The sequence below is a fragment of the Toxotes jaculatrix genome, chromosome 7 (genome assembly GCF_017976425.1).
Source record: "Toxotes jaculatrix isolate fToxJac2 chromosome 7, fToxJac2.pri, whole genome shotgun sequence".
Lineage (NCBI taxonomy): Eukaryota > Metazoa > Chordata > Actinopteri > Toxotidae > Toxotes > Toxotes jaculatrix.
This window is the reverse complement of record NC_054400.1, coordinates 22,222,442-22,359,689: the sequence shown is the minus strand read 5'-3', so window position 1 is coordinate 22,359,689 and position 137,248 is coordinate 22,222,442. Positions and strand designations below refer to the sequence as shown.

General features: G+C 40.3%; 2 protein-coding genes across 4 annotated transcripts in view; both read left to right on the top strand.

The window, feature by feature from the left end:
- Nucleotides 1–16,764: 16,764 nt before the first annotated feature.
- galnt9 (polypeptide N-acetylgalactosaminyltransferase 9) lies at nt 16,765–97,959 on the top strand. The gene is made up of 11 exons (XM_041042496.1): nt 16,765–17,005; nt 27,292–27,472; nt 38,968–39,134; nt 46,748–46,922; nt 57,902–58,099; nt 66,418–66,535; nt 85,127–85,312; nt 89,373–89,510; nt 91,048–91,143; nt 97,394–97,561; nt 97,813–97,959. The coding sequence occupies exons 1-11, from the start codon at nt 16,765–16,767 to the stop codon at nt 97,957–97,959; spliced, it is 1,815 nt and encodes a 604-aa protein (XP_040898430.1).
- Nucleotides 97,960–131,701: 33,742 nt separating this feature from the next.
- atad1a (ATPase family AAA domain containing 1a) overlaps nt 131,702–137,248 on the top strand; it is a 15,693-nt gene continuing 10,146 nt past the window's right edge. For all 3 annotated transcript variants that reach the window (XR_005894346.1, XR_005894345.1, XM_041043230.1), the window contains exons 1-9: nt 131,702–131,772; nt 132,425–132,625; nt 132,831–132,929; nt 133,064–133,184; nt 134,474–134,674; nt 135,671–135,777; nt 135,987–136,076; nt 136,504–136,554; nt 136,800–136,972. Coding sequence is in view for 1 of the 3 variants with exons in the window: in XM_041043230.1 (XP_040899164.1) it covers nt 132,452–132,625; nt 132,831–132,929; nt 133,064–133,184; nt 134,474–134,674; nt 135,671–135,777; nt 135,987–136,076; nt 136,504–136,554; nt 136,800–136,972 (1,016 nt within the window). In the remaining 2 variants the exon portion in view is untranslated. The remainder of the gene's footprint in view (nt 131,773–132,424; nt 132,626–132,830; nt 132,930–133,063; nt 133,185–134,473; nt 134,675–135,670; nt 135,778–135,986; nt 136,077–136,503; nt 136,555–136,799; nt 136,973–137,248) is intronic.

The following is a 137,248-nucleotide window of genomic DNA, read 5'->3' as shown; positions in this document are numbered from 1 at the left end:
TCACTTTTGATGCATGGTGGAAAACTCAGTCAGCAGTGCACAGTGTGGGTGCACAGGATTAGCAGAAAATACAATACCTATCAAAATTTTCCTGCGCCACAGAATTCTGACAATTTCCTTATAGGGAAGACAGTGCAGAGCAGATCTGCCACAAAAGCTTCTCCAAAAAAGAAACTGATGTCTTTGTGTGGGAGGTGCAGCATCACCCCAAGCAAATACAGTATACAGCACCTTAAATTAACTTGGGAGGATATAACACATTTGGTTACCTTTTTTTTTTTTTAAGGTTTGAGGAGATCCACCGTCCAATGAAAGAAATGGTTTAATGAAATTAGGAGATGAGCCAGCTGGCTGCGTACCACAGGCACAGTTTTGCTAGAACAACCCATCGTGCTTGATATTTTTAGACAATCCCTGTCAATTCACATACTCACATTTAGCTGTGTATAGTTAGCATGAAAAATGTAGTTGGCCTCAAATATTTTTTTTTCTGTTTATATGAAAGTCAAATTATTCATGCTGCATCTCTTAGCAGGGCCAAAAAATATGGAAGATTTTAAATGCCTAAATGAAAATAAATTAAAGATAACTACATGGCACATTGTTCTGTAAAACACATTTGACCTGGTCTGAGCAAGAAGTGGCAAAAGCACAAATCCTGGTGATTCTTGACAGTTTAAATTTGCACTACAGTATGATACTTAATTATCACTGACACACCTGTTACTGCAGTTTTTTTTCAGCCTCTTAGGTGCCATCATTTTGCATGTCTTTGTGGTCATTTTGTGTTGCCTTATTCTGGATTTGCATCATAATGATGCCTCTCCAGCTCCATCACTGCTTATCCATAATGTTCATTTTTCATTTGAGCAATCATTCTGAGAGTAGATCTAATTATTTTCAAATGGTGGTTATGTCCCTATGATACATGAAACTCTTATCCGGAGTGCTACGCAGCAAAAGTAATCAAGCTTTCATTCTAGGGAAACATTTTAAGGTAATCTAATTCAAACTAAACTATTCATGCTGAGATAAATGCTTCATTTGCTAAAAGGGAAAAAAAATCGCAGATTAAAGGCATTTCTTTTGTGTTTGAAAGCCTACATTATTTACCGCTGCTGCTTTTAAAGTATTCTGTTTGCTCACAGCGTAGCAGAAAACAATTACCCTTTAAACTTCCTGCACTCTTCCACAGAGAGGTAGCAGCACCTTTGCAGTGACCTGTCCGTCATGCTAGGAGGTCATTTGAGGTTTTCCACAGCTTTTCAGCAAGTGCATGATATAATAAAAACTGGAAATAGGCTGTATTTGCATAAAGTATAGGCCACACTGTCAGTGAATCCACTTGATGTCAGGTTTCAAGTATGCATCACAGTGATCCTTATTATGGAAGAGTAAGCTTATTACAAATGTGGTTTTGATGTTTTTGTGTCCTGTTCTGTACAGAGTGTTATCAACACACAGTGCAACAGCATTTAGAGGGTAACAACTGAAGGAAATTGCGTTAGTGGGAAGCTATAAATATCTTGTAACTATGCTGATAGCACTATATGATTGTAGCTGAATGATTTCCCAGAATATCCATAGCGAAATGATAACCTTATTTAATCTGGTTTGTTGAATCATTTATACTCACATTCTCTGTTAAAACCTGGTTCTGAAGGCTGTGAACCTAATGGAAAGAGCCAGGAGGGTTGGTGGTGTGAACCACACACAGGCAGGGATTTATTTATTTATTTTTTTTTTTTTGTGAAATGTTTGGTGAATAAAGCCAAAGTCTGACCTGATCCTCCCCCCAGGGGGCAGTTCGAACTTCAAAGGGAATAAATCAGGGACTCATTTATCTCTACTTCAATTAGGTCACTTAGTATGGATTTAAGTAAAAGATCAGTTAATGTGTTTTATTATGGTTTTAAATAACATTTGCAAACCAAATTTGGAGAAATTGTGGATTGAATTAAATAGAATTCAGGTCACTCCCTCCTGTGACCAACAAGCTGGTGCTCTCCTCCACATCAGCTCTTCTTCAGGAGGCTTGTGAAGACACAGCTCAGCATACTCTACCAATCAGTGTTGGCCAGCACTCTGTTCTTTGCATTCGAGTGCTGGGGTGGAAACATCAAGGGCAGCGATGCAGACAGGATTAGGAAACTGGTGAAAAAGACATGGCTCCGTCGGAGAGCTGAGCCAGGACACCCTCAAGGATGTAAACTGAACTGAACTCCATCCTGGACAACATAAGATTCACATTTGCACGCTAAGCACAGCTGTAAATCCACAGATTTGCTTTGTCAGTTTCAGCTTCAGTTGCAGCATGTGTCTTGCAGTATATGTCTATAAATTCATTTCTTTATTATTTTCTTTCTTCCACATTCCAACAACATACAGTTCTTGTTATATGAAGACACCATAACCTGGCTTTTTCAATTCATCTGTATGTTAGAAGCCGCTGTTTCCCATCTGTTAGATGAGACAAACCAAAACCCTCAGGTCTTGTCCCCTTATACCACTTCCCACCACCATGTACTTCATATGTGCTTGATGATTGTGGTATGTTGCAGCTTTGTGTTACTTGTAAGAGTTCCACTGGCATACCTTTTTCCACAAGCATATGATGATCCTTAATGACATACGCTGCCTCTGTGGTTTGCCTGGTGCACGGTACATCACTGCTGCTCTACTGTGGAGGATCACATTGTGCAGTGGACTGAGACATTTTTGAGGGAGCTATTGGATAAACAGTAGGATTTCCCCCTTAAGCTGGAGCAAGCCCACAGGTTCCTCCAGCACAGACCGGCTGATGAGAATGCTAACCCGAAGTCACTCGTGAGATTTGTCAACCACCACCATAAGCAACAGGTGCTGGCCAAAGCCTGGGGCATAACAGATCTGCAGCACGAGGAGAAAAGGATCTACGTGGATCGCAACCACACACCGGCTCAACAAAAGAATAGATATGTAGAGATACATGAACAATAGATATGTTCATGCTGAGATCAAGAAACAACTGAGGCAGAGGAATATCTGGTTCCAAATAACGTATCCAGCTCAACCGAAGGTCCATCTTCTGTCAAAACATACAACTCCATATGGGAAACAGCAGAGAGCTCACTGCCACTGGAAATTAAAACCTCCATCTCTGAAGTCAAAAGGCTGGATAAAGAACTAAATGGAGTAGGCTGGCAGATAGTCAGCACGAGCGGCCCCACGTAGAGGATGGATGGTGACTCGCAGTCTCATCCAAGATGTGAAGGCCCTACAGAAGGACACCATAGCTGTTGACTGAGAGGGGGTAAGTGAATCTGGCATGTGGCACCCCTAAATTATCTCCGGTGACTCCATCTGATTAGCTGTGGTCATTTAAGTTCATTTTTTTAAACAGAAATGTGTATTGTTGCCAACTCATACGTGGGATAAGAGTAGATCAAAAAATCTTGTGGAGGAACAAGGTTGAGGTGGAGCGCCCTTGAGGCTTTTCCTCAGAGCTCCACTTAACTGACTCTGTTGATGTCATTTCTCAGAAGCCTTGAGAATTGATACTGAAATATTCTTTGTTTATTGTTCCTTTGTCCATCACAGTTCTTTGTTAAAAGGGATAAATGGTCAAAGGATTCGGTTCGTGTGACTGAGAGTACAGGACTGAAAAGGGAAAAATGAAGAATATGCAAGGCAGAAAAATATTTCCTTTTGGCCTTGTCCACACTAATATGGACTTTGCAAAACAAACATTTTCCTCTGAGTTTTGTCCACACGCAAACAGCGTTTTGGGTCACTCAAAAAGATATTTTTTTCAAACGCCTTCAAGAGTGCAGATTTCTAAAAACTATAGTCCAGACAATCTGTCTGTACGTTTGGTTAGCGCAAACAATTAACAACAAGTTTACAACTTAACTTGGTATTGCTGCACGATTTCACAGCCACACATACTCTTAATCTGCTGCACCCACACTTCCATTATGGAATCTGAATTAAAGTACACTTAATAGCCCACAAATCAAAAAAACACTATAGGAGGAAATTCAGGCTTATTTGGAGTTAAATGATACGGTGGAGGTGGAGCTAGCAATGCTATGTGACACACTCAAGGAAGTCATGAGTAGGAATATTATCACATGTGCAGCTGTTAAAAAATGAAGACAGGAAAGATTAAATAATCTACAGTTTTAAAAAAAAGCAGGTACAAAGGGAGGATAAAGACACTTGAAACTTGTTTTTTTCCAATACAAATATCGTAAAGTTGGTGGCAAAGCATCTACATTATTGGTTAATAAGTTAAAAACTTAGAAAGAAAAAACAAGCAGACAGCGTTTTTCATGTAATAATAATGATAATTTAAAAAAAAACTGAGACGAAGGAGAATGAACCTAAACAGGAGAAGATTCAACAGTGTCTGGGGTCATTCTATCAAAAACTAAATTCTCAACTCATCAGTTAGACGGTGACTCACAGAAAGACACTTTTACACTCACTCCATCTACCAGCACTTACAGGAACCTGAAATAATATTCTCAGAGCTGAGGTGACACTTGGAAGAAATGAATGTGGCTATTAGAAGACTGAAGACAGGCAGATCCCCTGGTGTTCCTCCAAATGCAGCACTATTTTAGAAGACATGAATTTGGTGAACCGAACCTAAAGGATGGAATAATGAACATTTTTAGATCTGCCAATAACTGAATATAATTACTAAAATTATTTCCAGGATATATGACCACATTTTGAATAGAAAATCAGGGGAGGTGCTGTATATTACAGAGAAATGGGACATGGAAAGTATTAGGTTGCTTACAGGGGAGGAGTGGCATATGGTCTGCCAAATACAGTGGAAAACTACAAGTTCCGTTATTTGGAGGGATTTTTGTTGAAAGAGTTTGGTTTGATTCTTCATTATGCCTTAGCAGAAGTGATACAGAACTATTAATTCAGATTGTTGGAGGCAACGCCAAGCCAACACTATAACATATTTTTGGTCCTGACTGTTTCCTGGATGAATATCCATCAGTCTTTAAAAGAGATATTCAGAACCACTACCCCTTTTAGACTTGATGCTCTGTCCCTGTGCAATATCCCACAAGAGATAATCTTCAAGGATAGAGCCCTTATGACAGTTCTGCTGGCTGCATGTAAAAAAGCCATAACTCATAAGTGGCTGAAGCCCCAGGCTCCTTTGAGTGAGGACTGGATAGACACAGTTCATCAGATATATACAATGGAGAAACTGACATATTCCCTCACTGAGATAGATTTACCAATATATGGTCAAGCTGGACTGACTTTATCAGACCCCAAAGACAAGACTTTACGTGAGACACATGTTCATAACTTGAATATTACCTTTCCTCCCAGCTGTCCTGTTTTTATGTTTTTAATATGTTTTCTTGTGTTTGCTTTGATTATGTGATTCATTCCAAATTAATCATAAGAGGGAATAAAAGTATCTGTTGTGTTTTATTAACTTTTGGTTACATTGGCAGCCTTCCTCCAATGTCCCATGTCTACTGCCTAATAGATAGGGTGGGATACAAACCCACCCAGTGCTAAAGCCTTCAGATTAATTGAATTGGACTGATATTGTCCTTAATTTATCACACGTTGCTTCAATCTGCAGATTGAGCAGGACTCCACCAAGACCTGCACCATATGTTGACAGCTAAAAAGAATTTTAACCTGTCAGTACTAAGCTCCAAGCTCCAATTTTCTAATTATGATTGAGTGGAAATACACTCGACCACCAGGTTTTACCTTCACCTACATCCTTTGGGTGCCTGAAAACAGGACAACTGTTGCAAGTGGAGGTGAAGATGCAACAAAAACATTTACTCCAGGAGAATGCAGGGAATAATTACCTGTGTGTGGCTTGAAATGGTACAGCTAAGCAGCGCACAGATTAGAGTGCATACTCCAGTGGCCATTAATCAAGCACATTGGAATTAACTTTCAATTGACTTTCTTACCTTTCCGCATAAAATAGATGCCACTGCTGAAAAATGGAGTGAGCAAGCAATCTGTAGTTCAAACATGGTTTGTTACGCCAGCCGGAAAAAAAAAAGCAACAACAGAGGAGCTTCAATTTCCATTTGGGTTTCAAAGTAATAAGAGAGTATCTGAAGGCCCAGTAGTGCTTTCATTTCATGAGAATTCTCCATAACAATGGACGGCATATTAAATGATTCCATGCCCGAGAAGATAATTTGTGATTTTTGTATGTTCTGAAGATCCATTATCCTCCTTTATCTTTTCCTTTTATTTAAGCCTTCTTTTAATAACCCTTTTTTGGGTACCGTGTATTTAAAAAAAAAAAAAAAAGAAAAGAAAAAACCCTCCTCTTTTGTATTTGGTAGAACCAAGGAAGACTTTCCACTTAAAAATGCTTTAACAGACAATGACAATCATTTAAATGGGGCTCTCTGTGACTAAAGACAATTTTTATTTTAATCTTAATGTTCGTGTGATGATTCTGCTATTGATTCTGTCAGATTATTAAAACACCTGCAAATGTGGAACACTTTTGTTCCTGTTTTATTGCCCTCAGTGACCATTTTATCCTTATTGTTGTATACCCACGGAGGCTTTTAAAGCAATAGTTTGATGCTTCAGGAAATTAGCTGTTTTGCTTTGTTGATGAGTGTTAAATAACAAAATCATCTCTTACCTGTCCAGTAAATATATGACTACAACCAGCATCCGCTTATCTTAGCTTAGCTTAGCATAAAGATTGGAAACTGGCTCTGTCCAAAAGTAACAAATATGCGTACGAGCACCTTCCTGAAGGTGCCTTGTCTCTTCTGTTAGGTTGCGATGAAACTAGTGGAGACGCCTCTGCTTCTGGGCAAGAAATAGTCGAGCCCCAAAGCCCAGAAGCACTGTGTTTTTTGTCTTTCACTTCTGGTCACACTGTGGCCTGAAGTGAAATTTATCCCTGCATCTGCAGAATGTGTGGTTGTAGAGTCTTAGTGATGTAGGGACTACTGTCAGGGCTAGTTGGTGAACTACTATAGTGAGCTCACCCTTAATACAGTAGCCAACAAGGACACAGCTCTAGACTGTCACAATAGCATGTTGAGTTTCTTTCTAGTTTCTCTATACTGTGAAGAAATAAAAGCTGAAGAGATTTAATGAAGAAAGAAAAAGTTCAAGGCTTGCTAACTGTTATATGTTTGTATGTTTGTATCCTATGTACCAACTCCTGTTAAAATGACATTGTTTCTCTCAAACAATGTCTTTAAGTGTGATGCATATATGCAGATAATACATCGATAACAGGTGCACACTAAACCTTTCTGAAAGTATAACAATCTGACCTATGTACTTACAAAAATTACATCTAATATCCCAGAACCACTTTTGCACCTACCAGTATCCAATCCCTTAATGTCTTTGCAAATCACAAATAGAAGCACAACTAATCAGTAGATAAGACCCGGCTTTACTGGTTTTTGTTTGTGTTTACAATCTCTTATTTCTCTTTCTAGTATGCAACATGAACAACCTCTAATCTTCAATTATCCTGGCTGGATGATGTCTGCTTGATGGATTACCATCCTGCTCTACTGGCTCACTGGTTACCATCATGGATCACTATCTGGCTCTGTTCTCATTAGGGGTACTGTCATGGACCACTATCTTGTTATGCTGCAAAAACATCAATGACAAATCAAAGCCACCAACACGTAAAATGAGCTTTAGTGAGTGTTGTGATTCTACAGTATTGAGGTTGCTCATGGTGCAATACCAGTAAGACAAATGGAATTTGGATACACAGCTGCAGTGTCTGATAGTAAAGACAGCTTCAGCTGGTGGACTATAATTTCATCCTAACTCTCCCTCAAACATTACACTCTGACTGGCCTCTGGGAGGAGAGTTGTTTAAAAGACGCCCCTACACACACATTCAACCCCCCAACCCCTCTTTCTCTCTATCTTTTTCTCTCTTTCTGCCCTTTAATCAGCCATCAGGGAGTTGTGTGTGTCTGTGTGTGTATGTGTGTTGAGGGATTTTGAATGGAGGACAGTGCAAAGAGGAGCAATGACCTGTAGTCTTCTGCACCCACTTCGACCTCAGCCACTGCAGTCCCCTGTGGCTTGGCTTCCCCTCCTTCCACACACACCTCAGCCACCGCACAGCCTTACATTCATTCACCCCCCCCCCCCCCTTGCCTCCTCTCTACACCCACCCACATGCCCTCTTCACTGGCAGAGCCACATAATTATTTTCTCTGGGAGACATACTGCTTGCTTGCGCCTCTATCTTTAATTACAATCGAGCAAAAGGGGGTCTGAACAGGAGGGACCAGACGTGCTGCTTTGATGTTGTCTGCTGCTGGCCCTCCACTTTTCTCTTTCTTTTTTCTGGCAAATGGCAGAATGCTTACATGTCAACCCCAGTCTGACAAACGCGGCGTCACATTCTCTCTGGCAGTGATGGGATGTAAAGCATGGTATCTTTGTCCAAAAGCAGATTGGGAGAGCTTGGATCTGGGGCTGGTTTTCAGGCGGAAACGTTAGCTTAACAATGGCCAGCGTGTTGTTCTGCTCCGAAAGTAAATTCCAGTCTGGCCATCTGCGCGCTTTGATCCCCACTGCCAACGACGACTTTGTTCTTTTGGAGGAAACACTGGCAGCAGAGATTAGTGTGTGTGTGAGGGGAGTGTAGGCATCAGTGTTCTTGTACTGTAGGTTTTGAGGAGTCTCTTTACTTCATGCAGGCATACTGTTTGTACAAAGTTTCATTATGGTGAAATAACTGGTTTTTAAAAACTGATACAGACAGTATTTCAGATCAAAGCTAAAATGATATTTAGCATCTTTAAATCTGAGCACTTTCATGCAAAATACTCACAAATATTCAGCTTTTCCTTTGGAACATATTCTTGTTAGCATATGAAATGGCAATTAGACAACTGAAAAAAACTATCTGAAGACAGGGTGAGCTGACATACATATTCATTTCATGCACGCGTATATGCTCGAGTATTTACGCAGACATTGGTTTGTATGTACATGCATGTAGACTTGTTTGTGTTTGCGTGTTTGTGTTGACTGATTAGCGACTAAGGTCTGTGATTGCTGCTGTGAGTCTGTGATTAGAGCGTCGGCGTTGGAGATGTTGGCTGCTGGTTCTTTTTTGCCTCAAATAGACAAGAAACTGGACTAAATCAGCATCTCCGAGCCACCTCCTAGTGAGCAAGACAGGCCCTCATACCCTGAACTCATCCCATCAGACACTTTGTTGTGTAAATAAAACATCAAAATGAAAGCTGAAGCAGTGTTTGTTGTCAACTATAGCTATTATGTGAGTCATTTTGTGAAATGGGACTCTAATATCCTCCTGGTATCACTTCAAAACATATCAGACCATGCCACAGTTTGGAGAAACTGTGAAAATGACTCTTCACAGTATTATCTTTTAGGCTGATGCTGAACAAATGCCTCATTCTGTGGCATTAATTTTCATGCAGAGTAATGTGGTATGAACATTAATCTGTTATTGGACAAAAACAAGTGAAATGCTGGAGACAAGCAGTGCCAGGCTGTTTCCAACTTTCCAGTGTTTGTGCTAAGCTAAGCTAGCTGTGTCTAGCCATTAGCTTCATACTTAGTGAGTGGAAACATTTTTCTTTCCTTTTTCATTTTTTTGGGTATCTTGTGCATCAAAATAGTTATATTACTATATCATATACAGTATCTGGTATATTACTTCTGTCTTCATACCTTCTTTGTTCTTAGCAGAATTAGTTTCTTAGTAAGAAGCGATAATTTTAAATTGTATACAGGATTTTAAACGTCTCAAAATTCCAGGGAGATTGAGGTTTATTTTTGTCTCTGTAGCAGTAACTAAACCAGTTAAAGAACTGAGCAGAGGATTTGTTTGTAATTACAGCTGAATCTGGTTTAAAGGGTTTAGTGTTGACAGTATAGAAATCCTCACAAAAGTTCCATCAGTGCACTTTAATACATCAATTGAATTAACCAGCACACAGAGCTTCATGTGTTTGTGTACTGTGTGTGTGTGTGTGTGTGCCTCTGTCTGAGCTCAAATGTATGCTTTGGGCTGCATTTTTAATAACATTTCTGTATTCTTTTGTAAATCCATCAATAGCTGTTTTTCTCAGTATGAAATACCCTCATCCATTGTCTCACCCAGAAATTGAAAACATAAACTGGAGGAACGCTCACAAGCCACAGAATATCAATCAGTCTGCAAACAAGTTGGAGGTGTCAGCAGAGTAATGGCTTTTGTTTGAGAAAGAGTCCATAGCTGGTGCACACAGGGATTTAAAACAATAATCTTTCCGGCATAATGACTAGGTAATATGGATAGTCCATTTATCTTTGATTAGATTTTTTGATGCAGGGATTCATTCCCTCGGCTCCCTGTTTCATTATTCTTTCTAATTACCTGCACCGATTCGCCCATCAAGCATCGGTACACTGGCAAGATGTAATTGCTTCTGCCATAAATCAAGAAACATTTGGGGCGTCTGGAGAGTTCCTGCTCCATTAATACAAACACATTGAGAAGACAGGCGTATGTTTATATTGATAAATCCACTCATTCATTTTGACATTTTGATATTTGATGTGCTCAGTCTCCAGCTGAATGTTTCGGTAGTTCTTGCACAGATAATTCCTGTCACAGTTTTGTTTGACAACAATGTGTACAGAGGCGACATCCGCTGCTGCTTTTGTCTCATTAACAGGGTCAAGATTCGCCTTGTCCCCACTTGAGAAAAAAGCATTTTGTGTTTGTGATTGGGATGCCACTGAGTGATGCAATACGGGTACAGCCACAGTTGTCTGCCAAGGTCAAGGAGCACATTGAGTCTTAATGAGGCCCCAGCTCTGATAAACATTCAGCTGTTGCCTCATCTATGTTGTACAAAAACCCAAAAACATGTAAAAACTTGCCCGAAGCTGAACACAGCATATTCCAGTCTGCAGGGTTATTATTCTAATTTAGTTAAGGCATTAGGCAAATCAACAGCTCCTGCAGCAGCTCAGTGGGGATAAGTGGCTGGAGGTAGAATGTGAATGAGCTAAGTTAAGGCAGACAGAACTGGGGCTTAGCTGTTAGCCTCAGGGTCAAAGTGATAATGTATGAACTTAGCTCTGGCAGGCGTGCAGACAGCACTACATTAGTGACCAACGAGTGTCTTTGAGTGGGCGCTTTATTCTGAAAGCGACACAGCAAGTCTGTGTGTCAGTTAATCAGAGACAAACAAAATATTTACTCAGCTACATCAGTACAACTGTTCCTGGTGCATCAGATTTGCCTGCTGCCCCCCCTCCCTGTTTTCACAGTGGTCACAGTGACCTTGATGTAGCTTGTGGCAAATTAGATAGTTTGTGCTTATGCAAAAAGTTATGCATATTAAGCACAAGTGAATACAAATGGAGGACACCATTTTTTCCTCTTAGGAAAAAAAAAACAAGCTTTTGTATTTTTGATGAAAGTCGCAGTATCCAAAGGTTAGATGTGCTTCAATGATTTGGTTTTTAAATGACACATCTTTTAATTTGAGCTCATTGCTCACTAATTCTCTTAGTTTGGATTAAACTGAATACAAACTACTTAAGGAAAAAAAAACACAAGGTCTTCCTCTCATTAAATTCTATCAACACACCCAAGAGTGCATTTTGTATTCTATTAGAATGGCAAGGACAGAGAGTTGGCATGTGGCGTGTTGAAACCTGGGTGAAATGTTAAACAAACACGCTACTACCAAAGACAAAAAAGCTGACAGAAAGTTATTTTGATCTCTCACTCTGCTGTTAAATTTAGTCCTGCTGAGCGGCAGATGTGTGTGATCTGTTGACTTCTGGCTGTCCTTGCTTAATAGCATCTTGTCTGGACACATCCGCTCTGTCCGGTCATGTCGAAAGGCCAGTGAAGAGCAGCTTCAAATGACGAGAATACCCAGTGTACTAAAATCACCGGAGTGTAGCAAACTAAATGATGCCCAACAAAGCACTTACTACCTTGTGTTTTACAGTGGTTTCTATCCTCTTTGGAACCAAGACATCTCAAGGCTCTTACCTACCTGTATTTACTGCATGTTATCACTTTTTAAAGCTGCACTACTCATTATTTTTTATTGACACAACAGATCAAATGTGTATAACGTGAAAGGTGTTGCTCATAGTGATGAACGCCCAGAGAATTTTCATCTGATTGTGCAATTCCTTTCTTTCTGTTTGCTGTCCTTCGTGGCCCGCAATCTGATTCATAGATGTGTTAAGTAACTGTTTTCAGTCACCGAAAGCTCTGTTCAACAAACTGTGGGCTACAGATTTTTTTTTGTTGGACACTACAAGAAGAGGGAATGTTGAACCCATTTTGATATTCAGGTCTCCTGAAACATGACTCCAGATGAAATGTTGCTCCAGATCTGCTGGATGTGCAAACAAACAACTTTTTTGCTAAAATATTTATCAGCTTTAGAAAAAAATGTCATTTTCTCTTTGGTTTCTCTTATTTGGTTCAAGATCCTGAGACATGATGACAGAAAAAGACGACCCAACATTAAACTGCAACACACATTAGCTTTCTGGCTAATGTGTCTTTCTTGTGTGATAGCACAAAGCTATGGGAAAAGCTCACAGCTAATTTAATTTTGCAGGCAATATAGCAAATAAGCTAGTCAGATAGATCTTTCTTCACTACGTCTGCTAAGAGATTTGTCCTTAACTTGCAAGCCACAGTTTCCTGTGCAAGTTTGTGTGCTTTGTGCCTTGGGGGCTAAAGTAGAGTTTTGGATTTATTTTCAAAAGTCTTTCTTTCTTTTAATAAAAACAACTTCAATATTAATTGCTTTATTTTGTTGGGACTTTTATATGTTATTATAATGGAAAGAAATTACTTTAATGTGATCAGGTTAATTTTCATCACCACACTTATGTTTGTGATAAACACGTAGCAGATTGATTCATGCAGGCAGTGTACTCCACACTTTACAGGGTAATTACTGTGGAAGCTTCTACCTCATGTTTCCTGTGAATACAGATCTGATGAATACTAGATGCAAAGAGTTCTAACCAGCCTGCACCCTCCCACTGGATATGTTCAAGTGGCTTATGTAGAAACACTGAGTGGGTTGACTCAGGTGCAGCTGGCAGTGACCCAGGTTAATATGGTTAAAACACTCCAGTGCCAGTGTCTGCAGTCACAGAGGTGCACAGGGTGCTGAATGCAGAAAACAGCACAGGAGTCTTCAGAGAGTCTTACAGAGGAGTGCAGGGGGCAGTGATACTGTAGCTGCTGTATAAGCAGCTGTGCTGAGGCCTGCATGGTGGCTGAGGTGGCTGTAACAGTGATTTCCCCACAGTCTGTTTCTGCAGACCTTGAATCAAATCAGCACCTTTTGAAAATGGGACTCATGTGCAGCAGGAATCCTAATTAAAAACTGCATACAAAGCCAATTATTGGAAGTGTACTTGTCATACAGAGCTGAGGAACACAAGAGCTGCAGGGCTGGAGAGGAAGCACATGGGCTACCATCATTAAAACACAAAGAGGTGATGATAGGAAAAGCAGTATCATTATAACACAGGGAACAGTATGATCACTGTGAATGGTGCCGTGGAACTTCTTACACCCTTAAAGGGGCAATGAGTTGAATTCATACTCCAAACAAATAGTAGTACAGGCAGTGTAATTCCAGAAAGTTGGTTGGGGTCCACCTCTATCATAAGAAACAAGGAAATGGACTCTTTGGTCCTTCCTCTGTCCTCAAATTTCCCTGTGCCTTAGTCGGACTGGCTATCAGGCACACCAGGACAAATCCCTGTGGGCCGCCGCATCAGTGGGCTATTAAAAAATCCATAAAGTTTTTATGCCCCATCGGTCTCTTTACCAGCCCTTCCTGTATACCTGTCATTCAGAGTGTGCATGAGACCATACTGCATGCATGTTCTGGTACTGGACTCACTGGCAAATCACAACCAGGTTTCAACCCTCATGTTGAGCTAGCGTGAGCTAGCTTGAATAAATCTAACCTCAGCACAGGGCAGTTGTTGACATGTTACCAAACCTGTAAGGACTGGTGAATAATGCTTTCCACACAGGTTTACCTAGCAGTCTGATTTTGTAACTGGTAATTTGTTTTCTTTGGTTTTTGTTAGACTGACGACAACGATTTCACACCCAGTCTGCCCAGTCAGAGAGACAGGGAAGATGAAGTGGTGGCAGGAGTAGAGGACAAACCACAAGAGGTCAAGGAGGGCGAGGTTAGTACTGTGTACCTCACTATCACCTCAAGAGGTACAAATTGTAATCAAGAGGCAGGGCAGGATGGGGCTGCCTGGTTAGCATGCTAACTTTAGTAGATACCTGCGACATTATACATAGATATTTTTGACATAATGTCAAAGCTTATTTCTTAATATATTCTATTTTTGCTAATCTTAGTTCATTTTTGAACGTTTTAATCTAAAATACTTATTATATATATATTACTCCTTTATAAAACCATACTTAAACACGTTTTGGATTGGACTTTGTGGAATATATGGACCAATATATGGACTCAGTGCTCTTGTGCATGTCAAGTTTGTGTCTTGATAGAAATGATGAGGGCGTGCTCTTTGAGGAGCACGCTCAGCACCACTGTGCGCCACTCTTCTCCAACTCTGAAAGGGATCTCCGAGAGGATTAAAAATAAAAGCCCTTCAGTCTGCTCTCAGAAAACCAGAATTGTTTTCATCTTGAAGGGGTATACCATCAAGACATTTAAAGAGGTGTGAGAATACTTACAAGACCACGCTTTCATACCAGAGGCCCTCTGACAGGGAACTGTGCAGTCTGGCTTTTACAGTTACAGCTGCCATCTGATTATAGTGAAAAAAGCAAACAAACTGAAGAGTATAAATCTGAGATCCTCTGGTGGGTGTGAAGTGGGATCAAAGTGCTTTGGGCAGCCTGTGCCATGTCTGGGTTTGCTTAATCAAGTAAAAGTACACAGTGAGACTGAATCTCTTTGTACGTGATTTACTTGAGTCATAATTCACTCGGAATTGGAGATGAGGGGCAGGAGGGAGGTAATAGTATTTTGAGCTGTGAAGAGGAAGTGATTTGAATTGGCTGCTGATGGTTACAATCTTTACTGCAAGGCTGTGATCTATACTATCCATGTCCATAAAGATCTTTGTTTTTAGCTGTTGGGTTTCTGCATTGCACTTTACAGAGAGTAAACAGAGTCAGTCAACACAGTAGGCTGCAATGTGAGGTGGATGGGTTTTTTTTTTTAATCCTCTGTTCTGGAGGTGGTTGAAATAGAAATATAAATGAGTTCTACCTCTTTTCCCAGTGGGTTTGATTAAAAATGGCTTATTTATTCGGAGGAGGATATATTTGTTAGCTCTGATTTGATAGAGTTGAAACTCTGGCCAAGCATGTGATTCATGAAATGATGATTCTGCTCCTGAGGTTGACCATGCATGTATCCAGGGGCAGTTACATAACACACAAATTTAAAAAAAAAAATGTATAATGTCCATGCAACGTGGATATTAAGCTCTAAAGCTTTAAGTTCCCCTGGCAGTGGCATCAGAGGTGAGATGGAAACTGTTAACCTACGCCTTACGGATCAGATAACAAAAATCTGTTAACACGTCTTTGCACACATTTTCACAGTCCACTAACTGATACGGGGAGAAGGCTGCTCTGCCAAGTGGAAGTATTTGCTGCTTTCATAGTCGTGCTGTTTATTTTATCCTGCGAGCCCAATACAGCTCCTGAATATTCATGATTGTGCCTGTGAACGTCAGGACGCAGCGGCGGCTCTTCCTCCCTCCACAGAGAGCGGGGAGGCTGGGAGGAGAGACAGCATGCCAGAGCCCGGCTACATCTCTCCCACCGACACCGAGCATCGGCATCGTTTCGCAGCATCTGAGGGCAAATCTGCGCTCAACTCGTCCTGCTCCGCACCGCCGATAAGGGAAACAACGATGGACTGACTGAACACACACACACAGAGCGAGAGACGGAGGGAGAGAAAGAAAGAGAGAGAGAGAGAGAGAGAGAGAGAGAGAGAGAGAGAGAGAGAGAGAGAGAGAGAGAGAGAGAGAGAGAGAGAGAGAGAACGCCGCCTTGTTTTTGAAGCATGCACATATTTTCTGGACATAAGCTCCTCCGGTTCACATTCGCCGAGCGGGACGGATCGAGTGACCACAGCCGCCTTTGAGAAAAGAGATGCCACAGCAAAGCAGTGATAGCTGGAGGATGCTCGGATACGAGGTTTTATTGCAGCGTATCTCCCGTAAGATGGACGAGACATATTGGAGCTAAAGAACTGGCGACTTATCACGTTGCGGAGGAGAGATGTTTTGCAACTGCCGTGGGCTGTTCAGGAGGATGAATGCCCTCCGTGGCGTCATTTCTCGCCTGTAATATGTAGCTCAAAGGACAGCAGAGCGTGTGTGCAGCTGCATCAGCCCGTAAAAAAAATTTAAAAAGAGAAGAAAAAGGGAAAAAAAAGGCAGTGGTTCAAAGCTGGAGCCGAGCGCATTGGCCGCCTGCAACCTTTCCCACCTTGAACTTCCATGTGACGGATGAAATGCCCCGATACGGAGTGAGCGCAGCCTCCTGAGCTGTCCGTGGTGCTGAACGGATCCGGCAGCTCCTCGGGTCTTGACCCCCACCCTGAGCTGAAAATCAGTCTCCCCCCTCACCGCCATCCCTGCAATACACAGTAAGGTGACAAAGCAGGCCACCACACATGGACAGCTGCTGGGCTTGACTGAGTCAGCCAGACGATATTCTCTTTCATGGCTGTGGCACGCAAAATCAAAACTTTGCTGACCGTCAACATTCTGGTGTTTGTGGGGATTATCCTGTTCTCGGTGTACTGCAGGATCCAGGACCGATCCGAGGAGCTCATCCAGATAGGGCGTATATCTGACCAGAGGCTTCGAGCCAGGAATGGCAAAGTTTCCAACTTGGTGGACAGGCAGTCTATTCTCCAGAGGCTGGAGAGACTGGAGGATGTGGTCTACAATCAGTTAAACGGTAGGAAACGGCTCGATACTCTTTGTAATGTAAACACTGGAAAAATGTATGACTTGCTGGAAATGAAATCATCATCACCATAAAGCAAAAAAAAAACAAACAAAAAACAACAACAACAACAACAACAACAAAACCAAAAAACAAAACTGATAAAGCTTTATGAATTATTCCAAATGGTGCATAAGATTCACCCAGGTGTTTTTTTTTTTTTAGCCTCATTTATTGAAAAAAAAAAAAAACCCAGCTTGACTGTGTACATGAAGTGGTGTCAGATGTGTTGGTGAACGGTCTGCTGCCTCTAAACTACCAACCCTGCTTGTTAAGAGTCTAATGAAGCAGGGTGTTGTATTACAGTGCAATGCTTGCTGCATGTGCTTCTACCATTTGTGTTGATAGACTTTACTGGGCTGTTACTTTAACAGCCTATCAGACTGTGACACCTTTAACCCATAATTGACTCCTTGTAAACTTCACATAAACTTATGCTTTAAGTATTGATGTCTGATAGTTCTGCATAGAAACCCACTTAGACAAGGTCTGAGTCTCAGCAGCAGCAGCTCATCATTTCACCACTGGTGAAACATATCAGATTTAACAAGCTGTCTGAGTTTTGAAGGAGAGTCTAATGTAATGGCTCCATAAGGGAATGATAGACTTGTATTTCATCACGTGGTCATTAGTCTGTGGGGCAGAAATGCGGTCTCCTCAGCAGAGCAGCAATCTTTGAAATCAGGTTACATTCAGAATGACTCTGTCTTACTCATGGTCATATTCTCCTGTGGAAAGTCCACGCAGTCACCACTGCTGTTAAAGACACAGTCTGGTATTTATTTTTGCATTTATTCACACAGATGTTTGAAAACACTGAGCTGGATACACACACATGAAATATGAACTAACATAGTGTTTATGATTCACAGTCATGAAGATAAAGACATTATTTCCATCAGTGTAATAACTTCAGTGATGTAAATCCTCAGAATTCAGTTTAAAATCTCATCAAGCACCATGCTGCCATGACTATATATAGATTATATTCTCTCTTTATACATAAATATATACAATCATTATATTAGCGAGCAAAGTCAGTGAGGGGAGCAGCATACGAATCAGCAAATCCTCACATTTTTGAACCAGCAAATATTTTACATTTCTGTCTACTCATGTAGCTTTAAAGGTCCAGTACCAGTGTCTTTCTTGTAAATGACTCAAATCCTTAAAATTATATTTGAGTAATAATCAACGTGTGCAATATAAGATAGTAATCCATTGCTGACAGGAACGTTGGAGAGGTTCTCACTGACTCCTTCACAGGTCATTGTCATAATCATAGAAACATATTTCTTAAATTAGCTGTGTTTGTTTTTTGTTTTTTTTTCAGATTGCACAGAGTTCACAGGTTATTGAGGCTAAGTGGAATCACAAGTGCCATTTTCACATACTGTTATGACTACTTCGGTGACATGCTTCAAGGCAATGTCAGCTGTGCTGTAGGAGAACACCACAGAAATGCTTCACTACATCACAGCGCAAACAGATCCTAATGGAGTGATAATACCCGAACTCCTAACACTCGTCTACGAAAGCTGAAACATCTTGTTCTCAAGCCAAATACTGAGAAATCAGCATTGTTCTTCCATTATACATCACAGTGAAATGTTACTGCTTAGCAGAGTGTTGCTGATTGATTTCTAATCTATCAGTTAAGTCGCTTTCTATTTACTAGCTCACTGTTCTCTCCTGGGAAATTGTGACTTTATCATCTGTGTAAACTGCAGGCTGCTGTAGCTCAGGATGAAGGAGGGCTGTGAGGGATGGTGGGCTGTGCAGGTGGAGGTCATTTCTGCCTGTGTTGTTGTATTTTATGCAGGTCACCAGTAGATGTCACAGATATCTTAATACTCCTTTGGCTAGCTGCAGAAATCAGGGAATTTAAAAACACATAAAACAAAAATAGAAAATATATTTCACGGTTAAAGATACAGTATCTCCTTTTCAATTACTGTAATGTTGTCAGTCAGTAGTTTTAGGACGTTTCACAGGTTTATGGCCCCTAAACAGTGCGACTGTGGATTTTTTTCCCCCTGCATGATCTTGTTATTATTCCTGAGCTTCAGCAGCTATTTGAGGGTCACTCTGTCACTTTGAGTTATGCTTGGCATCTGGCATCCAGCCAGCGAGCATTGCATCTCAGAAAGTACAATACATCCTTTCAGTCTCTTAGCTTTATATAAAGACAATGAAACTGAGTCTGTCAACCCCATACGGTATTACTGCTATGGGACAGAAACACACTGTGTCTGTGAAAGTCTTGCAGGACTGAAAGAAGAAGAAATACTCATCTACTTACTGTTTATTTGAGAGATTGTACAATGAGGTTGTCCCAGATGAAAATGTGTATGAATTTTGTGTTTGTCTTATACGAGTTTTGATTGGATGGACGTTAAAACGTGAATTTGAAGAACAGTATTTCCTAAAGTGTAACATATTTGACGTTTTTCCCTGAGTATTGGCTGTAAGGCGTGTATGTCCTCTAAGACTAGGCATAGACAGTCCTAAAAGTCAGAGCCTACTGTGCCGGTTGTTGTTTGTTGGCGAACATCATATCAGCTTCATGAATTATTCTCAACACTGACTACTCTCTGCAGCGCCTTCGAGTCCAAGTAGCTTTGACGCAATTTGCAGGTCTTCCCCAATTGCAGAGAGTAACAGTCAGTTGAGGGCTGGAGAGAAGAACGACAAACTAAGTGCAAAGCTGACACAGTTTCTTGGCTTCCAGTTAACATATGGGCACAAGAGAATAGAAGCTCGCGAAGCTGTTATTATCACATATTATGATGAAGATGCTACAGTCGCTGTCAGGCTGTGACGGAGGCTTTGAATTTACGATTCACAAACATTAACTACAGGCACAAATCTCTTTCTGTGCAATTGAAGTTTGAGACATAAAAAGGAATCAGTTGCAGTTATGTAATTTTTCTTTGACAGAGGCAATGAGCACCCAGGAGTGCGCACAGGCTGGAAACGTTTGCTGGCTGTCACAATCCCTCCATGATTTGTCTTGAGCTCTTTAATGGCATACTTAATCATATCCTCATATCCCAGGTCACTGCCCCCTTTTCTAAATCGTGCACAGACCACAAATTGTATTCTATGGCCGCTGGGAATAACTATGGTGGGAGGAGGACTCGGTGCGCCAATAACTATTACCATGTCCGGCAGCGATATGCAGTAATTGCCCATTCCTTCGGTTGTTTATTGCCTACCAATGGCATGCCATGAGCTAAAGCAAGGTCCAATTAGATCTGAAGGACATAAACAAGTCGGAGAGTTCCACTTTTATGATCCTCTGATGGATGGTCACTGGACTCCCAACAAGAAAACAACATTCAGGCTTTATCAGCAGCCCATTCTGCGCAGAAATGAGCAACATGAGGGTTATCGGCGGCACTGCTGCATTGTGGGTGCCAGCGTCATTGGGTAATCAGATGGAGGGTTTTAATCTTGTTGACAAGCTTATGAAGCAGCGTTTTGACCTTAAGTACTGCATTAGAACTGGCAAATACCTCCTCGCCTGTACTTACCTGCTGAAGCCTTTTGAGTCTGACTGGCCTGAATGAACAGCATACACAAATAAGAACAGCTGCCATTATGTAGGAGGAGACAGAAATGCATATTTTTAACATCAGAGTTTGACTGATGAGGATTTTGTGGGTCAGTGCTGAGATGTTCATTTTGAACTACTGCTTCAAATATCCAACATAATGTACTGATATTCAATTAGTGCAGAGAAAACACGATTAAAGAGTTAATCCAATCTTTGGAAAAGCCTGACGCCCTCCGTTACCTTCGCTACGTCTTTCAGGCTTTCTCTTTATGCACAGTACAGTAGTAATAAGAGCAGATTTACCGTTGAAAGTCTTTATTGAAACAGTAGGTCCTTGATTTCAGACAGGTAGACAAGCACAGGGTTATTATTTCTGGCTGACAACCCTCAATTTTTCCAGCAGAAGTGACAACTGTCGCTAACAGATTTTTATCAGCAGAAATTCTCTGAAAATGAGCTTCTTAGAAAACAGATATTGCTTTTAGCGAGTGAATGTTCTACTATTCAATTCACCCACTCTGACCACTGCTGGATGTGTCATTGTTTGAGATCGGCTGTTGTCCCACAGCTCACGGTCACACCGAGGCTCTTGTCATCAGCCATGCCTGTCACTCCCGGCCTTCTCCCAGCGCGTAGGTGCTGATGGGATGGCAGCCTCTCAGGCCCAGCTGCAGCACCAGATATGCTTCTTATCTGTAATGCCCAATTATGGCAAAGAAACCAACGCTGTTTATATGCTAAGCCTGCTGGGGCAAGGACTTGATGAGGAATGAGAAATTCCACACTGACACACATACACACATACACTTGATGCTCTGACTGTATTAATGATACACATCAAGCCTATATGTTGTTGTGCGGTGTGTGAAATGGCGGCGGCTGCAGGGACACCACATCACAGCGTGGTGAAGCCTGATGAAATGAAATATATTCCAATAATGAGATGTAGATTGGGCTCTGGTCAACAAAACAGTTTCAGAAACAGATAAAAATCAATTCTGCTCAGCCTTTAGGAATGATGATAATGAATTCAGCGGCTCACCTGACAATCAGCAGTCAGCCACAGACAATAATGACAATTTCAGATGGAGCCAGCATTCCTCTTATTTACACTGCTGGCTGAGAGTCTCGCAGTGATTACATTGCCATCATTTAATGGTGACATCTGATGAAGGAGGGCAGAGACGCCGGTTTGTCGGGCTGGACAATTACTGATGTAAATGTATTTTCATTGTCTCTCTGCACTTTGATTGTTTAACCATATTGTTTTGAGAATTCTGACAAAACCAAACCAAAGTATTTTGAAATATTTACATCCAGTACTAAGGATGTAAACAGATACAAATGCTTTATACAAATCTGAATAGAGAAAGCACCCTGAACGGATGCAAATGACTTTTGAATTTGTGCAGTCAGATGTTTTTTTCATCTGTCACCAGACTGATAGAACTCAGCTAAGGAATCAAAAAAGTTCTTCTTCTAACTGGATCCTGCCACAGAGTCAGCAGATTCACATGTCTTTCATATGAAAAGTAATCCAGGTGGTTGTGTGAGCATCCATTGTTACAGTGCAAACAGGAAGTACTCACAGATAATGCTGCATACCTTCCAGTTGAGTTCTTACATGAGGAGTTTACAGCAGAAGACAACTGATAACGTGATAACGCAACATTAGTAATTACAAATATAACACGGAAGATTCTTTCTATTCACTGTCAACAATACAGGTCAAACACATGCTGGTGTGGTTTTGTGAGGCAGTCCAGTGAGGCAGTATTTAGTCAAACAGAATGGTTGAGTGTGTGTCACAAACAGGTAGAGGAAGTCGTACTGAGACTATTAACAGGATTTTTAATGGGTTCATTTTAATGTAGAGTCTTAAAAAAATGAATAAAACTTGATAACTGGTAAAAGATGAATGTGCTGCCTCTGCACTTTGTGCAATTTGTGCACATGATGCATCTGTATTTGGTGTTTTTGCATTGTCATCCAATCTCTTGTATGACTTAAATTTTTCAAAAAGACAACATTCCTTTGTTTAGAGATAATTTGCGGGTCTAGTGCTACCAATTTCCAAATCACAGTTGTTATCCTCCTGACATGCCTGCTGCTGTTATGAGTGGCAGAGCCAGAATTAATGCTGCTCTTCTCCCAGCTCTCAATATTTCATAGATTTGTTTGGCCTTTGAAGGCTTTAAACCTCTCTAGAACGAGTTATTTTCCTCTTCTTGAAGAGATCTCTGAATCCCCCGCCCTCCCCTCACCATCAATATTTAGAGCTCTGCTGCATCACTTTGGACACGCATAAATCCACTCTTGCTCTTTAATCATTCATTAGAAAAGGGGTCATCTTTGAATTTGAGACTCTATCCTTTAAAAGCCAAATCAGACACATTCTGTGGGTTGCTGTATTATTCAGAGCTGTTGTGGGTTTTAATGTGCCGTGTCAGAGGGATTTGGACGAATGTGAGGAACAAGCACAGAGACAGATGTATACTCGGACACAATGAGGCTTGAATTGGCACCTGACGTCGCAAAGATCCACATCCAGCTCAGGCTTTGGGTGGGAACGAAGACTGAGTGGAGGAAGCAGATGTTAGGCTATAATTGCTCTGTAAGTGAGATGGTGAAAGTGTTACAATGCTGCTTGGAGTGTGAACTCACATCGGGAATAGTAAATGGGAGAATACTTTACAGGAACCACATGGACATTTTTCAAAGTTGTGTGGACAAATACGAGAGATATGATATTTGCTTTAGTTTATAAGTCAGCATCTCGGTCACATCACTACAGTGAGCAGTGTGGGCATTTAGTCACTGTCATCTTTTTTTTTTTTTTTTTTTTTTTTGACCAGAACATAACAGCCCATTTGCTGGATGCTTTTATACAAAGTGACTCACTGGATCATGTGTACATACATTTTTAACTCATGCCGCCGACATAGGAAGACAGCTTTTTATCCTCGCAGTGTAAGTGCAGTACGCTACCCACAGATGTACACGGTCCAGTTCTCCCCTTCAAGAAATGTATTAAAAGCTTCTATTTTTTGTTTGTACACAGTCCATTTCATTTTTGGATTAAAAAAAACCCCCAAAACATTGCTGTGTAAAAAATGCATTTGCGTCTCGCTATTGATAAATGTATGCAATGTTAACATATTCAGTGTTTTTGTATGACTTTCTTCCAAACAAATTTCACAAGAAGTGAAGACGGAATGGAGAAAACATAAAAGATGAATCAGAGCCAGACAGAGCGATTTAACTACCACAAATTACCAACCAGACATTATCGATACAGGATTTTATCAGCAGCTACATAATGACAAAACTCAGCAAAGGATCTATAAGACTTTACAGTTAAAACCTGTACACAGCATCAGTTTGCTGCAGCAGTGTTTTAATGCGGGTTATACAAACTCATCATCATGACATTGCTTTTCTAGAATTGTTAAACTTGACAGACAGCAGTGAATGAGATTTTCAGGCCCTTATTCCGGGAGTATCCATGGCCGCTCATCCCATAATGGAATTTCCTTCAGCCGGACAGAGGAAGTAGAGGGCGGTGGGAAAGAAAAATAACACACTGACCAGAAAACAAAGCTGGCAGGCATTGTCCTGCTTCCAAGACTCACGCGGAGACAGAGAGGCCCTCCAGACTTGAGTCTCCGGCTCTGGAGGGTATCTGTGTTATTGTGTGACACGGGCCGCTATGCCAGATGGCTAGTCCATGACGTGAACCCCACCCATACTTGTCAAAATGCCACCACACTGTCTGGTGTGGGGCATGCTAAATCCCTCTTGCGGGAGAAGCCAGTTTGCAACCATTCAGCTCCAATTACAAATCTTCAGTAGCACCCAAGGATTTGAGGCCATCCAAATATGGTGATTATGCCGCAGCTCCTGGAGGGGTGAAGCTGAGAGCTGAGCTCTTCATTGGTATGCACTGTTTATTTACTGTCTGTGTGTCCATCTGTTGATATGGTGAACAGACGCAGCTCGATTTTTCTGTGGAGGCCACACTGGAAGCTTGGCTCGAATAACAATTATCTGACATTATACTGCAGTTTCATGGAAGTTTAAATAGTCAAATAATAGCAGAGGCTGGGAGAGACAGACAACATTAAAACTTAACATTTAGAGACTGGACAAAAGTTAGTGAGGCGGAGGTGGGAGGGTCTTTAATTTTTCTATGGCCCAGATTTAGTTTATTTATTCCTTTTATTTGCAAGATTTACTGCAAAAAAGACTCAGTTGTTTAAGAGTTATATCACATAATAAAATCAAAAACATGCTCTTTTGTTCCTTTTACCATCTACAACAGAAACAATGAGTGCATGTCTGTGTGTCAGAGCTTTGTTTTCTAGTTGATGTGGATCTTTATAATACTTTAAAATACAGTTTCATATAGAATATACTTGTAATATAATGCATTTTCAGCACAACCCTACCTGTTTTACTTATTGGGGAGGTGAAAATATTGCAGTGCTGACTGTGCTGCATTAGCAGCAGTTATAAACTAACTATTCATTCAGTTGCTTTTGGTCCAAAAATAAACTGAGCTTCTATGCTTGGTAAAGAAAACACCATTTATGTTTAGCATCATTTTGGAAATTGCTAATTCCACTCTTAATGTGTGACTTGGGCTATTTAAAAAAATTTTGTTCCATTAACACATAACTCTTGAAATCGAGGTTGATATAGGAATTTAGGGAGGATGGTGTTGAAGTTTTTTGCAAAGTCCCTTAGTCCCTTTTTATTTCAAGCATTTTCATTTTTTGACACTGAACCCCATTTTTCTCCTTCCCCATTTGAAAGTGTCGCTGTCACAGTATTAAACTGACTGTCTGTTAAATCACAATCGTGAGTCATTTTAATGGGAGCAGGGGGGTATTTTAAGTCCGACACATTAAATCCTGTGCTGAATTTAGTTATGTTAGAACAAAGAAGCCTAACATGAAGGGGCTGGCCAAGAACCAGCTCCCATTCACCACTAAGCACACAGATGGATTCTTTGTGGGATAAAACGACCTGCATGGTACAGGCACTGTTTGAATAACCTCTTCATGGTTGTGGTGGTGCTACACTCCGCTTCTATAATTAGACATACAGAGCCATTAGGGGCTCAGTGTAACATCTGGTGGCTCCTTGTTGGACTAAAGGTCTCTGTAAATATCAGTGAGTCTTAAACCAAATTAACTTAAAATACACAGCAGTGATGCTTTACAAGCATTGTTGTCAGAACTGGTTACGCTGAAATCACATTTCAAACCAAACAGATGTGTGTTTATCATTCTGTTTCTGGTCAGTGCAGTCAGTTCCAAATTTACCCTTATATGCATAAGTGGGTTAGAAAATAAAAACTTATTTTACTGTACTATTTACTGTATTATTACACCATCTTCTGATAGGAGGGTTGAAATATTCCCATGGAATGAATTTTTAGGGATCAGGTGTATACAGTCTTTACTATGGACCACATCTCAACTGGCCTGAGCATCATCACTTGACAGCACCATATGACAATATGTCAAGCCAAACACTGTGACTGTAAGAAAGCAGCAGGGTCAGGCAGTGTGCTTCACCCATCAAGATAACAACACTGGCAGCAGTCACTGTTCATGACAGCACCACACTTTTTAGGTGCCACTGTTGGCTGAAAACTGTATTTGAACATTAGTGTTTTGAACTGGTGATACAAAATACTATATAAAATATTACAGTAAAGCATGTAGAAAGCTCATGCTGCTAACAATAGTTTCAAAAACAGATATCGCAGGTGACAGAGACTGGGGAAAAAAGAGATGAAAAGAAACTTAAAACAATATAATATAAAGTACCTCACCTACTGTATATCCTGCACTATTACCCTACTTTACAGCTAGCTGCAATGAGCTAACATAATCTTAGACAGACTCTCATATTTGCAAGTTTGATCATTATAGTTTAACGCAGTTGAAACCTAGCAAGTGGATTTTTTTATATTCTGTTTATCCATCTGAAAAATGTGCTCATAATAAATCAAGTGGATTTTTTTATTGACGGTGAAGCACTCATCGTCTGAGTGTTACTCCCAACATACTGCCTAAAGTGATTACAGTCTCCCGTTTTCCACATTCATTTCTGATTTGATTGGATGACTTCCCAGGGTTATGCATTATTAAAATGACAATTCAATGCTCACCTTTGTCATCCTCATAGTGTAAACATCCCAAACAAAATGCAATCAAAAACCAGGTATAATCAGAATCATAATCCCTCTCACAGTGGACTTCAGAGAGCTTTTCTTTCAGCCCTGATTACCCACTGACTGTTTCCAGCCTGGTGTTCTGGATATGACTTACAGCTGCGCGCTATAAATTCACTCTGGTCTCTATTGTTGGCCCTTGCACCAGTGTGTCTCCCAGCTTCTGCTATGCTCTGCTTATCTGTGTGACGTCTGTGTCCATGTGGGTGCTTTGCAGCTTTTTCATTGACAGACAGTGTAATGATGCCCTATGGATGAGCCCCGTTGGGTCTCTGAGCTGCCATACACCAGTCTCCTCACACTGCTACAGAATGTCAATCAGCTGCTCCTCTGCATGACCCCTCCTCTCACCTGTCTCTGCCTGTTCTCTGTGTGAGCGTGTCTGCCTCTACACATCTCAATGATTGTCTTTCTGTTGTGTCATTCTCTTGGCAGGTTTGGCGAAGCCCATGGGGCTGGTGGAGGGACCCGGAGGCCTCGGGCAGGGGGGAGCTGCTGCCACTCTGGGTGAGGACAGTCGTGATGCCGAGGGGAAGTACGAGGAGTACGGCTACAACGCTCAGCTCAGTGACCGCATCTCCCTGGACAGGAGCATCCCCGACTACAGGCCTAAAAAGTATGTCCTCCTCCTCCTGCTATTTTCTGTCATGTACGTTCTGCTTCCAGCTCCAGCTCTACACCCCTTTTTTCCCCTGGCAGGTTTGTATAACGTTAGAGAGGCTTGTTTTGTGGAAGCTTTGCCAGTTTAATCCCTGCAGCAGTTGATGGGCTCTATTTTTGTGAAGGCACACAATGTACGGCAGGACATTTTGCCAGGAAACTGGCATTTTCATCATGTTTTTTTTCCCTCTTCTTCTTCTTCTTTGAGTTTTTGTTGGTATTTTGGTGAATCTAAACATTTTCTGTGCAAAAACTAGAAGCATGCTTGCAGTACAAGGAGTGTCAGAAACGATAAGATGTGCAGTTAAATTGTGGTGTTGAAGGATTGCTGGAACTTCTTGCACTTCTTGCAAGCTCAGATCAGGTCAAAAGCGCATGGCCCAGTCATGCTTTTGCTAAGCAGTGAAGTCTGCACAAATCACCAACCCTTCTTGGGTTTGATTCCCTTAAGAATAAATATTTATATGTTGTGATGCAAAAAGAATTGACAGTGTGCACTTAGTGAGACCTGTCCTACAGAGGTTGGAGACAGGTTGGTGGATGGATCTCTTTAGACCGATACAACATAGTAACCAAAGGTGCTTTCTACTTTAATTTTAGGGGCTGTATATTTTTCTAATGTCTTCATATTTCTTTCTTCTATTCATTGAAGGCAGTGCCTGTTGTAGGGAAGGTGATGGGACGTATGGAATCTCACATGGATCAAAACTTCCCTGACATTGATTTCCATACTGAACACGAAAATGCAAATGTCACCCTTGTAAATTTAATGGCTGCCAGCGGGGGACATTCCCGTACACCTGGTGCTTTATGACATTCATTTTGCACTGGCTGACCTCAGTTTCCCAGTGGCACATGGCACGTTATAAACTCACTCAAACCCCAAGTGACCTGAGTCAGAGAGCAGCACACTGCAGATACAAATACATTTATTTTGTGCTAAAAACACAATTTAAATAAGTACATTTCCATTTCATGTTTGGGATTCATTTTACAATGGTCAGCATACTGTTGCTAACATCAGCATTTTCACTGGAAATTGTTTGTGACCCCACTGGTGTTCAGCAGAGCAGCTTTTGTGCCCCAGCATTCCTGTGAAATGTGCACATGCAGTGTGTGAGATATGCAAAGTAGTCAACTTTCGCTCCACTTCTCAGATATTGCTACGTCTCCTCATTTTGGAGACCCTCAAGAGACCGCTGCAGTCTGCAGGCTGTGGGATACGTGACTGACCAGGATAGCTAGCTAGCACCACTGGTAGCAAGCTAATCTGCTAGTGTGTATGAAATGTTAGACGTTATAAACGGTACAGGTGATATATTTCAAGTACAATTTACTGTATTTGATGGTTGTTGTCTTTTTACTACTCTTGCTGATGGAAGAAGAATCTGAAGGAAAATTCTGTGACCGTTGTCGTAAAGTAACTAATGACAATTTTTCATGTGTATGCCTGTTCTCCAGTCACTCTGGACTGTGGGTAATAGGAAGTGTACAGTTTCTCTTTGAGTAGTCGTCTTTAACTGGCACCGAGCTTCACTGTGTCAGGGGTCACAGCAGACTGCTGAACCCGTTACTTTACAACTTACACTCAGACAAAGCTGTCCTCCGTAAATTAATTAATAAACATTATAACATTAATATAACAGTAATATAACATGACTATAACAGTGCTATATGTTCTATAAATAATAATGAAATAATTATTTTATACAATAATAAAACTTAAGCCTGCAAAAGTCCGAAATGAAACTGTGTTATTATTCTTACAGTAATATGTAACTTACCACAGTATAGCATACAGTTTAATAAGGAACTTAGTTTCAGTGATTAAAATAATGCGAAATGTAATGTTTATAATAACTAAGGCCTCTCATGTTATGAGATAGACTGGCTTGCTATAAGTCTATTTAGTTGATGAACTGATTACATTTTATTCACGGTGGAAAGCTGCTGCTTCATTAAAACCAAATAGAGGTGAATGAGGAAAGAAACATGGCAGGTTGATTGAGAAGCTTTACAGGATTTTTACCTTTGAGAGGGAGAGTTTTATTCATTTTTCAGGGACAGCTATGTGGCAAATTCCTTTTTCTCCACTGACAACTTAAAGGACAAGCTGAAGAGCCGCCGAGGCTACCAAAGAGTAGCATACTGAGTAGCATACTTTAGCTGTCTCCGTCTGTCACATGATTCTCACCTTGCAAGTTGTGATGGTCCCTCAAGAGTCTCCCTCTTCACAAACGTGTCTTTACTTCCTGCTTCATACTTTTCATCTTCTTCATCTGTCTCATCGCCTAACTCCACTTAATCCTTCCTCCTCTCTTCTGTCAACAGCCAAGAGAGGTTTCTGAGGGCTTTAGCTGGGATAACAATTTATTTCATCCAATCTGCTTTGTTCCGAGCCTTTTTTTTTTTTTTTGCGCCCTGAAATATTAGACAAGAGTGGAACAGGGAGGAGGTGGCTAACTGAAAGGGATTCTGCTAATTAATAAAGTCAGCTGAGAGTGCCTCTGGAATGGAAGGGTTTTAGGAAATTCCTTTTTTTAATTGACAGATTCAACAAAAAAGTGGAATTGAAGACAAAAGGGAAGTGTGTGTTGAGGCTGTCTCTGGTTTTAAATGGTGCTGACTATGTGTGTGTATGGATTTTGTGCAAGTGTCACAGAGTGTGACCAGATTGTGCTATATGCGTCTGTGTCTGGGCATTAATCTATCACATGTCAACTTCTGATAAACAGAATATTTTTTGTACCCATATAAACAGGCACATAGTCTCCAACTGCAAACAAAACATGTTGTGTCAGACAAGGTAAAGCTTGAATCCATGACAGATATCCAATAGGTACACCGTATGATAAAGACTCAGTACATTTGTTGTGAATCTCAGTGGTAATCAATACAATGCAAAGTGCAAACAGGGATTGCTTTCTTTCTTTTTACACCACTGAAGCATCATTTTTAAGAGCAGGAGAAACAGCAAAGCACGGCTCTTAACAAGTGAAAGAACTGAAGGAGAAAGAAAATGGATTTGTTTACAGCCAGCACAAAACTGTAACTGCCAGCATCGTGTGTGGCACGAGTCGGGACTTATACAGCTTACCTGTTTGGTTCGGTTTTCACAAACTCTGCTGTGTTTGGCTCGTGTGAAAGCTGTCAATCAGACTTTAGTGTTGACTAAACAGCTGGACCAAGTCCACCTGAAAAGGTGGGTCTGCTTCCAAGCAAACTCTGGTGTAGTACTTTTGTGGTGTGAGATCAAAACAAACCACACCTCAATTTTATCATAAAAGATTTGTGACTTTAACATAAATTCAAAAGCTTAATGTCTATTAAATCTGTGTGCTGGTCATCAATTGTCAAGGAAGGGATCACACATCTGTGCTAGCAATGTATATATATATTTATGAAAAAAAAAAGACTTGGTAACGAATGTGCAAGTCATTGTGCAGTGCAGGGATATTGTCATATTGATAAGAAAATGAAAGGGTGCAAAGAATAGTGATAGCTACTATCACCTCATTACAACACTTAGATAATAAGTAATGTAAGATAAGTGAATTATTTTTTGAGCTCTTGTTTTCAGCTCATCAGTCCATGTGACCCCTTTTTCCTTACAGACCTGTCCAAATTATACAGAATGAAATAAAATAACTACTAAAAAGAAAGAAATACATAACTAAGACAAATTTAATACAAAATAATTTTCACCGCCACCATGACTTTTATTGGCATATTTTGTGACAGAAATGTGTATGTGATAGCGTACGATTACCTTCTGCAGGCTATAATGATCTCTGGTTATTTATTTTTTCATTCTTCTGAAATACTTTTGTGAATGAAATTTGCTTACAAACTGAATGGAACAGACAGTCTTATATAACAATGTCAGGGGTGCTGATTGTCCATTCATTAGGGTGAAACAAGAAATTTAAAACAAGCTTGTCCAGTTAAGAGAGTTTGGTGAAAATGATTTGGAAACACATCTGAGAAAATTTTTTTTTTTAAAGAGGTTTAGTATACGAAAATGTTTTTGCACGAGGCTCAGTGTCTGCCTGCTGTAGTCAGCTGTAGTTCCCGGCCTCATGCAGCGTGAAAGATGGTTACATATTTCTGATTTATAATTCTGATTTATAATTCTGATTCTTTAATTATGTCCTGCGGATAAAAAGTGACTGCAGCACTGCCCAAGTGAGGTTAAATGCAGAAACCCAGCACCTCCTGTCCAATGGGCTTTTAATTGAACAGGAGTCATTGAGCAGAGAGGACTTTGATGACTACAGGGAAGCAGAGTCCATCGCCATGGCTGAGCGATCTGCACATTCTCAAGGTTCTTTCTTTTCAAACCTGCCTGTCTGTAGCCAAACCAATTCATAATAATTAAAGCCGCAATTGTCTCCCGCACAAAAATCTGTAATCCTCATTCACCGCCCGCTAGTCTGTGTCTCTCTCTTCTGTCCTTCACTTCTGCAAGTGACATTCTTAACTGAGATACCAGGGGACTTAAGTAGGCTCTACTTCATAGTGACTCTGAACCCCCCATCGCTGTTCGTGGGAGGCTTAGGCCCGATAACAGTTCATTGGGCTGTGGAGAGAAAAACAATGAAGGCAGACAAGCTGGTAAGATTACTGATGTCCACAAAACAAAAAAGATTTTACATGTAAGTCGTGTCACTCATAAATAGAAAAATCCAATTCGAGGTATCAAACCTGCTTCTCAGCCTCCAGTTGGCCTCCTGCAAGAGGATTCTTATTCAATTACTCCTAATCTCACCTCGATCTCTATTGTCACTCTGCAGAAGATTTGATTTATATTTTGTCAAAATAGTAGTTAAACCCAAAACTGTATTGAATGCTCTGCTTCCCTTAGGACCCTTCATCTTGTGTTTGTCTGCCTGTGGGAGGGTGATAACCAGAAAGGGAGGCAGAAGAAACAGGCTTACCTCATCTCCTAAGCGTCTGATACTGCAGAATGGGATCGTAAGGTCTCCGCGGTGCAGGAGCTCCTGCTGCAAATTGTTGCTCTTTCCAGTGCTAGAGTTTATCTCCTGGATGGGAGTGGGGGGGGGGTCGGAGAAATGACAAGGCAAACGATTATCTTTCTGAGAGGAGTGCTTGTGGATTGGAAAGTTGCTTTGGTGTTGCCTGCTCTGCGCGGGTTACAGGAGGTTAATGTGAAATTTCACAGCGAATAAGAGCAGCCAGCAGGGGGAAAAAAAAAAAAAAAGTCAGAGGGAGCGGCTGGAGCTGCAGACTGGTGGAGGAAGAGGAGGAGAAAGGGGGAGGTGCGGTAGAAATGCATCTTAATCTGGTGCTCTGTTTCTGTCAAAGCTTGTTCCGGGTCAAATTATGAGCACTGGCCAGTGAGCTCAGTCCCATTACGAACAGATGAGTCGATCGCTCATCCTGTTACGGTTTTACAAGGCTTCCCCGCTACTGCAGACAGGTACAAATTTAAGGTTGAGCGATGCCCTAAATTGGATCCAGTAACTAGGGCAATGGAACTACAATATCACTTTACGATCTGGACATTGAAATCCAGCCTCGCACCACATCTCAACTAGAAGAGACGAGGCTGCCTTGCCCCCTCTGACATTTTCGAGAGATTACTCCGGTAATGTTCATCAGACACAGCTTCTCCACAAGTCATATAAATGAACAAGAGTGAAATATACATTACTTTGTTTTGCACAGTGGCCATGTTGTGGCTGTGTCTCTGCAAAAGAGCGCAGTGGTGCAAAAAATCCCCCCTCAAACTCACTGCCAGATTTGTCATTGTATTTATAGGCCTGGCAAGGCTGATTGAGAGAGGCAATAGAGAAAGCTGTGAGAGGGAGAGCTGTGAGAGTTGCTGAGGGAGCGCATAAATGCACCAGGAAGGACTGAAATGATACAGAGGGGTTATCAATCAAAACACTTGTGCATTTACTCTTAAGAATAGAGTGCAAGAGCAGGGCTTAAAGTATAGATAGACGTACGCAGCGTGCTCCATCATAAACACTCACTGTGGTTTCATTTTCCTTTTGTTTCCTGTGCTGTCAAATGCATGTGGGCTGTGGTAATGGAAGTGATTGATAACAGTGCATGAAATTAAGCTTTCCCAGCCCAGAACAGTAAGAACTACCTACACGACCAGTGAGTCTAAAGGCTGCACAATGTCACTCCTATGCATGAATAGTTACCAGTGTATAGTTACAGTGCTATGTAAGAAATTACATAAATGAAATTTGTGTGAGTGCTCCTCAGTATGTACTGTATTATATTCCTACCACCTTAAAATCTATTGGTGTCATTTCTTGAGGCTGTGCATGTTGCTGTAGTGTCCAGTAAACAGAGGTTCAGTTAAAAACAAATTTATCTTGCTGATAGAATTAGAAAATTAAAAAAAACATCAGGTTTAATGCTTGGTACAATCACATTTTGTTTCTAACTATATAGACATCAAATACAGGCTTGTACTTTAGTTTATTTAGTCTCAAATCATCCGCAACTGGCTATGTAAGCTTAACATGTCAGGCTTCATCCACAGTCCTTGTATTTCTTTAAATTCTTCTCATCTTTACAGGACTAAAAAAAAAAAAATTGTATGAGATTGTAAACGTCTTTCTCAAACTAAACTAATAACAGTGGCGTGCAGTGACTTGTACAGATAGGCAAGAAGAAAATTGAATAAATTGTCTGTGAAAGCTTTCCTTGCAAAAGGAGTTATTAAAAGCTGCTCCACAATACACCGCAACTCCTTAGCAAGACACCTTACACCGATTTGAGGTAGTACATCAGTGTAATTTCCTCCTTTACTTGCTGCTGCTGCCTCTTAACACTTGGGAAGAACAGACTGTTAAAGTCATTTTCTAATGTGCAAGTACACTTTCCACATGCATCTGCACATGTGTATAATAATATGTGTTCTATCATAAGTCATCTCAGAACAGTGGAAGTTGAGTCAAGGGCAGCTTGACAAGCACGGTTGTCTGTAGCTAATTATAGCTAGTTACTCCTCAAAGATCCCAGGATGTTCCACAACCAAAAACCACTGCTCCCTCCTGCACAGCTACGTCTACGAAAATGACAGAAAAGATAGATGCTAGCTTCCACAACTACGTCAGCCACAAGAGGGCAGGAAATTACAAGATGAATGTAAACATTCGTAAACATCACGTCCACTCCTGTATCGTTCTAACTGCTTGCCTCGCTCGTCCTGATGGGTCTGCCACTGACTAATACGCTATTTGTCCAAAATCTGTCTTCCACCTGTGCATTTACTTTCCCAGTGAGAGCACACGCCCTCTTTGCTTTAAAAGGTCAGACATTTAACTGACAGCTTAACGTACAGTGCAGCAGGATACATTGGTCATGTATGTTTTAAAAGCAATCAGCTCAGATTGCAAGCGATTAATTTACAGTGGCAGTTGATGTGACAAATGAAAAAAATGTACGGCCGAGAGATGAAAGAAGAAATCGTAATTTTAGAAATCCCTTTTATTCACATTGTTTCTGTGATATGCAAAGCATTTATTATATATTTTATAAGTAAATAAGATGCCATCTGTTGTGTCATCCTACATAATTGCTTGTCCCTCTCTTGCCAATTCTCATTGTTGAAAGGTGAGAACCTGCTAACACATGCCCACCATGCACACACACACACACACACACACACACACACACACACACACACACACACACAGAGAGTCACAAACCAGTGACTGTGGAGTATGAGGAGTGTTCCAATGGGTGGAGAGAAGAGGATGTAACTTTAGCACCATGCTGGGATCCATCTGTTGTGTGGCCATCCCCCTGCAGCCTGACCCCATGGATGCTGCTGACTCAAGCTGATATCCCAGTTCACCGGGGTATCCGAGCACCGAGCACCAGTGGAGTTCAGATGGTTCACAGCAAGGGTGAAAGAGCAGCTAACGTGCTGTCTTTGAGCATGTACAAGGTGGCATTTCCTCATCAGAATTTTAACTTTGATACCAACACCACTAATTTTTATATCTGAAATTATGACTGTATAGTGATGAAGAAAAAAATCAGCATTATCGTAACCACTGTTACATTTATGTAAAGCTGAGTTTTAATTTTCTGTGTTTCAGTTTGCAGGAAAAATACAGTGTAACATCAGATTGTACATTTGGTTTCTATTTCCTGTGGGCAGTGATTGTACGAAGTGCCACAATTTCATTTGGACCTTTAGGAGAGGTTTGCTGAGCCTTATTAGTTGAGATTAAGGATGCTCTTTCCTGTAGCTGCCCTAATTTGTGATTCTGGATAACGAGACGGTTCATTTTTGAACAACATCCTGGCTAAGTGCAGATTTTCCAAGACTGAATTTCAGCCTTACTTGTTGCCTCTGTCACACCTAATAATCTGTGGTAGCACGTGAGTCTGATGCATTCTGACAAATCAATATATTGTCTCATTAATAGTTGTAGCGTGAATGGTATTGCACCTGGAAAAGGCAATATGTCACTTCAATGTCTTTAACTCCACTCTGCCTTGGTGTTTAGCAAAAGACTGGAGAGCTTAACGTGATTTACTGAAGCTGAATGGAACTCATAGATTTGTTTACACTACAGCAGATTTATGTTGATTTGATATTCTAATACGAAACGATATAACAAGTGTTTCATCACAGCCAAAATCCCTTGTAAATAATTCAGCCGCAACAGTTACGCTAGCCACCTCATTATCCGCACATAATGACTCAGCACTGCTGAATAAGATATGTGAAAACATGGGGAAACAAAGGCAGAAGCAAGTGAAACGTGTTTGTCAGATGCTGTGTACGGATCCTAATTGGAGCAGCGTGGAAAGATTCACAAGATGTTGGGTGTGTGTGTGTCCTCACAGTTGCCATAGGGATCAGCTAAGTGGTCCTGTCCAGTTAACACAGTTATTTCAGACTTCAAAGCCACTGTATGTCTGTGGACAAATAGCATATTTTACTGGAAATGACAGGGACGTTTGACAGACGTGAAAGCAAAGATTATCAGCAGTGGAGGGACTGAGTGTGTGAGCTATGCTCTCAGACAGACCAAGTGAATAATCATTTGCATGGCATAGTGTGTAGTGTTTTGTATTAATTGGGTCAGTGTAAGAGGCAACATGAAGTAGGATTCCAATCACATGTACAAAAGAGGTTACCATGGAGTCCATGTGTGAGAGCAGGGGAGGGAGGCTGAGACTAAGATGGGCGGTGAGAGAGTGCACGCGTTATGAAGGAGGAGATGGAGGCTGAGTAGGAGAGGGGCATCGGTGTATACTGGTTTTGTTCATATTTGGGCTCATGTTCAAAAACCGGATTATTCCTATCCCTGTATACATGACTCTGACATTATCTAGGTTTCTATGTCAGTGCAGGCATGTGTTTGACTTCTCTGCATCCAGCCACACTCATGTAATTTCTGCAGTAAGTGAGGTCCCAGAGCAGTTGAGGATGAACCCAGTTTGGCTTTTGGCTGCCAGGACTCCCCTACATTCCCCACTCCGCCTGTATTTGGCTCCTCCATCTGAACATCTGTAACGAAATTGAAGATTTAACGGAGGACATGCACAACAATAGCCTACAGTTTATCTTCTGTATTACCAAACTCAGACTTTCACTTTTGTGTCAGCTTTTACATTGATTCCTATGTAACACTAGCTGATGACACAGCTGTGCAGAGAGCAGACTGATATCAGAGACCTGGATCAAGTGTTTATGTGCCACAGAATCCAGGTTTTTGTAAGGGTACTCCAGCTAGCATATTCAGGTTTCTCAAAACCAGGACAAGAACTAAATATTTACGTGTGAACGAGACATAAGACACATGTAGCTCAAGTTAGACCTGTAAAATGGTCTTTTGAGTGCTGATGCAGGGTATCAATAAATAACTTTAAAAAATCACTCATATGCAGTGAATTTGCTTTGCAAAGTATATTTTGGAGGATTTTTACCAGGGTGATGATCATTGGCAATGTATTTGTTTTCTGTCCAATAAGTGTGACGTTCTTATAATTCACAGAAGGTTTAGGACATATAAAACATAACAGGCACTTAAGGTTAATTTCCTCCAGGCTCAGGTTATTTGATAACCTTGGCTTTGGTTAAATATTGAAAGAGTCACCACTGCCTTTAATAGGAACATAATAAGTGGATCCTGCTAAAGGTTACTTGGTCCTGAACCTGTCAAAGCTCAGTAAAAATGCATATATTCTTCCCCCACCACTGGAGAAATGTGTTTTTTGCTCAACATATGGTTTCAGTATTGCAGCTATACAGCAGCAGCAGTAGTCACAGTACAGTACAGAAGATCCAGGTCTGGGAGCTGCACCTTCGCCATGAAATGCTACTGGACCTTCAAATGAAATCTTAGAGAGAGTGCTATGTTTTGCCTTGCTGGCTTATTGTACTGAGGAAAAAAGCATCTTAAATTCAAGGTAGTGGAAGGAAACTATAAGGCTGATTTCTCAACACGTCCTTCTAATAAACCTTTCTAGATGAACATTTTGACTTTTCAAACAGCTGTAACTAATCATATTAATTATGTCTGCATCCCGCTTACTGCAGGTGCCCTGCTACTGCACATGCTCAGTGGCTCAGTTAATGTTATTAGTTACACCTGTGTGTTTTTCCTGCTATGACAAGTCAAAATGTCTGCTGTGAGGGCTTACACTGCTGCTGTCAAAGTGGATGAGAGTCACCCAGAGGTCCTTGAAGGTCAGAATATCTAAATAGAGGCATCCTTGGGTTCATTAAGGGGTTCCAGAGTTAAGAGGTTTTCATTAAAGGGTTTCAGGAATCCTTTGGTGAGCCCCAGTGGACCCCAGCAAAACTTTTAATTTCACCTGTCTTTCTCATCTTGTCATGATTAAACATTGCATAGTTTTATTTTTCCATGACACTTTAAATTTGCAGGTCATACATCTGTTCTGCTGCTACATATATAGCTGAAATCAATATCCAGTAACCTTTTTGTGTAGGGGGTCTGTTGGGCTCTACGTCATGGGAAATAGAATTATTCGCTTCTTGCTGAGAGTTAGATGAGAAGATCAATATATTCTCCTTTCTGTGAGATAAATAGGAAGATACAGCCAGCAGGGTTAACCTAGCATAAAGACTGGAAATAGGGGGAAGAAGCTAACAGGTGAAAAAACAATCTGGTGAGTGTATTTTCAGGTATTTTGTGGCCTTTGGACATAGTGAAGCTAGCTGTTTCCTGACATTTCTAGCCTTTATGCTAAGATAAGCTAACTGCCCTCTGACTGTAGCCTTATTTTTAACAGACAGACATGAGAGATGTATCAGTCTTGTCATCTTGTCACAACAAAAAATATCAAACTATTATGTATATCTAGTGCACTGTGTACAGAGGAAGCTATTGCAAAAATGTGTTTTGCTCATTAAATGATATGCTAACCACAAGGTCCAGGTACTTTTAGCACTGGCTAATGATCTTAAACGTATCGTCACAGGTGTAAGCAGTTGACGTACCCAGAGGACCTTCCTCAGATCTCTGTCGTCTTCATCTTTGTGAACGAAGCGCTCTCTGTGATCCTGCGATCTGTTCACAGCGTGGTCAACCACACACCAGCACACCTGCTCAAGGAGATCATCCTGGTGGACGACAACAGTGACAGTGGTAAGACCTTCAACAGCTTTTTTTAATAAGATGAAAACATATAAGGCTCCCCATTTTAAGAATCGCTTCCTTGAAATGTGCAAGCCCTGGCCTCTTACTGTATGTGCTCTGCTGGACATTACTCGATGGTGGTCTCTGAGATCTTGCGCTCCACTGTGGAGGATCATTTCCTTCCTCTATCATGTTTAATTGTTTCTCTTCTCCAGGTGTATCGTCTCAGACTCTAAATCACTAAATCACAAAACCTGTAGAAGCAGCAGTTTATCACTGTCTAATGCTGTAGGTTTGCTTATTCAGTTGAGACAGTCACCCTATTTATCATGTTTTGTCTTCCCTGGTGGAACGTGAACTAAGGCTTCATACACAGATGAGTTAGTGGGATGTTTTTGGCCTCATGCCAGAGGAGTCTTTTTAAGTTATAGTTTCTGTGCATATTTTGGTATATGAACATGTGTTGGTGTGTGCGTGACACAATTTTCTGTGTGTGTTTGGTTTGTGAGTAACAGTTGAAGGGATAGTGAGCCCCTGAGAGTGGACTCTTGAACACTGGGTTTTAAAATAGATTGACAAAGGAGGGAAAAGGGAAAGGTATGGGATTTGTCTCATTCTTTTCTAAACTGCTGCGTACTACTGTCTCCATGGCGATGTGGGCACATGCTTCAGTTGCCTCCACACCACAACGCCCACAGCAGCTGACGACGCTCGGCTCCGCATCCCAAAAGCTTTCCTGTTTGGAGAGGGAGGGACAGTGAACTAGATTCCAGACGACACTTGGCCCTCCTTCACTTGGCACAGAGTCGCGGGCCTGCCTCCCTCAGGCTGGCAGAGGAAAAGGGTGCATAAATAACATACTGAAAGAAGATCGAGAAGGAGTCGCCACTGGCACACACTCCCTGCTGAGGCTCTAACTGCCTATCATTAAACAGGGAGCTGTTAAAAGCCAGTGAACAGACAAAAATGGGAAGCGACCCTTCTTCTCATTATGTCATTATGTCAGTCTGCCCCACACATTTTGTCTCTTACTAGGGTTGTCCCAAAATAGATTTTTGAAGGACAGCGCTGTTCTCACTACAAAGGCTGCAATATTTTATGACAGTATTCAGTTTTACTGTATTTTACCCCTTCTCTGTGCCATAAAATGCTGTTGTTGTGAGGGTGTGAAAGACCCTGAAACAGCATTTATACTCGGATGGTGCACAAAATCTTTTACTGAAATCCATAATAAAACTGTTTCAGTACTTGGAGCAACTCTTAATACTTTAAAGCCGCTATAATCAATAATTTTATGTTACTGAAAGAACAAATGACTTTGTGTATAGTCAGAGGTGTTACTCATAGTCACAGGCTCATACAGAATTAGCATCTGACTTTGCAGTTCCCCTTAGCTCTGTGGAATATTTTAGTGTCTTTCAGCTCACTGTTTTGGTTTTTCAGCCTGCAGCTTTAGTATTTTAGCTCATTGCTATCATTCTCATCACTGTTGTTTCCACAGATAAGGTTGGCAACTAGCTGGTAAAAAAAATAGTGGAGCATTTATTAGTCAAAAGCCAGATATTTTACTCAGAAATGAGTGGAGACCGAAACAGAGCTAAAAAAGAGAATGAAAATCAGAATGCTAATGTTGCTCAGCGTCTGCCACATTTGTAAACAGGCAACTCTGTTATTATCATAATATCAAATGTATAAGGTGATAATAATTCAGTTATGTTGCCAAAAAATGAGAAAATAAGAAATCAATGAAAGCAGGTTTAAGTATTTACAAAAAAGAAAAGTAAAAAGCACAACTCAACAATCAATAAATAAACAAATGTGCAAAAAATGTGGTGTTTGACAGTAAGTGACCACCTTCATCAACAAACAGCCTGACTGTCTAATATCCTGATATTTAAATCAGAAATTTGGCAACCCAATCCCACTAATTAAACCCTGGTGATTCACCCAGTTTGCCACAATAACACTTCAGGCACAGAAACTCATCAACATTGTTAATGTGAATTCATGTGAATTAAGTTGTTTCCACCCAGAAAAAGTGACAAATTGAAACTGATGCAGGAGATGTGCTCGCAACAGCAGAGAGCGAAGCAGAGGGTTGATCTCATGTTACAGCTCCTGCTCCTCACTGCTTCAGCAGCTTTTGCTGTAAAGCATCACAGACTGGCAGTTAACATTACTGTGCTGTGTGCAGTTCACTGACATCATGGTACACCACGGCTAAGCGTTGATGTTTTCAGTGTCCACTTGCCTCGTGCATCTTTAATGAAAGGTTCGTTTCAGGTCGTGATCTGCGAACCGACACATCCGTCAGCAGCTCTTGCTCTGTGTTTACCAACAGTGATGATAATTTGTGCAGATGTCTGAGCTATTTCTTGAGAGCCGCTTTGCTCTGACATTAGACAATTAACATGCAGGCTGGACTGCTTGACCTTTTCTGGGTGGCACTGTCTGTCCCCTCTCATTTAAACAAGGCTCAGTGAGATGAGTGTAGGTACAGCCACTCTCACTCCTGGCATAATGAATCACGCACAGGAAGCACATTTGCCTTGTCGCCACGACACATTTCCTTCTCTGTGACATTTATTGGTGGCTGAGAGGTTTATTCACAGCAGTGGTTCCTGCAGTTTGAACTAAATTCACGTTCCCACTGACGAGCTTTAGCTGTGTGACGACTCCAACTCATTGTTGTTCGCCATGTTAGGAGCAAGGAAAGGCTTAATGAGCCCTACAGGATTCAATTCCAGCAAATACCACCACCAAATTGATAACTTAATGATTCATATAATGAAAACAGGATATAAACTGAGGACCAGCTGAGTATGGCTTGTAATATTAATTTCAAGCGGAGCTCACTTTAAACATTGCATACATTAAATCTGATTAGAGCTTCTGTAAAGAGGATGTGCTTAGCAGAACAGTGCAGGAAATTTGTCCGACACACTGTGACACTTGCAAAAAACAATTAGAAAAAAAGACACTTTTCACTTGGTCCAGTTTAGCTCAGTTTTGTTGGAGCTCTCTGACGTTAAGTTCCATTAAATGTGTTTCACCTCTAAATGAGGGACTGACTCTTCAGTTGAAACAAGCAATTAATAAGCAGGAGTTTGTCTCAGTTTAACTCCAGATGAGACAACTACATATCACCCTGTAAAACTTACAACAAGAGCACATACAACATTCAGTCCCTGCTTGTAGCCAGAAAGTATAGTATACAATCACCCAGAATTAGAATTGAATTAAAAGCAATAAAGGGGGGTGGGGGGCATGAATAGACTGAGAGTAGATAAAAGGAATTTCATTCAGGTTAGAGAGTGTTTCCCTGGTGGTTGTTTTCATAATTTATCTGTCAGTGATTCAGAGGAAATCAAGTGTGTGTTGCCAGAGCAGAATTTTGAATGAAGTGGATACAGTGTTAAGAGTGGGTTAAGGGTGGAGGAGTCAGAAAACATGAACCAATTTACTATTGTGCTGTTTCCAATGAATGTGTGAGAGGTGGATAACCTCCATATTGCTGACATGCTGCTGCACAGATTACTTCTGCAATGCACAGGTCTACCGCCAAACTGTTTCCCACTTACAGTGAAGGGCTTATACTGTGGCAGGATGTTATTCCTGAGAAGGGTTAGGGTTGGTATCATTTTACTTTTGGTGACTTTTTTTGGACTATTTAGTGAACATCACATTGCTTGTGGTGAGCCAGTTTATCCATTAGGCAACTTCTCTAGTCTCCTTGTGATCGATCAAAGCAATCAATTTCAGACCTGTTCCCGTATCTGTGTCTGTGACAAGTCCATAAATCCACCCCTAGAAAAATGTGGCCTGTGGTTTGTGTAGTAGAAGTAAATCTTCTTTCTGTGGTGATCGTTTTACTGTACCAGACCTTCGTAAAGGCACAACAAAACACAGCTTATCAGTATTTTGGTGCTGATCTTAAAAAAAAATCATGCGGCTTATTTTGAATACAGGTTTACTGCTAGTTTATGAGCACTAGCAGCATGTGGGAGGACATAATTCATGTTTTGCACCATGAGACACCATGTAAGTGAATTCCAAGGCTCTACCACATTTTAAATAATTAAAAGCATGTTCGATACCTCTCTACTATCTATCCTTGACAAAGAACCCATAATCTTCCATGTTGCCAGAGGAATTCATGGCGCTCCTTGTGCAGTCCACAATGTATTCATTTTTAATTCATAGTATGATGGATAGTTATTTATCCTCTGCTATGTTGCACTCCCAGTCCTTTAAAAAGTATTCCCTGCTCCATAACTCTCCTCCCATGGATGCAGTCCAACGGTTTATTTGCTAGGATCAGAGGGAGGCCCATAACTTTTCTCCGTCCTAGCAAAGCCCGGTAATTATTACATTCTAATAGCTTTTATCATATTGTCGCTGCAGGGTACGCAGATGATGGAGTCCCATTGCACAGGATTGAAACCTTCAAACAGAACCACACTGCAAAGGTCTTTGGACCCTCAAACAGTGACAGATCCACAGGGGAATTCAATAAAGACTAACCTCATTATTCATAAATAATTTTACGTGACATTGGTACTAAATACTAAGAGCGTGCTCATCTGCACCCACTACCCTGAGATACTTTATACTAAAGGATGCCAATGAGATGAAAGAGGAAAGGTCTAACTTTGATGAGTCCAGCTCTCTCTGGATGGAGAGTGAACCATTTACTTTCTGCGTTTCAAAGTTTTTGTTTAAGTTGTATTAATATTTGATGTGCAACTTCTTGTGGGTGGAAGAGGTCGCACAACACCAAAGAGTTCTTTGCATTTGAAGATGAAATCCTCTAAAAGTATCACTTCATATAAGACAGTAGACTAAACTAAACTTCACTAAAAGGGCCAATAAAACAACATAATAATACTCCATTCCAAGGAGAAATCCTGCATTGAAAATCAAACAGAGGTAAAAGTGCGGAAGAATTATCAGCACAATAAACCTAAAGCATCAAAGGTAAAAGTAGAGAATTTTACTGATGTATTATTACAACAAACATTATTAACCTATATTCATTATTCTAGATAACGATGCATTCATTTGCAAGTGGTATTTTATTGTTGTGGCAGTCAGGGCTAGTTTTAACTTCTTCATGTGCAGTTCACTAATTTTAGCCAGATAAAACTGAAGGCTGTGAATGATCAGTGGGGGAGGAGAGGACAACAGCAAAAATCTGAAAGGTTTAGAGCAGATATCATTCTTTAGTGGATCAGCTGAGAGACATTTTAAATGTGATGGATCCCAACCAGACACTGCTTTTTTATGAAGTCACAAGCCAAAAAGGTAAAAAGCAAGCAGCAGCATGTTATATTTTGCAAGCTTATGGGTTTTTTTTTTATGTAAAATTCTAATCTGTAAAATGAATGGTAACTACAGAATCCCTGAAACACAGTGGTTTGCAGTAGCATACACAGAAATACTCAGCACCTAAAAACTTATGTAAGTACTGGAGTAAATATACTTTCCACCACTGAAATTAAACAGACAGCTACATCTGCAGGCAGTGTGTCTCAGAGGAGTGGGAGGAAAAAACACACAGACAAGAGAAGAACATGCAAAGTCCACACACAAATGCTGCAGCCAGCTGGCCAACACATTCAAATCTACTACCTACTTGCAGTCACCATGCAAACCACTGAGCCACCATGCTGTTCATTTGCTAAACATGAAAGTAGCTCTGAAATAGAAAATAACACATCCACAGACAGGCAAAGACAGAAACCAAGTCCACATGTTTCAGTTGTTGCTTTTAAATGGTGTCAGAGGCAAATGCCCATTTGCATAAAGGGTCACTGTTTCCAAATCCACTGTCTTTTTCTGCAGCAGTTACAACTGTATGCCGAGATATACAGCAAGAAAAACCTGAGAATCCTTACAATCCATGCACTCACTGCATCTCCTCAGTCACACAGACTGGGAATTAGACTTTTTTTTTTACTTTCAGTGGCTGATTTATGTTGCAAGCCAAAGTCAGAAGCTAGGTCTGGATGCTGTTCAGTGTGCCACAAGCATCCTTATTAATCTCTCGCTCAGCAGTAACCTGGAGGAGAAGCTCAAACAGCCATCTATCCTCCAACGAAACACAGACAGCAATTTGCGCAACTGGCTTTTTATCCGGCAAACTTTGTTTCCAGTAATGACAGCCAGTGTCATCTGTGAGAGCAGAGGAGGAGAGATGTTACAATCAGGCAGGAATAAAGACTTCAGCTCAGGAATACATAAATGCATATCGTGACACCGTACAACGACCGGTATTGTAACCTTGAACATTGTCACATTTAGACTGATCAAACAAATGTCACCTGACTCCATTTTCTAGTTTGATTTAATGCAGTCTTACCTCTCACATCAATATGGTATCCTGAACAAACAGCTTCCTCTCATTATTATTCCTCTCAGTCTTTGGTGCCACCGCCATGCACATAAAGTTGACAGTTAACATTAGAGTTGGGCAGTAATGTGTTACTTAGACTGTTGTAGCAGTAATGCGTTAATTTATCAGTAATGAATACTGTAACACGCCTTCACTTCACAATTTGAGCATCGGCTTGTTCGGCGTCATACTGGGAATTTGATGGTTGGTTGATATCAGTTGGGTCTTTATGAGTTCAGGCATCAGACTGGTCTGATATTTGGGCTCACTGCATTGATTTTTTTTGCCAGCTTTGACCCAAAATATGCTAACCCTCAGAACGTGCTTTCAATCAGATTGTTTAACTGAACGTGGACATTATGATGCCAATTATTTCACTGTATGAAGAACCATGGAAAACTTCCCTTTGTCCCTGAATCTTAACTCAAGGTTAGAAAATTGATATTTTGGTTTTTTACGTTCGGACGTTGTCCGTAGCATCCTTAACTGTTTTGTGCTGCTCTTCATTCTGCACACTACCTTGTGTGAGCAGCTATGTTAGCTTGCCACAGAGGACTGAGATGTGGAGAGGTGCGTAGCTGCTATAAAAGAGGACAAATGTAACTTCTGATAACTATGAAAATGTAATAATTACATGTTGTGTCTACTTAGCAGGTTTGCTAACGTTAGCCACGTAGATGAATACATTCAGCTGTCGGTGTTGGTCAGAATTGGACGGAGTGTAAACTCAACAGCTCCACTCACAGGATGAGACTAGCCGGGCTAATGTTAAGCTAACTATGAAATACCTCCTAACCATAAGCTGGCTGCTTGTTAAATACCAGTATAATGTATTGTTTTCCATTTCTACAAGTGTTAAATATAGAATGTGTGAATGTGGGTGTGCTGGCTCTGGAGATGTTTAAAGTCATCTGTGCTGGGTAACAAAAGGAAAGTTATGGGTAACATAACTAGTTGGTTTTGCTGCTAACGTGTAATACGAATAGTTTATTACACTTAGTGTGCACTTCTTAAGCTAAAAGTGTAAAAATAATCATAGAACTTCAAATTGAGCACTTGTTTTCATTACGGTCCTGACACAAAGACTGCAAGGTCAAAGCCATTCAACATTAGCTCTGGCTTCTCTTGGAAACACTTCATCATTTACTCCAGCTGCCTGGTCACTGACCTCACACAGTCATTTAGATGTCGCTTAAAAGGGGATTTTCTCATATCTGCCCTCTTTCAGTGGAGCTGAAATTCAACTTGGACCAGTATGTGAACAAACGCTACCCAGGCCTGGTAAAGATCGTGAGGAACAGCAAGCGGGAGGGCCTGATCCGAGCAAGAATACACGGCTGGAACGCGGCCACGGCTCCTGTAGTCGGCTTCTTTGATGCCCACGTCGAGTTCAACACTGGCTGGTAAGAAAAGGTCATGTTTAACATGAGAAGATCTAAGCTGCTTCGCTGTCCTTTCTCACCTTTGCCTTCGTGGTTTGCTCTTTATGTTTTCAGAACAGAGGGGTGTCATGTAAGATTATTATCATTGAGATATACAGTATAGTCTGTCCTAAGCATTTTGATGTACAGCCAGGCCAATTCTAACTGAGACAGCACTTTTCAGCAATATGACCCTTATTATTAGTAAGGGTTTGTTGTTAACAAGCTTTTTCTCTCTTGCATCTCCTTTTAAATTGTGAATAATGGGCTTTGGTTAGAGCTGAATAAAAAGCCATGCCAATTTAAATGGCACTACCTATCCAGCACATACACGCTTACGATGAGAGAGAGAGTCAAACACTGTGAAAGGCGAGAGTTAGTGTAATTAAAGAGGGAACTGAAATGCTGAGCATTTCAGCATTATTTTACCAGCGAGCTCTGGGCTTATTTTGCGATATGAAATTACTTTTGGGGGTCTCAGTCCAATGTCTGCCTGCTGCTTACATTTACCAGCAAACAAGTCATTCAAATAGATGTAATTGGCACCTAATTTGAGCCTGTCATGCTGTCAGTGTTTGAAGATGAAGTGTAGCTTTTGTTCCCTGGGAAACTGCCTGGGAGGCAGGAGGGGGGACAAGGAGAGATGAAGGAAAAAGAGGAGGGCTGTAGGAGGAGGGCAGAGAGAATCGTTTCAGTTCTAAATTGTTTACAGTGTCCCTGGATGCAGTTCAGCATTTCTGGCTAACCAGATACCAGGGATGTAAACAAATATGAAAGCATCATTTGGACATTACATGATTTGGACGTTAAGTTACATTATTTATCACCTGATTGACACAACTTGCCACAACTGTCACTCACACCTCTTCCTCTTATGCTCGTAAGAAACACACAGACACATATGTATCGTACATATCATACACACACCGCTGCAATCAACAGCACTCACTCTGTACTGTGGTGGCAAGAGATGTCCAGTGGCTAAATGGATTTATGGACATTTATCCATAAATCCATTTAGAAGAGACGGAAAAAGGCAGTCCTCCTGACTCATAACCATCACATTCAGACATATTGCAGCTTGTTGTTGTCTGTACAGTGTGAACAGGAAGTGTTGTAGCCAAAGCAGGATGACTTTCCATGACGCATATTTGCCAAAATGCCATCAAACAGACTGCAGACTAAGAACAGGACGTGTAAATTGGTAACTTGATTCAGTAGTCAGGCATTTATGGGTTCATGCTCAGTAATTTTCAATAATTTGTACACTTGACGAGCTGAAGTTAGGAAGTGCATGCAAAATGGCCAAGAGAGCTTTTCAGATTTCTTTCTCATTTTATTCATCTACATTTCAAAACAACTTTACTTTCATATAGACTGCACACACTAGCTCCTTTTTTAAGTTCTGTAGTATGTTCCTATGTGCTCTTATGGCCAGTTTATTTATTTATTTATTTATGACTTATATTTTCTCACTGTTGACGCCCCCCAATCTAATTCCACTGTTCATTTCATTTCAATTAAATTTAGGTACGTGGTTAAACTATGACATGTTTTGTGAGCAGATTAACTTGCACATGTACCTGAAAATGAAAATGAAGCTGTCTAAATGATTTCTAACAATTTCCCATATTGGCCTAAATACAAATACAATATTAATTCAAATATTTTATGAAATAAACACAGATACACACAGACAGCTTAGCTTTGCATTACACCCTTGCTAAATACTGCTATGATCGCAGATCAGGCTTCACAACTTGCAAGTGTGTCTCATATTTATGTATTGATTGCTATATAAGAAGCTCACTGTATGTCCCTCGGTTTATTAAAACAACACAAAAGAACTAAAATTCAGCATGAATGTGACCCTGCTTAGGATGAGAAAGCCATAAACATACTACGGTGGATTAGTCAGCCACCAAGCACCATGACCTTGTGACCCTTACAGAGGGATGATTTGATGTACCTTGATTGCTGCCTCTTGGCAGATTGTTTTATAGCGTGAATGGGAACTGGAGGCCTGTGGGCTGTGAAAGGACGGCTGTCCCCCCAGCAAGCAGTGCTCAGAGAGAAAGTTATATCATTGCCGAGGTGCATTTCTGATGATAACTGATTCCCCTGGTGGTTTCCTCATCTGTTTTCCCATCTGTTCTTGCTCAAAAATAGACGTGCCTTTCACACCCCCACATAACCCGTTCACCTCTTCGTCAGTTCTCGTGCTAGCACGTCTCCACCCCTCCCGTTGTACACGACGAGGCTGTGTAGTCAGATTGCCTTTGAGTTAGCTCACCTGCCGCCATCGTGTGAATTTCACACACCTCTCTCTTCTGTCACCCCCTCCCCCAACCACACACACACACACACACACATCCTCATCCCCATCCCTGCCTCCATCTTCCCATCTTCCTTTGATAACCTGCTCCCTTCATTTTTTTTTTTGTTTTTTTGTTTCTATGCCTCACATATGAGTTTGCATGAGGTTTTATTTACAGGAGTCAATGAAAAGTACAGCAGAATCCCTGTAATTTTTCTACGAGGAGATGCTGGGTAAAGGGATATAGTGATGGGAGAGATGTGCGTGAGTGTGCTTGCATTTATTATCTACTGTATGTCTGCAAACATTCAGTGCTGCCCCTTTATTCAGACAGATTCACTTGTGGTATCTATGCTATCTGTTTGTTAGAGTGGAAGAAGCTCCCTATTTATCATAATATGATTATTCACCATGGCACATACAGTGATAAGTGAGATGGATGGCTCCTGTAGACGTTATGGCGAGTCTCCCTCAATGACCTTGTACACACACTGCTTGCTCACACTGAGCCAGAGACAATGCTGCCAGCTCTCAGCTGCTGCGTGGTGATTCATTGGCATGGCGTTCCCCCTGGGGTGCTGTACATTTGCAGCTAAAATGTATTGCTGGTTCGCATTACTGTTAAAGCAAACATAATTGTATCATACTGTATAGTGCACTTGACAGCTGTTTCCCATTCCCTCACACCATGTTGGTTTATGAGGAGTTAAGAAGCGAGCGGTTTCCACCAGAGGAGTGATGGAATCTGATTTCCACGGCTTTGCTCCGCTTTAATATGAGGATATGAAATCGTTGCCTATCATTAATGCCGTATTGCATCAGCTTAATGTTCACAATCCATCTCCTCTAACGCTTTATATCCATCCATCCCTGAGACAGAGGATGACCATTCTGCTCCAGACACGACCCGTTTCCTTCTACATGCTCTGTAAATAAACAGGATTAATGGTAGGAAATGGGAGCGTGTTGTAATTAGGCCCCTATGTATGCCACACTTCAGCCACAAGGCTGCAGAGGGGAGGCACAGGGAAATTGATATTTATTTGGTTTTTGAAGCCCCTACACAGTTGCAATCTCAGGTTATTAACGATTAATGATTAGCAGTGTAGCAGGCGCTCCCTGCTGAGTGTGTGCAGGAGATAAGGCTGTCATTGCGGGGAGGCTGTAATGAAATACATGCTTCAGAAAGCAACACTGGATGAATGTTGAATGCTCCGCTGCTGTGTGACCTGGCGAGTTTATCTAAGAATAAGACAAACTGGTGGAACTGGGAATAGAAACAGATTCCAACCAACCTCCACCTCCTGTAATTATGAAATATACAATATTTGTCACATTCATATTTGATATCAGTTGCTTTGTGAATATCACAGAGCTCTCTCTGCTCATTATGCCATGCAGGTGCAGTGGTATTATATTCAATTCAGTGGATAAATTTCAGCATTCTTGAAGGTTGAGGAAATATTTTTCTTAAGCACAAGTAAATCATGTCTTGTCATGTCGCTCCCTGTGTCTGGCCGTGGCTATGGCTGCAGCCATCCTGAGTTTTTCACAGAGCACAGGCCAGGCAGAAAACTGAAAATCTGAAACCACAGAAAAGACAGATATTTATGCAGCCTTTACATTGGTATCGTATCAATCACGTCATGCATTTTAGAAATGGAGCAGAATCTAACATGTCTAGTTCAAAAAAGCCCTGATGCCATAATGAATTGAAATTCTGCGTGGATACCTTGACTTTCTTTGGACTCTGCATTTTTTATGGAAGGACGGAGACTGACCAATATTAATATGTGTTCTACATATACTGTCTGAGCTGCTCTGTGAAACATCCAGGCAGAAGGACTGTGGACAGCCTCACATTCAGAGACTTAATCTGCTTAAAAATGGCTCGAAGCGCTGCAGGCTTCGATTCTGAGTGATTCTGCATCATATACACACACAGAGCAAACACAAATTAACACTAACAGAGTTCATTTCAGCACTTTAAGACTCTAAATGGATCCACACCACAGAGTTAATTGAACTCTTTTTAAAGTGTTGGTATAAATTAACACTTGACTTTTTGTGTGGTCATAACGTAACACTTCAACACTAACCAGTGTTAGCCGTTTTCAACACTAGTGTGCATCGTTAGACGATCCCTTACAGTGTCACTATTAGCTATACAGGTGTTAAGTCAGTATGGTTACAAATAATTATCTCAAAAATCACATCTAATGTGATAAATAGAGAATGAGAATTTATATAACACAGTTTATTTGAACACAAACATCAAAACGTGTATGGAAACAGTGGCGCTGTTTTCATCCATTGCCTTCATGATTTCACATCATGTGGCTCTGACATTGAGCTCACGTGAATAATTAATTTTCTATGTATATGTTCATGAATTTTGTGACATGACTGTTTTGCTTGAAAGGAAAAAAAAATCCTGTAAATAATCCGTTGGATTCTTTGCTCTGTGGAATTTCTGCATCTTTCTGAATCTTTTCTCCAAACTAAACTGCCATCCCACGCATTCTTTAAAGACGGTTTGAAGGTAGTTAGCTCTGTGATAGTAAGATGAATACAAGAAATATAAAGTGGAAGTTGCAACATGAGCAAATATCACATCTTTCTCAAAATACATGACTTACCAACAGTTACAAGGGAGAAAGTAAAACCTTTGTGCTTCTACTGAAGCTCTGAGGAAGCCTAAGAGAGTCGACAGAGTTCAATGAGCCTTAGTTTTTCATCCTGATTCAAAAGCTAAAGTGATGCAGTTGTGCTGTCATATTACCAAATTTAGAGTTCAAAATACCTTCAACTTCACTGAAAAATAAAGTTAGAATTTAAAGAACGAGTACAGGTAGCTAAGACTCTAAGCAGTAAGTAGGTAGTGAAACTCATTATTAAAAGACACCATTTTCACTTAATGTTTAACAAGTATATGGGAACTCCACCCATTTTACACATCAAAGTCAGTTTACAGGTCTTGGGGAATACTGCTGCATGTGTGAAAAAAGTTGTATAAAGCCTTTTGTGGCTCTAGAAGGATCTGTGTGAAGTCTGACACACTGCTACTACAAGTTTGAAAATGGAAAAAAAAAATCTAGGGGTGTGGCATTAGATAGATGTGAGCTTACCAGCTGTACATCCTGCTCCTTGTCTCTGCTCGAGGCTAGCAGCTCAAGGATACACTGGCAGCTACAAGCATAACACACCCAAACCTCTGAGTGAACTGTTGGCGGTCGAGTTCCTTTGTGGGTAATGTAGGCACCATGTCTTGGCGAGGAATTAAAAAAAAAAAAAAAAACTCTGAGCTTAGTTAGATGTCATTATCTGATAATTCCCTGCTTCAGAATCATTCCCAATTTGAGATGCATTAATCTGGAAATTTTAAATAAGAAATGTGGTCTCAAAGGAAGGAGAGCTGCAGGATTTTTATCTCAGCACTGGACAAAGGTAGGACAGATAGTGAAACCTCCTCTGAGGTTGCTGTGTGGAGTCAAGCAGATATAAATTGAGATTGTACAGTGATGCTTATCCTGGCTTATGACACACCATTCTGTTTGTTTAATTCTGTGAAATGTGTACGCAGGCAGATGTGAAATGCCACAAAAGGGCCGGCTATTACGAAAGACAAACAGCGAGCCACGAAGAGTTAATAAATCAAAAGAGCTCCTGCTTCAGTATGAAACGTTACAAGAAATGGCATGGTGCGGCGAACAGCAAAGGAGGCTGTCAACATGCATTCACAATATTGGATGAGTCATCACTGGAAGGGAGAAAAACCCCATTGTTTGTATGGAACTGGGTATGATTCAGAACGATGTGAATGAATAACCCTCTTGATGTTATGCAGATGAAATGGTACGCTCTCATGCGCACCTCGAATGACAGGCACACAGAGAGGGCCGCTAAAGGGACTGACAGGGCCGGTAAAAACTTTATGGATTTTTTTGACGGTCCGCCAGCAGAGCCGATACGGCAGCCCACTTGCTGGTCCACCGGCCCACCGATGCAGCAGCCCACCGGGATTTGTGTCGGTAGTCCCGATGGCCAGTCTTACTATGGGAAAGAGGAATGACACAGGCTCGTCTGTCAAACCCAGATGTGTCCTCGTTTCCAGAGCGTGTCTATCTTATCAGCCTCATGGATCCCTGAGGTACAGGAGCTGCTGGCTGGCTCTGGGGTGTTTTTGAGTTCTCAAGGACGCAGTGAAATGAATGGAATATGTGCAGGGGGAGGGTGGGACGGCAGAGAAATCTCCTCAAGGTGAGCGAGTATAGAGGGAGATTCAGAGACAGCACAACTTCAACTAACCACGTCAAACTAACCACATCAGGAATGCTGCTACACTAACATAATACTTCACTCCAACCCTCAGTCAGCTCGGTATACTCACAATGTCCATTTCAAATAATGGAATTGTTCATTGAGTTAAATAACTGTTTGTCAGACATCAAAAGGTTTCAAAAAGAATTAAGTATATTGCAACCTGCAGTAGTAAAAACACAGAAAAAAGAACGTCAGGCCACTTCTCTTCATCTTATTTATCTTAGTTTTGACGATGGAGTCATTTTGCATCAAAGAGAATATTTAGCAGACATCAACACATCTGTGCATCCTCCATATGAGGATGTAGTGCAGGGTAAATACACCTAGTGTCTCATTCTTCATATATTTTGATTTGTTTTTCATCAGCCAGCTGATTTATGTCTTGTGCTCTGTAACAACAGTGTCATTGACAGGCCAAAAACCATTTTCCCCACAGACCACCAGTATAAGATCGTACGTCATCTCAATGTAAAGTAAATGGTCTGATTGATTTGTGTGATAAATATAAAGCTGAAACCAGCAGGCGGTTAGTATTTCTTAGCATAAACAGCTAGCCTCACTGTGTCCAATAATGAAAAAAAATCCAGCTTCCTGCAACTCATAAGCTCACTAATTGACACGTTATATGCTGTTTGTTTAATCCGTACAAAACTGTAAATATCCAAACATGTCTAACTATGGTGGTGGTGCTTTCACGTCTGCCCGCAACACAGATTTGGATTTTTATTTGTATCCAGCATTTACATGATCCTTACTAGTGGTCATAGTTACGCACCTATCTTTTTTTTATTCCACAGCTTTGGTGATTAGCAAAGCCACAGATTAAAGAAGAAAACTCTCAGACATGTTTCAGTAACAGTTAATATGATGTTGGAATGAGACAGAAAGTGTCACCTGTCTGCCTCTCAGAACTGTGGCTGTGGTACTTTTACCAACCCATCTCGCATTATTGAATACTGGCTTTTTCTAAGTACTGCCTCATATTTTACTGAGATCATCACATACAGTTCAATTTGGATCCATTCCTTCTGTACTTTCTGTCCCTACCTTCATGTGATAAGTCGTAATTTTGCTTTTGGAAGATAAATGGCTTTCACTTTTTGAAAAGAAGTTGGAGGGGTTAGGGGGAGGAATCAAGGCGAAGACAGAAAGAAAGTCAGTGGGTGGGGAGATAGAGAGAAAGTTGGAGTGTGGGAGTATTCTTGAGAGATACATTTATCATTTTATAATTGCAGCGTCTTTTTTAAATTTAGAAGTATATCATGTGAAGAACTGAGCGTGTGAAGAGTTGCTTTGAAGATATGGTGGAGATCATCTCTCGGCATGAAGAAGATTATACAAATGTAGCCAGTGCCAGCAGCACTTAAGCTTCGTTCTCCACCATATGGATCTCAACACCACGTTTCCCTTTGCCAAGGCTTTAAATAGCAGAGGGAGCTTAGTGTATATGGTATCACTGAAAAACCATTCCAGTGACCAAGAGACACAGGCACCAAAAACCAGGAGTATTTTGTCTTACCAGTAACTCATCCTAATTGGCACTAAAGCTCCTAAAGTAGCTTAACTAAGTGTTGCCTCTAAAGACACATTAACAAAACTGCTGAGAGCAGCTGTTACTGTAAGGGATGGAAATAACTAAGAGAAAGACGGCAGGTTGATACTTGATGTTGTCACATCTTGATAGATTAAGGGACTTGGTTTCTGTTGGTGTATTAGTCATTAATAAATACAACAGTTGTTAGTTGTAGAAAATAGTTACCAAAATGTGCGTTGCTAAAAGCAATATTTTATGAGCCTGCATGTTAATACAGGTGTAATCATGTTTCTGTAAGGAGAGAGGAAGGACTGAAGCTCTGCTGGGACAGAGACTGTCCCATACTGCTCACTGTAATGTTGGCCCCACTGGTAATATGTTTTTCAGTTTATGCATATTAAATTGCTTGGTTATTGGATAAGGGTGGTGATACTCAAAATATCTGTAATTTCAACAAATATAATGGAAAAAGCCAAACCAACAGTGGGTAGCTCCATCTCTCAGTACTTTGCATCTGTAAAAACAAATTACAAATACTGTATAAGATTTAATTCTTTAAGTAATTTCCTAAAACCCCTGGACCCTGTAGTTCAAATATATTATTCAAAGAAGAGAAAGTAGCACATTTGTTTCTCTGCTATAGTGTGTATTTATGATAGCAGTTCAATGTATGTGGGATTGACTTATCATGAACTGCAGCTCCCAGGTTCGTCACCAGTGCAACAATGTGGCTCACTGATGTGTTTTTAATAGTTTGAGGACACAACAAGATAGTTTTATGGCAAAGATGAATAAGGAATAAGATTTATTAGACTTTAGCAGCCCAAGTCTGTCCTAAGGTTATGGTAATTGTTAAATTTAGGGGAAGATCACATTTATAGTTAAAAGTATAGTTCAGCACTTTAGTGTTTTACTGATAGTTAAATGAGAAGATGAATAACCTACCACGTTCATGTCTGTGAGTTAGTTTGGAGCTAAGCACAGTGACAGGGAGTAACTTTCCATAAAACCCTTTGCCTTCACTTCCCTATTTGTTTGCTGATTAAATAAACAAGATACAACATCATACAACAAGAAAGCAAATACACATATCTTCCCAAAATGTTCTTAAAAGAAATCAGAGTTAACTGTTGAAAGGAGACTGGAAATAAACCACACTCTGTGCTGTCAACGTAGCCATCGTCCAGTGATGGCCACAGCGCCGGCTTCTTTATAGCTGGTTTATAGCTAATTCTACCTAAAGGCTAGAACACAGCCCACTGTAACTATCTCTGTTCTCATCAGCATACTCAAACAGCTTTTATGCTTTTATTTTCAAAAGGTTAATGTCTTTAAATCTTTCAACACTATTGACCCAGTTGCTAGATTAACTGCCTGCAGCAGCCACTTTCAGGACTGTCAGTCTGCCACTGTCTGTGGCTTGTTCGTAGTGACTTATGAGTTGGTGCTAAAATGTTCTGTGTATTACAGGAATGCAGAGGACTTGACGTAATTGATAATAGCACAGAAAGAGAAGCAATTAGCAAAAAGAAATATATAAAGATCAAATTACATTATCTTGAAGGCAGAAATCAATGAACAACCAGTAACGAGGTACCAGTACACCACCTCTCTAACAGATCATAATCATATTGGAATTAACAAAAGAGTTCAGATGTACAACTTAATTAGGAAGTAAACATGACTTAAAATATCAAATGAAGTGCGATAAACTGCAAGGACAAAGGACAAAGGACAGAGGGAGCCAGCTCAACTGAAATGCAAGTAGTGAATGAACTCTGGACAAGGAATAAAAGACACTGGATGTGCTCCTGTGCTCCTCAGTCCAGCAGTGATGTGACCCCTGCTTCCAACCCTCCATGTACCAAGACAAGAAACTTTTATTAAAGTCGTAATGTTTGGACTGACAAGCCCATAATTCTGAGGAGTCACTCGTAGCCTAAGATGCTTTGTGAATATGGCTCCTGCTCTCCATTTGATATGCTTTAAAAGAATATGTGCCGGCTAAGCAGCCTCTGAGCAAAAGCCATGAGATAAAGACTTTGAGCAGGAAGGTTGTTTCAGAAACTAACACGCAACCCTTCACACAAAGGCAAAAAAAAAAAAAAAAACACAGAGAGTGGATAGCTTGCTTTCCCAGGAGCAGACTAAGCCTCGCTTTTCACCTGATGCGTTTTGCTTTATCAGGTTTTACCTCTTATCAAGTCTCTCAGCTGGATAAGTGTCACATTCTGACATTTCGTTTTCATGAGAGGGAGATATAAAATATGATATGATATTGTTTGTTGTTCAGTGGAAAATTCACTTTGCAAGAACTTTGAATCGTAGACAGTGGAGGGGAGCGGATCCTGGCAGTCGTTTTGAAGGCTGAATAAATGCTGATTCGACAGAGTGCATCATCGCTGAAAACCCATGTAAATATAGCACTGGAGTGAAAGTTGAGACGATGTATGCAGTCAGCCATAGCTGCTCCTGGCATCGTTTTGTGGAATCAGGATCTACAGTAAATACCTTTGCCTTCAATATGTTTTAAAATATTTGGTTTTATTTCCTGTACATAGCTGCTGTGAAACCACAGTCACATTTACCTTATCCTTTAGGGTCATTCTTGACCACAGTTTTTCTAACATTGTTGTAGTATTAATCCCTCAAACAGCCTGGAATGAACATATGCACAGCTTTATTATTGGCCCTGTAGTCGACAGCTTCTGCAGCTGTGCTGTGGAGCTTCTTCTTACTAAAGCCGCAGAGTCTGCTCTTAACTTCTGTCTCTTTTCTAATCCAAAGGGCTGAACCTATTCTGACCCGGATGAAGGAGGACCACACCCGCATCATCCTGCCAGCCATAGACAACATCAAGTACAACACGTTTGAGGTGCAGCAGTATGCCAATGCTGCCCACGGCTACAACTGGGGTCTGTGGTGTATGTACATCATCCCTCCACAGGAGTGGCTGGACAAGGGCGATGAGACGGCCCCTATCAGGTGAGGGCCTCGCTTGGTGAACAGCGTTCATTATGGATGAGGATGTTTGATGAAATATGGATAGCCCTGGGATATGACTTATTCATGTGTGGAACCATCAAACTAAGCTGCTCTGGAGTCCAGTGTGCCACCCAAACACACAAATAAAGCCTCACTGTAGAAAGCTGTCTAATTACCATGATGAATATCTTCATTTTGATGCAGGATCACGAGGCCACGGCCATGCGATGTCATTAGTGTAATTGCGCGTTGAATATGAGCAGAGCATTCCATTATACCAGTGCAGTTTGGAGGAAAGAATGGGCTCATATCATGTTTCTGTATAATCCTACGACTGGTTATGTGCGTCCTTGGTAAAATCATATCGGATTTTAATAGAAAAAGAGCACAGGAGTAATTGTGTTGCATGGAAATAGTCTTATATTCCAAATCTGTTTGGCCAGAGCAAGCTACAGTAACACTAACTACAGAATCCATATCATTACATTTAACGAATTTTTCTGTGGACGTGAGCTTCCTATTAAAGACGTTTAACACTCCTGTGATCGAGACCAACAAATTGACACTGTAAATGTGGTTAGACCTCATGGTAACAGTGTATCTGCCATAAAATATCTAGCTATAAAACAGTGACCAGATAGATACAAAGAATATCATGTTACCTAAACTGAAAAAGTCTAAAAATCTGTATAACGGCTGCTTCTACAGCACTAATTTCAGAAATGTGAGTTTCCATGAGTGTTTTTTGTGGCATGAATATTTTTCTCTCAATCAACAGTGACGTACCATCACTGCTACTTTTTTGATTGCTCTTAAGATACTTTCTATTTGAAACTCACTTGTGGATGTTTCATATTGAAAGTCTACAAGAAAATGCTTAGAGGAATTATACCCTTTGAGCCACCGGAAAGCTTTTAATGTGAAACGTTTGTGCAGGACATGTTGAGTTCTGTCACAGTAGTTTAACAACTATACAACTATACAATAAAACTGACAGCATGTAATTTATACTGAATTTATTAAGACAACAACAGATTAACTGCAAAAAGCTTAAACAGCAAATTAAAACAGTAACAGTAAGAAAACACGGAGGCTTCTTATTAAAATATGATTGGCTAGTCCTTTCATATAATTAGGAATAAAACCCTGTCTCTAAAAGCCTGTCATTTTAATAGGCTGAGCACAGGAGTGCTGTGCTGCATGGAAATGGTTTTATATTCCCATCAACATCTGTTGAATCCATATAGCTAAAGTGAATCTGTGGACGTGAGCTTAATGCTGAAGCCTTTCTGATCACTTCTAAAGAGACTGACTGAAACCCAAAAGTCATATTCTGTTGGAAATGTGATTAGGTCGCCGGGCAGCACCATACAAGTAATGAATGAAGTAAAGATGAATATCGTTTGATCAGAGGGTCAGTTATTTGCTGCTGAAACAGTGAGTGGATGGCTCCTTGCAATATCTGCAAGTTTCAGAATTCTGGTTTGTCTGTGTTTTCTAATCAGTCTAAATAGTAAAAGATTAGGAATTACATTTTCAGTGTGTGATACAGTATCAGATCCTGAGGCACGCATCCCACCACCATCTTCCTTTTGAATCCTCAAATCAGAATTGGTCAGCACTGCCATAACAACAGGGAAAATCTTACATCATTTGACAGAGAAGATTACCATGATTTTGTTGCCACGGCAGCGTGGCTGAGCCTGCATGAGCATGAAGACACAACAAGAGAGAGGCAAGGAGACAGCAGTGACTGGAAAATGTTCAAAACCAGCAAGAGAAGTGTAGCTGCAAAAATGCATCTGATGTCTTTTATTGATATTCTTCAACATTCAGTATCTTTGATTCAGCTCCAGTCTAGTATAAAAAACAAACAGACAAAAACAGGTCTTAGAGTATGTACATAGCAAATGTGGCCATGCCTATTAAAATGTCCTTTAACAAAACATTGTAGCTGCATGCCAGGTGCAGGGTTAACTCTCGTAGCTGTTCCCGAGCTCTGATCCCTCTGATGAAATGCATAAAAGCGTCGGTCTCAGTGGGACATGCAAGGAAACAAACAGCTCTGTGAAAATGTCTGAAACATCATGACTGAAGTATCTTACGGTAAAGGCAGTGAAAGACTCTTGAAGGACACCAGTTGAACATTTCATATGCTGCTTTAGGAGGAGGAACTGTAACTGTAGTTGTTTGTTTTAATGTTGTAAAGCCCAAGCCAGCGCAGGAGCCAAGAGTATGAGATCAAGCCAGAGTCAGCATGAAGTAGCTCAGCTATTGAGTTTCATCTTCTCCATATTCATGGCACGGTTGGATTACAAATGCTGCTGTGTGCTTGGTGCATTGCCACTGCAATTCAAATGTTTAAAAAAAAATCTCTGACTTAAACCTGATGATAAACCATCCTGGAATATGAAAGGTTTCATACCACAGTGTTTTTAATAGAAAAAGAAATAATATTCCATCCTAAAATTATTTACTTGGCTACAGAAGGTGACCAGAAGCCCATAGTCATCTTGGTTTGTCAGGACCCTGAAGCCATGTTTTCAGGAAGCACAGATAATAACAAAAATATTGCTACACATTGTCAGTCCTTCTCAAAGGAATCAGAGGTCAGGGACAGCAAAAGCAAGGACCATCAGCCTTCATCTGCTTTGTTTGTTTTGTTCAAGGACACTTCAGTGGAGCACAAACTGCTGAAATGTGTCCTAAACACAACTCATCCATTTAAAGTAAAGTTGATCTGCCCTGCCTTTATGAAGAGAAGCAGTTAAATGAGGAAAGAGCTGCATCTCAGTATCAGCAAAAAGGTCCCTAAAATGTTTATATGTTTATTCAGTGCATGCATGCCTCAATAAGAGCCTTGTGTGAACTGCACTTGAGTAACCCTCTTAATCAGACTTTGAAACACTCTTTAACAATCAAAAAACCAGCATCACATTGAGATTAATTAAGACAAGTGCAAAACACATACCGCAAGATCAAGGACGAGCACAGAGAGCACAAACAGTCATAGGAAAAATAAAAAGTAAAAGCAGTCACATAAGTAAAGCAGCTACTGTAGCTCCTCTGCCAGGTTGTTCTAGAGCCAAAAGCCTGATCAACTTCAGTATTAAGATTAGACATTGGAAGGGCATGAGTCTGCCTGAGGATCTGAGGCTGGTGGCTGTTCAAAGGTCTGCAGGATTTCAGGGCTGATTCTTTGAAATAGATAGTAACTCTGTCAGTTGATTCTCACCCCATTGGCAAATTGAACAGTTGCTGCAATCAGAATAAGGTAGATTTGTCGATTTGTATCACTTAAAGCCTCGGCTTCTGCGTTTCTACCAAAGCTGCAAACATGAAGCATGCTGATGCTTACTGCCAAAATGTTGTCTAATATCCCAAACTACTATAAGTTTAAACATTCACACATACTGTTGTGTTATGACCTAGGCAACAAAAACTGAATTTCAAACCAGAGTTTCATTACCTCTCTCGCTTCAGCACAGACAAGGCAATAACACGTTCATTTGATACATACAAACAAATAATGCGGTGACAGTTTATACATCGAGCCTGAATATTGGATGTCTTATCACAGCTCCATGAAAATCACGCATTACTGAGCATCAACCGCTGGGCTTGAGATAGGAGAAAGATAAGAGAACAGCCTCAGACGCTGCAGAGCTGTTTAGTGTTTCCCTGTTGACGCTCTGCTACAAATGGACAGATCGCCTCAAGGGCCGGCTGAAGTGTGTCGGCTGTGCGGATTTCTATTGGAAATCATTCTCCCCCTTATTTTCTCAAGGTTTCTGCCCATCAACAACAGCAGCTCTGTGGCCATTCAGAGCTCAGAGTTAAAGCCTTTTCTGGCTGTTTGGACATATTCAACAACAAAGAGAGTAAAAGGGTACAAGAAGGCACAAAGCTCCCACATTCTGAGAGTACAGAGGATTTTAGAGATTGAAAGGACAGAATAGGAAGGTATTGGAAATGGCCACCAAGTGAATTTGAAAGCTGAAATCACATTTCTAATGTGGAAATTGTTGATATGAATAGCTTGCATCGAAAACTCTATGATTTCTTGAGACTGCTGTGGCAGATTGTGGCAGGTTAAATCACCTTTAGACAAAGAAGGTCTGAGCATCAGACATGAATAACCGAAATTCTTCTTGGTGTAGTACTCTGTTCAGTTATTGTTGGGGTGTGCTTTAGGAAGACACTTCAATCTAAGCATCTTGCGTGAGTAGATACTTGAAGAAGATCACACAGGTGGGAATGCATTTGAGTACAGTACATGAACACGCAGCGGGGAGATAAAAAAATAAGGACAGACTTTCCTTTAACTGAGGTTCAGTATAAACCAGCAAATTACTGTCTAAGAGACATCTAACTGGACTATAGGCTCTGTTACACTTTAAATTACAATGGATGATACATAAAAGATTAAAATACACATACAGACTTTGGAATCAAGAACTAATGTTTTGAGGCATAATATCCACATGTGACAAAATGAAAAAAAAAAATAGAAGACATGCATTATTCAAGTGCAGCGAAGTAGTTTCATTACACTGTATATCAGTCATGAAACTACTTATAAAATTACTGAAAATTTCATCAATGTGTCTGTATTTTCCTCTCATGCCTTACTTGAAGCATCTGGACTGTCATACAGTTTTAAATGAAAACCAGATGTCCAGCTGAAAAAAAAAAAGAAAACAGTTTCAACGGCAGTCTCTTCATCTAGGAGAAAAATAAGCAATCTTAAATGAAAGTCTTAATCTTGCCAAATTGCATACATGTATCAGATGTTCATACTGCATACTGCAAGCAAATGATCTGGGGGACAAAGTTAAAGGGTGCGAGGGGCGGATGAGCCTGCAGGCTGACCATCTGTACACTAAAAATAACTAAACCTGCTGACATCAAATGAGAAATCCACTGGAAGATTTCCACCATCAATCTGTGATATCTGATCCGGCCCTGCAGTTATTTTGTGACAAACTGTTGTAATTTCCTCTTGTTGTTTGTGTTGCGTTTTGCTTGCACATTTTCTCTGAAGTTGCTGTTTGGCAAACCTCAGAGAAGTGAGTCTGTGTGCTGTGTGCATGTAAGTACAAAAAGCCAAGAACAACAGTGCAGGTGAGAAATAGCGACAGAGAGAGAGAGAGAGAGAGAGAGAGAGAGAGAGAGAGAGAGAGAGAGAGAGAGAGCAATTGCTCGGTGTTTCATTCCCAGTTACAAAATCTTACAAAAAACGGCTGGAGACTGCGTCGTATTTCACACACTACTGGTAGCAGGCTCACATAGAGTAGAAACTGTGGCTGCATTACATCAGATTCTATTGAAAGTTCTTGTTCATGTCAGTGGAAGTATTGGTATCTCTGTTTCCTCTATGACTATGATTTCCCTCTGTGTAATTGTTGAATATCACTGCAAAATTGCAAAACCATTGCTGATTGATTCTTGAAGCCAAAAGCGGACCTGTATAGTATTCAGATTCACTATTTTGTGCATTTTTGGAGGAACAGCTGGCTCTAATTATTCATTTAATTTGCTTCAGTTAATTGGCTCTGGGAGGGGAATTACTTTTTCATGCCTTAATACTGCTCGTTTGATCACATCGCACACCAGACAACTAAGAGCGGCACCAAACTTTGCAGTAATTTACTCTTTTCTTCTCAACTCTTCCCAGCAAACATTAGCAAAACATAACCCACTAAACCTCTAACTGTTACTATTACAAATGTGAGGCTGTTACTTTAACAGTATTATGCTTTATCTTGTGTTGAGACATATTGAATGTAGCCCGTCAGAGGTTTTGGCTTCATCATCACATGCATCTGACTTGAGTTGCTGAGTCTGTACTTATACACAGAAACAACGTTTACATTGCCAGGAAGCCTTTTTTTCTAAAACACTCAAAGTGAGCTGCACAAAGTTTGCAGACAAGCAAGGTAGGTCACCTGTCAAGAGAGGAGAAAGGATGAGGTGAATGGGGCTGAGTGTGTGCTGTGTCTGTCTTTTTATCTGCACAGCCAGTGCAAATAATGGCACTTGAAAGTCTCCCTGACACCAGTTTATTATTTAAACAAGACTGTATGAGGCTACATCAGGCAATATGAGTATATAAGTCAGCAGGTGTGGATAATTTAAGCTACTTTTCAATGTGGAACAAAGGTATTTAGAATAATTAGCTAGTGATAGCAAAGACTACAAATTGCTGGATGTCAGATGAGAGAGTGCTACTCGTGTTAAACTATAACTTTAAATTAGAACTCATCACCATGATGCAAAAAGCTGGCACACGCTTACAAAAAAATCACTCATACTTTAACACTGTTGTTTCTGTAAAATGTCCCTGTTCTGAGCGACTTACGTCATTTTGACATTACTCACATGGCGCACACTATAAATGTCAAGACATAAAGATTTATGACAAGCGATGGGAAAGCTTTCCCTGGAAATATAATGGTTCAGGCCGGTTTACATCCATTTCTGGATCAGTTTTATTTTGCTACTGATCCAGGATTTTCAAAATAACACTCCATGGTGATAGTCCAGACAATTTTTTATATGGGTTCTAAACCTAAAAGCACCTTTCTCTTTGGCTCACAGCCTGTACGGCTCAGTGCACTCTTTTAATACAAAGTCAATGAATCATAATGCAGCACCCACTTAATAGTACTTCCTACTGCCATGTCTCTCAAACTGAAGTGGCAGATACACATTTGCCTCTTCTCTCTCTCTCTCTGGCTCCCTCTCTCTCTCTCTCTCTCTCTCTCTCTCTCTCTCTCTCTCTCTCTCTCTCTCTCTCTCTCCCTGTGTGTGTGTGTGTGTAAAAGTATATGGTGAAGTTACCCCAGGTGTCATTCTAGAAAGAAGAATAAAGCCACTCATTGGTCACTTTAGAGAAAAAAAAAATAACAGAGCTCAGAGCTCTGTATGAATGCAATGCTTTTTGTGGGGCTTTGTCCCAGAGCACTTAGGACCTGACAGATAATAGTACTGAAAGCAGCCCTGGGGGGACAGCAGCTAAAGTGGGACCATTTCTTTTAGTAAAGGTGGAAAGTAAGCACTGGCTTTTGTGAAAAACACTCTCTAGCTCTGGCTCTATCAGCTGGGCTTGGGTAGTTTTAAAGTTGATAGTTTTAAAAGTATTTTTAGGTTCCTCTGCCAAAACATTTGCATTAAATACAAGGAAATCTGACATTTACTGTTAAAATACCATTCTGTGTTATGGCAGTTTTCTTTTATCCTTTATAATATTTTTATGTCTTGTGAATATCAAAACTGAGCTTATACAACTGGTGTAGCTCACAATGATGAACTCCACCCCTGCAGTTCCCCTTAGTGTTACAGAGCATTTTAACATCTTTTAGCGAATTGTTTTGGTTTCATGTTTCATTCTCACCACTTTTCAAACACTGATGCATATGACCTGCTCAGAACCAAACAGCAGACGTTTAAAGTTAGTGATTATCTAATGAACGTAGTGCAGCATTTAGCAGCTAAAGAGTCATTTTTCTCTCAGAACTTGGTTGAGACCAAACCAGAGCTAAAGGGATAGTGAATGTTGGTCTTACAGTATATTGACTGTAAATGAATATTAATGCTGCTCCATATCTGTAATGGACTGTACCACTTTCAGACAGCAGAGCTGCGTGTGACGAGTTTGATCCATGTTGGACTCAGTCATGTGAGAGCTGTCACCAAACTCCTCTCTGTCAGCAGAGGCTCCAGTCTGCAGTGTACTTTCAAACATTTCACTTAGCTCTCAAGCATAAAAGATACTGAGAAGTTGATAACTGCAGCACAGTGTTTTCCTCAGTCTCTTCAACATATCGACTACATGTTAACCTTGTGTAAGAGTGTGCAGTCCATTCTAAAGCAACTGAAACAGACAAGTCTCTCTGTGTTGCACATATGCATTAATCACACTTGCAGCAAACTCAGAATTACATTTTATCTCCAGTAAATGAGCTTTTCAGTCTTGATAAGTGGTTAAAAAATCCTTGAGTTTACTCTATTAAAATCTAACTTCACAGTGCATTAATATACCCTTACAAGCTTTAAGTCAAAAAAGCAAAACCAAAAGTGTATCTTATCTGGGTATTTGCATTAAGCTGACTGAACTGATTAGTGGGAAGACTGTCCTGTAACAATGTACCATGAAAACACTGCAGCTAGTGCTTGATCCAAGCTGATTCAGAAAACTTTACAAAACCTGAGATGCCTTGATTGCACTGAATGTTTTGGAATTCTCTGTGGGTGTGTAAATGTTTAGTGGGTGAATAATAATATTCAAAAGCTGCTTTCTGTCTCTGCTCATCCAGAACTCCGGCTATGATTGGCTGCTCCTTTGTGGTAGATCGGGAATACTTTGGCGAGATTGGTCTGCTGGATCCTGGCATGGAGGTCTACGGAGGCGAGAACATCGAGCTGGGCATGCGGGTAAGGACTGCAGAGTAGTTCCAATTCAGCTGTTAAAATGAATTCAAATTAGAAGGGGACTTTGATAACTTGAAATGTAGACTTTTGTCTGTCTTAAACTGAATTAAAACTCACTGTGTTAAGCAGAAGATGAAATTGCTTAGAGAAGTGCTGTAAGAAAAGTTGGTTTTTAATGAGGCAATCCTTCAAAGCTGGAGGGTTCTGTGTGCAGCTGTACGCCGGGGTGGCCACACAAAAAGCCGTAATTACAAATTCCATATTTGAGGGGGTACTATTTAGATGAACAGTCCTGGTCTGAATGATTTGTGAAACCTATAGTCAGACTTTGGAACAGCTTATGATGAAATTTTCTTATGTTTCCCAGCTGGTGGGACACAGCTTAAGATACAAAACCCAGGGGCGTCAACAGAAGCCATGATTAAACTTTGCAAAGTTTCTTAGATGGGAGTAGGGAAGAAAAAAAAATCCCCTTAATGCAAAATCTTCAGCCAACCCAAAGGCTCTAAAGCCTGTATACGGAAAATGTAAATCTCTTTTGCTGCTGCTTTGAGTTGAATTTAACGCTTCATGTGAGCGAAGGGGCTTGCTGAAGAATTGGTTAGCGTTTAAATTCAGAAAATGTTTCTCTCCAGCCGAGTGGAACCATTCTGAATCTAAACGCACTCCTTGAGCTTATTGGAATGAGAAATGCTTGAAAGATCCCACTCCTTCATTTAACGTCGTCCCCACATCCATTTTGAAATCTTGAGATGGCGTCAGCGACACTTCTGAAGTGTCGGCCGCCTTTGAAAAAGCACTTGAATGAAGGCCGGAGAACGGATCTTCGTTTACACATTGCTGCGGTGCCTCTTGAAGCCAGAGACATTTATAGTGTTGTTGATTGTACATTTCAATGCCTCTCATTATTCCACATGGAGTGGCTTTTTCCCAGTATCATGTTTTTGTATTTTTTTTCTTTGCAATCGACAATAATGACACAATCATCTAGCACCTTGTGTCTTTATCTGATGGTTGTTTTGCTATTATCATAGAGTGATAACTCAGCATTATGTATTATGTGCCAGCTGCCAAGGGCCTCCACCAAGGTTACACAGTGTTTTCTCATTCAGTAGAGCTGCTTATATGTACCTAACAAACCATGCAGCTGAGTTAGACGAGGTTCGTGGGGGAGATCAATTCAGCTACAGCAGCTAAGTAAAGTTAGAACAACTCTATTGAACTGTGCGATATAGCGAAGCAGTGAACGTCTTTTGGCTCTCACTCACACATGTTCCTCGTTGACTCTGTCTCTTGTGAATATTTACTGTTTCGTTTTGATTCATGAAGTGCAGAGAATCTGCCTCTATGTCTGCGAACACAATGCCATCACAAATGCAATTACCTCTCCTCCTGTTTGCCCTGTCTGTGTGGAAATGAAACACATGCCACAGAAAAGGGGCCATTCAGCACATGTACAAGCTTGAATAGGTCTGCAGTCAACAACCAGCTTCAACCATTCATATTGCACAGCCGCTAATGGAATGGAGATGGGCTTCTGGCGAGTGGACGGCAATTACTCCTCTAAGGCTACTGCGGCTCATTGTAGCGCTGGCTGAGGAGTTGCCATTTGGGATCGGCTTGACTGACAAGAACATGTTTAACAATTAGCCAGGGCAGCTCACAATAGCTGAGCCTGCCCTGTACCATCTGACTACAGGGGGCTGATGAAAGGCACGGTTCATACAGAAAGGTTATGGCGTATTTATAATTTACTGAGAGTTGTGGCTTCTATAGCTTTCACTGAGTAAAAAGGCTGCCAGAATCCAAAGAGCTGGCCTCTTTTATACACAGAAAGAAGACTAGAATGTGCAGGGCTGATTATACGGTACATAGCACTGCATGTGGTGTTGTTTCCGAGAGGAAGAGAACAGAATAAAACCAAGGGAAGGGAAAATAAATCATAGATCTCACTGCAGTTTTCTGTTTGTTCAGGTGTGAAATAATTTACAGGGTTGGACCTGTAAATGAAAAGAGATGAACAGAGAGGGGATAAACAAAGGCAATGGATATGTAAAAGATGCTCCCGGCATGATGTAGTGCAGGGTAGATACATCACCTACAGGCATAGTGGAACATGGATTCTTAGTTTGACATCTGAATAGAGTGTAAACTTCAAAATAATTGCAAAATAAAATATAACCAACTCGATGTAGTCTTAGTTATTGTATCTCCATTTGCCACATCTACGAGCCACATAGTAATTTGACATCTTCACCTTTGTAAATCATTGTAAATGGCATATCTGAACAAGAACATCCTGCTTACCACAAGGCTCCCTTCGCAAACAGAGAAAAATGGTTGGGGACAGAAATGATGAATTCTGCCAGAAGTGTCAATATGAGTTTATCTTGTAATGTGTCTCCCACCCCTCCTGCTTTGCTGAGTCTTTGCTGATATAGCATCTCAGAGGACTAGTACATTGCCTTTCATTCCTGTGGGCATGGGTAGTATAGTGTGATGACTCTGTCCACAAATATAATACTACATCAAATCTATCATGGGTCATTCCTGCTGCTCCTGCTCCTGCTAGTTCCACTGAAACTTGATATGCAGTGAGGCCTTGTTGTATATACTGTACATATTTTAATTACTCTTAAAAGTTTTGCAAAGTTAACTAAAATTAACTGTAGATTAAGGTAAAGGGATGACAGTCAGCTGAGTCCCAAATCAGTAACAAAGTAAATGATTTCCCTAACTGTCCAAATTTAAAAATTGCCAGAATGTTCAAACTAAAACATTAAAATATTATTCTTTCACATTATTAACTTGAGGGCAACATAAATGTGTTATCTTCTTAAATAACGGAGTGTTGCACTTTACTCAGTATGATAATTGTGTTGATATTACATGTGTATTATTTTTCCAGTACATAGAAATCTATCAACTCATTTGTATGTTGCATCATGACAGCAGCAGGAATAAGAAATTAATTGGACAAGATTAATTGGACAAGTATTCAGATCAAAAAGCAAAACAGTTATTAATTCTGACACGCTCTGTAAGTCGTCTAACTATCAACCAAACTGTGCAGGGAGTGTAGGTTTGTAGTGTTGAATGGTCTCATCTGCAGTAAGCGCTGGAGGGAGAACATGTATCAGCCAGTCACCACCCACACTGCTTACAGCAACCTAAAGTATGTCACGCAGTGCTCGGGTGAGTTTGTTACACTATTCCAGGTTGTAATGTTTCCATTCTGGGGCCGGAGTTTGCCACAGTGCAGCAGCTTATTTTTAAAACGGGCCTCGACGTGTTTGTCTAACACAATACAGCCAAAAAAGACAATAACTTCCAATTGACAACCCCCAATAAAATCATTACATTCATTCCTGTCTTTTCCCTTTAATCCAAATTTAACGTACTTCAGTTTGGCACAACTTTCTGTGATGTGCACTGATTCGGTAAATAAAACTTTCTGCCTGCCAAAACACAATGCCACAAAAAGGCTAATCTGAGTCTACATGGGTTTACCCACGCAGTGAGCACATGGCCTCACTTTGCCATCAGGAAACCATCTAAGCTGCTTAATGAAAACTGTCTCGTTGTCATAACAATCCAATCAGTCAGTCAGAGAAACTCAAGTGTAATGTCATGGGGTGGCCGACTTGTCTCAGTGACATTTATTAAACTCACCGGGAACTCCTTTTAGAAGTAATGAACCAAAAAATTATTCTATGTTTTTTTGTCTTTGAAGTCCCGTCTCAGTAACCACCTGGGCTGGGCCTCGAGGCATCTGGTCATAATCTCTCTGTAGTGAGGAGAATGGAGCTAATTAAACTCTGGCAGTACCAGCAGCTAGACACGAGTGGGACATAATTACACTTTGCTTGGTCCCCTTTGCATCCCAAGCAGAGTTATTACAGTGTGATGACAGTTTACAGTACAACACTTCAGTATATTCATCATGTTGAGTTTAGATTTGAATGTTCATCAGTTTTTGGCTGGACCACAACTGTGGGATCAGCTCTATGTATGCCAATGTCTGTCACTGACAGACCTATTGGCTGTTTATCTTTCAAAATGAATGAACAGTTTACATCAGCAGGGAGCCTTCACAGGCAGTGTTGCCACCTTAGCACCTTTGTCATTAGTCTTACTAAGTTTTCAGACCCCTTTAACAACTGTTCTTCAAAAAAGCACCAAGCAACAAATCTAGCGACTTTTTGGACAAACCTTTGCTTTGCTTGTCTATTGAGGTTCGAGGTTCGAGGTTTCCAAACTGTTAGACATGCCTCCCCTAAATCATAATGTTTTTAATTTTTCTTCAGTATCATCCATTGCAAACGGGAATTGCTCATAACTCATTTTGGTTACTTTAATGGTGTCAGTGTGCCCAAATGTAAGGCTAAATAAAAGGGACTCAAGTCTTAGCCCACAGCTAACTACATGCCCCAAACCCTCCAAATCCGTTGGAAAAATGGTAACAAAGAACATTTATGCATGACAACCTTTACCTAAAAGATAAACTGAGAAGCATCAGTTACCAGTCAAGCAGACAATAAACCCAGGAGCCTTACAGTATGCTGTATGTTATGCCACCCACTACTCTCACATCACAGTCCACCTATTTTATATAGATGCTAACTTCATGCGTCATGAAAAAATAAAAAATAAACCTATGAACGATGAGTCAGTAAGCATTATTTCAGGTGGCATAATAACAGATGCTGCTTCAAAGCAGTTGGTAGAGAAAGTCAGATGTTGCTTTTAGTTTATTCTGGGAACATCTGCCCCTCTGATACAAATATGAAACCCGGACACTTTAACACAGTTGATTAACCCCACAAGCCACCTGGGTTTGTAAATACAAATGTATTCAACAGGAGCTACCACACTGCAGATGTGTTGGTTTGTTAAATATACAATTACAGTATATTGTGCTATCATCATATCAATACTATACAGTGTATTTGACTTATGAGACAGGACATTGTACTGTAACCTGAATATTTATTTTGAATATTTCAGTTCCTTAGACAGGAATGCTATTAGAATAGAATTAAATGTGTTATTTTAGGATTGTGAAAAGGACTGATGTGCCGAAACAGCAATGTGTTTTCAAGTTTAATGAAAGTTGAAAAAAAAAGTGAACTCTTGAAAAATGCAGTCTGTAGTTTTTGGATACATTAACTTTGATTCTAGGTTGTGTTTAGTTATTTTGGTCTGATCTGTGGGTTATGACAGTGACTCACATGAAACAGGCGGGGAATGCAAAGTAACACATCCTAGAATAAATATTGTTTTTTCTTTTCAAAGACAAATATCTCTTAACAAAAGAATTAATAATCCTCGTCTTGTTACACTTTGGTGCCTTCCGCACCTTTAAAATCATCTTCATACAGTCTGTCTATTCACAAATGGTGAGCACAAGGTTGTTAGAATCATGAGGTTGCTCCACTAGGCGCTTTTGTTAGCTGTCAGTTTTGTGAAGAAATGCAGTAACTTGACAGTAATGCAGGGCCTGACACTGTGTCTTAAACAGGACTAAGTTTATGTTAATGTCATCTGTAGGCTACAATGAGTTATCTTGGGCCTAGAGCGAGTTACTTGCTGATAAGCCCAGTTCCTTTGGGAACAGCAGTTCCTCTCTCTGTCCCTTCACAACATATCACACCAAGAACTCTCTGTTGGGAGCGGAAGTGTGTTTGTGCATCTGTTTTGGGGGAAGGGCTGTCTAATGTGTTCAGTATACAGGAACATTCAGTTTATACCTCAGGAAGTTTTTGGACATACAACCAATCACGACACCCAAATGAACCTCAGCAGTGCTTGCTTTGGACACCTCCTCCTGCCCCGCAGCCCTCCACAGTGAAAGCAGTCACCTTGAAAAGGGCAGGAACATCGTTATGAGGCGGCATTAAGCCCCAGCCATCTGTGGACACCAGCCATTTGGCAGCCTCAAAATCACCAGCATGCTCATGTCCATCAAGCAGCAAATGACAGTGGGCGCTCACCATATGTGAGTCCTTTCCAACAAACTGAGTCATTTCGAGGATGAGAACAAATCTTAGGCCTCTGAGGAACTCTGATATTACACTTTAACAAAACAGAAACAGATTAATGTGGATAATTATTGGATAAATGCCATCATGAGGAATGCTGTAGCAGCCTAAGAACCAGGCACCATATACAGCAACAGCACAACATACACTCATTTCTTGACTTCTGCATATATAACCACTCTGGAAATGTCATCTCATACAGGGCTCTGACAGCGCTTGAATCTGGGCTCATGTGATTTTGATATTCTTTAAGATTGTGTTGAAACTTAAACTTAAGATTGTGTTGTTCTAGACTAGTTTTGGGAGTTGACTTTTTGAGAATCATGGCTCTCTCAGTTTTAATTTTATCTAAACTGTGCTTGTTATTAGGCTTTCCTTAGGCAGCCTTAACTACATATATATACCTGCTCTGTTTGCTCAACCGGTCCCTGGTACACGACTGATTCATCCTCTCACAACACTGTCGAGCTACAACATGGGAGGAACCATCTGTTCCCCATCAATAAAGGCTGCGTAAAGGTAACAATAGCATTGGATATTGATTGGGCATTTGTCTTTTTCAATGCCTGCATTATTTAGTGGCTGAATCAATCCGTTACTGCTTAATGGACTCAGGTTTACTTACTCCATGGTTTATTACTGTATATTCCAGCCTGCATCCATCTCAGAGAGGACAGACAAGTGAGAATAGATGCAGCTGTAACTGTGTACAAGACTCAGAGCAGATATTGTTTCAGAGGAATTACTGCAGCTGTTGATGGACTTAGTGCTGACATATGGCGAAGTGGAGCAGCTCTGCATATGCTTTGTGTTGTTGTGGAATTTACCGTAGGGTTTGCATTCAATCAGTTGACATTATAAAACATGTTCATGCTTTGCAATTATGCATGGACGCGTTCTATGCATATATAATTCAAGACTTATATTGTCTTGTTGTTACCTCAGGTCCTGCTGATCCAGGCTATATCCATAATTTACACCTCAACAGATTGTGTGTTTTGAAAGCATACTTTATATATACCGTTTAACAATGACGTGTGCCATGCTTCTCAGCCTGAAATGGCTTTTGAAAGATGACATGACTTCCAGAGCATCCGTATACCTCAGAGAGTTGCCGCTTTGGTGTTCAGGGCCAGAGGGATAAGTAATTAGACAGACCTTGTCAGCTTGCCTATTATCCATGTGAATCATAAACTTCATTAAAAACCTGTTTCAAGAGTGACTGCAGATACTCCCACCTTAATTTGAGCACATTTTGACAAGGTAATTAAGAGCATTTCAGATGAATTGTGCATTTCACATCCTTCTGCTATTCAAGACGATTGAATTTTATGGAGAAGCATCAAAGGCTCTCTCTGTGGACAGTATCATCACCAGGAAATACAGCTACACTTAACAAGCATAGATGGCTCATCCCATCCATTATCTGAGCATTAGTTAAATCTGTTCACGTAATTTCCTCTGCCTGATGTCTCAGACTCTGAGAAACTTGAAATGATCTGACATGGCCTCAAGTATTTGAAGAGTACTAGCACGCACTGATTTGGCCACACCAGCAAATCGGCAGGCATATCAAAGACGAAGGGCAGTGGCTGGATGGAATTAGCTTTTGACAGGCACACTTAAAAGGGCCTCTGCCTCTATCTATCTCTCCATCAACATCCTCCATTTTATGGATGCATGAGGAGGAGAGGCTGGAAAAGAAGGCATGAAATGAAGTGATGGGCCATGGGGAGCGGCTCATATCAATCCTGTCAATGGAGGAGGGGGCCTTCAGTTCCCAACTCTTTGAATCATCGCTCAAGATCACACAAGAGAGCAATGGAGGGGAGGAAGCAAACATCGAGATGTTTCTGTCCAGTGTGAGATATCAACCAACTGGGAAAGATGTTTTTAAATGCAGATGTCCACAGAAAGTCATCAAGAGCAAAAGTGGATGGAAACCCACAAATCGTAAAGAAATACTTCAACATCTTGGGAATTATGCTTATTCACTTTCTTGCTTAGAGCTAGATGAGAAGAGTGATACGACTCAGGGGTGTTCTGTACCATTTAGTAAATAAGCAAAGTAACTTCCTGGACAAACAATGTAAAACATGTTCATTAGTGGAACTTAGAGGGGTTGGGGAGTGGATTATATCAGCCTTTGACAGGGCTGAATGCTGTGCCAGAAACCTGTCAATACTGCATTTCTTCCTTTGCTGATGGAGGTTGATAAGTCATAAATTACTTACTGCAGATTTAACTCTTCAAATACCAGTGTTAATGGAAGCACTTTTCTTTATCACATGAGAGTGCCTGAGATCTTTTTAAGGTTATAATTCATGAGAAAAAATGATCAATGTCAAAACAGTAAAAGCGTGTAGTGTAGAGTAGTGAGTGAGTGTTTGTCCTTCACATCATGATGTTGCCTCTGTCTTTTTCTGTTGATAGTCTTCTCACTTACCCGACAGCTTTTGAAAAATGACTTGCTACCATGTGATATTCACAGCTTTCAGATCTGGAAATTAGTGTTGGTGTGAATAAACATTGCATAGATAGTGACACCAGAGCTGATTCTAAATAAAGAAAAAGGGTAGCGCCATGCTTGTTTTAATATATGCTGCCTTCTTTGTGTTTAATTACAGCTTTGTCAGCACAGGATGGTGCAACACATCACAGGGAACTCAGACTGTGTCCACTGTACCCTGTAAAATCACTTGATGTTTGTTGTAATGTCTTAATGTCTTTCTCTTTATAGCCTTAAAACAGAGAAGATATAAATATGCAGTCTGGTTAGCCTGCACCCTTAATCAGCATTTCCTGGCATTTCTTTGAAACTGGTTAGACTTTTTGGGATATTATCCTGCAAAAAGACATCCCTTGGGTATGGAGATTGCAGAGTGGAGAGCATTTCAATTAAAAATATGCACATGCACAAGTCCCCAGACACAACCGAGCTCACACAACTCATTATCTCAAGTGGATACAGCGAGTCTGTAGATGGCTTTCTTCCAAGTTAATTGTGAAAATTTCAGTGTGAAGTCCTGTGACACAGGTATGCATGTGAATCAGCTCGACTTTACTCAGAATACATATAGTGTTCTTGTTTAGAGGCTAATGCCAATGGAGCCTGGTGCTAACACTGGATGGATTAAGAACTTGTAAATCTGTTTTTGTAACTAAATTTAAAGCTGCGATAATCAATATTTTTATACTGAGAATGGATCAAATTCTGCATGTTAAGTGAAAGGGATTACTCATGGTGACAAATCCACAAAGAAATGTCTCAGCTCTACCAAGCAGTTTAGCATCTTTCAGCTCAACTTTAATGTTTTGGTTCGGTCTCACTCACAGTGTTGTTTTCAGATGCAACTGGAAGCTGTTTTTAGCCAAAAATCTCTGATAAACCCACTGAGCAGCAAACATTTAGCAGAGTAACCAACCAGAGTAACCAGACCAAGCAGCAAAATTAGTGAATGAACACAGTTGAGCATGTAACAGCTAAAGAGTCAGATATTTCACCCAGGAGCTGGTTGAATCAGAGCTGAAAGGACAGTGAATTTTGGACCTTCGTTCATCTGGTGGAACAGAGTCATTATATCAAATGAATGCTAATGTGCCAGCTGTTTGCTGACACGTTCACCATTTTCACTTTATGAGATGATATGATGTCAGTGTTGTGTTTATGTCTTGTTACACTGCCCACAAGTGGCAGAAAAGGTGATAAATGTAGATTTAATGTTTTATCATCTTTCATTGGTAGAGAAGGCACCTAATATAAGGTAATGTAATGGAGGTACACTTGCTAGCTAGCAATATCTGTTTCCTTTCAGTTCCACTAAACATTGAGCTTATCAATATGCAGTCATAGATTGATGTCTAATCTTTACTAATTTAAATATTAGCAGCTTGTAGGACCAAAAACCTGCTTGTCTGTGGTTCTCAAGTACCAAGACTGAGACCTGCTTATTATTAGATGAATGCATGTCCATAATCAATTCTGAACGCAGCAGTCACACTGCAGGATAATGATCTAATCCGGTCTTGAAATGTTACCTGTCTGTAAACCAAGTCTGTTATTGCTGTTACTGAAGTCTGTTATTGAGTATAGATACTTAGGTTTATGTGCTTATACTGAAATTATGTATACTGTTTTTTTAATAGAGAGAAACAGGCTAAATAGAGTTAAAGTTAAAGGAATACTAAGTAAAAGTAGCTGTTTGAAAGTAAAGAGTTAGTTATATAAAGTTAATTCCCAGTGTTCCTCCAACAGTGCAGTAATCACAGTAGTAATTATCTTCTGCTCCATATGGAGAGGAACAAATGACAGGAGAAATTTAATGCATTTTTATGATGCTTTGTGAAGAAATTTTGAGCAAGCAGGTTGATTGGCAGTCAGTTAATGCCTCCCAGTGAACTAGAGAGGCTACAGCATTTCATTTTGTGATATGACACCTAAAATAAGAGCCTTGTTCTTTTGTTAAATTGTGAATAGCTCTCAAAGTTTTTGACCAGAATTAGTAAAGTTCAATTCATTTAAAAAAAAAATATTTAAACATTTATTTATGTTTAAAGGATGATGTAGGACAAGTAGAAATTTGACATGGTGTTTCATGTGTCTCCTGTACCATGTTGAATGATAAGTGTAATTATCCATATGAAGAAACCATTAGTTAAAGCATTGATTTTTAAAGTAGTATGGCAGATGTCAAATACTGCATATGCTTGTGTACATATGCCGAAACGTGCATAGCGTGTACGGGACATAATGCTATCCTGGTAAAAAAAAAGTGAACAGGCTCATAATGACATAGTAAGAGCACAACAAAACATGGGATTGTCTCTAAACTAAAATATGAAATCAGGAGAAAAATGTCACAGCAGAAGAAGAAACAGAAAAATTGGGACATAGTTTTTTTATATATGTTTGTGTAGCTGACAGTGGCAGAATACTGTGATCGATACACCTCCTGAATCATTTAGTCCTTCACTGCACAGTAAAATAGCTCCAGATAATCTTTCTTTCATTTATGTTCAAATTTAGATTCCCACATATCTTCACACCTATCTGTTTGTGGCCAAGCTGTTTTAGTCATGCACACAGAAAAGCTGACAAAAGTGGATATAAACTCTGGTTTAACCCGGGCTACTGCTACACTCATTTAGGCAAATCCGGGGCTTCTATTTGTTGCTGCATGGTAATTTTCCTCCATCTAGCAAATATACCAGCCGTCGAACAAGATGATGCATGTTATGAAGTCTGCATGACCTTAGCACACCCTTTCATCAACCTATTTGTGTTCTCAGTTGCTCACTGGCTCCTTCTCCTCTGCCCTATTTTGACCAATGATGGAGAAAAAATCTAATTGGCACTATCACCCTTGAAGTTTTAGTAGAGGTTGCTCTGGTGGAATTGAAAACCGCAGCGCATTTTAGAAGGTCAGATAGCATCTGAAACCTCCTCCAAGGTCTTTGTTTTGTCATCCTTTATGCAGTCACATAATTCTGACACTATGCATGTGCTTTGATTCACTAGAGACCAATTGATATGTCTGGTCAAAGGCCCAGAATTCCTTGCAGCATTTTCAAAAGACATCACTAGTTTCATTTAGAGTAATTGACCATTATCATCTACATATGCCCAGTCACACTTCCATTTTCTTCTCTGAATGTCCAGCCATGCAGATTCTCTTTACTGAGAGTCAGTTGAGACTGAAGTTAGTCAGCAACAGGGAGCTATAACAGTATTGTGGAGCACTGTTTAGTTAGCAATTTTTGGCTGGTTAAATAATGTTTCAGGCACCTAAAAAGTAATTACAAACAGGACACACTGATGATGCCTTATTATTGTTCTTTTAAATATTATCCAGGGTTTCATCTACACGTGAACATTTTTCTCCATGAAACTAGAGAAAAATCTTTAATCCAGAGCCCATCTAAAGGCCTGTCATAAGCCTCTAGATGCTGCATTTTCCCAGTTTATTGATTGTATTGTGTAATGTTGTTGATGCAAACCTGTTTATGGCTGTTAATAGCTTTTATGCTTTTTATGGCTGATGTTTTCTGTAGGTCCATAGAGCTTATCACGAAAATGGTCCAGCTGTAATTAACTAACTGCATGTACAGAGATAATTAAATTAAATTAGCAATTACATTACCACTACATCAAAGTGCTCTGTGTTAAGTGCTTCCTCTTAATGATGCAGGCTTCAATTTTATGAAGGGTCAGTGCCAAATGGACTTTACAAAAATGCAGTCCTGAGTACCTCTGTGTGGGATGTCATAAGAGGTACAAGATAAAACAATCTTATTTGGCATTTAATTTTTATTATATTTCCATTATAATATTTAAAGGCTTAAGGTTAGGGGTTAGTTTACGATTGTGTTTTATTGATTTTTCTTTTCTTTTTCTTTCTTTCTTTCTGTCTCTCTTTCTTTCTATTTTTCTTTCTATTTTTTTTTATTTAGCTTTAGTTAAATGCTAATTTGTCAAAATAATGAAGTGATCTTATCAGTAACTACATAGCAGCAAATAATCATTTGGCATAATCTGGAAAAGATCAGTCTAGTTTGTGGAATTGATTTCACCTGTGCTTCTATGATTTGCAATAACACAAATAAACTAAAGCGGGACCTTGTCATTAGTAGAGATGCATTCAGCCTGGTATCAATACATTTTCCAGTGTGAGCACAAGAGCACAATCATTGTTATTATGTTTATGTCAAGGGGAAAAAATCTGACATTTGGTCGGATTTGTTTTGCTAATGGTCTGACTGAAGCTGTGGTTATGAAGATGCAGACTGCAGGATAGAGCTATTTGAGCCAGCAGTCTGCCGAGCACCACCTGTTTCTCGTCCAAATAATCAGATCAGTGATTCTCTCACGTGTTGAAAAAGGTCACATCAGCATCAATGATCCTCAGAGACAGAGTTGACTCCCTGCAGATGTCTTGTAACAGGTTAAATTACGGAATGAAATTATCCCCAGCTTCCCCAGTCTTGCTCCCTGTTGTATAGTTAGTGGCTTGTAATTAGCTTTTCACATCACCAGATAGTCTCTTACCTCTGAGAGTGAAGGTTACTATGTAACCAGATGTTGCATCGAAACTGTCTTTCTCCTTCATTACACATTACAAATGTGCAGGGAAACTATAAAACACATTGTGGAAGGGTGGCTCAGTCCACTGAAGTGTGTACAGAAAGGTCACCAAGCCTAAAACAGCCACCTATGTACAGGTATACACTATTTGTATGGCAAATGAATCATAGGCCTTTAAGGTCTGGACCCAGAGAGGAAGGGCAGCTGAAAATCAGACTGTAAGATGAAAATCTGATGAGATGAATGCTGCCTGATGTAATGAAGTTGAATCTTAAGCTCAAAATCAAAATCACTCAATCTTTATAATTCATTTCAATTTATTTCTTGGCTTAGCAGGGGTCCTGACTCAGCAGCTCTAGAAAGGAAAAAAATGCATTGTCTGCAAAGAAGTTTACTTTTTTTTATTTATTTAGTTTTTTCTATTTTTGTTAGTCCTTTGTCACACTATCATAAACTTCTGTGCAGTGTTCTAGCTCCTGATGACCCTTTATATTATACAAACTGGATTTCTGAATTGCATTTACTGTCTCACTGATGAGTCAAGCTTCACCCCCACACCAGTACAGCCCTTTGAGTTTTTTCTTATTCATTGCTCCTTATGGAAAAACTGTTGGATCAAGTAGTTGTGAATGTTCTAGCCACCAGATCTAAAAATATGTTAATGGTTGGTGATGGAGCCTGTTGATGGAAGCTGGAAATTACTTTTCAGTTACGTGGTGATCATGCTGTCACCATGCTTGCATCCACATTTCAACTAGGGCAAACAATGCAGTGCACTGATGTTGTTCTTTATGATTCCCCTCTGAAAGACACTATCTAGATTGAAGGTAAAATACTGTCAGCACACAGGGACACTGCTACATTTGACCTTGTACTTGCTTGGATGTGATGTCTTTGTTTCAAGCAATCTATACATGTTAGGTCCTTGAAGCTGTAGCAGCAATATGGTTTCCTGTTCATCCATGTCTGATGTTATGTGATCTTAGCATTTCAGATTTTTGTCATCATCACGCATCTTTGCACATTGCAGCAACACACATAATCAGTCACATTAATTATACTGAGTGATACTGACAAACAAGGTAAACTGCTTTATAGTCCTATGGATTCTGCCCTACTCCCAGAGGTGGACACAGCTTAGGATGTATGCACTGTAAGCAGCTACAGGACCTCAGTTCAATCAGCCATACTATGTTTTCTCAGGATTAAAACACTTGTGGAATAGTCCTTCCCTCTTCTTTTTCTGCCCCAAAGGTATCTAGATCTCAGCAAACACCTACAGTAACTGGTAGATAATATAACAATGTTTCTTCAATGTATCTTCATCGGAAACCACCTTTTAATAGTTTACTTAGCATGCAATTTATAGCACGCCATGTTGTGATATTTAATTAAAATGAAATTATGCTTATTGAGATGATTACAGCAACTATTATCAGCTGTGTAGATGATATAGTGGCAGCACTGTACACTTTCAATGTGCAGAGTCTGTCGCTACTGCCATTTGAAAAAAAAAAAAAAGAAATCAACACTTGATCAAACTACCTTATGACCTCATTGTGTATTTTTAACAATACATGGATATACATGAGAAATAATAAGTCTTTCCCTTAGGTTTCATGTGGTACTGCTTCTGTTCAGCAACACCACACGCAGCCTAATGTGAGGTAAAGAAACGACAGCCTGTTTCCCAGGCTTAGTTAGCTGTTCGGTTTCTGACCTCCTGGAAATAGTGGTTGAGAAAATATTGATCTTCAATTTGCTTTTAGTGCCAGGCAAACTGCTAACTGCAATTACACATATACACATTTTCAATTATCCATGAGTGCTCCATGCACATATCCACAAGCACTTAACACACATAGATATTCACACGCACACACACACTATTGATTTTAAACAGGAAACCTGGATAAAGAAACGAAAGAAAGACAGCACTACACAGAGCTTACTATGTTATAAAAGGTGATGGGTGGAATCTGCACGGACTAAGGACTCACCATTAAATTGGTATTGCACTTACACCCACATAAATGCACCAGCCATGAAGGCTATTGTGGAAAAGCAGCACTTGTCATGGGCAGCAGCAAAGCAAGTAAAGCCTACTCCAAAGTACTAATGGATTTTTTTAGGCCAGGGTCACTGTGGATCATCAGCAGTGAAGATGAAGGGTCAGGCAGTCAATGGAGGTGTCAAGCCCCAGCGACTTACTCCACCACTGACACAGCTGAGACATTAAAGGGTTTCAGGCTAAGAGAGAATAACAGAGGACGGATGTCTCAAATGCCTTTATTAACGTACTATTAAACAAAAGCTTTCATACACCCTTGAGCATTAGAGAAACACGCAAATTATCATAAATGGGACTTGTGTGATGTGTTTGATAGTGTCTCATTTCCATGAACACTGAACACTTGGCCATATGGCTCAAGGCTTACTGACTCAAACATCTTGCCTGCCCACAGGAGCACAAGTTGATACAGCTTACTCTGGTGATTTGGATTTAGCTTTTTGCTATATTAACAAAAGCTCAGCTTGCCTGAACACTGCATCCAACAAAACCAAACTGAAGCCAAATGATGTTTTTAATATTACTGTGTAACTATCTTGGCCTAGTTATAATATGACACTTTATAATAAGGTACACAAAACACTGAGTAGCTACCAAGAAGCAAGTAAGGAACAGCTTGAAATTACCACTCTTTATTGAGTAGTGCCTGAAAAATGCCTCTGAACAAAAGACTGTATAGTAAATCATGAAAAGTTACTTGAAAAGACTCTTTCAGATACTATATTAATGAAACATTATGTAATGATTTCTTCCTAGATATTTGTGAAATGACATATTCACCACTTTCTTAAAAGAAGATGGCATTCAATATTTTTCCTACTGTCAACAAATCCCAAAACCACCAAATTAATTGATTTTACTAAGAAGTATTGTTTGTGTACCCAAGTCTATGATCTTCTTCCTTTGTGCTATTGAGCTGCATTACTGTCCAAAAACAATTAAAAACACATCAGTGAGTAACTGTTTCCCTGGGTGATGTTCCCTCATTGCTATCAGCATGGGCACTGTAGTTTATTTTTAGGCAGTCCCAAACACCGTCCTGCTGCTGGAAATACTCAACAGAGCACCAAATGTGTATTAATCCACAGCTGAAAATAGTCCCCAACATAGACACTGCTTACTTCTGTCTGAGTAACATTTGCTAAAAACCTCAGCGCCCAGTTGTTTTAGGAACTGCGTTTGGCTGTATTTGTTTTGGTCTTTTCTTGGGATTTGTTGACAGTAACCAAAACATAGAGTAACGTCAGTCATAGGCTTTAATTAGAAGATCCTGATGAACCCACTGAGGCTCAATTACTTATCAATTTCTAAAGACTTAAATATTGGCTGTTACTTTTGTGCCCACCTTACTAGTACTTAAGATTTTTGTGCCTCAAGCAAGTCTTTACTAGGAATTCATATTAGTTTCTTAACAATACCAGAGAGCACCAGATTCCTCAAACTACTAAATTTTTAATCATCTTCTGAGCATTTGCATTAAGGCGTCATGTTCTGTAGTTGGTTTAACGCAGTCCTTCTCAAATAGTGGGGCGCGTGTGACCACGGCATCGCACCGGAGACAGAAATAATGTGGCAAACGAAAGTCACTCGAAAGCTAAGACGAGGAAATATGACGAAGCGCATGTAGCGCTTGGCGTGAAATGTTTTCTTCTTCCTGGGGGGGGGCGTAACAGAAAATAATTGAGAAGCACTGGTTTAACGTACTTACTCATCACACTCGTACACAGGAGGAAGATGACAAGGCCCACAACTGAGGTCAATATTTGCTACAATAACTTTAATGCTCTAGCTTGACCAGGAGAACAAACCATTGGAGGAAAACTATTCCAAAAATGCTTCCTGTGAATGAGCCCTAAACCAGAAGTTGTATTTACTTCCATGGCATTAAATAAACATGGTGAGCTCCAAGCAGGCTTCACCCTTGCTCTGGACTTAATTGAGAAAATAGTTTTGCAGCAGCCTTCTCTTTTAACACCATGCAGGGGGTACCATTTTGAGTTCAGAGAGAAGTTAATGGATCAGAACATCTGTTACGCATTGTGGCGATCATCATTAAGAGACTGTGGGTGGTGGAGGCTCTGCAGTTTGTACGTCTGGAAGGACATTACCATATGCTGTGGCATTCTGATGGCGTTGCACAAGTGTCTAACTGCTGGGCCACTTTCCCACAGCATGGCATAGATTTCCTGATTCCCACACTATATATCAATGGAGGATGGTAATTCACTAAGAGTTTTAAAATTCAAGTCTTTTGCTGCAATCGGAGAAACGACTGCTGCCATGTGACTGTCTGCCACTTTTTTCTTACCTTGAACATGTCGGTTCAGTCTCACAACATCCCTCAGCCGACAATCAATCAATACTTTCTCCTGTGACTGATGCTTTTCAAGATAACATACATTCACTGCCTGGCTTTATACATCATTCCATATGCACAGCGCACATGGTTTGTCACAGGTGACTCTCCAAGGACCTTTGTATTTATGGGTCACAGGCTCACAGAGCAATTTATCACACACTCTTTAACTTGCTTCAGCAGAAATGGACCTGCAATGGACAGTAACACCTAATTGCAGCATCAAGCACATATGTGCCATGGTAGAAAAACTACCGTGGGAAAAACTGTCTAGCTAAAAGGAGAAGTTGGTGAGATATAATTGTGTAAGAGTAAATGATTTTCTTTGGTCTTTACCTGTGTAGTGGTCAATGTGGATGCTGCACCCTGCTGCAATTTCTGTTTATTGGGTGCACTGTGTTTTGTGTATTTGGCCTGGCTCTTTTGTGAGGAGTAATATATAGTAGTAGCTTTCTGTGTGTCCATGCAGTCCAGCCATGACTATGGTGGAACTGTTAATATGCATTATGAAGACACATGTCCATGGCAGTATTTAAATTTGCTTCCAGTAGTGGAAAGACATGAATATGTGTGTATTTTCCTCCTTAAACTCCCGTAGTTCTGCATTATTTGGTTTTAGACAGCAATACTGGCAAAAACTATGAGAGTAAGAGCCGAGTTGTAATAAACCAGAATTATGTTGTTCCCTGATATTCAGTTATGTTTCTCCTTAAGTGAATTGAGTGTAAGACTTGACTTCATTTCAGAAGCACAGAGCAGTAAAAAGGCAACTTTTCAATGGCATAATTTTTCATCTTTGAACCTGGGGAGGGTTGATTTTCAGTCAGTTGTGATGTTGTGATGTTAAGTTATCAGAATCTGACTGGAGCCCACACTTCTGGTAAACAATAGCTGTGAAAGAGTTTAATTTGCACTGCCCCCAGACAGTGGAAATCTGGCATCTTCCAGCGTTCCCCTCATGTTTGTCTGTATTTAAAAAGAGCTCTGTAAAGAAATCCCTGTGCAAATCCATGTTTGATTGAATTGCTTTCTTTCTGCTGTCTAGGTGTGGCAGTGTGGAGGGAGTATGGAAGTTCTGCCGTGTGCCAGAGTGGCCCACATCGAGCGCACCAAGAAGCCCTACAACAATGACATAGATTACTACGCTAAGCGCAATGCCCTGCGGGCCGCTGAGGTGTGGATGGATGAATACAAATCCCATGTCTACATGGCCTGGAACATTCCCATGAACGTAAGTATTTCTCCATCTTGGGTCACGCCCTCCCTCAGTCCCTGATCTCCCTTTGCCCCCTCTCTTTCCTACTCACTTTCTCATTCAGACATGCAGCCCAAGTCTCTGGAGACACTAGTCAATAGATATTCAAAATTCAGAATTCAACCCACTTGACCTTCACACTGGCAGCAGAGCAAAGGCAGAGTGAGGAAACAGTGGAGTCTCACTCCAAACAGATGAGAGAGGTGCACCAAGTGAAAGAGAGAAGCCTTGTGTCTAATCAGTCTATTTTCATACACATCAGTTTAGCTTAATTGCTTTCAAGGGTCTTTAGAGATGGACTGCAAAATAATAAACAGCTACTTTCATTAATAAAGCCTCCTCATCTATGCAGAATGAGATGATTGTCAGTGAAGGACGTTAGTGAAGACCTCAGAACACTGTCCAAAACAACACACTGCTGTTCATAACAAAATAATAAGCGGCTGAATAGCAGTCACACACAGCTCTCATATGCCGCTGATGCCCGCATGTCGTCTAGAAATTTGGCACAAACATCATTACATGAGAACCCACTACGTGCAGGTAGGAAGTGCCAGCTGGGGAAGGGTTGTAACCACTGTGTGTGTCTGCAGTATGGAGGACATGGGTGGGGGGCAACTTTGACAAAGTAGCCAATCGGGCCATATCCCTTCTCCGGTGTAATTACAAACACAGTGGCATGGCACATTATTACCCCAGCTGTCCTGTGGCGCAGAGTTATTTTGTGTACAGTACAAAGACCTAACGCTACGATTATTCCATCTGCCCCCCTCCCTCCCCTCCCAACCCGCCCATACGCACAATCACAGATTCTTGTTATTGTCTAAGGTGCCCGCTGAGAGCACAATTACTTTGGTGGTGGAAGGCTTTATGATGCACCACAGAGGCTAGCCCCAAGTCCAAATACTACACAACATCTCACTGAAATTGAATACATTTGTTAGTTTCGCTTTATGCCACCTCCTCCCAAAAAAAGAGTATATTTCCAAGCAGAATTCATTATTAACAGATGTTCAGAGCAAGTTCAGCAGTTGCCTGTAGATTCCAGCAGAGAGGGGAAACTGATGAGAAAGCTTTGCCTGGGAACACTGTCTATGTCTGGTGATAAGACAGCTGTGTGTGTGTGTCATCATCAGTCCAGTCTGTCCATTTAATGTCTTGCAACCATGAACGTCTGTGTATGTCTTAAATGACCAGGATCTTGCTTGTTTCCCTCAATTTGTTTCCGCTGTGACTGTAGTGCACATGCAACTGCAGTGACGTAACCTTGACCTTCCAATTTTGTCTACACAGAACATGTGTTTATTTTCATATGCATGCACATTTCAGCAAAACGTGTGTGTATATGTGTTTGTGTGCTTGTGATTGTATCTTTGTGAGGACCAGTTTGAGTTACAGACCTTTTGGTGTGGGGACATTTTGGGAAAGTGCACTGAAAAAAATGTTTCATTGAATTTACTCACTTTTAATGTTGAAAGTGGTTGCACGCCATACACTCATCTAAATCTAGACATTATAAAATTATATAAGCACTTTCGGCACGAAAATTCTGAGTATTTGTTACTTTTTTGTATTTCCTTAGTAATTCTAACTAAACCCATGTTTAATTTACTTAAATTCATTATGTAATTCATATATTGTGGTTACATAATTTGTTATTGTGCTTTAAATTAAATTGTTTTATTCTACATTATGTTAAATATGTTAATTCAATTCAACCCGGTATACAACAATGAGTTGTGGTAGTCTGGAGCAATTCCTAACTCCATTTTATTTGACAAAATTAGAGTCTTGTTCAAAAACTTCACAGTAAAAAATGCACATTGGGCCAACCAGAAAGATAAAAGTAAGTAAAAAGGAGGAAAAAATTCTCAAGAGCTCTTCTCAAGAAGAATCAAAATAATTAAATTGTTTTATGCTACTGTCACAGGGAGACCCCGTGCACTAAAGTAAGGCACATGTGCTACACATGTGCCTTACATGTGCTCTTTCTCAGGTAGATTTTATCAGAATGTTGATCCTGGTGTGAAGTGCTGGTGGTGATGTGTGTGGTATGAACATTTGGAGGAGGGGGTGAAGGAGAGAAGTCACACTGTGATCGTGTGTTTGATTTATTGAATTTAAATTTTGTTGACCTGTCTCCTTTGTTGCACTTCTTCCTCTGTCAGACCAGGAACAGCCAAACCTGAGCTGGAGCGGTCCATTTGGTTAAATAGGGGGGTTTATAGGGGAAGAAACCAAGTGTGGTAGAGTGGGAGGGGTGTTTTGTCTTTTGTGGCGAAATGACCTGTATAAGTATCTTGTTTAAAAAGAAATGTGTTTTTTTAAAGTAAGTTTAACTGAACTTCTATTTGATAATATGTTATTTAGTATTGGGATTATTGTAAGTGTGCTGGAAGAGATAATTGATATTTCTTGGTGCAGTCCACCAGTATAAAAGTGAGGAGGCTGTGGTGGCCGGAGCCTAAAGGAAAGAAGCACAGCTCCTGAACACAGCTCCAGATTATAGCTCCTGCCATGGGCCCAAACTTTAAGGGTATAACCAGAAAGGCAGTTTAGAGCAAAATCTTTTGTTCTGTATTCTTTTGATTCTTCTTGAGAAGTGCTCTTGAGAATTTTTTCCCCCCTTTTTGCTTACTTTTATGTTTCTGTTTGGTCCAATGTGCATTTTTTACTGTGGAGTTTTTGAACAAGACTCCATTTTATTTTGTCAAATAAAATGTTCATACCACACACATCACCACCAGCACTTCACACCAGGATCAACATTCTGATAAAATCTACCTGAGAAAGAGCACATGTGTAGCACATGTGCCTTACTTTAGTGCACGGGGTCTCCCTGTGACAGTAGCATAAAACAATTTAATTATTTTGATTCTTCCTGAGAAGTGCTCTTGAGAATTTTTTCCCCCCTTTTTACTTACTTTTATGTTTCTGGTTGGCCCAATGTGCATTTTTTACTGTGGAGTTTTTGAACAAGACTCCATTTTATTTTCAAATAAAATAGAATTGGGAATTGCTCCAGACTGCCACAACTCATTGTTGTATACCGGGTTTCTTGGCCACCCCCACATCTACATATGCATTTTGATTGTTTTAAATAAAGTTGTGAATTGAATCAAAATATTTTACATATGTAGAATGAAACAATTTAATTTAAAACACAATAACAAATTAGCTAACCACAATATATGAATTACATAATGAATTTAAGTAAATGAAACATGGGCTTAGTTAGAATTACCAAGGAAATCAGAGTAACAAATACTCAGAATTTTTCTGCTGAAACTACTTACATAATTTATTTGAAATTACACAAAAATATTAAGTACAGCCAACTTAAAAAATATGTCTAGATTTAGGTGAATGTATTGTGTGCAACCACTTTCAACATTAAAATTGAGTAAATTCAACAAAACATTTTTTTCAGTGTGAGGGCACTTTGGCCAGTCATCAATTTCTGACACACCTTCAAAGGGCTGTTTGAGGGTTAATATTTGGTTTTATGATTCAGGTTAGAATTAGGTTTAGGTTGGGGTTCATGCAAGGGTTGGGGTTAGGCTTGTGTGATTTGTTGTGGTTTTGATGGTTAGGGTGAGGATAAGGGGCTAGAGAATGCACTATGTCAACAAGTGTCCTCATAAAGGTAGAAGTCCAAGTTTGTGTGTGTGGGTGTGTGTGCATCAGGATCAGGCCTCTGTGCCAGGCAGTGCAGCTATTAGGCATTCCCCCAATCAATCTGGGAAGCCACCTCCATAATGCAGGCAGGGCCGTGAGGGCTCATAATTAAGCAGCTGATTAGAATTTGCTCAGCACAGATCATGTCTAATGAAAGAACAATGAAGGTCCCACATGACAGGAGCATCTATCCATCTCTTAACTAAATGCTCGTTGCGTCCTCTCTGCACCTAAACACTCGTCTTCCATTTCTCCAGAAGCTAGTGCTCTCTCTTGGTTCTTATGTAAAGCACCCGTTGGCTAAGGAGTTCTTTTTGTTTTTTTTCTTTTGTCTTTGTTTTGTACTACTTGCTGACAGAACCCGGGGGTTGATTTCGGGGATGTCTCGGAGCGCTTGGCCCTAAGGAAGAGGCTGCAGTGTCGGAGTTTCCGCTGGTACCTCGAACACGTCTACCCGGAGATGCGGATCTACAACAACACCATCACATACGGCGAGGTGAGAAAGATACTTGCTAACAGGATTATTGGAAATACTCTGTATGTTAATTTTGCTATATCAGAATCTGTAATTCCATTACAGAGCTGTGGTTTAGAGAGGATGCACAGAGAGAAAGAGCTAATTCAATTCCATAGATGATAAACACACAGTGAGGCATAAACACAGTGATAGGCTCATACCCTCCACATCTTTAAAGAAAATAAATATGAATTCACAGTAACCAGTCTAAGGTAAAGCTATCTCGTTGCTATTGCAATGCAGCATCACTACACAGGATTAGATGCAATTTTCTCATAATGAGTTTTAATTAAACACTTATTAGTTTTCCTTTCCAACTTGATTGTTTTGGGCTTGGCTGCACACTCAGCACAGTGGGGGAAGAAAACAGGATTATGACAGGTTGAAGAATTGAACACACTCCAGAGTCAGACACTGTTTTCAGGTTTGCTGAAATGCACCATTTTTCCTCATATCAATTCCAACAATGGAAAACAGAGGAAAATCAATATGCTCTGCAAGTACAGTGTCAGAATACATCAAAATTAACCTCTAGATTCATCAAAGCTATGTGAATTTACACCTCCCTTTGTTTCCCTCGCCGCCTGTTTTGGCTCTTGCACCCAGCTAATGGATTCCTTGGAGCGGCAGCCACTTAAGTGGCACTATTTCAGATCTGTCGACAAGCTGGGAAACACTTACCTTGTGTTGCCACACAGCTGCCGCAGCAGAAGTGAGTATCATCTGTCACTGAACATCAGCGCCACGCTTGGCCATGCTGACCAGACCAGCCGAGTGGAACCTTCCCTGACAACAGCACATGATAGATATGTCACAACCTGGAAATGAAGCTGTACGCATTCAAATCACACAGAGTCGAAGCTCATGCTCAATGCGCACCACCATCTGGAGGCCTGGAGGAGAGGGAGAGACAGAATTGGGACTGGTCACTGCATAATGATATCCTATCATGGCCCCACCATCACTCTGGGATGATATAAGACTGGCTCTGGTTGACAGGAGGCAGTGTATGCACATGCACACATGAATAAAATGGGAGGACAGATTGAAGGGACTGAGGAAATGCTAAATAAACAACTGGCAATGGATTTGCTCTCATTTTCAATTCTGTGGCAAGTGTAACCACAACAGCCAGTAACAAAGCAGGACTTTTTGAGTACTGAAAGAAAACTGCTCCAACATAACGTTAATATGCACAAAGGTTTGATTGATAACAGCTTTTGAAAATCCATAATTATATTTATATTTCTGAGTATTTCAGAGTGAGAAAACATTAGCCCATATTGTGAACTAAAGCACAGGATGTTTCAACTTTCATGAAGGAAAACTTTAGTTGCACAGATTTTCAGAGTTTTCTCCAGGACAGTTTTTTCTTTTAAAAGTCATGATCATAATTGATCAATTTGTGGGCTAGGCACTCTTTTATTGAACCAACATCACTGACAATGATGAGGGGAAGTGAGTGTCTCATCTCTTCTTCAGTTTTAAGTAACAGCATCTCTGTGATGTCTTTCAGGTGAGGAACAGCAAGGCCAGTGGCTACTGCCTGGACCAGGGCTCTGAGGACGACGACAAAGCTATCCTCTACCCCTGCCATGGCATGTCCTCCCAGGTCAGACACTTATGGACTGTTTGTGTCTTCATGTTCACGGCTGTGTTCATGCCAATCAGTTAATGATAAAATTAGTTAGGCTGTCAGTCAGTTATTGTAGATCTAATTCTTCCAAAACAACATTGCAAGTGTTATTTCTTATATTTGGTTTCCTTATATTGCCGTCCTGGCAAATGTAAACACTTGTTTGCATTTTAACAGAGCTGTAGACTCCCACACAGGTCTCGGCTGAAGCTGAGACACACCCAAGACACAGTACAATAACCCAATTGACCAGTGGACTAGTCCCAGCAAACTGCTCAGTCCACCAACTAACAACTAAGGAGTGATCCTCAGCTAACAACTTTGTGCCTAAAACAAACAGAAACGCTAAAGCAAACACAAAACAGGAGGCTTCAGCAGATAAGAATTAAACACACTTCGTCTACACCTGTGTCCTCTAAACCTGTGTGGGTGTAGCCTGAGTTTAAGACCTCTAGTAGATTAGTAGTAGATCTCAATGTAATTTAATTCAGAGACCCTGAACATACAATAGTGTAGAACATGAGGTGCACTTACAGATGATTTTGGGGTCAAGGTTTTTAAAAAAAAAAACATTACTGTCTTATTTGATTAGCAGTTGAACTTCCTGTGGTCAATAAAGATTGGAAACAGATTCATAGTATTAGGGATAGAGAATATGAAATGAGATGTAAATGTGCAGCGATAATACCTCAGTACAATCAACATGCTCAGTTACAGCCCTAACATTTAAAGTAAAATGAAATAAACCATGTATTATATAATGTCTGTAAATAGACAGTGATATGCTCAGTGGATCATATAAGCAGGTTTGAGTGTTTTATTCCTTTTTATTCCCCAAAGACACACAGCTTGATTTGGTTAAAATTATTGCGATGCCACCTATTAAGTTTGACAGCTGTTAATGTGCGCTGGTTATATTGCAGATGGATTGAGCAATAGTCACAAAATACTAAGAAATCTAACCACATTATTTCAGTAATTATTTAATGGCGCCTCAAATCAGCCTTAGCCACTAAATTCTGCAGAATCATGGGAACTTACAGTGATTCTGTCAGTTCAAAACCATAACTAAATATGGTAATGGTATAATTGGGAAAGTAATTAATTTTTTGTTGACACCCATTATTGTTCAATGTGCCCTCACTTGCCACAACTTATTACAAATTATGATATTTATGTTTTGCAATTATGTACTTTTATATACAAGATGAAATTAAATGAGGGAACTCTTCCAGATGATTTCACAACTAATTCACAGATTCAGTTCATCTGTACAGTCATATAATCTGAATCTCTCAAGCAGAGGTCCATTTTAACTTGTTATATATATTTATATGTATTTTTCAATTCATTTTCTTTTTTCTTTTCTTTTCACCTGCATAAATAAGCTCAAGCTAACACCTCATATAATTTCAGACATATCTGAAGACTGCAAAACAAAGACTTTTTTACAGAATTCATATAAATGAGTGGACCTAGTGGACATATACAAATATATAAATAAAATACAAAGAATGTAAAACTCAAAAACACAGCATATTTTGTTGAATAGATCTTATTGAACACCAATATATACCAGTTTTGGTATTACAATAAACCATACCTTCATCATGATTCATGTTTAGTTTCAAATTCATTCAAATTCAAATGTTTTCCCTGGCTTAACAACACTCAGATGCTGTTGTACCACAGCATCTGACACAGATGAGCCAGGTGATTTCCAATGGCTCTTTTGAGCTGCTCAGTAGGAAACACTGGAAAACTGGGGCACTCCCAGATGAGAGTGCATGTAATTATATGAAAATGCAGCCGGATGCTGCTGGAAAAAAAGAAAAAAAAGAACGTGCACTCAGCGTAACCTTTACTTGAATAGATTCCAGGACAAATGACACTATGGGTGGGAGTCTGTTGTCCTATTTTTGTGCTTATTTTCCTTTTGTGCAGTGAAACAGAAGCCAGTCCTGAAGACAAATCATGCAAATGCTATTTATGCACCATATTTTTTTTTCTTACTTCAGCTACCTTTCCTAACTGCCTCTTGCTGATGAGTGACATCTTCATTATCTGTCACATGAGGGAGTATTATAAGGATGCCAATGGCTCACCGGACTCCCCCAGTGAAAGCTTAGTGGGGTCCAGTAATGTAAAGCTCCACTGACTCCTTTAATCCTGATCCCCTGGGGAAATAAACAAATGGAGATGAATTTTGTGTCTTTGTGTCATTAGATTACAGTGATGACTAGCATTACTGTGAGTGGGCCGAATTCAATTTCATGGCACACTGTGATTTTGCATTCCTTTTAACCATTGCTCCTTTTACTTATGAAAAAAATGTAATTGGCCAGAATAAATCTTTATTGTGCTTCTGAGGAATGAGTCTCTTTCTGCTGGTTCTCCCAGTGGAAATCTAGATCATGGACAATGTCTCACCTTTGTAACAGTATAATGCAGTTAAGGCATGGTGGAGGAGCTACAAAGCCTGCATCACTGCTTTACTCACACACACAGACGCACACTAATCAGTAGTCTGTTAAAGTCAATGATGCATCTTTTCATTGGTTCATGTATGTGCAGCAGCACAAAGTGCAAAAGGGCTGTGTGAAGGTGAATAGAGATCAGAGAGTGGAGTGATTAAATACACTGGCAGCCAATCACATCACTGGACTCAGATCTCTCAAACAACTGGACCAATCACAGTGAAGTATAAAATAAGTAGCCTTCCTTAGGAAAATATACTGTTGTTGGTTGTTTTAATACAGCAACAATAGAAACAAATTATATAAAGGAATATTAGTTTAGTTTGAAGAAGAAAACAAGTTTGAAATTATTACATAAACAGGCATAATACCGAGTTTAACTGTCCACTCTGATGTGTGTAGAGGTGTGTTTGGTTATTTCATGGCAGATCAATGTTATTTGCATGTGGTTTAAGGTAAATTCAGAGGCCTGTGTGTCATGGCTCTCAGCTTTAATCAGAGGCTGCAGGTTTGCCAACATATGTATCCTGCTGCCTTCAGACGGCTGCAGAGCTTCAATGAACTGTTGGAGAAAGTTTTCATAGAGCTGAAAGCAGCAGCGGAAAACAGATCAAGTGAGAATGGCCATTCATAGATAGATCAGTATAAAATGGTGGAGTGATATTCCTCCTAAGTAATAATAAAAATTGTTCATTCAGCTTTTAAGCACTATTATTGCTGCTCAAGTATTCAAGTTGTGCGCCACCACGTAAATAAGCCCTGACGCTCAGACGCTACAGTATTCTCTTTCTTGAGTTCTCTCTCACAAGGAATCCCAGCTATGTATGGTGCTCTTGGGTATGCATGGTGATGTAAACCCTCTGCACCACTCATGCTAAGGGGCCTCCTAAGTCTCCCCTATATAAGATTGTGAATCAACACCATACTGTGGTCACATGAGCTAGCTCCAGAGTTGAGGCTCCAAGCCAAGCCCTTCTTAAGTCATTTGCTATAATCTGTGGCACTCTTAGCTTCCTGGTGGAGCAAGGTACTGGAGAGGTAGAAATGTGGAGATTACAACCCAATACAATGTACAAACACTTCTTATATTTACATTGTCACAGCATTGCACCATTAATGAGCTAATTAAAAAACTTGTGATTAGCTTGACCTCCAAAGTGGCTGCAAAACTTTTGTGATGGCAGGAAGGCAATGGAGCGTCTAATGTTGCTTCATGAGGCACAGGTTAATTGGCTTGGCAGAATCATTTCCTTGCCTTAATTATTTGTTATGGTCCCATTTTAAATGTATTAGCGTATAAAAGCCTGCCAGACTGAACTGTAAACAGGTATTAGGAGGGATTATGTGGGGTTTTCCTTGTGCCCAGTCATAGTTTACACCATGGATAAATCTGCTTAGAGAGATGTAACCCCAAAAGACCCAAGACAGCAATACAAAATTCTGTGAAGGTTTCTGAATCAAACTATGATGACCTTTAGGTTGCCACCTTGAGAAGAATGGCACAAGTTCACAGGGTTATACGTCTCCCATTAGTCTGAGAGTTTTGAAATATGTTTATCTAAATATCTGCTATTCTTCAGTGCAAAGAATTATCCTTACCAGCATCCTCATGAGCAGCCCAACCAGCTCACAAAGTGGCACTTCATTGTTTTCCTGTTTGTTCCGAGTGGCTCTTTAGGGTAGAACATTGGATTACAACCCCCCCCCCCCCCCCCCCCCCCCCATCCCCCACCCACACACACACACACACACACCATATTCTCTCCTCTCACAAGGAGCAACACCCACACAGGCCACTTACTGCAGTTTTAGTTTCTCCATCCATATTCCAAAATCCCCCCACTCAGACAAAATTATATCAGTTTGGGAGAATTTTTACATGCTGAAATTGATTTACAAAGGTACTCGATCAAGGACTGTTAGTATACCACAATAATCGGTTTTCATACTATTACATTTGAAGAGATTTATTTACAAGTTTGTAGAGATGATAATCACAAGGGCCTGCTCTTGCAGTGGGGTTGACAATTTCCTCATATTCCATGTCATTTTCTTAGTCAAACCCTCAGAAAAATTGTTCCTAAACATCGACAAACAGTCAGATTGGGACAGAAAACGATTATATAATTACAGCATAGTTTTACATCAATAAAGCATTGGAAGACACATTGTTCATAACAGAGGCATTCTGTTTTATTGATTCCTCCAGGACTGTGAATAACACAACATAGCTGCTTACCCTGTGCTTTAATAGAGGACAGTGTGTGTGTGTGTGTATGTGTGTGTGCGTGTGCGTGTGCGTGTGCGCATGCGCATGTGAGATTCAGGGCAGTCATGTCATGTATGTGTGCTCCACCCTCAAAGCAGGGATGCTGTCATATTGAAGACCTCCCTATCTTTGGTATCTCATTTTCCAAAGAGGATCACTCCCATAAATAATCAATGCTATCTCTACTGTATCCTTACGTAATAGATACGTATCGTCACAGAGCCTTTCATGTGCCGGATTAAACAGTGAGGGATCAGGTTTTGGTTTGGGGAAACGTTGTGGCATTAATAAGCTGTGCACTGTGGTTTCTGTGCTCTACACTGAAATATTCTATAGAGCAACATGAAATAAGGAAGCACTTGTATTTTTAAATTTAGAAAGTTTTGCTAAATCTGTTTCTGTTTCACCATGAAAAAATAGATTATTATGCCATAGTAATGTATAGTTTCTGTAAAACTGTTACTGCACCCTTGTTTAGTAACCTGTGGGCTCTAGAAGGCTCCAATCAGAGAGACAGCAAACTGGAAAGCTAAAGAGCTGTGAAGTGAAAGAAGATGACATAGGTACAGCTTGACTTGGGTAAAAACTAAATCAACTTATTGTTTTGGGTTTTATTTTCCTTACTTGTAAATTAAAAAAAAAAAAATATTTGTTTTGATGGACTGACATCCTGTGGATAATTAAATGAGGCAGTAGCTTAATCCAATCACAATTGGGAAAAACACTCAGCTAAACCTGCCAAGGGTAACAAGCTTAGCTAGTTAATCTTAGCAGCTCAGTGGCAGCCATCTTAGCTTCTGACTCTTGTGGAATCTTTTTCTTTAAATCGCACATTTATATGTTTTATATTCTTAATTATTTTTCGCATTGATTTCAGTATAAGCAGTAGTGGTAGGTACCTAGTAAAACAGTGATGGATTAAACATGAAGAAATGGGCTGTAAATAATGAAAATAAAGTTCATTTTCAGGAGCAAACTAATTTAAATGGTCAATAAAACTGAAATAACTCATTTTGTTGATATAGGTAGATACAGCATTTTCCACTTGTGTTCTGTGAACATTATCTAAAGGCAGAGTGCAGTATCTGCATTCTCTGCATCTTATCCTATTGATCTTACATGCATTACTTTTCTGTGTGTAAAATAAAGAACTTAAAAAGATATAGAATGAAAAGATCCATCATACAGCCTTTCTGTCTGTTATACAGTTTGCCCTCCGACCTGAAAACTTTTCTTGCTCTCTGCCTCTCTAGTTGCTGCTTTTTGTGTTTTAGGGCAGAACAGCTAAACAGCATCACTGCACAACACATTCAGTTGTCACACTGAAGCACATTCACAGCTTGTGCTTTCCACAGATGTTGAGGTGCTCTCTAAAAAGTCAAGTATTTGTTTTGTTTTTGCTTTTTTTGTTTTTTTTAATGATTGCTGCTACGGTACTTGAGTCCAGCAGTGTAACACATTATTTATTTTTGTGTTGCAGCTTGCCCGCTACTCTACAGAGGGGCTTCTCCAGCTAGGACCCCTGGGGTCGACCACCTTCCTGCCTGACACAAAATGCCTCGTTGATGACGGCAGAGGACGCACTCCAAGTCTGAAAAAATGTGATGCAGTTTCAAGGATTTCCCAGAGGCTCTGGGACTTTACACAGGTAAAAAAGAAAACACATGCTCTGCCCCTTTTCACAATGATCTTCAACACGGTAACAAACACAGCAAATTAAATGAAAGCTAAAATAAGACAGTGATGTGTGGCTGAATGCCTAGTAACTGTTATGGATGCCCTAACAACGGGCATTAGAACACGGTAGTGACTCTGTGAATGACTCTAAGTGCTGACCATCTGTTTCAGCTCAAGGTGATTGTGCAAATTTGGTCATATTTCCATGTGTTGTTGTTGCAGAATGGTCCAATCATCAGCAGGGACACCGGGCGATGCTTGGAGGTAGAAATGTCCAAAGATGCCAACTTTGGCCTTCGCCTGGTGGTCCAGAGATGCTCTGGTCAGAAGTGGATGATACGAAACTGGATTAAGCATCCCAGGCACTGAGGCCAGAAGAACAACCTCTGAGACAGTTTGGGCACGGTTTCCAGTCGAATTTGGATCTCAAACTGTGGACAGTTCAGAGAGGAGCAGGGACTGGTGTGTGCGAGTGTGTGGCATTTCACACTACAGACTGCACTGCACACTGAGGTTCCCTCAGGCCACAGTGCTTCCAACACTGAGTGTTAAAGAAGAATATGATCAATTCATGCGTTCCACTGAGCTGTGTGTTCACAGAGACCTTACGGCGAGCTGCGCTGTTGAAATGGCCACATTCAGCTCCATGTATAGAACAGAGTGACAAGACACCCGAGTGCCGCCCCTGAAGGTGGTTCAAAATCCCACTAATTCTTTTGTTTTTACTGTAGAACTATAGACGAGAAAGAGAGCGTGCGTGTGCGTCTTTTGTTGTTTTGTTTGGGTTTTTTTTGTTTTTTTTCTCTGAGTGCATCTGAGCAAATCAAAAGATATAATTGCCATCAATTGCCACATCAAAGTGATTATTTTGGGCTGTGATTTGGAAAATTGCTTTGGACATATTGTGCTGCCTTGGCAAGTCATGTAATAGGCTTCAAAGGGGGCTGCCCATCATGATCGGGAGGCACTACACCTGCACTCACACAAACCACTACAGTTCTTTGTTTCTTTGGACTGTATTGCTCACTGTGGACAGGAGCAATCATGTGCCTTTTTTTCTCATTTTTCTGCTCCATTTGACCAGGGAATGTCAATCCCACAAGCATGTACAAAATTATTTGAAAGTTATTAATATATAAAACAATGTATAAAACCGTCTACTGATAGTAATATATTGTAAAAAGTGACAAATTGATATCCGTCCTCTGATAACAATTAGGTTAATAAAATCATTTTTATGATGACTTGCCACTCCTTTCTTTTTCCAAGAGTTCATATCACTTCAGATGTCAAAGAGTTCAGTGTCGGATGTTTCTCCCTGTATGTACTTGGCTGCGTGTTACATAAAAACTATTTCTTTTCTTTTGCACTATTGCAAAGCCACTTGCTAACAACACCGGTACAATTGCCTGTCTTTTGTTGTGTCTTCACCTACAACCACCTCAATCCTCCGTCAGGTTTCTGGCCCTGTGCACTGTAATTGTAAACACCCACTGGATGTCGTGGCTTCAGAAAGCACTGAAAGCTCTCCAATTATTAAATTCAGAAAGAAACTTTTCTCACTTGCTTAGTTTTTCTCATGTCCAGCCAAAAATGGAACAGATTTGGAAAAAAAAGTGTGTTTTGACATGCTTTTAACTTGAACATGTTCAAGAGACACAATCTTTTTTAGCTATGTATGTCAGCTAAACAGCCCAATAGGGTTATGTTACAGCAAAAAACAAAAACAACAACAAAAATCTAATGATACATTTTCCTCATACTGATAGACACTAACTAACCTCACACAGCAGTACCGGAACAATGCTGTTTCTTTGTTTCAGTGTCGTCTACAATGATCCTCAGCTGGTGAGGATGCTGACTGACACACAGTCTTAGCCTCAGTGTTTGCACAATATTACGTATGTTACCCTCAAGTACATATTCAGGTCCCTTTTTACAGGATTCTCATTTTAAAATTAGTTGGATGTAAACATTCAAAAGTCAGCCCGAGAGGGAGTTTGCAAACAATTCATGGAGCTAATGTTAATGCTTAATTAGCGAGCTAAAATCTGCCAGTGACAGCTGTCAGTTCAGCTGGCAAAACTGACAGCCTGTAATTTTCTAACATTGTCTGAAATCAGGGACCCATTGTTTCAAAAATTACCAAGAATTTCAAGTGTTAAATCCTCCACCCTTATCACTGTAAACTGCGTATGTGTCTTGCGAGAATGGAAAGCTTGAGAAGCATAGCAACAACATGTTAATGATCGCTCACTTACTGTCTCAAGCTGTGTTAACATTTAATAAGTGGGGCTGACTGAAAGCAGTTTGGTTTTCACTGTTGGAAATAACATGTCGGCATGTCTGTTAATTTAGGATATCTGTGAAACTATTTTAACATGTCATTATTTATATTTTCACATGTAGAAATTACATTTCAACCAGTCAATTTACAAGTATCTTTAATTTACATGATGTAATTTATATCTACAGTGGCTATTACTGCTACTGATTAAATGTTAAAACGGCTTGCTATACAGTTACATCGTGTCCCACTGAGCCATGACAATGAACCAGAAAATTGGGGGTTAGAGCTCTGTGCCCGACACCAGGATCCTGGAACCAGCTTTCCTCCTGTAAATGGAATGCAGTCGTCTTTAATGCTGTCAATTACACTTGTGCTTTTCCTGCTGTGACAAGCCAAAATGTCAGGTGGGGCAAAAGTGGGGCACTGGCTCCTGGAAATAAAGTTCCCTTTTCCAGCGAGCTAAAGCAGTAATAATAATAATAATAATGATGACTTTTGACTGATTTTCTTATTTGTAGTGAGAACAAAACGTGAAAATCGGACTTCTCTTCCTATTAACACAGACATCACGCTGTAACAGGGTGTAAGCTAAAAAGGGCTGCCTCTCCTGAAAGCACTGAACCCATTTGTTGTGTTCACAAGAGGTTTCCCGGTGTGTCCAATCTATTTTTCCACTATCCTCAAACCCAGATATACTGTGCATTTTAGGATGCAAGGGAAAGTGAAAAGTCCTTTTTACTGGGGTTAGCCATGCTATCCAACCTGCATGTACCAAAGGCCCATTTTAATTTGGTTTCCAGCTGGTTTATCCTGAGAGATTGCCTGCACTTGCCACCGCGTCATGCTTCTTTGCCTCTAATCATTTCATATAAGCAATGCATCATCTGTGTGTCCTCTAAAAGAAGACCGCTCCAGCCCTCCCAAGGGAATATCTTATTCTGGTCTCCAACAAGGTTTACAAACACAGTGCCAGTGCAATGTCTCATGGCCCCCGTGTCAGGAAATAGCCTGAACTGGGAAATTATTATTCTAGCAATGTGGATTTTTCCTGGACTTAACACCTCCAGAATATTGTTACCCCACCAGATAGAATGAATGGATTCAGTGGGTTACAGCTCTGTGCCACAGAGGCTCGCCTGCCGAGTCGATTTACAGCTGGCTCCGAGGAGCTGTGGTGCAGAGAGCAGAGACTAAGACGAAGTGCTGAATGTGGCTTAACTCTGTTTCTATTAAATGGTTTCTATGCATGCATGTGCACGGTTAAAGCAATGAATACCCTCAGACAAAAAGAAAAACTATGGTTATATGGATTTAGGATTAAAATTGCTCTTAGAATTACAGTAGTGGTGCTTCACCCAAAATCTGTTTCTTACGAATCAAAAAATCTCTTCCAAGCCTTCGTTCTGTGTGAAGAAGCAAAATGTGCGTGACAGTGTATTAACCAAAGACATGTTGTTTGCATTCTCATTTGAAAGTGGGGCTTTGACTTAACGTTAGGAAGCAAAGTTGGTGTGTAGAACCAACAGAAGTGTTGTCACATGTATAGTGTTACACTTGCATGTGCACAGAATGTGAGCATGTGCATGTGTGCGCTGCATGTCTCATCAGACAATAGAGGCTGAGCTCGTCGCAGGAGGTGAACGGGAAGGTTAGCCTGCATTAAAGGTTTCATTTTCCCTCAGAGTGGATGACAGAGTGACAGTGAGTGATGGGCTGGGGGAGGGTGCGGGTAAGGTGTGTGTCACAGGGGGGACAGGAGGCGAGGAGTGGCACCCCGGGTGTTGCATGGACGAGGACACAACATCCGTCTCCCGAGCAGGGACCCTCGTTCTTTCTCATTGTGATGCTGACAATACTCTTTTTACGCCTGGACCACAGCCAAGAGGGAGAGGTGACTTCATTATTCAGACAGCTGTGTGCAGGCAAGGTGTGTGGGGGGGGGGGGGGGGGGGGGGGGGGGGCGTGTAGGGGTTTGCAGGGGGTGCAGGGGTTGGTAGGTTTGCTTTCAACAGCATCTGATAGAAATGTTGCAAAAGGCAGCATTTCCATACTGAGACCAAACCGATGCTAATTCCCTGGACTGCCACAAATAGATACTGTTTGCACACATATTCATAGCTATGAGGGAGACAGGAGAGCAATCGGAGGTTTATTTATCTGCAGAGAAACTGACAGCAATTACTGCCGTGTTTGGAAAGCACAGAGATCTGGACAGATAGCCAGCTCAATAAGTGAAAAAGTGCAAAAGTTTTAATGAGCAAACTTTGAGAGGCAAACACACACATAATCATCTCGTAGATTCATCATATAGAGAACTGAATGCATAGGTGTTCTTACAGTTCTTCATAAAAAGGAAGGAACACCTCCTCCAGTTTTTTTTACACAATAGGATCAAAAGGACCCATCAATAGGGATTGTAAAAAAAAAAAAAAAAACCTCACACATTCCTGTGGTCTGGATAACAGCCAGGCTTTATGGGAACTGTGAGTGGGTCTTTCCTGCACAGATTAATGTCACACAGTTTATGAGCCCTTCTTCAGATAAAATGATCATTTCCTCTATACAATATTTCACCTCTTTAATAGTCCCCATCTGAGACGGCCAATGTTCGTTCTCATTCTGAGCTCACATAACAGGAAACACGTTTCAGTGTGCCATTTACAAAGACACAAAATGGGAATATAAAAGAACACTCAAATAAACTATATAAAGTAGCGAAGTATAAAAGCTCCCTCCACAGTGGCTTCGCCTGGGCAGGATACCAACTTAAAAGCGGGAATTGTTTGGCGCCAGTGTCCTGTGAAACAGTGGTCTCAGGTTTGATCCAACTGTCACTGCAGAAGCACTCTCGAGAAAGATGCTGAATCTGTTTCCTCATCTCCACCGATGCCTCTGCTGACATCTGTGCTATAAAAAAAATTTTAACCCTAAACTCACAACTTGTCTTTTTTTACATTAGTGTTTGGATATGAGTTAAACAACCAAGATACGTGATATGTGATAGCTTTAGAGGTGCGCGTAAATGTGTTTTTGAACCATGGAGAGAGCCAAGCTAGCTGTTTCTCCCCTGCTTTCAGTTTTTATGCTAAACTGTGCACTTGCCTCCCAGCTCCAGGTCCGTATTTAAGAGTGTTACCTTTTCATCTCACTCACGGAAAGAGAGCAAACACGTGTATTTCCCAAAAGTGCATTTTCTTGTAGAATCAGGACTTGAGCAGGTTCAGTTCACAGCAGTAGTTTCCAGCTGTAGCAATCCTTTTTTTTTTAACCTGCAAAACTATAATGTCATGAAATGTTGTGCATACATATCCACAAATGATGACAACAATGACAACACCATTGAAAATGCCAAACCTGTGGAAAAGAAACTAGAGAGAGGTGTGAAGGCACCTGAGCAAGATCATGAAAAAAGTGATGGTGTGGTCACTCCAAAGGCCATGTCTGCTGTCTAATGGACAAAACTTTCTGAAGACTCTGAAACCTGCTGCGCTCTCATGGCTTGGATCAGAGATACTAACTAGACGCCCGCTATTGACAGCTAACGGCAAGATCAAATGCCTTGAGCAGTTTATCTCTTTGTGTCTATGCGTCTCTCTTTAGGTGCACGGTGCAATTTCCTAATCAACAATAATTGCTTTATTCTGTCAATACTGCAAAGGGGCGATGGAGATTTCAGACAGTTATGCTGTACAAGCTGATGGGATGAGAGAGTGAAGAGAGCGGGTACGTGCCTGAACAGCTTGTGGATCTTATAATGAGATCTCCAGAGATGAGCAGCACAGTAGCTCCAAGACACAATTAGGCCCATCGTTGCTCTGCCTCTAAGATAGAAGTGTATAGGCAGCACAGAGGTGGTTTGTGTGCATGTGTGTGTGTGTGTGTGTGTGTGTGTGTGTGTGTGTACGTGTGTGTGTGCACATACTGGTATGTTTGAGATTTAAGCAGTGTGATAAATAGCAGACCATTTTTCCAGGACTAACTGTAGCATCCACGCACAATGACCTGTTTCCTCTAAAAGGACCATGTGAGTGTTTCTTCAAATTCTTTTCAAATTTGCTTTGGTGTTTAATTTTGGTTTAATTTTGAATTTATATTTTGATGGCTGTACTTTCTGTAGCTAGTCTGATCACATTTTCTCTCCTGAAAATGCTCCAGGTTGTTATGGAAACCTAAAGAGGACCTAGTCTCTCAACATAAGGTCTCTGGTCCATTGGTTTGGACTGTAGCCGTCCCTGATGCTCAAATTAGGCCAATTGAGGAAGAAACTGCTCCAGGGTTCAGAATTACTGCTGTAAACCAATAAGTTCTGAACATGCCCTCAGGCCTTAGTTTGGCAAATGAATAGAGAAACAAGTTTGACCTGTTCAGTGGGCTTCCATTTATTATGATAGGGAATGAAAAATTGTCTGCAGGGACAATTACTGAGCAAAGTGGAGGAATCTGTAGCTTGTAGAATGACCTTTAATAGGATCATAAAGAGAACATAAGTTACATTCACTGGCAACAGACCCCACATATCCTTTTTTGGACATGGATGGTCTACTTAAAGATGCACTAGTCGATATTTTTAGTCGCTCATAGAGACAAACCCACAAAGAATTATCACCAGATTTTGCAGTTCCCCTCAGCCCCACAGACATTTTAGCATCTTTCAGGTCATTGTTTTGGTTTTCTGGCCCGCACCTCCACTTCCATTAGCTTTGTTTTCCAGCTGCAACATGCAGCTTTTTTTCTGCAAAACACCAAAGAGCAGGCAAACAAACTGAAAAACAAGCTGGTGAACACAGTGGAGCCTTGAACAGACTGAAATTAAACCTAAAACGAGTGAATACAGGACTTAAATATTTCCACTGTTTCTGCTGTTTAGAGGTGACCAGAAATAAATCAGTTAATGCAGCTTTAAATACCAAAATCAACAATTACTTTTCCTTCAATTATCAGTATATGCACAACAGACTTTTTAAAAGTATGTTTCAAGATTCATTACTTGAATCATTTCTATGTAATTTATAATAAAAGAATAAAAAAATTTAATTTACATTTACACTCATTTGTTTTAACTGTTGTTTTGTCAATAGATTACACTGATCCTAATATACATGATCTGTTACTCTCCATTTCAGAGCTATAGCTACTACTACTAACATATACTGTCGGCAGTGAACATGACAGCAACATAATCCTCTTTTTATTCTTTAGGTTTTGTATAATACAAGGTTATGGGAAACAGCTTGTAGAGCTGACTAAATCTACACACACACACACACACACAACCACCCAGTATGTGGGGCCCAAAGGGCTGCTTTATGCTAATAAGCTCCATCAAGGTCAGCCAGTCTTTTCACTGCTCGCACATCCCTGCGTTCTTTCCACATCGCAGACAGTGATGACTTTAATGGTGCCATTTCCCAAAACAGCCCAGTGACTTAAGGGGGAATGTATTACCCACAGCAGCATTTGAGGTTATTTGCCACACCAAGGTTTCCCTGAACTCTCTCTGCAGCTTCATCGCACCAGAGATCTCTCACAGTGTGCTTCCTGCTCTGGTTTCTGACACTGCATCTTCTGCATATTCACATGCTGGCATCGCAAAAAATCTATAAACATCAATCAAATACTGAGGTTCCATGTTGTTACACCCAAAAGAAACAGCTCATGAATTAAAACTACTCTGGACCTGCTCTAAATTCTGCAACCAGAAAGTGAGTTAAAGCTTTTCCAAGCCGTGGGTTCCCTCAGCTGAAGAGCGATGAAAGTTGAAACACTGCTTGTGGTCAAGACAAGCTCAGGACAGTTTTAAGTTGCACACTGTGTGATAAACCCTTGTCAAGCGCAGGATTTTTGCTGTGAACTCCACACTGATATGGGAGGAGAAGCACAGCACGAGTCATTAATGATCAAGAAACACAGTCCTATTTCAGTGTGGAGGATTATTGGGATTGGTGTTTGTGTCACTTTCCTAAAACCTTGTCAAAGGCACATGTTGTGACGCAGTGAGGTGTGAGTGGTGTTCTCTGTCACTTCTGTGGTTTATCTTAGTGATGTGCACATGAACAGATCCCAAAGCTTAGCAAATGCTGCTGTGGATGTTGTCTAGTCTGACTTTGATATAATTCTCTCAAGCAGAAAATAGTGAAAGCCATGTCAGTCTAACTACAGTATACATACATGTGATTACACTGTATGTGTGAGTGTTTGTCATCCAAAACAGAACCATGATAGTGATTATCCAGGCAGTCACCAGGAAAACTGTCTTTGCCATTCACTTGTTTGGCTCTTTCCTAAAGCTGTGACTACACTGAGCTAGAACATCTCCTCCCAAGCTAATTTTATCCTGCCATATTAACTTAGTTATTTCTACACTTTAAGGACATACACTTTCTTTTGGTTCAGGCTTTTCTGTCAGATCCACTCCGGACTTTTCTCTCTGTAGCAGAATTTGTAGAGATTTCTATTACTTGGAGTGATTTGATTGCTCTGCATTTGGTCCAAATGTATTCATTCTCTCTTTTAATTTTGATCGGGGTGAAGACCATGTGACTCTCCTGAGACACATAAACTGCTGTCATAACTTTCCTAAAATTAGTAAAAGGAAGGCTTTCTAAAATGTACTTTAATCACAATCACCTGAACATTTAGACACATCGTCCATTGTATATGTTCTGAAAGGGTTAACAAGAGGTTTTCCCTTTGTAAGTACAACTTCATCAGCACTAATTTACTCCATGCCAAAGAATATAAGTTGGCATTTTCACAGTGTTTACAGTTTCACTTTGCAACTGTGAAGTTCTCTCACCAATACAGAATAGACCATGAAGTGGACTTATGGAACTTGACTGTGAGCTTTGTATTGTTAAGGAGCTCTACTGTAAGGTAAGTGTGATAGAGATATCCTTCTCTTCTATGAGATACGTGTTCATGTTATTGAGATGAACTGCAGCAAGTACTGTTGTCAAGTAACTATTGCTGTGCTCAGTTCATACCACTGAAACATCTACTAACCCAGTGATCCGCAAATCAAAGTGCTGTATAGTGTGGTACAGAAACCTTATAACCATAGAAAACATCAGGGTTTCTTTCTTTCTTTCTGTCTTTTTTTTTGTTGCTGTTGTTTTATTGATTTCTATTTTTTTTTTCTACTGGGAGGTCAATATTAATAGCTAAATGGATTAGTAATGAAGTAAAGGTTTCTTTATCCTTGTGGAAATGGAAGCAATTGGCAAATAATCACCGCTACATACTCACCAATCAGAGAGAATTAAACACGTTTTAGCTTAAACTGATTTCACATAAATACGGGGAGCGACAGAGCAAATATGGGTGTCTATACTGTATGTGCATTGATGAGTGAAGGTCAGTCAGCCAACCTGAACACAGCACACCATAAGCTGGTTTACAGTAGAAATGAGCTTCTCGCTGATCCTGTAACACACAAATCCAGAAATAAAAATTACAGGTCATGAGTGAAGGACTGCAGCTGCAAGATAAATCATTATATTCACTGATGGCACAGTAGTCATTGCTGGAGAGAATAAAGACGAGAGCTATAATTTGAATGGGCTTTTGTGTATTCTGAAATGGAACTATCGCTGATTTTCTGTAGCTATTACACTGAAACCAATCTCTGAGCTGAAAATAGCAGGAGGAGCCCCCTCCACCCATCCCATTAACCTGACGTCCTTTCAGCCAATCAGCGCGCTGCTTGCATTTGCCGCACACGCCAAGGATGCCATCACTTTACATAGGTTGATCGTCAGCAAAACCTACTGATGCGGGTCGTGCGGAGGTGGTGCAAAGATGGAGGCAGCTAATTGAATTGTCACCGTAGCTCTGCTGTGCCATACTGTACTGCCTCTTCATTGGCCGCCCTCCAGGCTTCTAATAACACGGATGAATAGAATCAATCTCACCATACAGTGTGGTGGTAATGGGACATTCAGACATCCATGCATCTGGGTGTCCACGAGGCTGAGAGTCAGCCAGTGAAGTGGATGCAGCTGATTGGTGTGATCATGTACTACCTTAGTTTTTTATTTTCTAAACTCTGCCCTCTCTCTCCCTGAGCTTGTTTGGGTTTTTCTGTAGATCCTGGGTGAAGCATTTCAGCCCACACAGACAGCGATGAGGCCATTATATACTGTACTGTGCTTGAGTATTGTTTTTGTACAACCAAAACATGGTAAGAAATACATTCCCAACCCACCAGATCAAAATGGTAGAAGGTTTTTTCTTTTCTCTTTCGTTCTTCTTCTTTTTTTTTTTTTTAGCACATTGGTCTGCCAACAAGCACAGAGCTCACAAGGCGTTCTACAGTGGCGGCGCTCTTCTGAGAAACACTTCATGTGTAGAAAGAGAAGTGGGTGCCAACTCAAACGGAGAGTCCTGGCTCCTGTTGATACAAACCCTTATGTTTTTTCACTCTGAGAAACTGTTGCACTTTAACCAATCAACCAACCAATCAGTCATTTTTTTTTTCAAAACTGAATCAAAATTCATGGCCTATTATAGATAGATTCCAAACAGAAAAGCAAGGTCTAGTTCCAAAGGCTTATTTTCCACAGTACTGAGTGAGCCAATCACTCCCAAAGCAAAAGCTGTTTAATGTTAGTTAGTTCATGTCCAGTTCATCAGTCAGGTCTTTGTGGATGTGCAGGAAAAGCAGGTTGTGAAGTCGTTCCTCTGTCTTTGTAGATCGGATACAGGTCTTCAAACAACAGAGACTTGAGAAACGCAGCTCAGCTGTGAAATTGGAGATTGGCACACTGCAGTTGCTTGTCCACCTCACTAAAGACACGTGCCGCATCCCCTGCTGCTGCCAGATCATCAACAACAGCCATATTTGTGATATTAGTTGTTATTTATTATTGAGTGTGTACATGTCTTAGATGTTACCATTTTATTACTATAAAATCTTTCTGGCACCAGTGGTGAAAATCAGGGTTGTTTTTTTTTTTTTTTTTTACTCCTCCTGCGAGTTAAAAAAAAAAAAAAAAAAAAAAAAAAAAGCCTCATCTCTCTGGAAGGCTCAAAGCAATGCTCTCTACCTGATTCAGCTCAGGGTCATACCACCTCCAGATGCTCTCTGATGACTCTCCTATTGTGGGATGCACCAGTGAGAACAAAGAGGCAGAGTTTGATGTAAAGCTTTGCTAGTGTAGGTCTGAATTTTTTTACTACACAGGGTCTTCTTTCAGCATTGCTTTTTGTTTGTTTGTTTGTTTGTTTTTTATGTAGATATATATATTTACATTTTGGTCTCTATTCTGTTGTTGCTGTTGTCTGAAATCTGATTTTGGTTGCTGTTTTTGCAGATTAGTTAGACAAAAATGCCACAGCGAAGAAATTATGTCTTGTTATGTTTTGTCCTGTGCTTATGTTGTCTTGTGAATTTGGCTTTTATTTTGTAATCTGCTCTCCCTTTGTGTTTCAGGTAGCTTGCCCTTCCTCTTGTGTTCCTGCCAGTCTGATTGTCTTCCCCACCCTGATTGTTTCCACCTGTTCCCCATTACCTAGTGTCTATATATTGTCTGCGTCTCCCTTTGTTCTGCCCAGTTTGTCCTGTCTCTCGATAGTAGAACCAGTGTTTCCCTCATCCTGTCAGGTCTTGTCCACAGTTTGTTTTTCATTCAATCCATTGTCTTGTTTTGTTGGTTCTTTGTTTGGTTTATTTTATAAGCTAGTGTTTTTCCTTGCTAAGAGTGATTTCGTGATTTTGTAGTCTTTTATTTTTTGTTGACCTTTTTGCCTCGCCACGAGTGATTTTTGTTTTTGAAATAAAGACTGTTATTTTGAACTCCATTGTTGAGTCGTGCATTTGGGTTCAATCCTTGCTCAGTCGCCTCAGTCTCACCTTTAGTTCGTATACAAGTTATTTATCTTGCTTCTTTATATGCTAAGCATTCCATCTTGTTAAATGTAACATAAATACAATTATCACTACCACAGGAAGTAGCACAAGTAGTAGTAGTTGTTGTGTAGTATTAGTACTGGTAGTAGTAGTAGTTCTTATATAAGGGAGCTGTATGTTGCAGTCACAGTCTTTGTTGGCACTTTCTGCAGCAAAAACACAAGAAGGAAACATTTGTAAGTCACAACGGCGGTTAATAATACATAGCAGAGAATATACTAAATATTCCACCAGCTGAGACTCCCAGTTGAACTAGCAGGCCAAGCGCATGTCAATATGAGCATGTACTGGATCCTGATATTAAAACCATCAATAGCACAGAACAAATAACGCAGATGCATGACACACACTCTTTCGAATTCTGCACAGGAAATTGAAACCTGTTCCCTTTTACTACAGGTCTCGTTTTTCATTATATGAAAAAAGGCAAGAAGGGGAGATGTCGAGTTTCTAGTATCTAGGAACGGTTTATCATTTCAAATGTGCAGAGGGGCCAGGAAGAAAATAGCAACGCAAATGTCAATCCTCTCCAGGATACTTGAAGCTTTGTTTAAATGCCAATCAGAGAGGGGCTGAGGAGAAAATGGAAATGAAAACTTAGAGAACAATTCTCAACAGATGTGGCTCATCTCAGAAGTGAATTTAGAATATTTATTCAAATATTCATTCTTACAGGTTCCCCTTTGAATTGTTTTTCCTAGAGTGGCGGGATGGTTTGCATGTGCTTATGTGTTTGTTTCTGTGTGTTCTGCAGCTTGTGCACTGTGGTCATTCATTGCATTGTTGAGGTGGCAAGTGTTATTAAAGATAGAAATGGCCTTGGTATGCCACTTTACAGTATTATTGTAGACAAGGTATTGATTTGACCTGTGGGTTGCTTTCATTTGCAAGTATCGGTCCTGCCCGGGCGTGATGTACTCACTTCTCCCTCTTTACTCATCTCTGAATACAAATGAGCCTCCTTTTATCTATCTGAATAATCAGTCGTGCCTGTTCAAATGTGGGCAGCTGCTGATGCCCTTGCTGTGGTTCTTAAAGGGGACATTTGCACAACAAACATACGTCACAACTCTAGCCCTTACTTCTGTTGAGAAGGACATTCAATCTGCAGTCCGTATGAAAACGACTTCGGACTTTCCAGAGAAATTTCAAAGAGTAGCCTTGCAAATTGAGGGGCAATCTGTCCAAGGTTGTTCTCAGAAGAGAGTAGAGCTTTTATCTTACTCTTCGATAACCTTTGCAATCAGTCTGTGAATAGTTGTAATCGGGAACAGTGGGGTAAAATACATCACTTGCTACCTCTTTGATGGAAAATCAACAATTAATCACCGTTGCTGTGCTCTGCTACAGATGATTATCATCAATGGGAAGTGTATCGCCATCTAAACAGAGCCGAGGGCTAACATACCAATTTATTTCCCGTGTTCTCTGGGGAAAATATGCCAAGGACACACTGTACCAGGAAAATCACACAGTTCCACAATGGGCAGTCTGCTGGATTATGGAAAATTAACAACTGTCAAAGCGAATGATTTCAGAGACTTCTTGCCCTGTTTATGGAAAGTTTGTTGTTCTAGTAATAAAAAACAATAAAAGGGTTTATTGAGGCTGTTTACAGAGACTTTAGCAGCATGTAGGCAAAGAAAAAAAAATTGGTATCACTTCATTTCAGCCTCCTTATTTAGCATTAATAGTATATGTAATCAACAAATGGTTTTTAGACAGCACAGTGACATTTATGAAATTGTAAGCCAAAGTAACCTTCAGGTGCTGTGTAGGTAATATGTTACTTTCAGTTGGCCATCTAAATCGTCCTCTATGTTCATTAAACATAATGCTGTATGATATTGCTTCAAAACACTAGGGGTTAAAGCTGCATGTCCCAGACTAAAAGTCAGCATCCTTACCTGTTGATAATCAATGAGGACATTAGCAGAAATAGCATTTGTCTTGTTTTGCAGTGTAGAGCTACTTCTAGTATTATAGGTATGATAAGGAAAAATGCAAGTAGAAGAAAAACACACTGCACTCAAAGACAAAACAAGAGAGCTGGGATGTGTGCAAACATCAACAACAATCAAAATTAACAAAAAGTACAAATCGGGTTTGCACACACAGATCAGTTAGGATGTTTCTTTTATTGTTTTATTATGTCATAATTGAACATAGGGGAATAAAATGCACTAAAGATCAGACTTTTCCTTCATTTTGACAAAAATGTGAAGCCTCGTAGTTTACTAATTTTAGACAGTTCACAAAAGGATGAGGACTACCTCATTAGTGTGGCAGGTGAAATGCTGTCTTGGGTAACAGAGGCTAAGGTTGCTGGATTGTAAACTTCCCTGAATCCAACAGCAGAACCAGCAACATTAGGCTAAACTCTGACAGACAGTGGATGTGCAAGTTGTTGTTTTTTTTTTTTTTTTTAAAACACAACCTACAAACTGCAAAATTTTGATTCATTTTGATCTAGAAAGGCCGTTCACTCATTAAATGTTATCTGTGCTGTGCTAGTAGAGTTTCTTTCTTTTTTTTTTTTTAAACTGCCAGATAATCACTCCATGATTGAATATAATAAAAAGCCACACTCTCAGAATTTACATTCCAAAGCTTTATTTACTTTCATATTTACCTCACTAATGGGAACCTTGGTTTCCTTGTACTGGCTGTGGTGAAGCCAGTGTTGGCCACACTGTCCAATCAGTAGTGATTTATGGTTTGTTTGTTTCATGAGACAGCAGAAAAGGGTAGTCTTTGATACCCACAAACAATTGTGGCGCCGGGTGCTCTTGCTTCAAATTGATTCTCCTCTGTATCTGCGTTGGAAAATGCACTTGCTCAACCTCAAAGATCAATTGCTTTTCAGTCGTATGGTCTTTGGACAGGAATGGAAAGAAAATAGTATCTGGATAAAAAAAACAATTACAGCAACAACAGATTGTGTACTGAATCATATTTCCAGTGTATTAGTATTTTTCTTATTTTTGCAACACTGTTTAAGGCATGGGTAACTTTTAGGATGGAAACACTACAACAAGACATGGAGATTTGAAGATGGCAATACAGAAAAAAAAGAACAATTCTTAACTTGTAGTTCAAATAAACTAGTGAAAAATAGCCACTGTGTGAATACAATATGCTGGGGAGTTTAATAGCAGACTGACTAAAGCGATGACCTTTAGTCAGGTCATGACTGAAGTCACAAATTTTGACTGTAGAGAAAAGAATCAAGTTTATTTCATCAAAACTTTCATCCAGAAATGCCCAGCACTTTCTGCATATAGTGCATTTAACCTAAGAACAGTGCAAAGTGCTTTAAAATAGCTCACATTCACCCATGCATACGCACTAACACACAGATGGCACCAAGGCATCAGTGCAGCTTCAGTGCCTGACTCCGAGATGCATTGTTCCCAAAAACTGTGTTGCTACTAAATGCAGAAACGGGAACAATCATTTCAACATTTACCAAACATGGACACATTTGTTTCAGCAAAGGTGAAACACATGTCACAAGTCATGGATCACTGGCAGGGTGAGATGCACCTCTAACAGGCTTCTTGCTGATTTAAAACATCGTCACAGAACTAAAGTCTTTAGTGAAACCATTTCCGAATAAAAACCTTGTCTCATGTGGCAGCACTGACATTTGGAAATGGCTTGTGTCCAGGGTGAATGCTCAAAGTCACATAACACGATATAGCACAAAAGACAAGGGTGAGAAATGAAGTAATATGGTCTGATTGTCCAGAACATTTATTTTTGGAAACAACCAGAGGACGCTGTCAGCATACAGTGGTTTTGGACAATTATCAAACATGGAAATGGATTGATAATGGCAGCCATGAGGAGCATGTCGGAGGGCACAAAGTGATCACTCATGCTATTGCCCTTTTTCTTGATGATACACACCAAGAGACACGCTGTTGTATAATGTCAGGAGTGAGCTCATGAAACCAGGATAGAGTCAAAATGGTTCCACGGCCTCCTGAGTGTCCGGATCCAAACGTCACTCGGAGGTCGAATGTTGAAGTGTTTCCTCTTTGAGCTCTTTTAAAGAACTGCTGGGTGTATTTGGGCATCATCAGCACTTTTCACTGTTGCAGTGATGTTGTGATGTACTGACACACCTCAGAGTACGATTCTACATCATTGCAGCAAGCTGTTTTTAGCAGATGTTGCACATTAAAGCTCTCTGGGGGCAAATGGTATGTATGTGCTATGTAAGCGTATGATATGGTAAATATACATTTGTCTGTAATCCGTTGAATTTTAAGCAACTGTGTAATTGCACCAAGTGATTTCATATGACGCCATATATGGGCAAATAAAGAGAGACGTGACTGAGGCTTTCAAATTCCAGATACTCTACTGAAATAAGACGGCAACAGATTCTCAGCACGTCTCTCTGCAGCCCTGTCAGTACTGACTACTCTCATCCACGGTAAAATATGACACTGTGACAATGCACGACAAGGCAACTTCATACACTGGTGCTTGCAAGTGGCTTCAATGGATGACTGTTAAAAAAAAATAAATTTAATATGAAGACATCATGCAACGTGACAGTGATAAACCACATGCAGTGTATTTGTGTTTACAACCACAGCTGGCCTGTGCTACGTTATACCAAAAGGTCCTAAAAGCAAACAGAGATTACTTAATGAACTGTTGTCAAATGTGGCACAGCCGTTAATGTCCCCCTCAAGATGGATTGTATTGACTTTTTTTTAGCAAGTTTTTTTTTGTCAGTATGCTAATACTGGGAACATGATGAGTATTATACGTGCTAAACAACAGCAGGTATAATATTGTCACTGTGAGTTTGTTAGGTCTTTTTAAGGACTTTTTTTTTTAATTGTTTGCCAAGATGACTCATGTTGTTTTTCTGAAGATGTTCAGCTGTTTAGTTACCTCCGCCAAGGAGGTCATGTTTTCACCTGTGTTTGTGTCTTTGTTTGTTTGTCAGCAAGATTATGCAAAAAATACTGAATTGATTTGAGCCAGCTGGGATGGGGCATGGGCCGAGGAAGATCCCATTAACCTTTGGTGCAGATCCAGTCAAAGGGGTGGATCCAGGAATATTTTTTAAAATCATTTTCCTTAATGTCACGACTTAGGGCTTTTTGTTGATATTTTCATCAGTTTCTCAGGAAATAATGTCAGGATCTTAATGTAAATTTAAAAAAATTTATGATGTTGAGATGTTTGAGTTTGTACAAAATGGTGCAGATCCTGATAATAATCCAGATCTAGTAAATGCTGAATCCACATTACACACAGAGTTGTACTTACTATGTTTGATGAAAAATAAATCATGTATGTTATCAGAATACTTCCTCTTACCTTTTATTTTTCTGTTATAAGAGCTAGACAGACAACATAGGATGGTTTAGCCTTGGCAGGAGTATGCACTCTTCTGAGTGCCTTTTGCTCTAAAGTTTATATTTTGCTCTAAAGTTGCGAGCTGAGAGTTGTCCAAACTATAATTTTATTTCAGCAAATAGGGCAAACCCAAGGCTGAAACACAGAGATGGGACAGTCTTTTCAGCTGGCAGTCCTACTTTCTCCTCTTGGATAAATGTTGCTGTATTTTTACAAGAAATTCTGGCAAGAAGTAAAACAAGATTTAGTATGACATCAAGTAGCTAAAATCTAACTCTGCCTTGATCTCAGCCTGCATTTTGGCTATGTGCCTATGTACACCTTCCCTTCCCATTCACCAAAGACCTCTCAATGTTATCCACCATCCTGTATTGACAGCCTTTAGATTGCTTTCCATGCTTGATTGATGAGGAGGTGAAACAAGCACACTCTATCCACTTTCTTAGCAAGCTCTATCTCTTATGTGAGACACTCCATAATTTATTCAGGTTGCTCCAAAGATACTGTGCTGTTCCATAAGTCCCCAAGACTCAAATAGCTGCAGTACTGTCCTTGCTGCATTCTTGAGTGTATTTTCTCCCTCTAGGTGCTGTTCTTCCTCTTAAAAATGGGATCACAAGTCCTATTTTCCACGTTCCAGTTTGAAGAGCAAGTAACTGAGCCAGCAATTCAGAGAATGCCAAGTTATGCTCTCTTGACGTGCTGGCGCCCCACCAGTGAAGACATCTATAAGAAAAGTAGTGAATTTCATTAATGGAAGCTATGACTTTTTGTGCATGTACAGTAATCACAGTGTTTCTGAAAACAATTGTATGCGGGCTGGTAATTAATTATCTCCTGTCAAGATGATATGTAAAGCGATGCTATTTTAATTTGGGGTCTTCTGGAACACTCATTAATCTTTCTGAGATACTGCTCAGTGCCCTAGGCCATGTTGTTTCTGTTTATTCTTTCCTGCGTTGCTATAGGTTGTTTTCATGCTTTGTCTCCACATTTTCATGTTTTTGTTCTTTGATTTGAAGAAAACATGGACAAACAGGACACACTTTCCAAACCGCTGTAGGCACGTAGGGACATGAAATATGTTGTTCTGTAACAAGCCCCCTGATGCGCTCAGTGTTCTTCATGTATGGTCAATAAGTAGGACACATTCATAAACATGCTGCGATGCAACACACAAGAAGCTGCTGAATGAACACACTGGTCCTTAAAGTCAAAGCAAAGTGCATGTCAGTCCCCCTTTCTCACCAGTAAACTGTAGCACAACCTCTCAGTCTGCTCTGCTCCCCGTGACGAGATGGGTTTTGACAGTCCTGTGCCGAGTGTTTGATCCGTGGGCTCCGAGAGAAGAAGCACAGGCCCGAGGGTTTGACAGCGACGATGCTGCAGAGCCCAAGGGACCGAGCATCAGCCACCGCTCTCAGATGTGAGCCGAGCATTTTCTCCTTCCAACATCGGCCAAACATTTCCCAGACCTCGGCACACCGACAAACACAATGCACACAACTGCACGCGCTGTCATGGAGGAACAAGAGCATTTCACTGCGCTTCCCGTGTGGCCCCGATTCATTCTAACTGTTCAAGACAAGGCCAAGGCGCTCAGGCTCCGATGTGTTGCTCCTTCTGCAGTTGTTTCAGTGGAAATGGAGATTTGCTTTGGAGTTTGATTTCATTACTTGGTGTCTTGTTTGTCAGTGTTTGCTTGGGATGATAATTTCCATAAAACTACATCCTGCGAGCGTGAAACATTGTATTGATGCATACACAAAAAGGTTATTATTTGGCTGTTCAAAATGTCAGAGCACAGAAATATTATCAGGGGTAATTCAAAGGAAAATTCCACCCTTGCTGAGTAAATTCAGGTCCAGTTTAAGAAAAAAAAGCAACTTTAAATTATCCTTTGGTAGAAATTTGCACAGGATTTTTTTGTTTGACCAAGTGGATTGATTTCTTTTATTTTTAGCTACGGGAGCAGTGTGGCTCTGGGGATAGCACTGTCAGTCCATGTTCCACAATGTTCCTGACTGACTGAGATATGTCAGCAACTATTAGATGGGTGTTCCCACAGGATGAAACCTAGTGCCATCTAAGTCCAGCCTCAAAGAGCCATTATCATGGCAGTAAACCAGTTGTCGTCTTATAACAGAATTACCCACAGGTCAGTGTAAAACTTGCCTGCATCTAGAATTTTTGTATAAAAATACTCTGCATGAAATAATAATTTATGCCTATAAAGGATTTTGCACAAAAACAGTTCAGCTACTTTGTTAAAATTCTTAAAATTGCATTTATTCCTTCTCCCTCCTTGAAAAACCCAGAAGCTGTGAATATGTAAATATTTTTTGGCTTTTTTTACATCTTACCTGTGTAAGTTGTATATTGAACAATGTTTGGCTTCCAATAGTTGTCGCAAATCGTGCTTGTCCCCTGAGTCTTAAAGTCTAAGTATGTGATTTAAGGTCAGGCCCGAGAAACTTTCACTGTTCAGCAGATAAATCCGAAAACAGCCTTCTGCTGTCATACTCTGCACATACATCATTCTGCACCATGATACTCAAGCATCCAAGTGACATAACGATGTGTCAGACACATTTTTGACTGGAGTTAAGCTTTTCTACAATGTTTGCCACCTAAAAATTTTACTCCTGTGCTCTTATCAGTAATTACTGCCACGGCGCTGACCTGTCATGTTGTAATCCAGATCTCAGAAACATTGTTGAAGTGTTTTGGCCGTTCATTTGTTGTACCCAGATGTGAAAACTCTGCCCCCCATATGGCACTCTTTACTTATTAATGGGTGCATTTACAGTGCACTAATAATTAATGAACTTGAACTTTGACAGAAATTAAAATCAAAATCATTGCATCACAGCTCTGCACATAGTAGTCTTCACCAGCTGCAGCTCAGTTTCTGCAGTGCCACGTCTGATGTTCCAGTCTGTTCTCTATGGTAGAAGCATTGTTCCACTTTTCATCAGCTCTTGTACTTTTAAGGCCCCCAAAAATCACCAGTCACTTGTTGAACCTGTTCATTATGTTGTTCATGGTTGATTTAAGCAGTCCTTCCTAAAGCTGGTTACTTGCAGACTTGCACATAGAACCGGTTGAGACCCAACATTATCCCATAAGCAAGCGCTTGGCAACAGTGGCAAAGAAACACAACACCCCTGGAACAGGAAGAAACCTCAAGCAGAACCGAGCTGTGGGTGGGTGATGGTCTGCCTCGACCAGTCGAGAGAGAGAAAGGGGCAGTAGGTGGTTTGCAATCCCAGATCCAGACAGACGGGTCTGATGATGAGTGGAGGAACCAAAAGAGTAAGGAGAGGCTTTGGCCAGCTTTGCAAGAGGAGCAGTCATTAAAGCCCACAGTGCAGTTTGTCCTGCTTCTCTAACTCGGTGTCACAGGTCAAATATAGTTGGCATGAGAAAAGCATCTTCAGTGCCAGAGGATGAAAAGACTCCACTTGCTGTTTAATTAGTACATATAGAACTAGTTCATAAGGTTTGTTTTGTGGAGGTGGAAAACTGGAAAGCACTTAACTGAAGCAGATAAATCAAACTCTGCAGATGCATGTTCTGGTTGAATACATATTCTACTGTTTTCAACTGCTCGTTTCCTGTCATCTGTGCTTATGGCAAGCACATAGATTATTTAATGTTGTACTGTTAGATGAGCATTTTTCCTCTCCAGTGCGACACTCTGCTTGTTTCTCAGTGTGTTTATCAGTGCTGATTGTTCAGTAGCAATTATTCAGAGATAACAAGTGCTGACTGAAGATTTGCTTAATTTGTTGTGTAGTATCTATTCAAGAGAAATTAAAGTGTTACTGTTGCAGACAAAACATGGACACAAAACTGATTGGAAAAATCTGTGGTAATGGGCGAAAAACTCTTTAATGTACTTTGATTTTGTTTCATTTGAGGAATACTTATTTAACAAAATACCTAACAGACATACCCAGAGCCATAGGTGAGTTGGGGTTAATGAAAGAGAGGGAAGTTTCATTTATTAAAGACAGCAGACTGTATACTTAGCAGTGTTTTTATACTGTGGAGAGAGGAAGTAAAATCTGAATAATTTGTTCAAAATAGAGCTTGGAGACCTTGAACCAGACAGTAACAAGGTTAGAAAACATTTTCAGTCAGTTTTCTGTTCTCTGTCGCTGTTACACTGCAGCTTTCTCTCTCAGGCCTGTACAGTGAACAACACCTGATGATGGACACTACTAAGCTTTAGGGATGTTAAATCCACTTCTGCCTGGCTGTGTAGCCGTGTTTGCTGGAAAATGTTTGGGTCTAAAAAAAAAATTATCTTGAATGATGGAGTGAACACTCAGTGCTTAAAAGGAGAGAGAGTAACATGCTGCTGCTTGGAAAAGAACTGCCTGAGGAGAGGAATGCTTGTACCATTTTAAGCTACCGTCCCTTCTGAGCTCTCAGATCCATTAAACCAAGATCATCTTCTGTCTTTGACAATAGGAGCATGAATGTGAAACTTCATATACACAGCAGTGCTTTTCTGACATGTATAGTAGCCTCAGATATCCGCAGGAAACTGTTCTCCATGAAAAACCAACAATGATCCCACTATGGGCTACAAACGGGACAGTTTACATTAGCAAGGTGAACATAAGGAAGCTTTTAGCAGCTAAAGAGACACACATTGAGTTGGTGGAGATCAAAACAGAGCTAAAAGGAATGTGAACATTACCCATACATTCATCAGGTGGTGAGAAATTAATGCTAATGTTACTCTGTTCACCCTACCAATGTGGTACTAACAAAAGTTACCCCATGAGTTACTTTTGTGTTTATACATTTTTTCCACTGCCCCCCAAAAAATCCATTAATCCAGGTTTAACTTGTAATTAGTTCACCTTCAAAGCACTCTGTGTATCACGCATGGTTAGACAAGATTTGCTTGCTGGTATTTGCCTTCAAAAAATTATGTCAGTTTCATTCTTTACACAAGAATATACAGTATTTGACACTCATAATAATTATTTTATATGACTTTCAGCCAAAAACACATTCCACAGTCTTCAAGTCCACTGACCTTACTGCTGGTAAATAAACTATAATGCAAAGTAACTGACTTCTTTCTCCTGTTCCTCTTGAGTACTCCTTTATATTCTGTACTTTTCAGGACAGCCCGCTTCAGTTGAGTGAAAACTTTCTCTCAGCTATCAAGGCACAGCATGCAGCTTATGTTTCTGTTTAATTTCAGCCCAGGGGAGGGCTGGGTATTATGAAAAATAACCCAAGGGAGAACCATTTCCAGTTCCTTACTTATGGAGTTTTAATATCTTTCACGATGGTGTGAAATTAATGATGAACTTTTCCATCAGTGGTTTTTGCAATGACTAAATTGAGTGTTTGACTCAATCACCTTGGTGTTATTGTATCAATAAACGCATGAACCTTTGAAGGAATAGTTAAACATAGTCACTTTCTTGATGAGAGTTAGACAAGAAAGTTCATACCACTTTCAGACATGAGAGTTGTGTCAGTATTTTCAGCAAATAAACATGTTTCACAAAATCTTGAACCATTTCTTTAAAACAGTGCAATAGTTACTGTATTTGCAGAAAATGTTTTTGGTTTAAAACATGTTTTCACATAAAGTTTTTTAAAATTATTTTTAAGTTATTTATTGGCATTTTTCACACATTTATTTGATAGTTGCAGTGAAGAGAGCCAACCTGTGGACCTGTTGCTTAGGGCGGTACGCCCACATGGACTGCCCTCCTAACTCAAAGTTCCTATGTTTTCACTCAAAGTTTTAACTGGTCTTCATACTGTGTTTGCTTTACAGGAGGTTTGCTAACACAGAGCAGAACACAGGTGGTAACAGACAAAAAGCATGAGAGAAAGAAAAAGTTAAATGGGTAGAAACCAAATGATTAAAGGAAGATTGTCCATTACATATGTTCAGTGATCATAAACAACCAATAGTAATCATAAACAACCTATGCTATACAGCACAGCTGATTCATACAGTAGTTTTCCAGAACAAATGTTGGTAGTTTAGCTGTTGTGTTGTTTTATGAAGTGGATTCTGGGTAAGCATCTCAGCACCTCTCTTACCTTTTACTCAGAATGAAACATTGTTAAAGAAGGCTCTTGGTGCTTTTTGGTTTGAAGATGTGCTCCAGACGGCTGAGTAGTGAAGTAGCCTTGGGCATCGTTGTAATTCTTATGCTGATCCCACGTGGCATCTGTTTGTGAGTGGAATTATTCAGCTGGCCTCCTGTTCAATTCATTCGTTTGTTTGGTTTTTTTTCTGCGAAATTCAACTAAACTACTTCAAACTCATTAGTCATTTATCTAAACTTTATGCACCTTCAGGGACTAAGAGGCTTCTGGGTTTGTGGAAATGAACAAACTGCATTAATTTTGTTTTTATTGAAGCAACAAACTAAATAATCTTCACTTAAACTGAGGACATATCGAACATGCTCTCAGATCTAAGGCACAAACACAAAGCAGTTTAATCCTCAAACCTCTACTCTCAGCCAGCTCTTTCTTGAGAGGGTCAGAAAAAAAAAATAAATGCACGTTTGGCATGACAATGTGAAAGGTCCACATTCCTTCAAAAACTCCACAAGAACCCCGTCACTAAGCAACAAGAAAATGAGAGCGAGAGGCAGGACCTCATAAAATAGTTCTAATCCACTCCTAGCTGATTTTAGACTAGATACATGATTACGAGCACTTTTCAGTGTGGTGACCTTTTGAGAGCATAATCACAGTCGGTGTAAATGCGTTCCTTTGGAGCTCAGCAGCTGGCCAAAGATCATGGATGTCATAAATCACTGTTAAAAAAGGGTCCCCACCTTCCATTCTGCAAAAAAGGGCATCAACCTCGGCACATGAAAAAAAATCACTAACCACAAAAATCTGGTTCGAGATGTTGTAACAGGAGATATCTACAACCATATCTTCAAAGATTTAACTAACTGAATGTGCAGCACCTGGAAGTTTACAGCACACAGAAAGAAACTGGAGCGGAGTGAGAGGTCTCTATGTTTTTTTCCTTTCTCTGTAGGGGTACCACATGGCATTGACAGTACTAACATTAAAGATTTCTATCTTTCTAGGACAGAGACACCATTAATGTATAGTCTCATGTTATTGTACCACACATTGTAATGCTGCTGGTCTCAATAATGATCTTTTTACAAACGTGTTAATCTGCATGTTATGTTAAAATGAATGTTTGTATATTTTTAGCATTAGCAATCTTTAGCAAAGAGAAGCTGCAGTCTTAGTATGTTGCAGCTCTCTGCAGTGCCCTTTACAGCCCTATAAACTGTAGCACATCTACTCTTGGTTATGCTTGGTTGTAAGGAGGGATGATATTAGATGTTACCATCTTTGCAAAACCTCAGTTAACACCTCACAGTCAGTTGAAACTCTGAAAAGGTCATATTTTGGCTCTAACTTAATCCTGAACTTTACTGGACTGCCATCAGCATTTATTATAACTTACTTGCTCTGATTTATTTTTAAAGCAGCTATAATCAATACTTTTATGGTAACAGTGGATCACATGACTACTTGAATATGAAGGGGGTCAATCATACTGCCTCTATAGAGTTCTGTGGAACTTTTTAGCTACTTTCAGCCAATTGTTTTGGTTTTATAGCCTGTTACTGTACTGTTCTGGTTCATTCTAACTGCCCTCATCAGTGTTATTTTCAGCTGCAGCAGGCAACTGATTTCAACAAAAGTGCTAAAAGCAACACATTGGACACCACCATATCTAACTGTGAATGGAGGAGTCTCTGTCTGTCTGTGATTTTCTCAACAACCGCTCATCTGATCGACTTCAGACTTGGAGGGCGTATTGCTGAGGACCCAAGGAAGTGCAGTGCCGACTATGAAGTTTTTGGGATGAGCGGTTCTTGAGGAAATTGACAGAGATTCCTCCAGTTATTCTAAACTGCACTTGTCGTTACCATGGTAACCATGTTTATTGAGTGATTGAGACACAGCCCGTTGAGGATGTCACTGATGACATCCTCAACGGTCACGCTCCAGCTCAGGCACTGCACTGCTGGAAGACAAATAATGTTAGCAACTACCTGATGAATGTAATGGAACATGATAGTATTATTCATATTGGACTCACATTGGCCATGTGACCAGAAACATGACTTTATTACACAGTACTCTGTGTCTGCTGGATGTGTAAATGTAGGCAACTCTTTGCTAACGCATTATCTATATCAGCTTGAATGGTGATGATACACTGGTGCTGTGTTTGCAGCTTGTTCGTGCTGTCCCCCAAGTGGACAGAAATCAATGACTGCAGGTTTAATTAAATTATACGTTTTCACTCAATTACCTTTAACTGCCTTTTCCAGCCAACAATGAGCAGTGGTTAGTCGTAGCTTTACTGATTGTTTCACAAATTAAACTGATAAATGCAATAGTGTAAGCAGGTATTTTTTTCATTTATTTCATTTCTTGCTTTAATGGTGCTTTTGCCTTTTTAGTCTGACAGCTGACGGTTTCAATACAGACAGGAAACATGGGGAGCAAAAAGGAGATGGGTGTAATATACAACCTAGATTCTAGACATTGTGGGGAACATTGTGGTTATATGGTACAAACCATAACCAGTAGACCACCAGGACACCCCTTCTTTACCATTTCAGTTCCATTTTTGATTATTAAAAGGCTGTGATGCAGGTAGTGTAGTGTTTACTTAGTTTACTTGGTGCTTTCACAGAGGAGATCTGAGTATTGGCATCGAACAGTTCAGTGAAAAAAACATCCTGGAGTCTACCTGAAGAGAGAAATCCAGACAGCCAGCAAACATCAGCAGGCCTCTGTGGCTTAGACATGTTGCACAGGGAGAGGAAGCAATGGCAGCGGGAGGAAGAGGAGGAGGAAGAGCGAGCTCATTTGGGCTGCCAGCCAGTGTCCCCCAGGCTACATGAAACACTGATGAACTTGATAGATTGGTGAGACGCCAGGAGGTTTGGGCTGAGCAGAGCGCTGACCCAGCTCCAGTGCTGGGAAGAAGAATAAATCTGGCTGACACCAGCCGAGTGAGATCCGCTCCACACAGAGCCGCCATCCAGCAATTCTGGCTTATCAAGGAACAATCAAAAGTTAGATTGTGTTTGAGGATAAATATGCCGTGTGTGGTCGCTGTCAATGTGAGGAATGTCTCCAATTCGGGGGGGGGGGGGGGGGGGGCTGGCAAAATATGGCTTCTAATTTAATTTCCTGTCACAGCATAAATAAAGAAATATGGAAAGATATTCATTATTTTTGGACTTTGATTGACATGGAAAAATATTTTATCATTTCAGACCTGCTTCAGGACAGACTTGATGCACTGAATAAAAAATTCACAGTGAAGTGTCAATACCAAGGATTTCATTTATGGGTTACAAACAAGAAATCATTCTTTCACTACAAATATACATATACAGTGCAACGCGTCAAATATGTATGGTTATATATAAAGACAAAAGCACATATCACCTGTCACTGATGGTGTCTAGCCTGAAACCAAGGTGTTCTTTGGCAGGGGTTTTAATCAGCCAAGGTAAATGTTGTCTCTGGATCCCCCAGGGGGTGTAGTGAAGGAGGATGGGGGAGGATGGAGGGTGCAGGCTGTGACAGTGATGTGCCTCCTTCCATTAGCCAATCGTGGTGTGATGGAGACAATGCTAAATCTCCTGATGGAATCTCTGCGGTGCCACAGATAGGCTCCGCACATGCAGCCAGCCATCTCCATCATCTGTCTTCCCAGATGAAATATAATGGAGAAAATGGCCAATGGGTGATGGAGACTGATTCAAAAGAAACATGAGCGGTAATCAATATGGTTCCCTGTGCAGCCAAGCAACAGAAGCCTCCCTGCAACCACCCACTGCTTACCCCAGGCAAAAGTTGGGTGCCATCCTACTGCCTGTACGTAATTTATGATGAAGGTGTCACTCTCAGAATGATTCGCCACGGCTGAGAGAGCCCAGCTCATAACGAAAATAAGAGCTTTTTGTCCTCGTAAAGGAAAAAAGAAGTTGCTTGCACTGTTCAATTCTGTTTCGTTCATGCGATGATGGATTGATTCTTGGTATCCCATAAAAAGTTAGAACTGAGTGATGCATTTAAAGTGGCTGTGAATGACAAACGATACAGATGAAATGCTCTCAGGCCTTAGCTGCAGAATAGTTTTCATTTCAGTTTGCAGAATTTATTTAAAGGAATAGTTTGACATTTACTTCCATTACCTGAAAATTATATTGCTCAGATAGCATGAACAGATTCCAGGAAGCATTCCCACAGATTTCTGAAACTTTCTTCATTCAAAAGATAAAAGAGACAAAGACTCCAGTGAGATGACCCCAATGTGTCTACAGTACAACATCAGCAGATCAGACTGCGTCTTTATCAAAGAAACTCTTATTTCTTTTGAATTGCATTATGGAAGGAGGCTTATGAGCCATCATGGATGCCTATAGGTAACCAAGACAACTCAGCAGCAACAGAAAGCAATGATCAATAATGAATATGTGGCAGGTCATAGCTCAAGAGCAGGGTAGTGGGGGGGTTGTGTAGTTTTCTGTATCCACATGGGGTGCATACAAATACTCTTCTTTTCACAGTCAAAGCCAAGAAAAGTTGAATGTTTTTATGCTTGAGTTCTCCGAGGTTAACTGTTCCCGGGTTTTTGTTTCAGCGTGTAGACAACAGGTCAGCCATGACAGCAGCCCAGCAGGGGCAACGGTATCAGTAGGTGGGAGGTTGGAAGGGGAATTGTAAAGATGAAATTTTACTTTCACTGTCAGAAATCATTTGTATGTGATGTGTAGTGTGGTGGAGAGGAGAAGAGAGAACCATATGCAAGGAGCGTTTCAGTCATGGGGGATGTCATTTGCCAACAAGGGCTGAACAGTATACATACTGACAGTCCTCTCTGACAGCATCTACCCAGCAGGCTCCACTTCATCTGCACACTGGATGTGTTCTCCTTTATTTATTCATTCATTTCCATGTGGCCAAGTGCTGTCACTGTGATGAATGGGAGCTGGAACTGGCCAATTGTTTTCACTCAACAGGACAAGTCTCACACGCTCTGAACTTAAACGTCATCCTTGTCAGAGGGGCTCTGCCATTCTCATGATTTTTAGAAGCCCACGTAGACCCTGCCATCCTTCTCACTCGTACGCAGACACCTGAATTCCCTGGGGCTTTTCTTATTAAGATCTACCTGAGGAATTGGGGCTGTTCGCCTTAATTTCATCTCCACAGCTCAGAATGCTTCATGGTGGAGCCAGGTGGAGATTAGGGAGTCAGCTCCAGCTTTTCAGGTGAGTGGTGAGGACGTAACCATGGTGGATGTGTGGAGGCGGTGTGATGAGGCCTTGGAGCGGTTGCTGCTGTCTTGGTTGGCCTTTTGACAGCTGACAGCTGAGCCAGTTAGCCATCTGAAGCTGGTTTGAATCTGTGAAGCTCATTTGGTCAAAGTCAGAAACATTTTGGTACGTAAGATATCGCACTGAATGAAAGTTCCTACTTTTTATGATTGATGAGATACTGTAAGAAATCCTAATGCTTCTCTCTGGCATGTTGTGTGCTTGTGCTACATTAATGAAATTCAAGCTCGATATTTTGGAAGAGGCTAATTGACTCAGCACCTCTAGATTTATGCTTGTTCACTTTCTTGCTGAGATTTTGATGAAAATACTGTTACCATTCTCATGTCTGCCAGGTTAAGTATGGGAGTTGATTAGCTTAGTTTAGCATAAAGAAATAACACCACACACTCCCAAAAAACCACAACCTGTTGTTTTTACATTTCAGTTTTTGCACAGATCAAACAAACAACATCTAACATGTTAATTTGTGGACTTTAGAGAAGTTGGTGGGCACAGTTTTTTACCCTTGAATAAAGCCAAAGTAGCTGTTTCCCCTACTTTTGAGCTTGATGTTGACAACAACAAAATATTAAATGACATACATAAGTTAATTGGTGTCCTGTTTAAGTAGACAGACCAGTATTAGATAATAGATAGGTGGTTATTATACATTTCTTTAACAGCATTTAAAGTCAGACTATGTAAAAGACCCGGAGCCATTCAGATGAATATATTACAATTGTCAGAGGTGAAACTGGGACTGAATTAAAATAGAAGTAAAGTTCATGAATGTCAGATTTTATTTCAGGATGGATTTAGATCATCCCAACCTGTCAAATCAGTACTGCTGCTGTGTTTAATGATGCTAGTTACAACACTCACTTGCTCTGCCACAGTAATGTACATAATTAATCCACAGAAATGAACTGCAAATGGACCAAATGACCTTTCACCTTCTTTAGTACATCCATGAAGCAGACTGATAATTGCCACAGAGAACACTAAAGACAATGAACATTCAATAAAGCTGTTCGGAAAACGTGACTGTGTCTGAGTCAGTTAAATGTCAAAAGGCATGTTGCATGAGTGTTATCCTTTAAATTTCTGAATGATTATGACATTCAGTCGGTGATTTGCACAGCAGCTCTGAGCATGTGGAAAGGAGCTGGAGCACAAACACTGAGCATGTCATTTGAAAAGTAGATGAGGACGGCCAGCAGCCTGTCACGGATGATAGGCGATAACACGTTTTCATTTTACATGCAGGGAAGAAAGAGGTGTTTACAAGCCATCCAATGTGACAATCTTCATATCTGCTCTCAGTGTGTGCAGGTTGTAGAAATGAACACTTTTCTTCTGAGATCATATTTACTAATGTGAAACTTTTACACCATGACAGTAGCACTTGTTGTCTCTGGGGAACCTGTAGTGCTTCTAATGTGACATTGTGTTTGGATTTCAGACATCTATTAATGTAATTATAATTATCATGTTACACTATCCTAATTTGCCTTCCTCCTCTTGTCACTGTTATTATGTTTAACAATATAATCCTTGGTTTCAGTGGATAATTGGGTTGCCATTGTCGGCCTCACAGATGTTGACTACTGATACAAAATGCTACCTACAGCTGCCATCATTATCAGCCTGCTGTCTAACTCTACTTGACAGCACTCAATAACCAAAAAAGTAAAATAAAAAAAAGTGTCACTTTTTAAAACTGTTTTTTTTTTATGCTTTCTGTTACAGTATGAAATATTACAGAATATTTTTATTTACCACAAATTTCTACCCTGCTGAATCACTAAAAAAAAAAAAGATTTCCTCAGGCCAACAGGTCTGAAATCAGCCTAATCTATATTCATGGATGGATGTGCCATTGGGAATGCATAGTCTTCTCACATGTCTCAGGTGATAGAGGAGAAGAAGAAAACAAATTATCACACTTTTTTAAGCAGTTTTTTTCTTGCGTTATCAGTGGCTCTGTCACCATGGTGAGGCCCGTGGAGTTAAGGGAACTGGAGAAAGCTGTCAGTGCGGAGCTACAGCTGTAATCTTCCTTCTCTGGTGATGTCGGCGGATTGTCGGCTTGCGTGAGTTACTTTGGCAGAATGAACAAAGAGTGCGGGATGCCCGAGGAAGTCTCAGCACCATGTGAAATCCCTGTGTTGTGCGGTATCGAGTCTCACCCAGACATCGGTTCTTTCATTCATCCCTCGTCTGCTCATCCCTCTGTCTTTTCATCTATGTCGAAAGACAATGATTATTTGACATATAATAGACATGAATCATTTATATTACATCCCTGAACAGCTGGCAGCAGATAGGTGCCAAAAAGGGTAACCAGGAGCCAGAGTAGCAGCCGAGTTTCTGAGAAACTGCAATGGTTGAATGCAGTACAATGTGTTTTTATGCCTGCTGCTACTATTGTGTCATTAAGAATATACAGTAACTTCATGACTGATATTTTTGTTACTGCTTTCTGATAAATCACCCTTTATAAAGGGTTAGAAGATGTACCTAACATCTTGGATCAGTGACAATTAATAAGAACAGCCCTGGAGTTGCCAGGTTGTGAAAGGGCTCTCTAAATGCTGTTAATCCATTGATAAATACTTAAGGGTTTCACTCTTTCTAATAAGCCATCAAGTCAGCACTTAAACATCTCAACATCTCAAGTTGATCCAGATTCTCTATATTTTTACCCGGAGGGTAAGAGGTCCCTATTAAAGGGACCAGAAGTGTTACCAGTCACAACCTGGCAACATAAAAAGTTGTTCTTATTAATCAAGGATCAAGGAACTTTTTATTGTCATACCAGTACATTTACATGTACTGGTATGACAATACCAGTACATTTACATGTTTACATTTACATGTTATGGCACGAAATTAATGGCTTACAACTGACATAAAAAAGATGATAAAAATGATTTATTAACCATTAATATAGCCATTAGCCAACTTGAGACTTACATACTCTTTCTAAATTTCCATACTGACCACATTTCAAGCCTTAAGTCTCTGTCGTCCTTGCATAAGAGAAAACAACCACAACAGAATGAACCAAACAGACAACCCACATATGTTCAAAAGTAAATATAGAGTAATATATTGAGTGGTCCAGTTCCAGCACTTAAGTGTTTTCAAAAATAAATCCTTTTGGTTCCTCTGGGTAACAAGGAAAATAAATAATCAACTCCCAAATGATTCCTGATCCTGCTAGAAGTAATATCTCTTCCTGGGAGACTGAAAGGGTAATTAACTGCTGTGTGTGACCAACATTTACTGAAGAGTTGTGCAGTTTAACTCATGTAGTACATATCTGACCAGTGTTCACGCTGATGAAAAAAATACAATAAACCCCAATGTCATGAGCTTTACCTTTCATCATGAATTTGTATCTCTTCCTGCAAAACAATCAGTCTCCAGGGTCTTTTCTCAAAAGAGCTTTTATTTCAGCTCTTTTCTTGGCATGATGGAGATTGGCAGCCATGGGAGCTGAATGTGTTTTTGTTTTTTTGGTCTCACGCGCACAAGAGTGGTTGTTTGGGCAAGGTGCAAGGCGTTGTGGGAATGCGGAGCCCCGGCTGCACTTTGCAGATACACAAGCCTGCGCTTTCATGCCCACACCCATCAAAATGGCCCTGTCAGGCTGCTCTCTCCTGGGACTTGCTGCTGCAGTACAAGGGGATTAAAGCTTTTTATGAGGCATTTTCACAGCCAAAGGTGTGCGCAACAGCAGCTTGTGTGCCATTTTCCACAACAAGGGTGGACTTAACTTCTCTGGACTCTTCAAGCTGGAACTGTGCAGGAAGGAATTTTGCATCCAATTTGGGGAACTAATTAGGCTACAAAGAGGGGAGAGGCTCACACAAGTGCAGAGCAAGAAAGAAAAAAAAAACAAAGACAATCCCCCCTTTTCTAGCACATTGTTCAAAATCCAGTTCATTATACTCACAGTAAGTGTGGTAAACTGGGCCAGATTGTACTCCATCTCCTGTGGACTGCGAGGTGTACGTTACAATGAATTGTTATTGTTTATTTTTGCCTGAGGGGCGGCAGCATTTAAGCTGATGCACGAACTGTGAGTCTTGGGGGGGAGGGGGAATCCAAATGGAACCTTTGTATTCATTAAATCATTTGATGTAAAATGTTGTAAATTATGGATTTGCAGTATATTTTTTGTATCCCCCTATATTTCAGCTTTGTCTCAGCCATGTTACTCTATGCCTCACTGACGAAATCCTGACGTAGAGACCAGTCTGGATACAAGCTGTAACAGCATTTTTAAATTTAGCTCACAATCTGTGACAATTAACAATCCCTTTGGCCCATGTGTGATAAATTGCTTGTATGAGAAGCCCGTTTGTTATAGCCTTATCTTAGAGGCTGCTGTTAGGAAGACTGAATTATCCATTATCAGACAGCACTGGAAATGAGTGGAAACCAAACACAGATTAAAGTTTCAGATTTCAGCTATCTCTGTTTGGGATACATTTGCATGTAGCCTACCCCAGGACATGCTTGGGTGTTTGGTGTCCAATCACAGTCTAATCAAAGGATCCACAGACATCCCCAGGGAAATACTCTGCTTCAAAACATAATGTTGTGTCTTACACTTTGTTGAATGTAATTTACATAAATTTAAAATAGCTTTTGGTATATTTGGATGCATACAAAAAAAGTAAGTATTTTATGGAAAATAAGTTAATGATTTTTCTCAGATTACTCTGTGCAACATTTTAAGCTGCACACAATTATTATTTTTTTGTGGTAAAAATAAATATATTCCTCCAAAACTCCACACTTAATTTCAGACCTTTACAATTTGTCGAGATTTACTTATGGAAACCACCTATCCTTTTAAAACACTGTTTGGATATTGGATATTTTCAACAAACCTCCAAGTCCACTTCGAACTTTCCTTCAAAATACCGCATGAGCATTGGATCAGCTAATTAATGTCTAGTCCCACATATGTCCACTATTTTATTTGACCTTCTCTTCGTGTTCTGTCCACCTGCTGTAGTCATGCAGATGCTGTCCATGGTGCTGATATGTGTAATATCTGTGTGCACGTTCTGCCATCCAGTGTCTGGATGTATGAAACGTCCCGGTTCAGTTGACTAGAAACAAATTCCGGAACTAGGGTCTGTGTGTGTTCCTACCCGAGTTACAAAACGCGGTGCACCGTCAATGCGAGTATTTTTAATTTGGTAAGAGGCACTATTTTGTCTTGTACTTTATGAGGGACGTTGCATTTGTGTGTGCCAGCATACAGAGCAGAGGTAGTATGTTTAGTTCGCTCTCAGGTTTATAGTAAAATGTCACAATCCTGAAGTGACATTGTGGTATTTGCTAGCAGCAGCTGTGTTAGCTTTAGCTTGCCTGAGGATGCTAACTTGCGAATTAAAAGGATTTCGTCCTTGGTATTAAACCATGGATGTGTCTGTTATCGTTAAATTGCGACTTCGTGTCGGTATCTGGAAAACCTACTCAAATATTATAAACGAGTGACAGACGGGCTAGCTTTGAAAAGAAGAACTGGCATTTTACGCCTAACCTAATCAATCAAGTTTTTCAATTGGTTCACACTCCTCAGTGACATTCACGGTGTATTTTGATGGCTACCCGGGGCAAGCTGTGTTTAAAATATTGCCATTTGAATACAGGAGTGTACTACAAAGATTAAAGATCACACCACAGAGTGGAGAACAGCTGTGCCGGGACCAGACAGATTTGAATTGCAAACTTAAAAGCTATATGTGGTTCTGCTGACCTGCATGTAAATCCTGCTTTTCTGTGACTGCATTATTTGCTTTCTGTTTCTGTCTGTCTCATTCCTCTGCTTCCCACCTCTACGTCCAGCCAATGGTCTGATATAAGCCAGCAGAGATGCTGCTTAAAGACCTTCCCAGAGAGGCCCTGATGCGGCCGTTGTCCAGGAATGAAGTTGTGGGCATGTTGGTGAGGTTGACCATCTTTGGCGCAGCCACATACTACAGCATCAAATGGGTTGTTGAAGCTATGGATCCTACTTTAAAACAGAAAAACCAGGCCAAGAAAAGGGTATGTAGAACTTTAGCACATAACTGTTAAACTGGTAATTGATAAATTCTACGAGTTCAAGGTGGAGACTGCTGTTTGTTCATGCTCTCTGCTGTCAGTGAAACAGATGTGTTTAAGAAGTGAAAGAAATGATTGGAGCAGTGTTTCGTAGTCTATGTGTTATCCCCTTGTGTCTTCAACTGAATTGTGTGGCTCATCTCTCCAGGCAGAACAGCTGATGAAGAGGATCGGCGTGGAAGGCGTCAAACTAACAGAGTATGAGATGAACATTGCATCTCACCTAGTCGATCCACAAACTATGAAGGTAACAGTTGTAATCCTCAGTCCATGACACCAAGATTATCAATAAACAAATACAATTTTGTCTTTTTTGTGTAAATCCACTTTCCCAGAGTAGAACTCAGGCAGAATGTTTCACAATCCTCTACCTTCCTGCAGGTGTCCTGGAAAGATATAGCGGGTCTGGATGAGGTTATCAATGAACTGCAAGACACCGTCATCCTTCCATTTCAGAAAAGGCACCTTTTAACTGGATCCAAACTCTTTCAGCCGCCAAAAGGTACCACAGCATGTCAGCTAGGAAGAACAGATGGTCAAATCTTACATTTTATCGTTTTTAAGCTAACATTATAGGACAAAATAAGATAAACTTCTTGTAGTAATTGTGAATGATGTACTAATGGATTGGAAACACATGTACCCTCAGTTTTAGGGAACAGCGAGTTTCACTTTGATTTATTTATTGTTTCACTGAAGCGTACACTTAGAAACACTATTTTACACACAATATAAGATGTGAGCTATAACAGAATAAAACACATTGATTGATTGAAATTGTGGGCTGTAGCCAGCTTCATTGGTTGTTTATTTTAGGGATTTTGTGCCTTCAGCCTGTTTTTTTAGTGATCTGTCTTAAGTTGGATTGAGATCAGAAAGTTATCTTGACCAGTGACGACGATTGTTTAACCATAAAAACTCATTGGTTGCCTTGCAGGATCATTTTCCTGCTTCCTTGACCTAAAACTGTGGGACTGTGCTTAGAAAGAGAGACACTGTTCACTAAGTATAGATGTGGTGACCCTCAAAGTGCTGAAGAAAGTCAGCTAGAGTATAGAGCCAAAACAGTAATAACAGAGTCCCTGTTTCTGACTGGACTTTCTATCATGAATACAAATTATTTGAGCTGAAGTGAAGATATCAGAACTTGTTATAATTCCTCTCAGTTTGCCATTCTCTTGCTCATTATTGTTAGAAAGCCATCCACTACATTACGCTCCCATCTGGAGCTATGAGCCAAAAAGCATCTGACAGGATTTATGCACTTGGCAGCGTGACAGCAGATGATCACTTGGAGGAATACTTTACTTTCTGCTGTAGAGAGTTTTTACTGTTTGGCACAAAGCATTATACAGAGCTACGGGATGAGTCAACCTCCAGAATTAGCTGCTTTGGGAATCCAGTTCCATTCCTAGACTTCAAGCTTTGTTTGTATCATGTAACTTTTAAAATGTATGCCTGTGGGAACAGGTTGGTTTAGCTGGGCCAAACTTTCCCTTTGTACATGTAAGAGAACACCAAGTGAGGAAAAAAAAAATCTCCTCAGTTTCCAACAGTGGTTGATATGAGTGATGTTGTCCTTAAATAATTAAATCCATAAACTGAAAAGTCCTGAGTAAACATCAGAATTTTATTGTTTTCCTCAGACAGGGTTTATTTTACAGATATTCAAGTACAGTGCACTCTGAATGATATATGAAGGAATTTTAAAAGAATTTTGAACAAAAACACAACAGGAGCTTGAAAAAAGAACAATGACTCCAAATATCTGTTTATATTTTGTCCTTGCAGGTGTTTTATTATTTGGTCCTCCAGGATGTGGGAAGACCATGATCGCCAAGGCAACAGCCAAAGCCTCAGGGTGCAAGTTTATCAACCTGCAGGCCTCCACACTGACAGACATGTGGTATGGCGAATCACAGAAGCTGACTGCTGCTGTCTTCTCATTGGCTGTCAAAATCCATCCCTGTATCATCTTTATTGATGAGATTGGTGAGTGTGTTTTAACAGGGCACCTGTCAGGAGTGATTACACTGAAAGTGTTACTTTATTACACTGTCAGATTTGATTTCATCTTTACTCTTTCAAACAGAGGTGATTTAAAAAATTTGATTCCTGTATGGTTTTGATGTTTCATGCCAAAAAAGATTAAAGGGTTTCCTTCAGAATTTCATTCCTGTTAAGAAGCATGTAAAACCAGGACAAAGACATTTTTACAGACTGCCACCCCTGAAACTGTTAGGTTCATTCATAATGTCCTCAGTATTATGTCAGTGTTGGACAGGAATTTGGACACTGTGAGCACCCCCCACAGACAAAATTAAAGGAATTTTGAATCAACTATTAGCATTGTGCTAACAGTAGCTGTTTTCAGTGTAGCTATTGATGTACAGACGACTATCACTGGATTATTTAGTTACTAAAGAAAACTTGAAAATATGATGATTCTTAGTCACGTTCTACAATGTAAGGAGTATCATCATTTCTATGATTTCAGTTTAAGTCATACTGAATCTAAAAACATTTGCATCTCGTGTGTGTGTGTTTGCATTTGACAGAGTTACAGCTCCTAGAGGGAGTGTGGTTTTTGGCACAAATTGTGATAATCAGATGTTAAGTTACATTCACTGGCTCCATAAGCTGTGTTTCACAGCCACTGCTGTGAGCAGTTGTTTTCTGTTCTGTTCCTGTTGATTTGGGAACATCGGCATACACCTGTCCCTGTTACCTCATGCAGTATTTTTGCCCCACACCGCTTCTTCTTTGCCCCCCTGCAGTTTGAAAAACCTCTGGAGTAGGATAACACAACACGCTGAAATCCATCGGGACAATGTCAGGCTGATAGACCAGCAAATCGGTCTAATCCTTTTTCATCCCCATGAAACAGCCCAAACTGATTTCAGCCTGTTGGTCTCAGTTGGTTATGGTGAATTTATTGTAAATCCTGTTTTCATGCTTTGATTTTGCTCCTTGTCTCTTGTGTCTTAGAGTCATTTCTAAGGAATCGCTCCAGTCTAGACCACGAGGCCACAGCCATGATGAAAGCCCAGTTCATGAGCCTGTGGGACGGTCTGGACACTTCCTTAACCACCCAGGTGACACAGCCAAAGCTCTTTCCTATTTCGTTTTATGCCCACAAAATTGAGTCACACTGGTAAATACTGGGATCCTTCTTGTCTCTTAAGACCTGTCTTCTACAACCATGAGGAGCCACAGACACTAGCCTGTGCTGTGCTTGAGGAGTTAATGCAGCAGGTGTTTATTTTAGCATAATGTATTCACATTGTGATTCTCTTCATTGTAGGTGATGGTGATGGGAGCTACAAACAGGCCGCAGGATGTGGATCCAGCCATTCTGCGCAGGATGCCTGCCACTTTTCATGTTGGCCTCCCAGTAAGACACATATACATACACCAAGACAGTGTTTACGTGTGTAAACTAAACTGACACACACAAACACCTACAGTATGTGATATGTTTACTCTTCCACGTTGTTTTATATCTAAAATTTAGATACTTAGATACATTTTTCAAATGTCCACAGCAGTTTTACCCACCTCACTGCACCACAACTCTGCCTTATTTAGTGATAGAAACACTCCCTTATCATGTCAGATACACAGTAAATGAACGTAAATGAGAACTGAACACTTAAAGACCACTGAGGTGTCCCTAAACTCTACCCTATTCAAAGAATATGTTTTTGCAGGAAATGTATTTTCACATATTCACAGTTGCTTATTGATAGGTCCATCCTTTTTTGCTTCATAGGCTGCACATTAATCCACCTTTTTCCCACTAAGAACCACTGTCTTTGCAGAACACAAGACAGAGACAGGAGATCCTGAGGCTGATTTTAGCAGGAGAAAACGTAAGATGTTCACCTTTTCATCACAGTCAGCTGTGACAAATGATTCTATTCACAGCTCTTTTTTTTCTCTCTCAGAGACCATTTCACACCTGCTTATTCACTGTCAAATCACACTACAGTAGATCTGATTACCCATGAACAGTTGGCGCTTAATTGTCAGTAACAAGCATGTGCAAAGTATAGTGACAGCTAACAGATTAATTGAATATAACTGTCTCATATTGCTGTCCTGCTTTTCTGTTCAGTTGAGCAACGCCATTAATCTTAGAGAGATTGCTGAGAAGACAGAAGGCTACTCTGGCAGTGACCTGCGGGAGCTGTGCCGCGATGCCGCCATGTACCGAGTGCGGGACTACGTCCGCAAGGAGCAGATGAGGCAGATCGCTCAGCAGCTACAGGACGACCAGGAGGAGGAAAAGTATGACTCATTTTCAGACACCCACAAGATTTCATAGCCCTGGTGTCCTCTGACATTTCTTTGTTTAACTGCAGTACTTGCCCTAAACAGACAGAGGTTAGACCAGTGTGGGTTTTTTGAAAGTTGCTGTCAATATCATGTGGAGTGATGTATTTACTGACACTCTCAAACTTTAAATCTGACGGTTTAATGCCATGATATTCCCTCACATGAAGCATTATTTTACTGTACTTTTCTTTGCAAAACATTCAGGCTTTTGAAGCAGTACTTATACTG

Coding starts and splice junctions, on each gene's coding strand:
- galnt9 (XM_041042496.1), top strand. CDS start 16,765: ATGGCTGTGGCACGCAAAATCAAAACTTTGCTGACCGTCAACATTCTG. Junction 17,006..27,291: donor GGTCTACAATCAGTTAAACG/GTAGGAAACGGC, acceptor TTCTCTTGGCAG/GTTTGGCGAAGCCCATGGGG. Junction 58,100..66,417: donor GATGAGACGGCCCCTATCAG/GTGAGGGCCTCG, acceptor CTGCTCATCCAG/AACTCCGGCTATGATTGGCT.